This window comes from Lasiosphaeria miniovina (assembly GCF_030549165.1).
Source record: "Lasiosphaeria miniovina strain SMH2392-1A chromosome Unknown B0T26scaffold_2, whole genome shotgun sequence".
NCBI classification, from domain to species: Eukaryota; Fungi; Ascomycota; class Sordariomycetes; order Sordariales; family Lasiosphaeriaceae; genus Lasiosphaeria; species Lasiosphaeria miniovina.
In genome coordinates, this window is record NW_026848221.1 from 7,000,848 (window position 1) to 7,104,002 (window position 103,155).

A 103,155-nucleotide genomic window follows, 5' to 3' on the forward strand; every position below is an offset into this window, starting at 1 on the left:
ACAGAAACGTGGTCGCACCCCCATGCCATGTCGTAAGCCTTGCCATTTCAGGGGTATCGGCTCCGTCATACGTATGGGATTGGTGGAAGCGACCCGAGGGCTGGCGCCACGCCTGTCTTTTCCACGGCACAGCAGCATTCACGTCCTTACGCTGACGCATTCTTTCGGTCTATCGAAAAGGGGGTTAGAGTATTGAGCGGCGTAGATATGGATGACCAACTTGGGCTACCGCTCTCACAGTCCTATCTTGTGAGATCAGGTTTTTTGTAGTAAAATTTGCCTTTAAAGGGCGGCAGAGAACATGAAGTTGATTGTCGTAACGTCAAGACGCTCGCGGAAGCATGCAACATCTTCTTTTTTTGATTATGTGCTAAATTTTCAGTTCGAAGTTGCTACCACGGACTAGACCAGTCATGGCTTTTTATTTCTCGCTTCTGGGCATCGCGCGACTCATTTCGGCGGTCACTGCAGCAGCGGCTTTAGCTCCAGAGCAGAGGAGCAACAAGCCTCTAGATCTCTGCCGTCTCGTCGGCGCGCATTTCCCTGGCAAGGTCTGGTTTACAAACAGCAGCGAATATGTGGACTCGCAGGAAAGCTACTACACCTTGCAGGAGCGCGAGCTTAATCCCAGCTGCGTTTTCCGGCCCGCTCGGACAGCTGATGTCTCAGCATTTGTGAAGTTGGTGGCCGCCAACGACCGGTACCCCAAGAACCTCTCCAAGCCCCTGTTCGCGGTGCGCAGCGGAGGGCACACGCTCTGGTCAGGGGCGGCCAACGTGGATGGCGGGATCACGGTCGACATGCGCGGCATGAACTCGTTCGGGCTGAGCGCCGATAAGAAGACAGCCTCGATTGGAGGCGGCTCCAACTTTATCGACGTGTATCCGCAGCTCGTGCCCCACAACTTGACCGTCCTGGGCGCCCGAATGCCGGGCGTCGCGGCTGGTGGCTTCCTCACCGGGGGTGGGAAGAACTTCCTGGCGCGCAAATACGGTTTCGCCTGCGACAATATCTTCAGCTACGAAGTCGTGCTCGCCAGCGGCGAGGTAGTCTACGCGTCGGCTAGCCAGAATCAGGACCTCTGGCTCGCGCTTAAGGGGGGGTCGAATAACTTCGGCATCATCACGCGTTTCGATGTCGCCACCCACCCGCTTCTGGGCATGTGGGGCGGCATAGTCGGGTTCGAGTACACCCCCGACACCCTCAGTGTCCACGCTCAGGCCTTCTCGGACTGGATGCGGCCGGAGAACGTGGACGAACTGTCGGACGTGGCCATCATCCTCGGCTTTGTCAACGGCAGCTTCTTCATCGAGGACTCGCTCTTCTACTCGGCTCCAGTCGTCAGCCCGCCCGTCTTTGCCGAATTCACCAAGCTCCCAGGCGTGACAGCACAGTCCCTGGAACTGAGGAGCGTTGCAGAGCTTGTGATATTCATGGGCAGCATCCTGCCCGCCACCATTCCGCGGTAAGTCTTTGCGGTATCCCTCATCTTTGCCGCCAAGCTGACTATCCGGTTGTGCCACAGCTCCTTCGAGCTCGTCTACGCCTTCTACAACCCGGACGCAGCAACATACCTAGCACTATTCCAAACGTGGCAGGCCGGCATTCAACAGGTCCAAGGCGTCCAGGGCCTCCAGATCCAGTACCTGGTCCAGCCAATGCCCGTGACCAACGGGACCAACTCGTTGGGTCTCCCGCCGCACCAGCCCGATATCACCATGGTTGTGCTTACTGCCGCCTGGGACAACACGGTCGACGACGACACCGTGACCAACGGGCTACAGGCCATTGTTACCCGGCACGAGGCCATTCTCGACGCGAAGAAGTTGAATATCGGCTACAAGTATCTCAACTACGCCGACGTCACGCAAAACCCCATCAGCACCTACGGCGCCGCCAACGTCGCCCGCCTGCGCGCCGTGAGCAGGAAGTACGACCCTACGGGCTTCTTCCAGGCTCGCGTTCCTGGGTACAAGTTGCCCAAGAAGTAGAGTCGGTGGGCGATTTATTTGGCGATTTGTTTGAGGGAAAGGGGTTGCGCTCGAGTCTTGTGTTTTCTAGTTCTAGTAGATTTTGTTCAGCTTCTTGTTCGTTTCTGTTTCATGAGTAGTCGCGAATGATTACAATCTTGCGTTGAGAATTAAATGGAAAGATTTACAGGGCTTCAAGCCGAGATTTTATCGATATAAACCTTGAAGATGGTTTTTCAATTTTGGGTCGCGCTCTAGAAACCTTTTGAATTTTAATTAACGTTAAGTCAGGTGGGTGACTTTTGGAACACCCCTGCCTATGGAACAGCCCCTGAATCGGACCCCGCACAACACCACAAACTTCAATTGCCAACAACTTTGTCAATTAATTAGCTACAACGATGAAGTCTTCAGTATCGGATTCTCCTGATTCTTCTCTTTCAGAATAACTAAGGTCCTCTCTGCCAGCCTCTCTCTGTGAGGCACGAACCTCCTCAATTCCAGCGAACTGCGTATTAGGGTCGACTTGGACCTTCCTTCTCTTTCGGCCTCTTGTGCGTTCTAGGCTTTTTTCTGCAGCCTCCAATTGATGCGCCGTATTGGCTAGTTGGAAAACCACGTAATCGAAGGCTTTTGCGGCCTTGCGTATGAAAAGTCGGTCGTTGGCAGTCCGTTTCTGGCCGGCTAGAAAAACCTGCCCCTGAATACGGAAATCCTTCGGCTTTTTAGGGGTAAACCATATAGGCCGGCCCTCCGAATTCTTTTTTAGAATGGGGTTATGGACCTCTTGAAGGTCTATAGAAACCGTAGAGGTCAGTTGACCAACGTCGCCGTTAGAATTCTTAATAACAAGGCCGTTGCTTAGGGGCTTCCTGAGGCTGACCGGCCAGAGGCCTGTAGCTTTCCAGCCGGCTTTGATATTAGATTCAGTCATTCCATAGACCCTGGCTTGCCGGTAGCATTCTAGGAAGGCCCTCTTTTCAGCAACAGTGCCTTCGTCGAAGCCGGAAACAACCTCGTTATGCTTGGCTCTGTACCGGGCTTTTAGAGGGCCGAAAACTGATAAATCCAGGGGCTAGAGAACGTGGGAGGTGTGGGCTAGTAGAAATAACAATTGTACGTTATTAGAAAAGGCTAGCCACATGAATTCTTCGGTGGTATGACTACCGTGGCCATCTAAAATAAGGAGGCGCTTCTCCGAGGGGGTAGCTGGCCGAGTCTCTGGAAGAAAGATATTGCGGAGCCATGCGACGGCAGTATCATCGTCAGACCAGCCGTTTTCAGTGGGTTTCCACTTCAAGCCCTTAAATGGCTGTAAATCGCGTGGATACCATTGTTGTTGAAGGCTTCCACCTTTGAAAATGACGACTGGGTTCAAATACCGGCCGTCAGCGGAAATACATTCGATAATCGAGGTCCAAATTCGGTCTCCTTTCTTCTTTTTCTGGAATTTCTTTCTTTCCTTAGATCCAACAACCAGGCCGTTATCTCCAATGCCAGAAGCAATGCCAGTTTCATCCATATTATACCTATGCTTGGCTGGAATAGCCTCCACGCCTGGAGACTTCAAATAGTCAAACCAAGGCCGGATAACGGCCTCACAGGCTCAATCAGCACGGTTTGCATGGATTCTCCGAGGCCTAGTTGTAGAAATAGATGGATTTCTAGCCAAAAACCGGCTAGTCCAGCGTTTTCCGAGGGTCTCGTTATCTTCGAGCATTCTTCTAGCTAGTTTCCGAATTTGGGCGTGGGTTGGAGGGTGACCGAGCGACCCTTGGAATAGAATCCATTCGGTTAAGCGTTCTTCCATAGCCGGAGAAAGCTTTTGATTAAGAATTTGGGCCTTGGAGGCTGGCTCGGAACCACGAACCCGATTAAAGAGAGTAGTAGGGGGGATGCCGTGATTTTCAGCAGAGCTACGGAGTAAGCCGGTTTCTGCATACTCTGCCAGCGCATTCTGCAAATCCAACTGAGTATATCGCTTCATCTTTCATTTCTCAATTGAATGGAGAAAAGAAGATAAGTATTGAAGCAGAATTGGTCGAGTTGCAAGCGATTGAAATAGGTGAGTTGGGTGGCGAGCGGCAAGTCCTTGATGACAAACCTTGTTCCAAATCCAGGGGTGTTCCATAAGCAGACCACCTGACTTATAGCAAGCGAGACGTTACAATTAAAGCTTTGATTACGACACGTTGATGCGTGTATAAACACATGATATATGTGTGAGTATATGATCAACTTCAAACGACGGAAGAAAAAAATCAGACAGCCCCGGCATCTAATCTCCTTTGTTCCAGTAGCATTTTTTGTCCCTTTCAGTGGGAATAATAATAGCCTGCAAAGGGTCTACGCTTTTGTCAGGGACCAACATGTGGCGTACGCTTAGGCCACCATGTAGCACGTGCCGCAAGCACGTGACTGCACTACCCTCTAAAACCAACCCTCTTCCTGTCCCCGTAGTTCGGGATCCTTTTGAGATATATCAACATAAGTGACTGTCGCAACTGACTATTGCGAATGACCTTGTCATTCCAACAATTTGTAGCTTTACTTTTCCGTCTTAATTTAGGCTGCGTGTCGCCCAGATTTGAGCCACTTTGAGCCACTCTTCAAGCCACAGTCAGCTTATTCCGTCATCTTACGTTTGACCTTTGAAGATGTGTGTCGGTTGAACCAACAAAACAGTAAGCGTCAGTGGCGGCGGTAGGGGGCACAGGGCTACAGGGTCTATATAAGGAAGCCTACGACTTCGTCCTTTGAACCTTTCTTCTAGTTAGATAGACAATTCAATGCGCTGTCAACTTTGATCAAGTGTAACACTGCGTTTGTGTTGTCCGGGAACGCCAGTATATATCCGACCTGTGGCTAGCTAGTTCTGCATTAGAAACGATTTAGCGAAGGGGGTGAAGAGAAAATCACTGTAGGTAGCGTTAGGAACGCCGGGAGATTTTGGCCGATTTTGCGAAAAGATCTAATTAGGGCTCGAAAAAGCTCCAGTAGCTTCATGTCGTCTGGAATTGACCCACTTTTCATGGAATTGGACAGGCCCTGGTTGACATGCCTCTGAGTTTCCTTCATTCTTTGTTATTTCCTTCATTCTTGACTCGGAATGTCCTCATTTCATTCGGATTGCCCTCTTTCGGGCTGATTACAACGCCTCCCTTGCCCTCTCTCCATGAGTATAAGGAAGCGTTCTTTTCTGCACTTTTAGACCTATTGAGCAGACAATTCAATGCGCTGTCAACTTCGATCGCGTGCAACACTTCACTTGGGATTGAGAACCCGGCCGGGTAGTTTACGCTGGTAACCTACCAAATGTAAAGCGAGAAGTATTTAAGAAGTGACGAAAGGTAGCATTTGGGCGACGAGAGACTTGATATCACGGGCGAGCTTAGGTGCTAGATGGGCAAGTAGTTGCACGAAGAGCTAATAACTTACAGAAGGCGCGCCAGGCCAGAAGATATAGCGTAGCGGCGTGGAGGCTGCTGACTAATCTACGCGCAGGAAGTGATCACGTACTGGGCGATAACACAGCACGTGGAACCATGGCATAGCACAGCCAAGCCTGTGACACTTACGAAGCAATTACACCGAAAGAAGGTCACGAATACTACGCCCCGTATTCGAAGTAAATTTCCCAACGTACAGTAGTTTATAGTAGGCTAGTAACCTGAAAGTTAATAGTAGCCCATGTACTTGAATTTTTTTACTTGGGTTACTCATGCTCCCAAAGAAAATCGGTATCATACCCCACCCCCCAACGGATCACCCTAGCAGTGGATCACCCTTTTACACCAAAACATTCCCTTTTTGAACAATAATAACGTACTAAATTGTGAAGCTATTCGCAAGTACATAATTGAACTAGTTATGTAATTGCATGTAGTTTAATCTTAGTATAGATCTGTCGACCCAGAAGTCCTAATTTTTTCGCTACATTATCGCAAAGTAACTCCAAATTAACTCCAAATTAGCTTCTTGATATTCTTCTCCCCCTACCTTTGAGTATGAATTGCGTCTTGTACTACCACAATGTCTGAACAAAGTGACGATAATATGGTCAATGCGTACCTAGACGTCACAGATAATAAGCTTTCTATTCGTCAATCGGCTCAAAAGCATGGAGTTCCTTATACAACGTTGAACCGAAGACTCAACGGAGTCCCCCCCAAAGAAGAGGTCCTCCAAACACAACGCAGGCTCACAGAGCCTCAAGAAAAGCGGCTCATTAAGTGGATCGTCAAGCAAAAAAGACTCGGCTTTGCTCCGAGTTACTCAACAGTATTTAGCATTGCTTCAAGACTCTGTAAAGAAGCGGGGCAGAAAGACCCTGTAGGGAAAAACTGGATTCCTAACTTCAAAGCTAAAAACCCTGACATTCGAGCCAAAGTAGGCAAGAGAAAGGAAACCGCCCGTTTTAACGGGTTTGCTCCCAAAGCCGTCAACCGGTACTTTAATATAAGGGAGAAAGAATATCGCAGCACCTATTGACAAGATCAACTTCATTCGCTACTACAATGTAGCCAGGAAGGAAGCATTGACAGGAAGAACCATCAAATCATCATTCCGGACGAACCGAAATTAACCTGTTAATAGGTAAAAAGCCCTAAACCACCCAGAGATTCAGCAAGATAGGGCAAAGACCCCTAAACCCCCTGTCCTCTCTGGAGTCCCTAGCATACCAACTACAGGGCGTCAGACTAAGGATTTTAGCAAAGGAAGTAGTCCCCGGACTAGATGGAAGTTCCAGAAAGCCGCAGCAGCCGCTGAGAAGCTTCAGACCGAATTAGTACTCAAGCAGCACCGTATTGAAGCCCTGGAGGCTCAACTGGAACGTATTAGGCCCCGAAAACGAAGGAAAATTCCCAATCCTAACAAGCGGTTCATAGACCTAGGGACTATACTACTAGGCGGCGGGATTCCCGCAGAGCCTCAAGCAGAGCCTCAAATTAAAGAGGTGGATGATGACGATGAGGCTGAAGAAGAGGCTGAAGAAGAGGCTAAAGAAGAAGAGTTGCCTACAAGACTAACAAGTTCTGGCAGTGCACTTCGTGTGCCAGCACAATATATGGATTAAACAGTCAGCTAGCTACATTTTGCCATATTTGGCTTATAAATAGCTTCACAATTGAGTGCGCTGTTGTTGTTCAAAGATGTAGTGTTTTCGGTGTAAAAGGGTGATCCACTGCTAGGGTGATCCGGTGGGGGGTGGGGCATGGTATCGAGCGGCTTAAACCTGAGAATCATGTCACTGTTACTTGCGTTCCCGGCCAAAAGAAACGCACCTAGCATATCATAGCGAATGTCTAATATTGCCTAGAAAACTTTGGGTTTGATGTTCTTGATTCGGTACTATTTTCAATTCTAGAGCTTAATTCAATTGCGTTTCAGCTTACAGCTGCCGCGGTGAGAAATAATCCCCCTATCTTATTGAAGGTATAAGATCTTACGCTTTTGTATTCATCTTTACTATCCCATTGCTGTCTTTATCACCAAGGTCATAATATTAGCCAAGTTCCAGAGTCAAAAAGCGCCCACCTAACTATCACATAACTATCACAAGGTCCAAATAGCAAACCACGGGTCACCGGGACAGTTCGGTCATTACATGTTTCAGAGGGACTTAAAATGGGAAATTACAATGCAGCCATCAAAGGACAGAACTGCTCCCAGATAACAAACAGCCCAATGCATGTCTGCTGTCTCGCGAACGGCCTGCGCCCTTTCTCAACTATTCTTCAACCTGGCCTCGATGGTGCTCTGGACGGGATTGTCAGGCAGCCTCCAAATCTTCTCGATGCGGAGCCCGACCTCGTCCAGCAGCCTGCGCCACTGCTCCTCGGTCCGCTCGACGCCGCCCTCCATGAACATGTTCACGTCCATGAAGAAAGGGAGCGGGTCGCACCCCGCAACGGCCGTCGCCGGCAGAATCATCTCGCCGATCAGCACGCGCGACGTCGGGCCCATGGCGTCGACGATGTGGCCCAGGATCACCCGGCTGCGGTCGTCGTAGTGGTTGTGCAGCACGTTGCGGAGGTAGTAGATGTGCGCATCTACACGGTGGTTAATTATTAGTGGCTTGATGAAGGTATCTAAGCCCAAGGCCCAAGGCCCAAGGACTCGGTATTGGGGGGGGAGGGGAGGGGGAGGCAAACTCACTCTTGACGGGCTGCTCGTTGTAAAAGTCGTGCGGCATGTTCTCGACGCCGTCGATCCTAACAGGGTCTTGACCCTCGAGCACCTCAGCCATGTCCTGCAGGACCATGCGGGGGGTGCTGCTGCCTTTGGCGGCGCACTCCTTCAGAATGGCCACGAGCGCGTTTCCGCGGCCGCCGCCGACGTCGACGACGAAGGCGCGGTGCGGCTCGGCCTCGGCGGCAGCCTCGGCAGCGGCGCCGAATAGGAACATGCCCGTCACGGGCTGCGTCGCCTGCACCAGCTCCATGCCCCGGTGCCACGCCGCCGCCACGGCCGGCTCCGCCTCGAGCGCCTCGTAGTACGTCATGCGGCCGTCGTGGCCCGCCGCCCACACGTACGGCACCCGCCGCGCGTCCTGCGCCTGCGCCGCCGTGTGCGTCTGCAGGTACTCGGACACTTTCCACCACCGCGGGAACTGCATCGTGCTGCATGTGCCGTGTTAGTGATTGCTACTGTGTCTCTGGATTTGGGGTTTCTTATCCCGGGGATTCTGGTGCGGCGAGATTCGTGCTTCTTCTTTCTTTTTTTTCTTTCGGCTTACCCCACGCGGAACAAGCTAGCTGCTTGGTCGGTGCGAAAGATGGCTGACGCCGCCGTATGCTCGTACATATCTCGGGCCGTCTCCCTGAGAATGCCCTGGGTGAGCACGATATGGAGGAAGCGGGCTGGGCAGTGGACACGTTTGAAGTTTCAGCTTTCGAAATATGATAGGATGATCACTGCAACCAGCATTCGGTAGCCTAGACGGCCTAGGTAAGGCACCCGACCAATCAGCACGCACCTAGAATAGAGGCATCGAGCTTGACGGCCGCGGAGAGGTCCTCGAGCGAGACACTCCCGCCAACCGGAACCGCGTCGAACACCCCAAAGTCGAGCAGCATGTTGAGCGCGGGGAGGATTTGGAACTGCCGCCCTGGCCCGTTAGCCATATTCTCGCCGGCCCGTTGCGGGTCTGCGCCGCCGACGTAATTACCGGGCGGGCTTGGAACAGCAGCGCGTCCAGGCCCCCGTGCACCAGGCACCGCAGCGTGTCAAGCCGCCGGACTACCGTGGCCCGGGCCGCTGCCGAGCCGGTGTGTCTCTTGAGGTCCAGGACCAGCTGCTCGGCCTCGGCGATGGCGGATTCGTCTGCCATGGCGGGCTGTGGCATTCTGGATGAACCGAGCGTTCTCCGTTCTCTGCGATGATGAATGGAATCAGCTTGAGTCAAAGTGGGCTCCTGAACGGACTGCAAGCATCAGGCACAATTTAAGAACCTTCCCTCCACTATTGGATGCAGCATTGGCTATGCTCACTTGTACTTCAATATTGCCTCAGCAGCTGCTTACTCTATTCTAATGGTAGGGGCCTGCAGAAACATTTCGGTGGGAAAACCTATTCCAATGGTAGGGGCTTGCAGAATCATTTCAGTGGGGAAACACATGCATTGTGCAGGGCGCAGTTCCCAGCACGATTCGGATTGTTCCGAACGAGCCCGCAAACGTTTGTTCCTCCACCCCCTCCATCGCGGGACCGCCATTGTCCGCGCCGTTCAATCACATGGAGAGGAAATCGCCGAAACCCCCGGACCGGCGCTCAGCCCCATTATGCCGACCGCTGTGGCTGTGCAATATTTAACAGCAATCCAATGGGGTAACTAGGCAATAATTGCAATTGCCCAACTTTCGGTGCATTATCATTGCCACAGAGATACATTATTCGGCATGTGGCGCACGACCAGACAATGGGGTTGTGGACCGTGGCGAATTAGATACTGCTGCCCGGCGGCACTGGGAAATATACCTACCTGCCGTGGTTCGAGGTTTGAATCACCTTTGAGCTCAGCCCGTTCACGTACCCAGTATTCTTGTCTTGCTGAGGCTGGCATCGGGACAAGAAAAATGTCTCTTTCGTTCTGGGCTATCCTCTGCTTCCTCGTCGTTGGCGTATACTTGGCGACTCGGCGTTTTGGGCTATGGATTCTCGAGGTAATTAACAATACTGGTTGCCTCTTCGCGGGAGAAACTGGCACTCGGAATTGCGGGAGAAACTGGCACTCGGATCTGCGGGAGGCTGGCTTGCTGATGCTGCGATGACAGACGACAACCTCGTGGCTTCTTTCAACGTTCAACCCTGGCGTGCTGCCCGGCGGCAAGCCCTTGTCGGGCCCCAAGTGGCAGTTCCCCAACGGCGCGATCCTCCAGCGATTCATCGACGGCCGAGCCAGCTCCGAGAGTTGGCGCAAGTATGGCGCCGTGTACCGGATCTGGTCGGGGCCGCACCCGGAAATGTGAAGCCCCCAATCCCCTTCTTTCTCGCCCTTGCCGTCGAAGCTGGGTTCTAAACTGGCCCCTAACGAGCTCTGCTTCCTTTGCAGCGTCATCACGACTCCGGAAGACCTCAAACACTTTAGCACCGACGCCAGCGACCACGGCAAGCCACACAACATGAACCTAGGCTGGTTTCTCGGCGAGGTGCTGGGCAAGTGCCTCGGGCTACTCGGGGGCCAGGACTGGCGGCGGCTGCGGAGGATCTTCGACCCGGCCTTTACGCACAGCGCCGCCGTGGCTCGCATCGACGTCGTCGACGGCGCCGCGCGCAAGTACGTCGCGGAGCTCCCGCGAATGGCGGCGGGGACGAGCACCGGCACGAGCCACGCGGGCGGCGACAAGGACACGTCGCCGCCGTCGTCGCCGTTCAACCTGCTGGCGGTGGAGGCCTTCACCAAGTTCCCGTACTTCCTAACCGCAAGCGCCATCTACGGGCCCATGACCGACGCCGAGGAGCGCGACCTCTGGCGCGTGACCGAGAAGCGCATCGCTCTCGCCCCGTGCTTTCTCATCGGCGGCCCGTACCGCTTCGCCCTGGCCTCTCGCGTCTTCGACCGCGCCGCCGTGCGCCGCATGCGCGAGTACGAGCGCGAGTGGCGCCAGTATAATTCCCGCATGGTCCAGGCCAGGCGTGCACGCGGCGACGGAAAGGCGCCGGTTGTCACGTACTGGGAGGAATACGAACGAGGAAACATGTCGTTGACAGAGGTAATTTTTCTTGCTTCTTTTTTTTCCCTTTCTCTTTTTCCTTTTTTCCTTTCTCTTTTTTTTCTCTTTTTTTCTTTTTTCTTTTTTCTTTTTTCTTTTTTCTTTTTTCTTTTTTCTTTTTTCTTTTTTCTTTTTTCTTTTTTCTTTTTTCTTTTTTCTTTTTTCTTTTTTCTTTTTTCTTTTTTCTTTTTTCTTTTTTCTTTTTTCTTTTTTCTTTTTTCTTTTTTCTTTTTTCTTTTTTCTTTTTTCTTTTTTCTTTTTTCTTTTTTCTTTTTTCTTTTATCTTTTATCTTTTTTTCTTTTCTCTTTTCTCTTTTCTCTTTTCTCTTTTCTCTTTTCTCTTTTCTCTTTTCTCTTTTTTTCTTTTTTCCTTTCTTCTTTCTTCTTTTTTCTTTTTCCCTTTCTCTTTATTTCCTGTTGCTGGTGTTTGTTGTCTTTCTGTTGTCTTGTTCATTTCTGCCTCTTGTGTCGCCCATCTCGGTCAGACCGCACTTGGCCGAGACATGATGCTGACTCGCCCTCTGGCTGATTAGCTCCTGCACACCCTGGACGAGCTGCTCATGCTCAATCTTGACGTCATCACCCACGTCCTAACGTGGTTCATCACGCTTGTCGCCGACCACGAGCACGTCAAGCGCGAGCTCCGCGACGAGATTGCCGAGAACCAGGCTAGTGTGCTCGAGTACCTTGCAAAAACCGACACGCATCTGCACCGGTGCTTTACCGAGTCCATGCGGGTCCGTCCGTTTGCTAGTATGTGAATGTCGTATCTGTCGTTCTTGTTCATGGCCTGTGCCGATCTCGAGCAAGACACTCTTTTCCTGTGCTGATTTGCCGCCGGCTTTCAGTTTTTACTCCTGGAGAATTCTCGTACTCGGTCAAGAACTTCCACGGCGTTCTTGTAAAGCCAGGGGTGAGTAGACCGACTCCCTTCCGGCGCCACGTGGGTGGAATGCTAACGACGGCAAGACGCAAATCCTGGTCGACGTCCTGGCCATCAACGTGCGGAACCCGTTCTGGGGCGCCAACAGCGAGTCCTTCGAGCCTTCGAGACTGAAGAACATCAAGCCGTCCGAGGTAGGCCATTCGCTTCCACCCCCGCCGCACACAAGCCGTGCTCCGATTTTCCCCTGAATCTGACCTGACCGTCCGACCAGCTCCGGCACAATCTTCACTCGTTCGGTATCGGTAGCCGTAAGTGCATGGGGCAGTATGTGGCCGGCCACATTGTAAAGGCGCTCGTGGTTCACCTGTTCGGCGAGTTTGAGGTCCAGGTCCTGGACGGCCGCCGGCAAGGGGGCGACGGCTACGACGTTGACAAGTCCAGCTGGACGCCAAAGGCGGGCGCCTCGCTGCGGCTTACAAAGCGAGAGAGTTTACTGTCGTAATTCGAGACTCGATTTGGCTTTTGGACTAGGTAATTACTGTTGAACAGTCAAGCCACACGTATGACGATAGTATCATCACCTGACGGACGGAAGAGTAGTGGCATAGTGGAGGGGTATAGGGTTAGGTCTGGTACTATCTAAAGAGACTTCTTAGCAGCTCCTCAGCTCCTTTAACGGTCCCTATTTTTCTCTACATATTTTTAGGCCGCCTACTATCCCTAGTCTAATAAAAATCTAGACTACCAGTTATAAACGCTCTAATTATTTCTTCGTATTCCTTAAATTATAAGGATTAAAGCTTGTTAGATATGTGTATTTCTTAAATTATAATAATTAAAGCTTGTTAGATATTTTACAAAATAATATTCGTAGATTTCCGCCTCTCCTAAAAGAAGAGTACGGATAAGTTAGTTGTTGAACTGCGTGTGGTAGGCAGGCGAAGTGGAAGCGTTTTAGCGTATTGCAGAGGCGAAAGCTACGGACGCAGTCAGGACTGCCAGGTTGCCTCCCGAAAGGTGGGGGGCATCTCAGAGACCCGAACAGGGCGGGGCATAAGATGCGACGCTGCTTTCACAGCCGCAGCTCAAGTCCAATCAATGATCCCCTGTTAATTCCAGACAATTTAAGGCAATTATATCATCATGATCAAAGGCGGTGGAACCTAGTCCCCTATAACTTGCCAGACAACTACCTAGAGATGGCCACCAACCTAGAGATGGCCACTAACCTAGAGATGGCTACCCCTGCCAAGTTGCCAGGCTCCGGCAAGTGGGGGCTCGTCTGGAAAAAGCCAACAGGCAGCTGAAACCCCGGATCCACCTCCCGGACCAGCTCGACCGTGCGGCGAACGAGGTTGTGGCCCCAGTTGAACCGCGCGAACTCCAGCGGCGTCTCTGTAGACGGCAGTTCCAGCCAATCAGCCACTCTTCAGTCTTCACAAGTTCACAAAGGCGGCCTGGACAGACACTACTCACTCGGCACGTCGTCGACGTACTTGGCCACCTCGCCGTGGATCAGGCCGACCTGCTCGCCGCCCGCGCTGCTCATGACCTGGATGGCACTGGCGCGGTGCAGCCTGGCCGCTTCGAAGACGCCGAGCCGCTGCTGCAGGCCGCCGGGCGTGGCGCCGCCCAGCGCGATGCCGTCCTCGATGCCCTGCGCGCCGCCCTGGCCTTGGTCTGTGGTCATGCCCTGTCAGCTTCTCTTATTGTCATGGAGATGAAATGTGGAAGGACAACTTCTCTTATTGTCATGGAGATGAAATATGTGGGAACAACACACGGGGCAGCTTTGGGTGCGCCACATCTCTAATCATCATGACCATCTTCCCCCGCGTCCAGCTGGCTACGGGGGCGCGGTATAGCAGCGGCCACCGTTTTACGTCGGTTACTTTACTGCAAGAGGTTAGTAACATAGCACACGAATAGAAATCCGCTGTCATGGCGGTTTTACTTTAACACGGCGGGGAGAGACGGGTGGAAGTCGGGGAAAGCGGCGAGCAGGTGGGACTTGTCAACGGGGGCGTGCCAGTCTGGCGGTGTGTCAGTTGGCGTGTTCCCTGTTCGGGCGCGTCAGTTGGCATGTTCCCTGTTCGTGCGCTCAAGCGGTGGTGTAGGAGAGACCACCTGTCGCCGACGCGAGCTCGTCGTCGTGGAAGATGCCGACAAAGTTCCACACCTCGTGGCTGTTGCCAACATAGCAACAACACACATAGCAACAACACACATAGAGACGGGAGGAGGAAAGGAAGCCCACTGAGCCCACTCACTCCCGACACGGATACGACACAAGCCGGTTGCCCTTGGCGCCGTTCGTGTAGATGCTCATGCGGCCGTTCCTGCAGCCGCCATCATTCCACCACCGCGTGTCGGCGTCGGCGCCGAGCGCGGCCGAAGCGATCAGAAATCGGAAGCAGCCGCTGTACAGCGCCGGGGGCTGGGCCGGGTTCGGCCGGCCCAGCACGACCTCGGCGCCGATCGAGTGGATCCCGTCGGCGGCCACTACCACGTCGCCCGCGACCGCCGTGCCGCTGGCGAGCGTGATAGAGGGTGCTTCCGGGTTCTGTCGTCGCGTTTGCTGTCAGTCTCATGGGAAAGCAAGGCAAGGGGGACTGTCTCTGATGCTGTGCAGCTTCTTCCATGCAGGGGCAGGCTCACATAGGCGACGACGTGGCTCTCGAGATGCGCAACAGCAGGCTCGCCCGGCCCGTCACGGCCCGTAGCAAGCGCCTTGAGCGCCTCGTGGAGGTCAACGCGGTGGGCAAAGAACAGGGGGGCGTCGTATACGGCGGCGACCCAGCCGCCGAGCGGCGTCAGGTCGAGCTGGGCGAGGGTCGCGCCGGCGGCGGCCAGAATGCCCTGGGCCTGGACGAAGCGGGCGGCCACGGGGTCGAGGCCCCAGGCGAGCAGCACGCGCGCGGTGTTCGGCGGCACGTTGATGGCCGCGCCCACCTCGTTGTCCAGCCCCGACCGCTCGTAGACGTGCACCCGGTGGCCGGCGCGGCGCAGCGAGACTGCTGCTGAGAGCCCCGCGATGCCGGCGCCGACGATGATCACGGTGAGTGCCATCTGTGCGTCTTCTTGTTGCAGGCAGTCTCGGAGTTGGAGCGGTGAGATGGCTTGGGGTTGGAGGGTGAGATGGCTTGGGGTTGGAGGGTGAGATGGCTTGGGGTTGGAGCGGTGAGATGGCTTGGGGTTGGAGCGGTGAGATGGCTTGGGGTTGGAGTGGTGAGATGGCTTGAAGTGGTGAGATGGCTTGGGGTTGGAGTGGTGAGATAGCTTGAAGTGGTAAGATGGCTTGGGGTTGGATAATGGGGTGGTATCACAGGAAATGCACGAGACCGCTGTGCATGTGCTTGATAGGACCGCCGTCGGTCACTCGGGAAAATCACCGATGCAGGTCGAATACTCGCACACTTCCTAATTAGTACGAGGTTTGCAGAGGATCATCTAATTACTTCATTCTGGACGGCCGGGAGAATTTCTAGCGCCCAACGGTGAAGGATTAACATCTGGAGATACCGCGGGCGTATCGGAAAAGCAGGACCCGAGACCTGGGAAGTCGTATGTCGTTACTTGTATATCACGGTGGCACTGGCGAAGGCAATCCGTTGCTCTCGAAAATAGAGAGGAACACATGGTGAGATGCCACTAGACGGCGGCGCGCTGGACTGGGACGAAGCTGGCAATGCGTCTTCCATACGGGCGGCGCACTTAACGGCTTCCAAATTGTTTGTCTTGTCCTTCGCCGGAACTGAACGAGGTCTCGCCGGAACTGAACGAGGTTGACTCTACGAGTCTACCACGGACGCTTCACGTTCCGGGCGACGTTGCAGCTAAGGCGAAGCTTGATCCTTGGCGCGCTACGACGGGCTGTTTCGGTCGACCAAGAGATCTATCCCGTCTCTCCACACTGCTCCCGGTCTCCACACTGCTCCCGGTCTCCGCACTGCCCCCGGTCTCCACACTGCTCCCGGTCGACTTTGCTCTCCCTTGCTTCCGCCCCTCTTTTAATCCCGTTTCTGGCGTGTCAAGGCTCTGCATGTGTTTGTGCACGATCTGTAGGTGTATCCTGAGCCCAGGGGAAACGAGGATCCCGCTTCCTTCTCCCCACCCAGACAACGCACAACGCCCCCAGTGTGCCAGATGCAATATCGGCGCCAACGTCGACCAAAACTCGATTGCGGCTGGAGTGGTGGAGCCTGCCAGTGCTGTTGGGTTGGACCGGCGAAACTTGGACCAGCGAAACTTGAACGCCACGTTTCCATGCTACGCCGCCATGTGGGTCTGAGGATCCGGGCTCGGTACTTGGAAGTTTGTGCCCGAGTGCCTCACGGTCTCTTTTGTATCTTTGCGTGCCTTGGCCTGTTTTTCAGTATCATTCTAGTTTTGACTCTCAATAGACCTAGTGGATGGCTTCCCTCGTTAGTAACATCAACCAGTCTTGTTCTGCACTGCGTCTTGCATGCATCAGCTACGCCAGTCTTCCTCTTTCTTTCGTTGCTGCGTTGCTACTACCCTCTCCATTGTCGTTGCCTTTGATGCCCACGCAGATATTCTTTGCTCCACAACATGCGAGACAAGACAGGAGACCCAGCAGCTCACCCAGAAAGAGCAGACAGCCCGACAATGTCGGCCCACCCACCAGAGAAGCCACAGTTCTACACCACCCCTAACTACAATCACGGCCATGACGAGCCGAAGCCGCACCTGCACGCGAAGACGTTTCTGGCCGTCTTTGCCACGTGGGCCATCACTTTGTGCAGATCTACAACGTCGTAGGGGCTGGCGCGGTACGTTGTAAACAAACATTGCCTCTCATCGGGGCCTTGGTCAGTCACCAGGACGCAGCGGTACCCTTTCGCCTTCTGGGTGTCACGCCGCAGATTGCCCGTGCCGGCGCCGAGGCGCCGCTCGGGACCTTTTCGACAGGATTCAGGCATGTTTGGATTGCTGCAAGCGTCGTTGTGGCGTTTGCCGCTGTGCGTAAGTTGTTCTTGGTATTCTCCTTTCTGTCAGTTGGACTGCTACTGATGGCCATGCAGTGGCCGTTTTCCTCAAGGACCCCAGCGACGAGTTCAACATGCGTATTGACGCGCCCGTGGAAAAGGCCGAGGAGCTGTACTCGTCGTGAATAGCACATGCTTTAGAATGAACTAGACTTGGACTAGACTAGACTTGGTACTAAACAAGGAATACTAGAGTTGATCACGAGTTTGTGTTCCTTTACCAACTTGCTTTGCAAAGCTTTAGCCTTGGCACCATGAGTCTGGATCAGCAGAACAAGCCCCCTAAAGGATTATATATCTTACCGGCTGTTCCAGTATGGGCATTGCCCAACGGACCGTAAAATCTCCTAGCGGCCTTGAGACCGTTCGCACTGAAAATGGTTCTCCCAAGAATCCCAGCTTTTAGCCGCATCTTTTCTCTCACCAGTGCCCACCCAAAATAGCATCGCGGCACTGCCGATTGTGCACTGCCGATTGTTAGTCTCTCAGCCGTTGGTCCCTTGCAGCATCAGCGCCGGCACCGTAAGCAGCTCTTTCGGTCGAGCCCAGGCTCGCGGGGCGTCATGCTCCAGTCGCTACACCACCTCTATAAACAAACCACACTAAAACTGAGCCAAGTAGCTGGTCAAGCTGCACCGAGCCAAGTAGCTAGTCAAGCTGCGATGTTCATGCCTCGTTTGCCCGTCTTCCGAAATCCCTTCCACTGGATTGCCACCCCGCCATTGCAAGCGGATCCCGGCCTATGGCACTAGTGGCAGGTAGACAGCCCATCAAGTCTCAGCTCGGGCAGTGGAGCAGGGCGGCAGGGCGTAGCGTGATTCCTCTTTCGACGCAACAAGCAGTGGTTGAAGCCAAAAATTAGAGCTGGAACTCCTGTGTTCTATCTAGCCTGGAAGGTCCGAGGGCAAAATACTTGCGGGTTGTGGAAAGGGCAGGTTCCATATTTGCCATGTTTGCTAATTAGTTGCTCCGCCCCTATTCCCATGCCCCCCCCCCCCAAATAATTTTTACGGCTCGTCTACAATTGCATACGCTTTCGAGACGACCTGCGCGGCCAGAGGGGCAGGTGCTGGGATGCTCCTTGATCAAGGGCGATTCGACTTTCGGCTTGACTTTCGGCTTGACTAGCGTGCTACCCGATATCCCTTGGACAAGAGGGCTAGTACCGCAATACTACGTCGCTAGCAAAACTCTCTCTCCACTTGCCGCGGACTAGTGGCCGTTGGAGATGAGAACCGCGAGAGCAAACTCGGAGAATAGTATGCGCAGGACACCTCTGGAAGCCAAGGCCGAGACCCAAAACGACGTGAACGCGTTTGGTTTGAGCTGTGGACCGCCCTCTTGTATTCCCAGTGTTTACCTCGGTCGCCCAGCTCTCCCGGGTTCTCCCTGTCACCCAGGCCCCTGCATGATGCGCGACTTGTTCCAATGCAGGCAGGCAGGTGATGAAGGGCCGTCGTGTTTTCTTCCAAGGTGCCATTCTCTTTTGCTCCTGATACCGTGTGTGTAACCAGGGAGCAATGATGGAAACTTGGTCAGTGGCGTCACCCTCTGCGGCCAACTGCGACATCTCAAAATCTCGCCCCGACCCCCGCTCAAAGGCAAGGGAAGAAGAAGCTTCGTATGGGAAAAACAGGAGCTAAAAAAAAAAGGGACGACGAATATCTGGGACACGGTGCAGGTTGTGCTATCAGCACGGGATAGCACTAGATGACAGCAATCCATCATGGGCTGGAGCATGCCTTTTCCACTCCAGCTATCCCAGCCACCCCCATCATCCATATTCACGCTCCTGGTGGCCCGACCGAACTGTTTCACCTACTCTCACTAGACCTCCAGACGCCCCCGAGCTCGCTGGACGTTGTATAAGACACGCAAGATACGATGGCGGCGCCGCCCGACTCCAGGGCTGGCAAGTGATACCCTCTCTCGCAAAGTCGCAACATTCCATGACTTTGGATGCCAGCGTCTCGAGGCCGCAGCCATGATCATCCCGCCGGCGGCCATGCCGGCCGTCATCACCAACTGCCTGTTCACCAGCCTCGCCTTCGTCGTCGTGTGCTTCCGGCTCGGCACAAGAGTCTTTGTCGTTAAGAACGTCGGCGCCGATGACTTGCTCATCGTCCTTGCCATTGTGAGTCGCGTGGGCTGTATTGCGGCTACATAGCGTTTTCGTCCACAGAGCAACATGTATCAGAGTCGCTAACGCAGGCCAACAGCTCGCGTCGATAGGGTTCTTGGTGGTGTTCATGCTGCGTAAGTGCATCCCACAGAGCCATAGCACCCCAGTGATTCCACAGAGCCATGGCATCTTTCCCCAAGCTGACCGAGAAATCGTGTCGTGTTCCAGAGGTCAAGGCAGGCCTCGGCCGCGCAATAACGGTCCCCGAACTCCCGGGGTTCCTGCAGGTGCGTCCTGGCCGCCCCCGGCCGAGCTTCACAGACAGACAGACAGACAGACAGACAGTCAGACAGTCAGACAGTCAGACAGACAACTAACCCGCCACCCCAGGCGCTGTGGGCAACCATCCCCATCTACAACCTCGCGCTGATGCTCTGCAAGCTGTCCATCACGGTGCAGTGCTACCGGGTGCTGCGCACGCCGCGCACGGCACGGTTCCTGCGCGTGTACATGGGCGTGCTGGCCGCGTACGGCGCGTGGAGCGTGCTGGGCAACGTGTTTGTGTGCTGGCCCGTCGGTTTCTACTGGCTCGAGCCCACGGGGACGCTCCGCGGCGCGTGCATGGACAAGGGCGCCGTCACGTTTTCGAATGCTGCGCTCAATATCGCGTCGGACCTCGTCCTCATCGCCGTGCCCGTCTCCCTGCTGTGGCGCCTGCAGCTCCCCCGCAGGCAGAAGATGGTCCTGGTGTGCCTGTTTAGCGGTAGCGCGTTTGCCTGTGTCACGAGCATCGTGCGCCTGCACGCCCTGTACACCATTGCCGTGGCGCCACCAGCCGAGCAGTCGGGTACGTCTCACTCCTCCGTCTGTCCGCTCATGGTCGTTGCGTGCTAACCGTTTGGTGCTTCAGTCGAGGGCGTCGATATCGCCATCTGGTCGTCCATCGAGATCAACGTCGGCATCATCTGCGCGTCGCTGCCGGCGCTAAAGCCGCTCGCCGCCAAGCTGTTTCCACGCCTGTTACTGTCGGGGCTCTACGCGCGCACCAAGGAGGCCGCGCCGTCGGGCGGGCGAGAGGCTGTGGGTGGGTCCAGCGGGAGTGGCAGCCACGGCGGCCGCCGGAGCGATCACACGGCGAGCGAGGACGCACACTCGGGCCACCGCGCAGAGATCCGCGTCAGCCAGTCATTTGAGATGACGAGCGCGCCCGCCACGGCCGTGCCCGACACTACTGACCTCGAAACGGGAACGGTGGCCGCTATAGGCACTGACGATGGGCAGACGAGCCGCGACGGCAGTGAAAGGAACCTAGTTTCGTCGAGCTGGCACGGCGACGGCTGCAAGATGGCCACCGTCATGAGCGATCCGCACGACATGGTTTGAGGGTGCGGTGCTGGACGCTGTCATTTATTTCACGCTTACCTCTATTTACTTCACGCTTACCCCTATTTCACGCTTACCCCTATTTACTTCACGCTTACCCCTATTCATTTCACGCTTACCCCTATTATTATTCTAATTCATATTCTTGTTCCCATTTTAGTCAATTGCACGTGTAATGTGGTAGGTTCGCACGTGTAATGTGGTAGGTTCGCATGTGTAATGTTGGTAGGTTCGCACGTATAAGGTTGGTAGGTATGTATGTACATGTACATGGTAGCAGTCGTATGTTGCTGGCATTCTCTGCTGATTACAGCGTCTTAAACACGTTCCTATGCACATCAAGCGCCGTCTACTTAGGCGACAGAATGTAAATCTCGCCCTCGGCGCTGTTGTCGCTGCCGACAAACAGGCCGCGGCCGGCGGGGTCCCACGAGGCGGCGGTCAGGCGGAAGCAGTTACTCTGGGTCAGGCCGTTGGCGGTGCAGCTCGCCGGGTTGGTGGCGGAGAAGATGTCCTTGTAGCCCGTCATGCTGTCGGCGGGGGCGACGGGGTCGTAGCTGCCGTCGGCGAGGCGCGTGAAGGGGATCTGCACCACCTTGAAGCCCGTGGCCGGCTGCCGGTCCCACGACCCGTGGAACGTCACGTACATGTTCTTGGCGTCGTCGTCGAACGTGTTCCAGATGGGTGCCGAGTGCGCCTGGAACGTCAGCCGCGGCGCGATGGCCTTGCCGTTGCACGTCGCGTCGTTGTACGAGCTGTTGGGCGCCAGCACAAAGTGGCTGCCCGTCTTGAGCCCCGAGAAGCTCGACGGGTCCCACACTGAGAAGCACGTCGGGTATCCGTACCACGCATCGCGCACCGTCATCGGGTCGCCCACTGCATCCACGTGTTAGCCAAGCCGGGAAGGGGGCCAGAGAGAAGAACATACGGTTGTTCAGCTTCTCGGCCGGGTTGTCCTTGTGGATGTCTCTGCGGTTGCCGTTTTCGGTGCGAGTAAAGTCCTGCGCAGAAAGGGGCGTCAGTCTGTTGTCCATTTCCTTATCCGCTCTCCTTATCCGCTCTCCTTCTCCGTTCTCTTTCTTCTCGCGTGTTTGCCTTTGGAAAACTCACGTCGCCGCTGTTCTCGACTCCCCAGAAGACGCCGTTGGGGTCGGCCACGAAGCCAATCTCGTTTCTCAGGCCATAGCCAAAGACCTCGCCGTCCGAGTTGTAGTTGTAGCCAGCCGAGGGCGCCTTGCTCATGTCGAAGATCTTGATGATGGCGCGGCCGGTGGCCTTGTTGGCCGCGGCCATGTCCAGGTTGGCGTTGCTGCCGACCTGGAGCAGGATCAGGTTGGGGTTCTTGGCCACGACCTGGATGGCGCGGGTCGAGTGGACACCCGTGGACATGCCCTTAACCACCGTCTTCTGGTTGCTGACCTTCATGGCCACGGGGTCGTAGGACCAGCTGAAGGCAGTCGTTTCGCTGCTAGCGTACAGCGTCTTGCTGTCGGGCGTCAGCGCCAGTCCGTGGTTGAGCTGGGCGCCAGAGATGAGCAGGCTGGTGCTGTTGATGCACCCGTCGGCGCCGAACGTGTGCACCGAGATGCCGCGCGTAGCCTGCGACACCAGCATGTGGCCCTCGCTGTCCCAGATGACGTGCCGAACCTGCTTCAGCCCGCCGGCGATCTTTACGGCCGACCAGCCCGACGCCACAGTGTTGGCATTGCGGAACGCCGACACGCCTGTGCAGCTCTTGGGGAGCGGCAGCTTGGGGATGGCCGCCTCGACGCCTGCAGTTTTGTCCTCGTCAGATTAATACCCGGCAGGAACAGCAGAGACGCCCCAACTCACCGACGCCCAACAGGGCCGCCGCCGCCACGAGAGTTTCCAACAGATGCATTGTCTATGTCGCTGTCGCGGGTCGCGTATGCAAATCAGGGGATGGGGGACAGAAACCGTCCCTTCCGGCAGCCCAGGGACGACGCGTACTTGCACATATATATTACAGCCGCAGCCACGTCGACAATCTAATTAGCGGACATGATCGTGACAGACGCAAGGGGGGGGGTCCGTTGAACACATTGACTATTGATGGCCAAGACGGGATCGGTCGGCGTTCCATCACTTGTTCCATGCTCGAATGCTACCCGTTTATTCGCTTGGCGGCGGCTCCGCTAGAGGGTGGCCATGGATTTTGGTGGCCAAGCACTATGCTGGGATGAAAGGGCCAATATCGTGGTTGATAGCCTGTTCGGCAATATCGCTCCGGGCTTCTTCGAACGGGACGACGGCACTCGCCCCCCCACGGATATAACACTGGTCCCAGATATAGCCTCCGAGGCGCCGTGAGGGGTCCCGCCGCCATTGGCCGCCGCCAGACGCGATATTAAACATTAAACCATGCGCGTGTTTCTAAAGCTGGCCCGTCTGCTGTGCACAGCGTGGCGCCACCGAAGACGTCAGACCAGGCCATTGATATTGGCGGTCGGTAAGTCGCCTGTCCTGGCCCAGGTAAGGTGGCAATCTGCACCAGAATCAAGCTCTCCCAGTGATTAATTAGCGTGGTCAGCTGGCTGCTTCTGTCGAAGACAAATCCGACACCGATTGGTATGGTGCTGTCATTCTCTGGGAATTCCAGCCAACAGTGTAATACCGAATAATGATCAATTCAAATACAACGTGGCTCCTGTGGCTCCTGTTAAATTACAACATCCTCAAGCCAAAATCAAATTTCAAGGCATGTCCCCAGTCGTCTCTGAGCCGGTGAAGAGGCATGCGGTAATCTTGAACTCATAAACAGACTCGACCAATCAGACTCTGCAATAGTAAGCTGTGATGGAAAGAAGCGGCAACGACTTCACACACATGCACTGCACTGCACTGCTAGAAACAGATCTCGCCAGTCGGTTGAACATGGAGCACACAAGCAGAAGGTTCGTCATGCAAGCTGCAGCCAATCGGTCGAGGCCATTTTCTAGTCCTAAGACAAAACCAAACAGCTAATTACGAATACATCACCAACATCCAACATCCCACTCGCTGAAAGCCTCGGCATGAAAGCTTGATCAACACCAAAACAACATCGTGGTTCCGGACAAGGTGCAAGCTCTCAAACCCTAGGAAATGCTTTGCCGAGACAGGCAGTCTTACCAATCCGCTACACCTCGGCCCAGAAATGCACTGAGATTACCCCACCTCACCTCACCCCGCTCACAGCAGCTCACAGCAGCTTACTGGCGCTGACATATAATTCCCCGGGGGGGCTCCGGTCGGCGGCCGCCAGCTCCGCTTCTTGCCTTACACAAGGTCATCGTGAGCTGTATTTATAACCCTGCGTGTCTTCTTCCTCTCCTCGCCTGTTCATCTCAGTATCCTCGACGTCCCTTGTTTACCGCCTCAGTGCGACCCAGACCTTGCCTTCGACTCACCACCAGGCCACCAACAAGATGACGCTCCCGTTCCTAGTCTTTCTGTACCCCAAGCCGGAGAAGCTCGCCCGGGTACGTTTTTCCCGACTACGCTACGTATCCGTGCTAAGACGCAGCTTGCCCGCAGGCTGAGGAACTGGCCCAGATAATCTCCGACTACGTCAAGGCGAATGAACCGGGCGTCTTGCAGTATCAGTGGTTTCGTGTCGCTGACGACCCCGACGGGCCGGCCATCGCCGTGAAGGAGACGTGAGTCTCGTCGAGGCCGTGCACCCCCTATGCCGAGCCGAAACTGACCATCCCGCCGCCATCAGATACGCGGACCAGGCATCCCTGGACGCGCATAAGGAGACCCCAAAGTTTGCCTGGCTTGTGAAGATCTCCCAGGAGGAGGATATTTTCAGGGCGCCCCTCAAGGTCCTACCCATCGACTTTATCACTGGCTTTGACAGGCGATGATTGGTCATAGACAGGGGAACACCATGTCCATAAAACAAACAGCACGAGCTTGAGCTGTTAGGAGTTGCTTCTGAGAGTCAGAGTTAGGAAATAGAGTCCCTGCCCCCGAAAGAACCATGTAACAAAACAGTTGAGGTGTCTCGGTGAAAGTAGGCCTGTCATATCAGAAAGTAGGCCTGTCATATCAGTCTTGGAAATACCGGAAGTAGCACCTAGGTACCGTAGCTATGAATAGTTCAGACGAGCGATTGCCTGCTCGACAGCAGCAGTACATTGTCTGCAGCTGCTGCCACGTTACCTCGTCGCATCCAGGTCACGGTGCCAACTGCCGACCTGAACCCAAAACAAAATAGGTTGGTTGGCCGGGTCTGCCTTGCCACCTCCCATGAGGCCATCCAGGCCCCAGGAGAGCGACCGGGACACTGCCCCACAAAACCCCGGGTTCATGTCCCCCACATGCCCTGAGCAGCCGCCTCGGTTCTTCGCCCGATTGTGGGGAGCGTCGGGATATAGCACGACATTGCTATATCGCACACCTCAACCTGCCCAGCAGCAATATCCCGGCAGCGAATAGGGCCCCTGGCGACGCTTCTTAGTCTGCTGCACGTATACGCCGACACGCGGCCAGGGCAGAGTCTGCAGAATGCAAGTCGTCGCGAACTGCTCGCGCCAAGACGCCCGCGCCCAATGGCGGCCAAGGGGAAAGCAAGCAGACCGAGCCTTGGCGCTTGGCCCCCGCCTGGCAGGGGAAGGGACCATCTATGGTAACATCAAGCTGGAATATTGGGTGGAGAAAGATGGCCCAGGAACTGTCGACACCTCCAGGCTATTTTGCAGTGCTGCGCTGTTGGAAGATCGGTTGATGGGAGTGAGGATCCTGTTAAGGAAACGGCCCCAGCGTGTTGGTGTAGCCTAAGTGCACATCAAATCATCAGGAGGACAGGAAATGAAGCCGCAGTGAGAGGTGCCGTGAGTGGCGAGCCAGCGTGGGAGAACATGTGTCAGCCGAGATCGAAGGATATAAGCTGTGCACATCCCAGCTGTGAACCCCTGATCAAAGTGTGTGTGTTGCCTGTGCGTATTGACCAGTAACGCCCGCCTCGCTCCCCGACTCGACACTGTTGGCTTCGGTCCAGCTCGCTAGACACAATGGGGTTTCTCGAAACCATCGTCGCTACGCTCGCGGCCGGGTCGGCCTTGCTCGGGACCACGCTCGCCCACCCCGGCGAAGAGCACTCGGCCGAGCACGTCAGGAAGAGCCTTGCCGCTCGAGAAGTGGCTGTTGCCCATGCCACCCAAGTGTCCAAGTGTGCCGCGTCGCCCAGGCACGCTGCGCTGCAGCAGAGAGCCGTGGCTCGCCGGGCTTTAACTGCACAGCTGCTGCGTGAAAAGCGCAACATTGTCGACAGTGAGAACCCCCCTCTTCTTCCGCATCTTCCACCCCCGATGATCCCGACCACGCTGACATATCGCTTCCTTGGCGGTAACCAGAGCCCATGGTGCACAGGCGAGACCAAGCGTCAGTCGACAAGTGGATCAACACGTGCCACGACATGACGAGCGCGTACAGCACGGACCTGGCGACGGCCGAGGCGAGCATCTTCGGGTCCAAGAACGCGACATCGGCGCTCACGCCCGAGACCATCGTCGGGCCGTACTTTGTGGCGGGCGAGGTGATGCGGCGCAACGTCACCGAAAACCAGGCGGGGATCCCCATGCACGTCGACCTGCAGTTCGTCGACGTGGCGACGTGCGAGCCCGTGCCCAACATGCTGGTCGACATCTGGCACGCCAACGCCACGGGCGTGTACTCGGGGGTGGCGGCCGCCGGCCAGGGCGGGCTCAACTCGACGTTCCTGCGCGGCGTGCAGGCGACCGACGCCGAGGGCGTGGCGCGGTACGACTCGGTGTTCCCGGGGCACTACGTCGGGCGCACCAACCACGTCCACGTGGCGAGCCGGCGCGGCGGCAGCGTGCTGGCCAACGGCACGTACCGCGGCGGCACCGTCAACCACGTCGGCCAGCTGTACTTTGACCAGGAGCTGATCAGCGCCGTCGAGGTCATGGACCCGTACGCGCGCAACACGGTGCCGCTGAGCCACAACCGGGCGGATTTCTTAGTCGGGGATGAGGCCACCGACGTGTACGACCCGTTTGTCGAGTACATGCTGCTCAGCGACGACGCCAACGACGGGCTGCTGGTGTGGATCACCATCGGCGTCAACACGACGGCCGACTACGACGCCCTGGCCGTGCCCGCCGCCACGTACCAGGAGGGCGGCGGCAAGGAGAACGAGGGATTCGGGGCGGGCGGCCCGCCGCCGGGGTTTCCCCCCTTCCCGCCCAACGGCACCTTTCCCGGCTTCCCCATGCCGACGCCGACGGCCGGCGGGCCCAAGCCGTGGGGCCCGTGCCTCACCAGGGGCAAGGCGAAGAGCGGAGGCAAGAGTAATTGATGTGCCTAGGCATGTGATTAGATGTGGTTAGATCGAATGCAGTGTGGAAACTTGGCATTCGGTAGGAGTCTATGGGAGAAAGCCGAGCAGAAAGACCGGGGTAACAAAAGAAGGTTTGAGGAAGAGAAAAGGAAAGCGGGCAGCTTTGGAACAGTCGACAGGAGCTGGAATTGGATTGATCCTGGAGCGACAAATAATGATCCTGGAGGCGACAAATAAAAATAGGTTACCTGACGAGTCAAGAAGGGGTCAAGCCTCTTTTTTTCTTGTTTTTTACCTCCGGCGGCGCCTGCGGCGAGCTGTACTCGCTTCGCTCGAGGGAATGGGTGGCTGGCCGAGGGGTGCTAGTTATGTTTGACCAAGTTATAACCACGGCATCTCTTATATTCGGGAGGAATCTGGTCGTTCGGGGTCTGTTTAGTTATAGGGAGGATCGGGCGGTCGGGAGGCTGGCCACCGTGTCTGGATTTGGCGCATCGGGCGGTGGGGGCTGCGGTTGAGGGACCCCGACCGTAGACGCGTTCCTAGCGATGTATTAGTAGAGATTAACAGGGTAATAATCGTCAAGTATTCGGCGTACCTGTTCATAGCTGGAAGGTGACAAATCGTGCGTGCGATTGGCTGAGGTTGAATTGCGAGACTGAAGTTGAATTGCGAGATTGAGGAAGAAAGTGGTTTATTTTGGGGGGAGCTGGAAAGTTGAAGTACCGCACGGACCATGCACAACGGATTGACAGCCATTCGACACAGACGAAAACTGCCTAATCCCCGGGCGAGAAACTTTCGGCACCTTCACGGTAAAGTAGAAGAGACAGCCTCTCTACGCTACCTCCGGCTCGCAAGCTCGCCTACGGTGGCTCCGTTCAGCTGAATTAACATCGAAATGAAGAAAATGGGAAATGAAGAAAACGAGAAAAAGAAACTTTAACTTGAATCAGACGGCTCAGCAGGATGGAAATGAATTAGTTAACTTTCTCTTGTTGAAAACAGCTTGCAGACGTTGCCTGAGTCTTTTTGTCGTGTATTCGGAAAGGCACAACGTTCATCTCATCACGCCGTGGTGTTTTTTCATGACAGAGCTCAAATCTGGCGCTGGCCAACTGCTGCGAGAAGTCATAGCGCGCCTGGCTTGCCAGACCTGACAGCCGACGGCAGCTGTCGTCAAGACTCCGAATTTGCCACCCAGCGCCTTGGCCCCTCACCCCGCACAAGCCCCAGCTGCGGCGCCCCACCATTTCGCATGCCAGATTGTGGGAGCTGGAATTCGTCGGCCTTCTGGAAGCACGGCCACCCTAGATTAGACCGCGACACGGCGCGAACATCGACCACCTACACACCAGCCATGGTTCTCCAAGACCTCGGCCGCCGCATCAATGCGGCCGTCACCGATCTGACGCGGGCGCCAAATCTCGACGAGAAGGTCTGTTATCTCTGTCTGTGCTACTGCTGCTGCTGCTGCTGCTGCTGCGCGAGGCCTGGCCACGTCGCGGCTTCCTCAATGTGGCCGCCGACTGTCGCTGGTCACTCCATGCCCCACTGACATGGTTAACCCCCCAGGCGTTCGACTCCATGCTCAAAGAGATCTGCTCTGCCCTCCTCGAAGCCGACGTCAACGTGCGCCTCGTCGGCCAGCTGCGCAAGTCGATCCGCTCGACAGTCAACTTCAAAGAGCTCCCTCCGGCCGTCAACAAGAAGCGCCTCATCCAGAAAGCCGTCTTTGACGAGCTCGTCCGCCTCGTCGACCCCCATGCCGAGCCCTTCAAGCCCAAGAAGGGCAAGAGCAACGTCATCATGTTCGTCGGCCTGCAGGGCGCCGGAAAGACGACGACGTGCACAAAACTCGCCCGCCACTACCAGTCTCGCGGCTTCCGCGCCTGCCTCGTGTGCGCCGACACCTTCCGCGCCGGCGCCTTCGACCAGCTCAAGCAGAACGCCACCAAGGCCAAGATCCCATACTACGGCAGCCTGACGGAGACGGACCCCGCCGTCGTCGCCCGCGAAGGCGTCGACAAGTTCAAGAAGGAGCGCTTCGAGATTATTATCGTAGATACGTCAGGCCGCCATAGGCAGGAGAGCGCCCTGTTCCAAGAGATGGTAGACATCCAGGCGGCCATCCACCCCGACGAGACCGTCATGGTGCTCGACTCGTCCATCGGCCAGCAGGCCGAGGCCCAGGCCAAGGCGTTCAAGGAGGCGGCCGACTTCGGCGCCATCATCATCACCAAGACGGACGGCCACGCTGCCGGCGGCGGTGCCATCTCTGCCGTTGCCGCCACCCACACGCCCATCGTCTTCATCGGCACGGGTGAGCACATGCTCGACCTCGAGCGCTTTGTGCCCAACAACTTCATCAGCAAGCTGCTCGGCATGGGCGACATGGCCGGCCTGGTCGAACACGTCCAGAGCCTCAAGCTCGACCAGCAGGGCACCATCAAGCACATGACCGAGGGCATCTTCACCATCCGCGACCTGCGCGACCAGCTGCAGAACATCATGAAGATGGGCCCGCTGAGCAAGATGGCCGGCATGATCCCCGGCATGAGCAACATGATGCAGGGCATGGACGACGACGAGGGCTCGCTCAAGCTCAAGCGCATGATCTACATCTGCGACAGTATGACGGAGAAGGAACTGGACTGCGACGGCAAGCTGTTCATCGAGCAGCCGACGCGCATGACGCGCGTGGCCCGCGGGTCCGGCACCACGGTGCGCGAGGTCGAGGACCTGCTCACCCAGCAGCGCATGATGGCCGGCATGGCCAAGAAGATGGGCGGCAACATGAAAAACATGCAGCGCGCCCAGAACGCCATGGGCGGTGGCAACAAGGCCCAGCAGCTCGCCGCCATGCAGAAACGCCTGCAGAGCATGGGCGGCGCCGGCGGGCCGGGCGGCCCCGGAGCCGGCGGCATGCCCGACATGGGCAGCCTCATGAAGATGTTTGGCGGCGGCGGTGGGGCCGGCGGCATGGGCGGCATGGACATGAACGCCATGATGAAGCAGATGAGCGGCATGCTGGGCGGCCAAGGGGGAGGCGGCGGGGGCCGGGGGGGGGGAGGAGGTAGACACTTTTTTTCGCTCTTCTTTTTTTCTCTCTTCTTTTTCACTCTCTTCTTTTTTCCCCTTTTTCTTTGCATGACTATTATTGCTGGGCCTGCCTGTGCCGTATTTTGTTCTTTTTCTCGGCCCAACGAAAAGATTGTGGGGGTTTTTGCATTGCCCGGCGTCAGGGGGTACGTATCTGTGGGTTGTTGTTGGTTGCGCGCTGAGCCGAGCTGAGCTGAGCTGAGCTTGAGCTGACGCAATTGCATGTTCATCTAGGCCGACGAGATAGATTGGCAAGCTCTTTGATGACAGCGATGATAATACATGCCCGAGGCTGTGCCAGCTTGATAAGCGGTGGGGGTCAGCTGCCGTGCTCCTTGCCAAAGTGGCTGCCTTGTCAAAGGCGAGTTTAGCCCTAGGCTCTTGCTTTGCAGTCTTTTTGTCATGTTAGTTGGGGTATGTTGCACACCGCCGACCGGAATGTGTTATGCCTGTCATGTCAGGACTTTTGGTCCCCACGGCTGGGTCAGGCCCGAGTAGATGCGGTCGAGGTACCCGAGTCACATCCGCGTACGGTGCTCGGGCCAATCACTACCCACGGCCATGACGGCCGCAGCCAGCAAGGCCAACAAGGCCGGCAAGCGGCGGCGGCTACCCGCATATTGTCGAGCCCAGCAAATCGATCAAGACCAAATCCGGCACGCGGGGGGCATCTTGAAACACGAGATACAAAGTGCAGGGCCCCAGCTAGCCCGGGTATGCGGCGGCCAGCAAGGAGGGCGAACGTGGTGATAGCACATTCGCGGTCTGCTAGCCTTCTCGAGCATAATCTACACGCCGAAAAGCAAACAAACTGCCGAACCAAAAAGGCGGCTTGTCCACCCCGACACTGCGCTCCACTCTGTCGGTGCTAACGCTTCAACTTGTCGGGGCACAGTGAACCGTCACTGTCTGCTAGATATCATCCAATTCAGTCCGCGCCTGTCCAGTCGCTACCTCTTACCTTCGCAGCTCTACCCGCCCGTGGCACCTCCGCCTCCGCCAACTTGCATCGTATCCGTCCGCCGTCCACCGTGCAGCCTGCCTGCCTGCCCGCCTGTCTGCCTATATATGTATATCCCGGCCATGTGCAAGCCCAGCGGCTCCGACCAGACGTGATGGTGACGGCCGAACCACCGCCAGAGCGGAGGCCGCGGCGGCACCACTCGCACTCGACCAAGGAGGTCGTGCCCCAGCCCGACTCGGCCGGCCTGCAGGCGCTATGGCCCGCCGCCCACTACTACTATCCCGCAACGCCGCCGCAGCAGCTCAGCGGAGCCGCCACTAGCATCGACACGCCCCCGTCGTCTCGCCGCCCGCTCCTGCTGCGCTCTCGTGGCCGCACGCAACCGCAAGGCCGCAGGGTCTGCTGCTGTGTCCTGCGCACCTCGCGCCTCTGGCTGCTCGTCACCCTGGCTGCCGCGCTGGTCATTCTCGTGGCCCTCAGCGTCGGCCTCGCCGTCGGTATGGGCAGGACCAGCACTGACACTGGTACCCATGCCCCTGCCGCGGGCAATATCTGTCCCTCGGCCAACGGCACCATCATGCAGAGCACCAGCATCAGCACCGGCAACCCGGGCGCCAACAACACGACGACGGCGACGACGGCGACGACGACGACGACGACGACGACGACGACGAGCTACAGGATATTCTGCGACGCCGGCTTCGGCGGTGATGGGCAGGGAAAGCTGGCCAGCGTCGCCCTCGCCGCCTTTGCCGAGTGCGCGGCCCTGTGCGGCTCCATGAACGCCCTGCAGAACCGAGACGACATCGGCTGCGCGTGGGATGCAGCAGCCACGGGGAACGGGAACGGCACGTGTTCGTGTCTTGCCGGCGCGGACAAGGCTACCGTCGTGCCTGGGCTGGAGGGGAGCATTGCTGCCGTGCCGTTGCTGTTTGGTGCTGCTTAGCGTCTCTAGTCCTTTTTTGTTCGGATTTTGGATGGGGATGGGGCCGTGATTGATCACTGATGTGCTTCTTAGTTTGGCTGAGATAATTAGTGATTCCTTCCGGGCTACCGTTGTCGGTCAAGGGGCGAGTTACCTAACTGTCACGATTACTAGGTGGAAATTGGAATAGGAGGTGAATACGGCTCTCGGTTGATAATTAGGTTTTGAATACAAATGATATAATGATGCCCCTACATCCGTTTTGTGTTAGTTCCCTAATGAATCTCGGCTCAACCGTTCCTCATCCATTTTTTCTCCTTTTGGATGACATTGCAAATTTAGCTTTACACTGTTCCTTGTCTCCATTCCATCCAGAAGTGCACTGCGAATTTAGCGTCGACAGAGCGATTTGTGGTCACACGCGTGCTAGGTGGACTTCAGCCTTGCACTGCAAGGTCTGTGGTCGACACATGCCAGGTAGACTTCAACCTCGCACTGCAATTTTAACGTCGGCGAGGAGGGCATGACTGTGATGCTTCCAATGGGAAGCTTATGTACGGATTACATATTCCCAGCCACTCATCAATACTTCCTTTCCCAAATCGAGCCCGGTAATAATTAACTAACCCAGTCAGTTCAAAGTAATTAGTTCTACTTATTAAAGGCAGATAACTCCAAGTTGATTCCAACTCAGTTATGTCACTGAATAAACACATGCCGAGTGCCCCCTACCAATGCTCACACGGGTGGCTTCCAAAATGTACTGGGTTCCAAAATGTACTGGCTTTCAAAATGTACAGAAACGTCTCCAAGAAGCTGCAAAGAAAGCAAAATCGATAAATAGAGTGGCTTTGTATGTACTATGCCCGCCCGCCCGCCTGCTTCCAGCCCATGATCCATAAATTCAAAGCTAAACCAACCGCTCCCAGGGACTCGCCAAAAACAACCCCAACGCCGCCGCCATTTACATGTATATTTAATTAGTCACAATGCCGTTTTCTAGCCAAGAGCAACAACGCCAGTCTCGATTACTTCAAGCCCGCAAAAACGGGTGCGCCTCTGTGTTGAGCACGTACTTGTCCAGGCTGATGAGGTCGGGCGGCGAGAAGACGAGGTAAAAGTACTTGAGCGTCTCGGCAAGCCAGAAGCTCTACGTCACAGAAGGCCAGTCAGTGTTGCTGTTTCGTGCCTAACAGAGATTCAGCAGCAACTCACCTCCATGTAGTCCTCCTGCGGCAGCTCATCCAGGTCCACGGTGACGTCGCGCACGGCGGCGCTCGCTATGGGGCCCCTCGTGCCGGCGGCCACGGCCTGGAACATGTCCCAGGCGGCGTCCTGCCACTCGGCGTCGCCCGTGACGCGCCACAGGTAGAAGACGCTCTCGATGGCCTCGGGGCGCAGGATGTAGCGCGGGTCTTTGGCCGTGACGAAGCCCTTGGGCAAGTGCGGCTTGGACTCGACGTTGCCGTCGCGCGCCGCCACCCACTTGTCCTCGTCCCAGCGGCACGGCTCGGCAGCGCCGCAGGCCATCATGTCGAAGCGCTCGGGCATGATGCCCGTCGGGAACGCGCGGTACGCGTAGGCGCACCCGCGCGCCAGGCGCGCCCCCACCTGCACGTCTTCCTCGCTGCCAAGCAGCCGGCCCGCCAGGGCAAAGGTGCCGCCGACGAAGCACGTCAGGTGCTCGCTCTGGGGGTCCAGGGTGAGGGTGCCGTCGACGCCCACGTTGACGGTGCCGCTGATCAGGATGTCGTCGAGATCTGGGACCATGGGCCGGAAAAAGAGGTGCTTCTTAGCCGCCTCCATGAAGCCCCTCGTGAGGGTCTCGAACTTTGGCTCGGCGCCCCGGAGCAGCGCGTACATCTTCGGGAAGTACTCGTACAGGGAGTCGGCACAGCCGCCCAGGGTAAAGGTGAAGCCTGACGTCACGTCCATGCGAGACATGCTCACGTACATGGGGAACAGGCCGGGAATCGACGTCTGCTTCCGGCCCTGGTAGAAAAGCTCGACGATGCCCGTGATTGCGTCATAGTACTTGTGGTCGCCAGTCACCTGCGACAGCCGCGTCAACTCGAGGGTTAGGGTGCCAGGAGAGGCTGAGACGACCTGGGAGTCGTTGTCGAGCCCCTTTCCCTTCTTGGCCATGGCTACGTTGATGTTGTCGACGGGCATCCGGTTCTCCGTGTTGAAGCCGGCATAGATCAAATCGCCGAGCTCGATGGCCTTGTGCAGCAAGACCTCGCGGCCGCTGAGGTCAAAGGCTGCCAGCAGGCCACCCAGGTAGCGGATGTTGGTCTCGAAGATGTTGACCGTGTCCGAGGTCGATTTGCCAAAGTCGATCTCGGCAACGGCCGCGACGGCGTCGTCAAACTCGTCCCTGAAGCCCATGATCCACAGGGTATCGAGCGAATCGACGAGGGTGGCAGCCCAGCCCGAGAACTGGTCGCGGCCGGCGGCGGACAAGGGCATCAGGGCATCCTGCCTCCAGGCATACTTGCGATAGCTGGTCCAGTCCCTCAGGGCCAGGTTGCGCACCACCGTCCTCCTCGACTCGCGCAGCCGTGCGGCATCGGACGACTCGGCAGCAAAGGTGTGCTGCACGCGTGGCAGCGGCCTGGCGAGGTGCGGATTGGGGACGCGGGCCAGGGGCAGCTGCGGGGGGTGCTCCTGGGTGATGTTGCCCCAATTGATGCTGCTGGCGACGTACTTGTAACGGCGCGAGCGGGCGCTGGAGCCTGAGGGGGCACCGTTCATGTACTGGTCGAGGATCTCAGACTCGAGCAACACACGGTCACGGTGGGTCAGACGCCGGACCAGGAAGGCGAAGACGAGGCAGAATGCGACGAGGGTGGTGAGGTTCCTGCCGCGGCCGCGCTGGAAGTTGAGGCACTTGGGCGGGCGCAGGGTGCGCCTCATGATTGCGCCGGCCGGCCTGCGTGTGCCTCTCTGCCTGGCGCTACCGGTACCAAATTCGCAGACGGGCAGCGGCGTGTGGCGAATGGAGCATGGAAGCCGGGCGCCGGAATCGGTGGCAGGGCGGGCAGGGCAATTGAGTTTCAAGGGGCGCGACAAGCCAGCAGCAATTGGCGATGGCGGGCGATGGCTGCACAGGCTGCACAGCTGGGCTCGTCGAGTGCACCGATGGACTCGGGCCGGCGCGGAGATGAGCGAAAGCTTGAAATGGGATCGCGTCTGACGCGGGCGGCGCTATCAGCAATGGACGCCTCGTCCCGGATAGGAATGGATTGGCGGGTCTGCCGTGCGGCTTGCCTTGGTGCAGGCTCCGTTTGGGGAATGGGGGAGTTGAGCTGCCAATGGTGCGTGGCCGCCCAGTGGAATGAATCTGGGATGGCAGCTTGAAGCAGGGAAAAGGGAGTGCAGGGTGGGCGCCCCCGCCCTAAAACTGCAAGCCCATGGCAAGGCCCGCGATAAGGCACTGGGCCTTGGCTAGCGCGCAAACGCCTGCATGGCTGGCGCGGGTTATTATCCGGCGGATTACACGCTGAGATTCTGCTGACTGAGCCGACGCGAAACTGAAAGCGAGAAAAGAGCGAGGGAAAAATTGGAACTCTGAAGCAAGGGCCCCGTTGGCCCAGTTGTGAAACAAAACATGGATGCAAAACGCACTACCGCTGCTTACTCCCGTGGTCCGATCCGTCGGGACAGGCGCCACGACCCACGGCCAGGGCTTGACATCAGGTCCGACTGCAGCGTGGGCGCACCGTGTTTCGGCGCGCCTTCCTTCCATATCAATTCCAGGTGACTAATTCACTCCCGTCAGGCCCAATCCTTTCGGTACCCTAACATCAGGTGACCTCGGGATTTAACCTTAAAATCCGCCATCCAGCTTCGGCGACAGCGTCGGGTGGCATGTCGAAAGTGGTACGTACCCCTGTCGCTTCAACGCGGGTTTTTGTCTTCTCTTTTCCCGCTTGAACTCTCCTTTCCAGCCTGAACTCTCCTTTCCAGCTTGAACTCTCCTTCCAGCTTGAACTCTCCTCTGTATCGTCTTTCTCATTTGTGAATTATCCCAACAAAAAATGAACGAAGAGAGCACCCTCCCACTCGTGTCGGCACATCTTTCTCAACAACGGCATCGGCATCATGGAAAAGTTAACTCGTCCAGATCCGAGATGGGGCAGCCGCTTCGTGCAAATATTCGGCGCCACACTCAAGACACCGGCAAGATGTGAACCCAAACCAGGAGGGTCGAAACCTTGCTTTTGAAGGAAAAATTAAATTTCCTTGGTGAAATCCAGACCGTTCGAATTTTCCCGCAGTCCTCAAGAAACCGCACGGCACAAACCGATGAAGACACTGTTGGTCGGCTGCCGCCGAATATGAAACACAGCCTTTGGACGTGCTCGGCCGCCGCGGCCCTTGTGGTTGTCGCTGGCCAGCTCCTTGGCATCTCGCCAGATATTCTTCTCCAGCTGAAACGGCTCGGCGGACCACAGCTCGGCGACGACAGCGAATACACGCCGCCGGAGGTCCCCCAGTACAATGTGTCGATGCCCCTCGACCACTTCAACGCGAGCGACAGGCGCACTTTCATCAATCGGTTCTGGGTCAACGACACGTATTACAAGCCCGGAGGGCCCGTCATTCTCGCCGACTTTGGCGAGGGAACCGTCACGGACGATATGGTGGCGACCATTCTGGCCGAATTGGGCGGCCATGTAGCCACGGCACCCATGGAGCTTGCCAGGGAGCTCGGCGGCGTGGCCATGGTCCTCGAGCACCGCTACTACGGTTACAGCCAGCCGTTTAGACTGACCAGCACTACCAGCTACTCCACTAACGAGCTCCCCGTCGGCGGGCCCAGAGACTACCAATATCTGAGTGTCGAGCAGGCGCTGGAGGACGTTGTCTACTTTGCCTCCCGTCACGTCAGCCGGGCCGACCTCGGTCTCAACACGGTTCTCGCGGCACCCAACGCGACGTGGCAACTCCATCCGTCCCGGACACCGTGGATCTGGGCCAGCGGCAGCTACGGCGGCAGCCGCGGCGTGTGGCTGCGCATACGGAACCCCGAAGTCATCTATGCCGTCTGGGCCTCGTCGGCGCCTGTCGAGTGCCGCCCCGACGGCTCGGCCTACTTCAACAGCATCTACCGCTCCATGGCGTCCAACTGCTCCGCCGACGTGCAAGCCGTGGTGCGCCACGTCGACAGAGTCTTGTCAGACGACGAGGACAGCCGCGGCGCCGCCCTCGACCTCAAGGCTTCCGTCTACATGGCCAGCAACTATGCGGGCATACTACAAGGGGGGGACCAGGGCCAGGACGGCTGGCACGACCTGCGGGACATGCTGCTCGCCGAGAACCTCGCCCGGGACGTCGCGGCCAATGCCACCAGGCTCAGCCCAGCCCACGTGGCCAGGCTCCTGATCGAGCCCCTGTCCCTGCTCTTCCAGAGTTTTGGGCCGTCGGCGACCGTCCACCGGTTCTGCGACTACATGCAGCGCTTCGACACGGCTGCGTACCGTGCGAACACAGGCGTCGACGACGGCCAAGACGATGGACACGTCAACATGGCAGCAGCCGGCGCAAAAACCAACACCAGCCGCGACGACGCCCTGGCCCGCCGCCTCTTCCGCACAACGGCGTTCATGAACGCGCGGTACACAGACAGCGGGGGCGCGGCGCCGTCAGCCCAGGGCATCGTGGCGTCGCACTCGTCCTCGCCCTCGTTCACGCCCGGCACCAGTGCCGTCGAGCTGGCGCTGGCGGCATATCTGCACGCCGTGTGGCGGAGCAAAGCCGACGTGGCTGACGCTGTGGGCGGCGACTTCAGGTTCTTGCCGCTCGACCGCGACGCGCACGCCTGGGCCTGGCAGACGTGGACCGAGACGGGCATGGTGCCGCACGTCGACGTGGCGTCGCCGCTCGCCCTCGGCAGCAAGTTCCTCGGCTACGCTGCGGCGCGCGCCAGCTTTGTCGACAATACCGTGTTCCCTCAGACCACAGCACCAGAGACGACTGAGGACGGAAGAGGAGGACAGGGAGGCTTCCCGCCCGCGGCGCCGCCGGACCCGCGGTTCATGGCCGCGTTGGGTGGCTGGCACATGCGGCCGTCCAACGTCATGTTCACGCACGGCGAGTTCGACCCGTGGCGCGCCTTCGGCGTGTCCAGCCTCGACCAGCACCTCGGTGCGCCGCGCCGCCGCCTCGTCGCCGCCGCCGCCATCCCAAAGTGCAACCGCCCGCCGCCCGGCACCGACGTGTTTGGCCTGCTGCACGCCGGCGCCGCCCACAGCCAGGACATGGTTGGCCTGCGCGGCGAGGGGGCCGGCGACGAGGGGCGATACTTTGACCACGCGTCGCAGCTGTTTCTCAGGGCCCTGCGGGAGGAGTGGCTGCCGTGTTTCAATGCCACTGCCGTATAATTAGTCCTAATTACATTCAGCTCTAATAAGTACTTATAAGGAGGTAACCCTTCTTTTTACTTTTTCTCTTTCTTTCCTTAGCCTAGGTATTAAGGAAATCAACCCGGAATTAGCGAGAGAGAGAAACAATAGATCAGTTCTAATTGATTACCTAGACTTGTAACTAAAAGATGATAGACTCGAGGGCCGAGGCTTGAGGGCCGAGGGAGCTAAGTGGTTGAGTTCGGCTACCCTCGATCATTACTACATGAGTAACTGTGTAGATGTAAACGAAGGGAATCGTTTACTGGATATGAGCCCCGTCTGGGAAAGCAGCCTCGTGTTTTATCCCGGTCCTGTGTCCGGGTCTGAAGGGATAATGATATGCGTACCTAAGTAACTCGCAGTCTTCTCCCTTGTGAGCTGGCGACAACGTCATTTCCGGGCGGGAATACCCACGGACTATGCCTCTCACGTAAGTGCACGCCCACGAAACGCTACCCGCGCCGCATTAGTTCATGACTCTGAAGCAGTAGTAAGCTCTGCATGAGATGATTTGTGGTGTTTGACTGTTTTCCCATTTGAGTGCACATATTTCCGTTGCAAGGGAGGGTTGGGTTTGAGTTGGGAGCGAGCAGTCGAAGAAACGAAAGTTGAGACTGATGTTGCGGGTTGAATTGCTCAAAGATTGATATTGGGGCAAAGCGGCAGGCGCATATGGTCTTCTGCCGCCAGTGGGTCCCGTCTGCTTGGAGTCGAGACAGTCAGACGTCGCAGATTGACTTGTTGGAGCGCGGCGCCCGTGCCCCACTGAGATTGCGTCATTTCAGAGCGACCACTCGGCCAGATTCGATCCCAATCCAATCGCATGCACCAGGCCAACCAATTGGCAATAGGTAAATTAGCTAAACAGGCCTTGAAAGTCTAAACGTCGTCGCAGCGACTGCGAGCGAGCAGCGCATGTTTTCGCCCGTCTGTTTCCTGAGCGAGCACGACATTCTCAGCGACATCGGCATCGACACTGTCGACGACGACGCCGACGCCGACACCATGACAACCAAGCCCCTGCGCATCGGCTACGTGCCCGAGCACTTCTCTACGCCCATCTTCTTTGCCAAGAAACACTACGGGCTCGACGCCGAGCTGATCCCGTTCCCCTCGGGCACCGGCGCCATGATCACGGCCCTGCGCGCCCACGACATTGACGTCGGCATCGGCCTCACCGAGGGCTGGATTGCCGGCCTCGGAAAGAGCGACGTCGCCGACGGAGGCTACAAACTCGTCGGCACCTATGTCGAGACGCCACTGTGTAGGTCACCTCTGCTTCTGCTTCTGCTTCTGCTTCTGCTCCTGCTTCTGCTCCTGCTTCTGCTCCTGCTTCTGCTTCTGCTCCTGCGTCTGCTCCTGCCCCTGCTTCTGCTTCTGCTTCCCACCGTCCCCACCCTGGTCGCTGACCCCCTGCCATGACCAGGCTGGGCAATCTCGACGGGCGCGGACCGGCCCGAGATCACCACCGTGGACTCGCTCAAAGGCGGCAAGATCGGCGTGTCGCGCATCGGGTCTGGCAGCTACGTCATGGGCTACGTGCTGGCCGACGAGCGCGGCTGGCTGGTGCCGACGATGGCCGTCGGCACGGCGCACGAGTCGGCGTCGCCCTTTGAGGACTTTGTCGTGCTCAACACGTTTGAGAAGCTGCGCGCCGCCGTCAACTCGCGCGCCGCCGACTTCTTCATGTGGGAGCATTTCACCTCTAAGCGCTACTACGACTCGGGCGAGATCCGCCGCGTCGGCGAGATCTACACCCCCTGGAGCAGTTGGAAGATTGTCGCCTCGACCACCCTCGTCGACGGCGCCGGCAGCCTCGACCAGCGTGTTGAGGATCTGCTCGACAAGCTCAACCTCGGCATCGTGCACTTCAACGAGAACAAGGACAAAGCCGTCGAGTACATCAGCACGCAGCTCGACTACTCCGTCGAGGACGCGCGCGAGTGGCTGAAGACGGTCAGGTTCCCCGACCGCACCCAAGGCGTCGACCCCGAGGTCGTCAAGCACACGGTGGACGTCCTGAGGAAGGCCGGTGTCTTGTTTGAGAAGAAGGGGATACAGCCCGACGCCATGATTGCCAAGAGTCGCTGACACATGGCTGTGTGCCTTGAATACGTTCAAGCCGTCAACCTCACGATGCATAATTGCTTTGGAAACCCTGAATGGTTGGACACTGAAGCGTTTCCAGAGTAGAAACAGAATAGGCAAATAGTAAAAGCGGGAAAATGCCCCTATGCTGCTGAGAAGCCCTATAAAGCGCATAAAGTAATTATTCAAGTGGAGAGAGTGAGGAATTCGTTCCACGTATGAATGCACCGCGCGTAGTTAACCCACGCCTACTGAATGATGCAGTATGAAATTCCGACTCATAACCAATATTGTTGAGAGTGAAATAGTATTTCCGATGTCTGCGCTATTTTGTTCAAGAATAAAAAGAAACCCCGCGTAGCCCATTTGCTGCTTGAATCTCAATGGCAGCAGAGAGTTGTGTCGGCAACGGACCAAAATCCACCCCCCTCTGTGAGGGAGTTTTGAGGGAGTTTAGAGCTCTACTATCCACCAATCCCCATTTAGGGTGCATGGTCTAGTGGTATGATTTCTGTTTTGCAATGCCTCGGCACCCAGCTCTACAGACGGTCCCGCGTTCGATCCGCGGTGCATCCAATTTTTGTCGTCTTCGAAGACGGCGACCAGTTCTTTTTAGGCTTCCCAGCGAACTGAACTCTCTTTGCTTGCGAAACAGCCAGCACTCATTCATTCACAAATATCCGCCCCTGCTCGCCTTTTTCCTATTGGTGGCTTTCCCAAATGATCTACCCAGTTCCAATTGAACAGGAGCTCTTTTTATTTTTATTTTTGCCAACCGCCTAATTAACTACCTCGGGGGTTTGCTTGCGAAACAGCCAGCACTCATTCATTCACAAACATCCGCCCCTACTCGCCTTTTCCTATTAGCGGCTTTCCCAAGTCATCTACCCAGTTCCAATTGAACAGCAGCTCTTTTATTTTTATTTTTGCCGACTACCTAATTAACCACCTCGGGGGTTTTCACGATAATCATGTCTCGCCGGCCTCGCCCTCTATCCGCCGCAGCATATCTATCACGGCCGGGAACAGCTTCCGCACCCAGATGACATACCCCCCCAGACTCAAGTGCACATGGTCAACAAGATGAGCATCGACTAGGACGTCCTCCGCCGGCGGCAAGAACACGACGCGCTCGTTCCCCAGTTCCGCATTCAGGCCGCGGACCACGTCGACGAGCTTGTCGTTCGCCGCGTCCGTCAGCGCCCGCGAGAAGTCCTTCCGCGGGAACAGGCCCGTCAGGAGGACTCTGGACGGCACCACCCTCGGTGACGGCGACGGCACGAGCAGCAGGCTACGCACCATCGTCCGCAGCGCGTCGAGGTCGCCGTCTCGCAGCCCCTTCTTGGGCGCCAGGTTGTTGGTGCCCGCCTGCACGACCCACAGCTTGACGCCACCGCGCGCCGCGAGCAGTGACGCCAGCGCCGGCAGGTCCTCAGTCCCGCTCGTGCCCGCGCTCCCCACGAGCCGGTACGACATGTTCTGCACCTTGTCGCCGCCCACGCCGGCATTGAAGACGCCGTCCAGTCTGGCCATTGGTCGCCGCGCTCGTTTTGCTGCTGCTAGCGGCTCGCTGGCGTCCGGCTCGGCCGAGTCTGCCGACGCCAGCGCGGCCAGTGCGGCGTCGCTCAGCATGGCCAGCGACGGCCACGGCGCGATCAGGCTTGGCGACTCGCCCGTCGTCGTCATGCGCTCCAGCATCGAGTCGCCGAGCAGCACCACGGTTGGCTTGATGGAACCCTGGCGCTGCAGCAGCGGGATGTGCTCATCCTGCGACGTGTCGTGCGACCGCGCTTTGTATTTGGCCTGCGGCCGCAGCAGCGCCTCGACATCTGCAAGGACGGGGACGGGGACGGGGACGGGGACGGGGACGGGGACGGCGTCGTCGGGCGGCGCGGCTAATGCTTCCATTGTGTGTGAGATTGCGGTTGGGGCTGTGGTTTGACGTCGTAGTCTGGCTGGTGTAAATAGGAACAGATGGAGAGTGGACCGTGTGGATTGCAGTTTGTACCTTGTCGCCCAGATTTGAGCCACTTTGAGCCACTCTTTAACACAGTCGGCTTACTCCGTCGTCTTACGTTTGACCTTTGTTTGAAGATGTGTTGGTTGAACCAACAGAACAATAAGCGGCGGAGGCGGCGGCAGGAGGCGCAGGGCTACCGGGTCTATATAAGGAACCCTTCGGCTTCGTCCTTTGAACCTTTTTCTAGCCTAGATAGACAATTCAATGCGCTGTCAACTCCGATCATGAGCAACACACCTCCTGTCAAGACCGGGGTGTTTATTGTCCACACGAGGTGATGGATTAATTTTTCGAGGAAAAGAAATATATGCTAGGTAGATACTTGAACTTCGCGGAGCAACGGCGTGAGTCACTTGCCGCTAAGCTGACCGTGGGCCGCGCGGCTGGCGTTTTTCGGGCTAGTGGGCGAGGTGAAGCACCAAATATCGGCCCAACGGTTGGTGTTGCGCACAATGCAGCTCAATTAAAGTGTATCCAAATCTTCTCTATTGCAAAAAAAAAGGAAAAGAAGACCTTATTTATCCCTCGAACAAAAGACCGTTATTAGGCAACAATGTAGGCATCAAGGCCTATATAGAGGCCGATCATCGTTGGTGGTCTAGTTGGTGGCAAAGTTCCGTCAGGAGGGCGTTATTACGTAACAGTTGGCTCTCCGCCTTCCGAAGTGATGTGTCTCAGACATGTGTCTCAATTTCACCACCGCCATGGATGATTTCCGGGCCGAGGGCCTTGCTTCGTTGATGCCGGCCTCACTCACCCATGATAAAACTGGCCACAACTCGACACCTAAAACCGAGTTTCTCACCAGCCACTGTTATTGTTATCGCAATTTCAGTGTCAAAATAGCAAATATTAAAGTATACATTTCGTACTGGTTTGACGACGTTTTCTGTCCTCTTGCTTTACCGGCGCATTAATTATCTGCCATGCATATTCGTCGGACGGTAGGTCAACTGAGCAGCGAACGAGCGAAATCGTCTGTATTCCATGTATTCCATGATCGCGTCAGATGCACGGGTTCGTATATCCACCAGATTGTGGACGGCCTCCTGAACCGGGAATACCGAAGCAAAGGTAAGCAGGTCCGTGAATTTGGTCGCAGGTTCTGCATGCCCGTTCTGTCGTTTGTGCGTTGACACAGGGGGCCTTCCCTGTGGCAGAGGGAAGGAAGGGTGTGATGTGATGCTTGTGTGCAGCAGCTACTGGTCAAAGCCTACTGAATTCTAAACCGGCAAATGCTATCCATAATGCTCAAACACGTGGGCTGAGCTGAGTGTCATGATTTGACTTTAATTAGTTGGTCAGGATAAGGGGCGGGGTGAAAGTACGGTAACAAGTTTCCCAAGACTGCCAGGAACAAGAATCCCAGCCAGTGTAAACCGGCCAATATGACAATCTTTTAGTGCCGGCCGAGAAACCGAGACGGGATAGAGGGTGGTCGCGTTTGTGACGAGCACGGTGCTGGTGGTCACGTTTGTGACGAGCACGGTGCTGGTGGTCACGTTTGTGATGAGCACCATGCTGCTGCTGCGGCACAAGCGCCCTAGACTCCAAGTCAAACTATTGTCTCACCTGCATTGCGTCTCTTCTGCCCTACCGTCCTGGCCAAGCTAGTGGCTGCGCTGCGGAAAGGCTAGGACGAAAGAGACGACGTGACGGCAGCTGGCCTGTTCTGGTTGGCTGCCATTTCGAGCTATCAAGACCCAACAGGCGCTACCGCCTCGGACTCACCCGAGTTGCCAACGGAACTCGTCCTTGCTGCAACAACCGCGTGCGGGGGAACATGGCCTTATGCAGCTCGCAGTTGTTATTGTCGACTGCAATGCTGTTCTTGTGTCGGCGTAGTGTCCCATGTCCTTGACACGGCTATTATTGCGCTTTTGAGGCTTGCTCTTGCCAGCGTCCGCCTTGCCCTTTTCGGTATTCAGCTTTCAGCTTCCATCCCCGGCGCACCTCTGGGAGTCCTCCCTCAATATGCCTCTCGCGTCGCGACGACGGACCTGGAGATCAGTGTCTGGAGACTCGCAGGCTTTAAGTATAAAGATGGCGTAATATGACTGTCGAAAGAACTCGTATCGGGAGTAACTCTTCATTTGATTTCAATCGGGACAATCACAGTCTCACATCCCCGACCCCGAAAAAGCCCGAACTCCTTCTCTAAATTCTCACCAATTGCCAAACACCATGGCAGGCCCCCCGCTGATGATCGGACATCTCGAAACCTGGCTGCACACGCAGAACAGAATCTGGGACGTCGCGCCGAGCAATGGCGGGTGGTAAGTTCTCCGCCTTCAAAAATGCTTGGTCGGGACTCGGCAGCTTCTAGGAGCTAATCAACGGCACACTTGCAGGGAGCGTTGGGCACAGCTCGACTACTGCGCGTACCTCATCAGCCTTGGCCGCCGAACCATTGTGGAGAACCGGACGTACGTGAACCAGAATCTGCGGAACGACATTACCGTGTTTGGCGGAACCGAGTGGTGCATCGAGCTCAAGGTGTACAACCACACGAGCGAGACGTTCCCCGAGTACCGCAACAAGCTCCAGGGCGACCAGCTCAAGCTCGAGGGCTAGCCTCTGGCCCTAGACTTCGCCCACCACGTCAAACTCTCCATCGGCATTGCCGCCATCAACCCCATCCTCGACGTGATCCAAGACACGCACCCCCTCATTGACCACACCAACATCATTGACCAATATGCTGACGACCTCTTCGGGGCCTACTCCCACCGCGTCGTCCAAGACCCCACCGGGCACTACTGGCTGATATCCTATCTCGTGGTGCAGGATCCCGTGGTCCCTGTCGGCGGTGGCGGTGGCGGTCTCGGCGGTGGCGGTCTCGGCGGAGGAGGTGGAAGTGGAGGCGGCGGTGGTGGTGGAGGCGGCGGTGGTGGTGGAGGCGGCGGCGGCAGCGGCGGCAGCGGCGGCACCACGACGTCTACTACGGGCCCCATCGGTGGCGGCACCCTTGGAGGGTCTAGCAGCAGCAGCAGCGGATCCAAGCCCGCCCCTAGCGGCGGCGGCGGCTGGCCGACCGGGACCATGGGCAAGACCACCACCACTACCACGGTCCCTATCTCGACACCGACTACGAATCCTGCTCCGGTGTCAGTCAAGTCGCCCTTGCCCACCGGCCCGTCGACCCCTGTTGTCGGCGGCAGCACGTCGTCCATCAGCGGCCCCAAGGCAGGTGGCACGTCAACGTCGGTCCCTATCACCCCCTCGGTACCCCCCACCACCAGCAAGAAAGTAGTCTGAGAAACGGTCGTGTGACGAGGTTGGGCGAGTGGCCCAAGCACTGTGTGGTTGATGTGTTGCCACTGTGTGGTTGATGTGTTGCTTTACTGTTTGTTTTTATTTATTTGCAACAAGTAAGCTAGTAGTGAATACGAAGGTGTAAATGAGATAACAATCATAAAGGAACTCGGCAACTAACTCCGTAACCTAGGGATAAGGGGGGCTCATTAATCTCGATTAATACGAGTAAAAACGAAGAAGCATGAAATATTGTTGTACGACTGTTAAATTAAAACAAAGCACTTTGCAAAAGATGATTAATCTAAGTATTGAGTGTGATCTCTGCCCGATGCCGGCTGGTTAATTAACGAATTAACTAAATTGTAAAAAATTTGGTGTTAGAGGAACCCCCGGTTAATGGCGGCCTTAGCGTGAGGGTCCTAAGGCAGCAAAACGCCTTGGCCGTTAAATTTGTGCATTTCCAAAGTCTTGATGGCTGTTATTGTCGATATAGCAGTTGCATTTACTTACTTACCCGATTGAATCCGCTCTCCTGCTTTGTATACTCTGGCCCAGTCGATAACCACAATGGTGATTGGAAGCCTTTTTGGTTCATTTTCATTTTCATGTTGTTTTCTTGGTACCCAGGGGGCCGGGCATTTGCTATCTCTGCCCAGTTACACACAAGACAGTCCACGACTCAAATCAAGACTGAAGAGCAATGCGAGAACTCCCATGTGTTTTAATTGAAGACCCCCAAAGTGCAAAAATGCCTGCGAAAAATCAACCACAATAATATTAAAGATTGTCAGTATTGAAATATTCTTTGTTTGAATGGTTTCTGGTTGGATGGTTTTCTGGTTGGATGGTTTTCTGGTTGGATGGTTTTCTGGTTGGATGGTTTTCTGGTCGAATGGTTTTCTGGTCGGATGGCTTTCTGGTCGGATAGGTTCGTCTGGTTACAGCAGCCACAGGCACCGGTAGCGGCCGGAGCTAAGCTTCCAGGTTCCCGCTTGCCCTCGAGCATGCCAAGTTTTCAGGGGCTTGGCATTGAGAAACGCGGGGCATGATGTCACCGGCTGGCCAATCGACGGCTCATTTGGCTCGACGCCCCCTTCCTCTTTCATCATTTGCAACACCAACGCATCTTTCTGCCTGTGCCTTCCTTCTCCATTGCAGCGCAACGTGCAATTGGGTTAAAGGCGTTTCATGCATTAATGGTCCACCATAGAGAGGAGTCGGAGAGCACAGACCAGCCATGCCGTGCGCTTTGCACGCGGGCAAGCCTGCTCCTTTCCGCCAATCTGGTTGTTTGATGACGTCAAGTCACAAACAGCCCGATCGCGATGCAGCTGCGTGTAACGAGAGCAGCCCGACCTGGGATGGCGGCCGGCCACACTAGCTGCTTGGACTGGCGTGCGTTCCCGTGCCTTGGCTGGAAAGCTTGATTGTGCCAAGAACCTCCGTCCACAATACAAAACCGCCCGAACGTCTTGCCAGTTTTGTCGGGTTCTCTTTGCTCTTCTGCACTCGATTCTAGCTTTGCACCGCCGTCCCCAGACTCGGGTATTTCTGCCAGCATCCACCCGGTCGTCGCCGACCACACTTCGAGTCTTTGCGAGATCCCCCCCCCCCCCCCCCCCCCCCCCCGGGCGCCCCCCCCCAGGCCCCCCAGGCCGACCCTCACGATGGGCCTCTTCAACCGCCAACCCCGCAATGGCCCCGTCATTGCTCCCAACGCCGCCGCCGCCAATGGCCACGGTAATCGCGCCCATCGCGAGCCCTACACCATGATGACCAGGCCGAGCTTTGGCCAGTGGGTCAGGGCTACCTGGCTCGACATTGTCACAATGGCTGTCATGGGCGCCATCGGTCTGGGCGTATGTTCTCTCGAAACCCTTCTCGTTCTGCCGCCGCACAAGTTGACACTCTGCGTGTGAAAAAAAAAATAGGTCTACTGGGCAAAGCCGGCCCCGACGCGCTCCTTCGCCGTCACCTTCGCCGACGGCGAGGTCGTGTATCCCGAGTTCGCCTATCCCATGCGCAAGGAGATCATCCCCATCTGGCTCGCCGCCTTGCTCGCCTCCATCATCCCCATCTTCCTCATCCTCGTCATGCAGGTCCGCATCCGCTCCTTCTGGGACGCCAACAACGCCATCATCGGCCTGCTCTACAGCCTCGTCACAGCCGCCGTCTTCCAGGTCTTTGTCAAGTGGCTCATCGGCGGCCTGCGCCCCCACTTCCTGACCGTGTGCCAGCCCGACGTGTCGCTGGCCTCCAACGCGCCCGGAATCGCGGGCGAGGGATACAACGCCAAGGGTTTCACCGAGATCTACTACACGCGCGAGATCTGCACGGGCGACCAGAAGCAGATCAACGACTCGCTCGAGAGCATGCCCAGCGGCCACACCACGGCCGCCTTTGCCGGCTTCGTCTACCTGTCGCTGTACCTCAACGCCAAGCTCAAGGTCTTCTCCAACTACCACCCGGCCATGTGGAAGCTCGTCGCCATCTGGGCCCCCATCCTCGGCGCCTGCCTGATCGGCGGCGCCCTGACCATCGACGAGTTCCACAACTGGTACGACGTCCTCGCCGGCGCCACCATCGGCACCGTCATGGCCTTCAGCGCCTACCGCATGACGTACGCCTCGGTGTGGGACTGGCGCTGGAACCACATCCCCCTCAGCAGAGTGACTCCCCTGCCCTACGGCGGCGCCCCCGAGCTGGCCGGCGCCACCTTCACGCGCCGCGTCGGCTGGGGCGTCAGCGGCGCCGGCTTCCCCTTCACCGGCGAGCACGGCTTTGCCGGCGACCACCTGCACAACGGCCATCACAACGGCCACCACGACGCGGTGCCCGTCGGCAGCGGCGCTAACGGGGGAGGCGTCTTCACTAGGAAACCCGTTGGCCCCAGCGGCGTTAGGGGTGCCGGCGACAATATGGTTAGAGGCGGAGAAATATATGGTTTAGGGGCGGAGAAATATGTGGTTTAGGGGCGGAGAAATTCCACGGTTCCATGGCCATGATTGCAATGAACGAAATTGGTGCTTGGATGGGCTGCTCTGTTTTCATGCGAGTGAATGTGGGGTGAGGCGGCTGTGGCGGAAACAGATGGAACCACCGCCAGCGCGGGATCCAAAGGTTTTACGAGGGGTTGTTGTTTCTTTTCTACAGACTCGGCATGTTTCTCGGCACAAGTGGCAGGCGTAGGAAATACCCTTTCTAGTAATGTAATGGTAACGATTATTTCAATATAGATTCCGGCCGGGTGTGATAAGGGAATCAAAGGTGCTTTGGCAGCCCAACATCTCACTCGCCTAAGTACACAATAATGCTGGATAATACCTGGTCGCCACCCGACGTGCCTTGGATTCCCAGAACTTCATTAACAGACGACAGGAGAGAGACACAGCGGAGGTTCTATATCTCTAGGTAGGTAGCCAACTATAGTTAAAATACCTACATCGTTAAATTGTCCGTGGCTTCGTTCCAACCTCCCGCATACTATTCGTCAAAGTTCGGCCTGGATCCGCCGGCCGCTCCCGCCCATCTCCACCCTTAGCTCCTGTTCAGAGCCCGGAACATGGGGGGAATTGCGGCTCACAATAGCTGTCATTGAACGGAATATCAAACAAGAAGTAGTGGTCTGTCAGTAGCTACTGGACAAGCCACGCTCGACAAGCAAAGCAAACTGTCCCGCATGGCAATGCGCCCCAAAGAGGCCGAGAGGGAGAGATCCACACAAGACACACCGCAAATACCCGCATGTCTTGTGTGGAAATGGAGCTAGAACCTCGCTCCTTGCTAAGTTTTTTGCTGCGGTGGCGCCAACGTTTGGCCTGGGGATTTGCTGGCTGAAAACAGTCCCTTCGCGCTTCAACTTTTGGCCGAGGAGAGCCGAGCCTGTCCGCTCTGGCATGCTCTACCTGCCATATTGACGATTGGTGTACGGCTAGCTTCCTGTCGTGATTTGAGTACAGCGTCGACTGTAGGCCTGGTGGTGAAGAGCCGGCTGGGCGTGGTTGACAACCAGCTGTGCTATAATTAATCAACGGCGACGCTCAGTCTGGCCAGAAGCTGGCAATGAGTCTTTGGATGAGAGTAGCGGTGAACTAACAGTTGACCGACCGACCACAATCTGCCGCCGCCATCCAGAACGCGGTAGGCCATGTTCTTGTTCTGGTGCAGAACCACCAAGCGTATCTGGCACCAGTAGGACATCCACGATCTCGCCCACCCTCTCATAGACTCGATAGGCCGCCAGGGAGATGCGGCCGGCAGAGAGATGCGGCCGGCAGAGAGATGCGGCCGGCAGAGAGATGCGGCCGGCACTAGGGAGATGCGGCCGGCACTCTGGGGTTGGGGTTTTCGTATCTGCGGCCGCATCTCGGTCACACAAAGCAAACAGCACAGGGCCCCACAGATATCGCGGCTCAGCACACATGTCAGAGTTGAAAAACGCCCATCACATGCTCTTGGCGGGACGGCCTAGGCTATGCTGGGCCAGTTAGCTTTCCCGGTACCCGAATCCACAGATGCCTCCCGTCCATCGCGTGGGCTTGTGGCTAGGCCTGGGCTTGTGGCTAGGTCTGGGCTTGTGGCCTGGAATGGTATCATTGGATCGGGGAACGAGAAGAAAGACTAAAAAGACGCAAAGGTGGTGGAGCTGAATCTGGTTCCATTGCTTGACCTGCTCTGCCTGTTTTGTCCCTGGCAGTGGTTCTCCAGGCACCTATGTACTGTAGGTAGGTACAAATGTTTGCTCTCTGTTTTCTGTTGTCTCTCTCGTTACGGTTGGTTGGCATGCTTGCAGCCGCTTCTAGCCAGCTACGAGAGAGGCAATGATGACCAGTGCATCCTCACTGGTCTAGCCTGGTCCCCCCCACACCCTAAATACCCCCGTAGATCATGATAGAAAAGAACAGGTTGATCAAAGCCTCGACACTGCGGACCCACCCTCAACTGTGCGTGGCGGGCTGGCTGCTGGCTGCTGGCTGCTGGCTGGCTGACCTTGCACAGCCTACGGCTTAGGTACCTAGCTAGGCCAGGTCTAGAGGTGCGGGCAGGAGGCCTTGTGGTGTCGGCAACTACCGGTGCGGGGGCTAATGATGAGCTGCTCCACGTCCTCGATCGAGGTGGCGTCGTCGGCCTCCTTCGACAGCCAGGCGATGACGCCGGCGCAACGGCGGAGCGTCTGTTGCTGGATCCGCACTTGGGCGTGCAGCTCGTCGATGAACTTGGTCTGCTCACCAAGGAACCGTCGCAAGGTGGCGATCTCCTTCTCCTGCGCCGCGATGGTCAACGATAGCTGCTGCACCCCTGGGGGAGGGGCCGTCATGTTCATCTTGCTGTCTAAGGAGAAGCAGCGCGTTAGCAGGAGACTGGGGTGTTCTGGGTCTGGAAGTGCTGGGGCTTACTCTTGGGCACGACGGTCATGGGAAGTGTTGCGGGTCTCGCGAGGGCTGGCTGAAGCTTTGTCTCGAGTGCTGGAGAGGTCAGGATGACTTGGAGCGAGATCAGAAGAGGATATAGAGGATGGCAAATCTCGCTTCTTATGTTGTTTTCTGCTCCTGTCCGTTGCATAATGTATGCGTTATGTCTTTCCATATTCTGTCTTTCCACATGCTGCACGGAAACGTTCAGGGAGACAATAGTTGACCTGCATACACGCGGTTCGCCTTGTCCTTGCGCCCAAGTGCTGCACCCACCTGCGCTCGCCTGGCATGCGCTAGACTGGACTACGTGCGTTGACAAACACTAGCCCCCGCGGTTAGTATCAACGGCTGTATCCACAGAGACGTCGAGTGAACTTGGCTACTCCACCTGCCGCCCCGACGGCCGTAATACTTTCGCCGCGTGCCCTGTTCCGAGGACACGAGCAACTAGCAAGCCGCTCGCAGGCGTATCGACGTCTCATAGTTCCCAGGCAGAGTTTGACTCTGCATCTGGTCACATAGCCTCGTGTTCACCTGCGATGTAACGTCCGCTTCTGGCCAGGCAGCCAGCCTCTCGAGATGGGACCGGGACCGGGACCGGGACCGGACTGGGGCTGGGACCGGGACTAGCATCCCCACAGAGTAAACCTCCTGTCGTCGTAGTAAGCACGACTCGGTGAGACATGATTTCTCCCAGAACATCTCACCTGCAGTTAGCCGCCTCGTCGTCAAACTTTCCATCCATCCCTTTCCTCTCACCGCAGGCCAGCTTTACTCACCATCAAACTTTCTCTCCGGGGTTTGTTGCCACAGGATCGAGCATCAGACAATGGGCCCGGAGACGACGGAGCACTCGGCCGGCGACTCGGCCGGCGACTTGGATGCGACCATCTTCAGCCTCCGAGGCGAGTCCATGGTCAGCACGTACACGCGAGCCAAGATTGCGTTTTACAGGCGGCATATCATAGCCGAGACCTAGAAGGCCAACCTGCTGGCCAGGCTAGAGGTGGCATCGGCGGCGTTCGAAGGGGACGGCCTCTCCAACTGCCGGAGGGCAAACATCCTGGCCTTCAAGAAGTTCACGGCAGCCGAGGCCCAGCGGAGCGGGGGCGAGAAGCTGATGGTCCAGCTCGCGGCCCTCAGCTCAGTCGAGCTGCAGCTGTTCGCCATCGCCAAGACGGCCATACAGCTGGCCGACCTCAGCCTACTCAGGGCGTTGTACGTTAAGACGTACGTCACCCACAACCCACCCTCTAAGCAGTAACACGGGATCATTATCGGCCACCTCATCTACCGAGACAGGCGGGCCGACCTGCCAGCAGTCCTCAGATGCAAGATCGTGCCCCATCTCTATGCAGAGGCGGTAACCCTCGTGCCTAGCCAGGGCCTTCTCGTGCAACATCCGCCACCGCCGCAAGCCGACAGGATCGATCTCGATCTGCGCGTCCCAGTCCCGGTGCCCCCCATGCCGCGCAGATGCAAACACCGAGTGGCGCATCCGTATTTACACTCCCATACACATCCAAGTCTACCTCTACATCTACGCCCGCATCTACACTCCGACACCCACTGCCGAGCTCAGGCCCCCAAAACGCCAGCATTAATACCAGCACCAGCACCAGCACCAGCAACAACACTCACACCAACACCCGCACCAGCACCAGCAACAAAACTCACGCCAACACCCGCAATGACAACACTAGCACTGGCATGAGCAATGTACTAGCCACTGTGAGACTGAGGCTCCCAAAGGCGGATTTCCTATCTGCTCTGCTGTCCCAAGCATATGTGGCCATGTACTCGGCCCGGGAACTCGTGGGCATGGTGCAGCTCCGCACCGACAACATCGAGTTCACGCTGCAGGCGCGGGGGCGCTACCACTCCAGCGTCATCTGTGTGCCGGGGGTGCCGACCAACTTCCGGGTGATCCTGGACAGGCAGGCGCTAGGGTGTCAGCGGGGGGTTGACGGTGAGTTTCTTCTCGCTCCATTTTCTTTTCTGTCCGTTTCTTTCTCGCCACTAGAGTCTATATCAGACAGAGCTAACGCACCAACCCTGCAGCCAACAGCACCCGTGTCCTGATGTCGCTGGGCGACCTGGCGGCGCTGCTGCCGCAGGGCCCCGCGACCGCCTTCATCCACATCCAGTACGGAGTCATCGTGTACGCGGGCAACAACTGCGAGATTGTTTGGGATAGTCGCGAGGTGCCGGCCTTCACGAGCCGGCTCGCCGCCATGGGCTGCTGGATCCAGACCGTTCGCCACGTCCTCGACGGGCTGCCGCCCATGCTGCTCAGGGCGGCTGCTCATACTGCAACTGCTGGTGTTGCCGGTGTTGCCGATTTTGCCGGTGTTGCTGGTGTTGCTGGTGTTGCTGGTGTTGCTGGTGTTGCTGGTGTTGCTGGTGTTGCTGGTGTTGCTACTCTACCTGCTGGTGGTTAGTTGGTACTGCTTTCGGTCGAATTGGATTGTTAACGGAAAATGTGGAAAATGTAGAAAGCGGTTACAATACAATACTTGGTTGGCTTGGACTTGCTCTGGTCCTGCAACCACTCTGCTGTGTATAGTCCCACACAAGTTACCACTTACCACTTACACTTACAGGCACTGATCGAAAGACGTTACAAACCAGCAATTGCGTGCTCTCTGCTTTTGCCAACCCGAAGATGGACTGGCCGCGAGGGCTGCCGATAGCCGCGCCGCTCCGTGTGTCGGCCTGCATGAGCCATGACGCGATTCACCCCGCGCATAGCAGCATCACGAGCCGCCAATCTCGGTTGACGGTGCGGCACCCTTGCCTGCGGGTGCTGCCCAGTCGACTTAGATCCGGCTGCTATGTCCGAGCATGTGCCGTGGGGGGCCGTGGCCGCATGTGCCGTGGGGGCCGTGGCCGCGGCTTCTCCTGCCGATGCCGCCGTGCTGGGGCTGCCGCGTCTGATTGGCACCTCGTTGTCCTGTCAAGGGGGTAGAGCGTGTTGCGTGTTCTTGCACAGACAAGCACGCCATCCATGGCTGCGAATGGGTGCCGTATAAAGCCTGTCGTGATATCTACGAAGGGCGTGGTCAGTCAGGTGAAAAGCCCAAGACGACAAGGGACAGCATTGAATCGTCTTTGCAGCAAAGACTCACCAGACATTGCCACCCCAGTTCTGTACCGACCCTGCCGAGCAACCAGACTACCACAATGGCTCCCCACGCAGAAGAGACCGTCTCGGCCGAAACCCTGGCCCCCGTCCTAGTGCCCGTCTCGGCCGCGAAGCTCCAAGCAACCGTCGCGCCGGGCGAGAAAGATGGCTACGGTACTCTCTTCGCCCTCAAGGTCGACAGGGACGCCGAAGACGGGAAGAAGGGGCATCCGGCAGCCCGGGTAAGCTTCTCCCGATATACCCATTCCCGCCGCCAACCAAGAGAGCTGACACAGTCTTCCGCCCAGTACCCGCACTACCTGCCTACCTGGGACGCCTACGAAAAGGACCCTCCGCTCGAGCCGCGGGCGCACCACGACCCCGGGCTCGACGCCGACACGGCGTACCCGGAGCTGCTCGGCGCGGGCACGCAGCTCACCAACCTCACGCCGACGATCGGCAGCGAGGTGCGCGGGATCCAGCTCAGCAGCCTCGGCGCGGCCGGCCGGGCGCAGCTGGCGCACCTCGTGGCGTCGCGCAAGGTGGTGGCGTTCCGCGACCAGGACTTTGCCGACCTGCCCATAGCCGACGCGCTCGACTTTGGCCGCTCCTTCGGCCCGCTGCACGTGCACCCGACGGCCGGGGTCGCCGCGGGATACCCCGAGACTCTGATCGTGCACCGCGGCGCCGGCGACGACTCGGTCGACCGCTACTTCGCCGGGCGCACGTCGACAGTGGCGTGGCACAGCGACGTGTCGTACGAGGCGCAGCCGCCGGCGGTGACGCTGCTGTACGCGCTCGAGAAGCCCGTCGTCGGCGGCGACACGCTGTTCGCCGACGCCGTCGAGGCCTACAACCGCCTGTCGCCAGCCTTCCAGCAGCGCCTCCACGGCCTGCGCGCCGTGCACTCGGCCGTCGAGCAGGCCAACGGCAGCCTCGCCCGCGGCGGGCTGCTGCGCAGAGACCCCGTCAAGAACGAGCACCCCATTGTGCGCACGCACCCCGTCACGGGCGAAAAGGGGCTGTTCGTCAACAGGGGCTGTGAGTCTACCCACCACTCTTTATTTAACAGCGCTGTCACAAGCCAAGATGCACCTCTGTTGAAATCATTGGACCGACCTCTATTAAAATCATTGGACCGACCTCTATCGAAATCATTGGACCGACCTGCTAACAACCCTTGCCCTGCCAGTTACGCGCGAGATTGTGGGGCTCAAGAAGGAGGAGTCGGACGCGCTGCTGAACTTCCTGTACGACCACCTCGCGTACGGCGCCGACTTCCACGCGCGCGTGCGGTGGGAGGACAAGACGGTCGTGCTGTGGGACAACCGCGTCACACAGCACTCGGCCCTGGTCGACTGGCGCAACGGCGAGCGCCGGCACCTGGCCCGCATCACGCCCACGGGCGAGCGGCCGGTCGAGACGCCGTTTGTTGGCGCCGGGCGGCGTAATTAGGGGTGCGGTCGAGGATGGGCGGATGGCCTTAGTCTGCCTAGGTATGTGTATTGTGCAAATCTCTGGTTATTGTGCAAATTTCTGGTTATTGTGCAAATCTTTGGTTGTTTACCTATTCGTCACGGTAAATACATTCTGATCATTATTCGGTTAACATCCCGAAGTGGTGGCTCGGGTAATCAGCAGAAAGATTTCTTATCCATTTCCCAATGGCTCCCGTCGTGACTACCTCCTTTTCGGGTGTCTGGTCTGTTTTCATTAGATCTAGGTGCTTGTATGGTTAAATGCAAGGTACCTTCGGCTCCGCTACCCCTTCTTCTATATCGAAAATATTTTTCTTTTAGCCGCTTCTACACCCCTCAACGCGGGTGGTTGGGATCCTCCCATACGAAGACGGCCGGCGCTCCTCCAACGGCGGATCCTCGAGCCACTGTAGTGCTGTGTGAGTAAGGTAAACGGGGCTCCGGGATGGGGATGGAAAGCGGAGGTAGGTAATTACCGTCTTGACGTGGTCGAAGGGCTCGGCACTGAGTCCAAAGTTTCTGAGACCGTATTCAAGCACATGTACATAATTTCGTTGGGGATCAAGAGGCGACCACTCGTTAGCCTAGACGGGCACGGTTGTGTCAGGATGGAAGCCAGGCGCAGCGTCTCGTGCAGGTGCTTGCTGTCGTGCTGAGATGTGTTGCCGCGCGACAAGATCTGCAGCCGCGTGGCCATGACATCGCGCGCCTCGGCCCACCTGTTTCACCACCCCAAAATCGACAACCACCCATACTTATAGTCACGTAATCATTCGTTACCTTTAATCAGTCCGGATCAGCCCCGGATCAGCAGCACTGTTTTGCGAGAAGGGGCTCAGAACTGGGACATTTGAACCTCCATAATAGTCACCTCCCAAAACTTCACGTCTTGCCAAGGCCAATGATCCCACTTTTGACACTGACCGCGATTTTAGGCCACTAAACCAACCTCTGGGCTACTGATTCTCCTTTTGGAATATACTAGTACATGTTATAAGAGAAACAAGAAACAAGCTCAAAACTCAGCTGTTGCGTAGCTCGCTTGTCACCCAAAGTGAGAAACACAAGGAGCTGAGAATGCATAGGCTGGTACAAGCGTCATGCCATCTCCGTATGGGCTTCGATGAGCGGCGTCGCAGTTTCAATAACGCACTGACCATGGTCAAAGACTGCTGGCCCGTCCCGCTCAGAACCGCCATATATGATCCGGCATTATGAGATGCACAACAAGCTCTTCTTCCGCACGTGCAATCACTTTGTGCACATTATGTTGCCTCATGCAAAGAAGGGAACCCGCTGATTCCACACGAAACCGTGAACTGGGACTTCCCCATGATTTTGTACGAAGCTGGATGGCAAGAACCATCTGATTGACTAAAAACTTTCAGAAGTGGAATGTGCTAAATTTACTTAAAGGTACTGCTACGAAAGGGCTTTGCCGGCGTTGATCAATGACCTCCTCTTGCTAGCTGAGGAGTACTATCTCCAACACCTCGATAAAGGCGGGGGCTATCGCATTCTAGCTGACATCTATGGCGGCATCGGGTCTCTCCACACCGAGTCGAACATGTCTCAGGAAGCATACGAGAGCTTTCGCAAGGAGCGGGATTACATCTAACCGGCTTTCAGCTCTGGTGAGCTCTAACGCCCAAATGTCTGGGAAGTCTTTGGCCTCGCCCGCCTCGGCAATGGGGTTCACGGACTCAATCGATATCAAGAGCGGAAGAATACTGCTACAAGGCGCTGAAGGTATGGGACGGCCTACCAGGAGATCGCACCGTGTACACGACCAACCTCGCGACTTGTTTATGGCTACCAGGACGGCTGGGGGAGGCCGAGAAGAGACTTCAACCGCTCGTGAAGGACATAGAGGATGCAACCAACTTCAGGTAGGTGCAGAGCAAGCAAGCAAGCAACATGGACACATCGGCTGCCCGGCGGCAAGCCGACTTTCTATTGGACTGAATATGTGCTTTTGGCTCTGGGTAATGTCCAAATCAGCCAAGCTCTCACCCTGACGGAAGAGGGCAAGAAGAAGGAAGCAGAGGCCAAGTACAAGGATGCTATGGAGACTCACCTGCAGTCCCTCAAGCTGTACATGCTCACGATTGGGCCCCGACATCACCGAACAGGAGACACGTACTACAAAATTGGCTAGCATTTCCACCACCGGGGTAACTATGCCGCGGCATTGTGAGTATAGCGCCTGGATAAAACCACGTTGGTTGATCGCTCCACGACAGCCTGGAAAGAACAATGCTCGACAAAGCGCTAGAAAGTTATTCGATGAATCCCGTACACCTAAAAAATGAGATTACTCGGACTCGATACAAGAGGGGCTGCATCTACCAGGACATGGGAGAACGACAGAAAGGCAGAACGAACTTACGAGATGATCTAGATATTCGATCTGTTCGTACCCGGGCAATGCCTTGTGCAATACTTTCTCTATCTCGGGGAAACGGACTTTTTTGACGTAGTGGTCGTCGTTTGCAGAGTCGGGGCCGATAGTGGTTTTGGCTTTGAGAAAACAGAAACCGTGCTTTTCCAGCTCAAAGTCATCACGACAGTCCTGTGCATCCGTGATAGTAAGACTCTGGTAGTCGAGACGATTGTTAGTTGCGTCTGCGCCAGGAATGTGGTCGACTGAAAAATCCGTGGTGAAAGGTTTCTCACGGAGATAGAGAGAATCCTTCTTCAAATAGGGAAGGTTCACAGGAATGCCGGCAATTTCAGTCATTTCTGCTAGTAATGGAGGCTTGCGCTGTTTGGCACCGAGCCGTGGTCATTGAGGACCATCCACTCCATACGCAATGGATGTTAGGGCAATTAAGAAGGACAAGGGCCCCGCAATGGACAAATCTGGGGACGCAGGCTGGCACATTAGGGGGTGGCCAAACTAGAACTATTAGTTGGATCCAATGGATACACGGCGATAACGAGCGAGGTAATAGATGCCAGCTAATTCGAAACGGGTGAGCGCATCCTGAAGGCCTTTCTAAGGTGCCGACATGACCTCGCATGACAGAGGAGGGTGCGGCTCATTGCAAGCCTTGCATCCGAGGCCACAAGTCAGCCAATTTCGCTGCAGCTACTTTCCAAGAACGGGGCACAAAAGACACCGGCCAATGCTGTCCAGAAGATGTCACTCCAACCCCAACCCCCACCCAACCTCCTTTCATCCCGGTACACAACCTCACACATTGTGCCGCAATATGCGTTTTTGCGCTATCCCGCATCATCTATCTGCCCTACGTCTCTCGGTAGTTTCGTTACTAGTTGAAAGTGGAGGATCCAGGGTCCCGTTTACGAAACAAAGAGAAGCGGCATGCTTCTTATCTTCCTGATCGTGGTGTTGAAATAATTGGTCAAAACTGATCCATTGATGTGTCTGGCCAACTCCGCATTCTGCCTTTGGCTGGCGGAGTTGGAGTGAGCCAGATCTGAGGGGGTGGTTGTTGGCGTCTAGGCTGCGATCTCTTTATCATTACGCCTATCAGCCTCATCATGCGCCGATTGGCCCATCTACCACGACAAGTATGCCGCTCTACCATAGTAGCCGGAGCTAATATCAACTAAATTGAGCCCTGTTCATCCACACGATGACTGCTATAGAAACCGTGATGGAGCCGGCAGAGGTAGTGATGGAGGAAAAGTTCCTAGAAAAGTGCACCTTCATCTACCACACTGCAGGCCCTGAATGGCTTCACAAATTCCGCAGGGGCCAGATTTGTACTTTCACTGAGAGCCGTGGTAATGCTGGAGGGTTTCCGCAAGGCACGCCCACGGCCCGCTGCTGACGATGCGATCAGCATCGATTCCGGCGACATCAAACGATGCATGGTCTTTGACATGCGCCCAGAGTGTCGTTCGTTCTTCTCATTCCTCACCCTCCCCAGGTTCTCGCCTGACCGCTAACCCACGATGCCAACAAGGGACCTGCTTCTTCGCCCTCCTCAACCTGCCGCGACTCGCAGTCGTCAGACGTCCACTCTGCCCGCATCGAAGCCGAGGCAGTCGTGCACGCCACAACCGGCATCTCGAGCGTGCTGCTATGCTGACCTTGTTGAACTACGGGCTTGATCCGAACACGGTGAATTTCAGGCGGCCCAACTCAGCGGGACCGAAGAACGCTCTAGCGTTGCACCACGCAGTGCGGCGCGGGGATAGTGAAATAGTTGGGGTCCTGCTCCAGCGCGGGGTGAAAATGGTACTGAATGTGGATGGGGTGACGCCGTTGCAGATGGCCGAGAGGAGGATCCAGCTTACGGGCATGCCCATAGCAATGGCGCTCAGGGCATGGCTTGACGAGAGGGAGCTTCGTTGGGATCATGTACACGAGCCGACAGCCGTCAAGGAAGAAAGGACCAGGCTTCAATACACCGGTTCAAGTATCCATTTTTCTGCGTCTTGTTGTTCAGGGCCTCCTTCCCAACCCACGGCGTCTACACGGCGTTCTAATATTCAAGAATTCAGGGTACTGAACAGCGGCAGAAGGGTCGTTTGCAGATCTAAGCGCGAGCCTAGAGAGCAAAGACTGACTTAATTCTCTAGTAGTCGGGAATAGCAAGACATAAAATGCAAGAGGTAAAGTGGAACTGCTTATTTTCGTGGAGTGGGCTCATTTTAACCAAAGGGCCCAAAAATGGTCCCGTGCAAGCAAAGGGCCTAGAATTGGGACACTCGCACACGCAATAGCTACCACCTAGAACTCTATGGACAATTCGTCTCGCCTTCGGCTTGGGAATGCTTATATCTGTCAAATAGAAGCAGGGTTCGACCCCTGGGTCGAACCCAGGGACCTAGTCAGCTTGTGTGAGGATGCCTGGCACAGCCAGCAATCCAACCACTAAGCCACAAAGGCTTCGTCAGATGCATGGCAGTTGGTTCATGCAAAAAGGTCTATAAAGGCGTCGTGCACGCCGGTAGAGAGCAGAGAGCCTAGGGTGTCTAGGGCACCTGAGACCTCGAGAAAATCCTGGGACTCCCGTTTCCCTCTATAAAGGGTAGCTCTATACATTCTAGTATTGGTCCCCGCCCAGGCGAATCTATCTAGTACTACGTACGCTTTCCCTACAACCTAACTTATCCCAGCTTCCCCGTTCCCCGACCCTATTCCTCCCTGGGCTCATTCGCGCCACCACCCTCTGCCACAGCTTGGCCGCTATCCCGCTTGAAAAAATCCACAAGGTTTTACGTCGACTTTTTGGCAAGGAGGACAGGTTTCGATCTACCAAGTATCGTCCCCATCTTGCTGACGTTAAGCCTCCACGATCTAGAGGCTTCACGTCGTTCCGCGGTGCTATTGGACTCGCCCGCGAGGCTGGCATCTCTGAGAATAGCGCCCTCAGCGCCGGATTGCCCAAGTCCAAACACGGACAACCTTCTCCACTTCGAGCCCTTTCCGGATTTGGATGTCGGTGCGCTTACTATGACGGTGCCTGCCTGCGATACAACTGGTAGAAGGGGAGATAACTCTTTTGTTTTGGGGTCTCCACCCAAGCCGCTCTTTCCCGAGTCATCCCCACTGGATTTACCGTCTCTCCGTCTCTCTGTACCAGTGGAAAGTAGTCCGTGGGGGTATGCCACGGTGACGGGGCCGGGGGTGGCACCGTGACAGGGTTTATGATAGAAAATGGATTGAAACTCGAGGATAAGACTCCCAGAATAGAAGTACTCGCAGAGTTATGGGACACAATGAATATGAATTGATGGTAGCTACCATAATGCTTACTTATGTTAACCGTGATACTAGGAAACACGAAGTAACTTGTATCTTACTTACCGCGTTCAGTTGCTTAGTTGTATAGCTAGATCGCGACAGGTCCTGCCCAGTTCCAAGTCTTTGAGCAGCTCCCAAGTGACGCCCTCCTCGGGTGGGAAGTTTGGTAGTCTCTCTCGTAGCTAACTCAAACTCAGCTGTCTGAAAAGTCGAGCCATCTGTCTTGCGAGGTGGTTTCGAGAAGGCGAGTGTTTTTTTTCCAGGATGCGCTGGTGACTGTCTGGGTCTGAGATGGGGGATTTGAAATATTTCAGCAAGGTTTTCTCCCGAGGCGGGCGCCTGCGTCAGGAAAGGTGGTAGTGGTCATGGTGTGTTAGCTTGTGATTTTGAGATATGCTCTCGCTGCTCGAGGGGTTCCAAGGTGGCTCTCCGGCTATAGTTGCGGGAAATACTTGCCGTGTACTCCATTTCTTTCCCTCTTCCCTACGCTATGCTCACGATATCAAGAGATTGTCTTCAAGCATGCGGAATATGACCCCAGGCAAGGGGCTTATTTACGATATGAAGAGAAGAAGAGCCTGAGAAACAACGCATCTTAGAGTAGACCCACTACAGTGGGTCCCACTGGGAACAAGACTATTTTTCGACCGCTGCCTCGCCGTCCGCTGCAAAGTTCACTTTCGCAACAAGACCAGATACGCGACTAAATGGCGAAAGCACATTCGCAACAAAACCACATACGCGACTAAATAGCGAAGGCACATTCGCAACAAAACCACGTACACGACCAAACAGTTTTACACAAGAAAAAGGAACCTCTCTGCCAAACAATGGAGGCCTTTCTTAGCCCCATCACCTTGATCTTCCTCCCGCAGCCAGCCACCATAGAGGAGCAGATGATTCAAGGTCTTACCGAATATAATTTGCTTCCCTCTATCCTTGTCTTGATGGGGAAATAGCCAAGTTGCCGGGGCTAATTAACTATTGGAATTTATCAAGCAGAAGGGCCTCGAAGGTTCTAGATAGAGACTTCGCCACCAACTTCGCCACCACAATAGTAGTATAAGAACGGGCTTTCTGGCACTGCCAGAAAGCTAGAGAGAAGAACAGACATCTACAATCCATCACTTGAACCACCAGTTTTCGGCGTGCAGCCACGCCCTGTTGAGTCCAGTACCGGTACCCTGGTGAATCCAACATTAACATCGAGTTCCTGGCTGCCATTAATTCAAGCCGTGTAGGTTAGCTGCTGGTGAATGAGAAATGGGAAAGCAGGGCACATACTCCATGGCTAAGTGCTCTTGTTCTTTGAATTCTCCGTAGAGACGGTTATGGGGCCCGCTGCAATGCATTCCTGGATCACCTATTCCAGCGCTATCGCTCTGTGCGCATTTCTCCTCATGGTCTGCGCTGCTGATCCGGGCGTCTTTTCCGAACTTCCGGCCCTGGTGCACGTCGAGCAACATGCGAGCACCCGAGACGGGACTGCGAACCCGGGCGAGAACCCGTCATTCCAGAGGCCTGTGCACGAGCTCCAAGGCTTTGAGGACGGCAAGCAGTACCCGTTTACATCGCCGGGGCAGCCAACTTTACCCTCGTGGACCGCGCAAACAACTACTCGATAAAATGTGGTGACCGAGATGTCACGGGCGACATCGACTTTATCACGGCGGACGATTACGACTTTCACCACTGCGACTATGGCCCGATTCTCTCTTCTCCCAACGAGGGACATCTGGTTCTTTTATACCGGTACCTGCAGGGCTTCGATGTGCTACAGTTGCTCCACCAGTGGATCTGCACACAACAAGATAATTCGTATCCGTGAGTGCCTTATGAACCTGAAAGAAGCTTTCTCGAACTAACACCAAGCCCGGCGGACCTACATTGGGACCGCCGAATGGAACGAATGGAACTTCACCGCCCCTTTGGACTGTCCCAATGATCCAAAAGAGCACCCTCCTTAGGGGCAGAGGGGCCGGTTGTCAACTGCACCTTGTCCAAGGACGAACAGACTCCAGTCACCCGAACCGTGGCTTGGATCTCCCCGACACCGGCCGTGACAGAAATCCCAATCCAGCCCAATAATGCGTCTGTCCCATCGATGGAAGCTCCTCCCCGGAATAGCAACGAGAGGCGGTGCATTGGGGGATCTTTCACCTACCCGGGATGGCATGTCGAGCGATTCGCAAGCGACACGGCAGGAGGCAGCGGCATTAACCTCAACCTGCGCCACGCGGCAGCCAACCACTCTGTGAGCTGCAGTACTAAGACGTGGCAATAACGGAGACCTCGTGTGCGCGCAGGCCGACGGTGAACGGAACAAGTACAGATTGCTCACAGCACCGGACATCGAAATTCACTTTGACCGCTCAACTCGCGAGCTTAGTGTCAGTGAGGCCTGGGTATGCGCCGGCGACCTTGTTGAAGTGCCAAAGTAAAACAAGTGCCAAAGTAAAACAAATGCCCATTCGCTTGGCCCTGCCCCGACTGACCCGGCAGCAGACAGACAATAAAAGCCGCTAGCTATACAAAGATACCCCCCGAATGCACCGGGGATTCCTGCCTCAGCCGCTCCTTCGACATCAAAGGGGCTCTCACGGAGCCCGTCTCGCTGAGCCCGCCCGGGCCGCCTCCACCCGCCGGGGACATCACCCCGATCTGGAACATTGTCACGCGCAGCGGAGTCGTGGACTTTGACCTCCTCAACTACGCCAACGACATCACGACGCACTGCCACGTCGAAGCGGAGCCGTTCACCAACTACACCAACCTCACGGGCGACCTGTCGACGTTTGGATACGGACGGCGCAGAAAGGCACTCCTTTTGGTTGAGTCCCTGCAGCGCTTCTATCTTTTTTTGGGCAAGAACTGAAGGTCGAGTGCCCCGTGGGCTCGGGCGACTTCATGCATCTTGGCCATGTTTCGGAAGAAATCCAGCACCGGCTGCAGCATCTTTTTGCCCGGGGTGATGACGGCCGTCGAAGCATCAATGCCGGAAATAACACACTTGATTTCGACCCCAGCTGGAGGGATTACCTCTGGTTTTACGAGTTCTTCGACGGCGATACTGGGCATGGGCTCGGCGATACTGGGCGTGGGCTCGGCGCAACTCATCAGTGCGGCTAGACGAGGCTTATCGCTCGCATGATTCATGACACTAGGTAGGTAGCGCGTTTTTCTCACGGGGCTCAACCATGTGCTTCTTTATGTTATACTTGGGCGTCTACTAACCTTTCCCGACTATAGTGTCAACTGCCGCCTGCCCCGACTCCCCGGACGCCTTCGGTAGGCATGTCAAATTATTTCGATGACATCTTCCACAGACACTTGGACGGTACTCAGACACCCAAGTCACCCGTGTCCCCGGGGCGCCTTCGTCGGAGCTCAACTAGCCGGTCCATCGCTACCCGTAGCGACTTTGATGTTCGTGATCTGAGATCTCGGTTTAGAGGACGAGACCGACGGCGACTTTGCGACGCGACGGGGCTCAGTGGTGAAATTGAGATCGCCTGAGCGCCTTCGCGAGCGGACGGAGGCGAACGCTCACCTGCACACCTACATCAGCCAGTGCACGAATGGAGCCCGTGTAGATGTACAGAAACTTCAGTGTTCCAATCCATTCGGCCGTCGCAGAGTTTGCCGCGGACGGCAGTGCGATCTCCGAGCACGTCCACGACTAGCACGACAACCACAGGCACCTCAATGAGCAGTACCACAACAACTGGACCAAATCCTGCAGCCCGAGGCAGCCGACCGGCTGGGGCGCATCCGGCTCGTCAAGGAGCAGCGGGCGACCGAGGTGGAGAGCCGGCTGATCATGCTGGCGCAGTCGGTTATGATTGACGCGAGTGTGCATACCCGATGTTGGGGTGCATACCCGATGTTAGGGACTGAAGTCTCGACCGACTGCACCCTAGGAATGCTTCGACAACGGCAATGTCTATATCGAGGTGGCCGGCACGGTAGTCAAGGTCCCAGTGGTGAAAGTAGGATTCTCGACAGCCTCTTCATAAGTGCACAGATATATGATTATGCCATGCTAACTAACCCAAATCTATTATTCCCATCATTGCTGTAACCTTCCGTGGTTTCTCACGCTCCTGACCAATTCTAAAAGGTAATAACCCTATTGCCCACGAGTCCAGAACACTCGATGCGGAGGCAAGCGACAAAACGAAGCTGCATAAAAGTCGACGCTGGTCGGCGATAGCGGCGGCGTAGGTTGGTCAGACGCCTGGGATGCTATGGACGGCCGGTTGGCTCGATGTTTGGGGAGAGTCGGAAAGTTGTCGAGGGGTTTATCGGCGGATCCGAGCCAGTTGGAGAGCTCTCTTTCTCGCCTGCCTGCTTTCGATCATGGCCACCACTACCACACCACCAACTACACCGGTACTCCCCATAAGCCCCACTTTCTCATCATACCGTGGCGTGATTGTGTAGCTCGTATTCTTCCACGTCGACCAAAGGATCACGAACTACGGGGGCACTGGACAGGAAGCACTACTGCCGAACGGCGGACTAGAGTCACGAAAATATGCAACACATTCCATGAAATTTAACGTCTAACCATCACCTCTACGTCTCCATTGTAGGGCAACCTTTGACCTTAGGCCTGCTACTTGAATGCCTGTCGCAAGGTGCGCAGATGTCGTCACATGGACTGGGGCGTTTCCATTTTTCTTCACTTCACTTCTTGACTTCTTTTTCTCTTGTTTTTCTCTTGGGCGTGTGATACAGAACACCATGCCCAAGTCTTTGCCAGCCAGATAAAAGGGAGCTTCGCTGCTGCACTTGACGGGCAGGGCCTCGAAGAAGCCCTGCAGCAGACGCAGGTCGCTGCCGAGCGTTCTCGACTACTTTGTTAGACTGAGTTGAACTCTGGCGAGCTCGTGACAGGCAGGACGAGCGGGTGCCGCCGAGATCTGAGGTGGCGGTACTGGTGAATTCCTTCAGCTTCGCTGCCAAGCGCGCGTTGGTGTAGAGTACGATCAAATCGCGATCAAGTCAAACAGGAGATCAGGGGCAGCATCAGCACCGCTATTGAGGGCTCTCTTCTATCGACCAACCAGTCCCATGCGCGATAGACCAAAATCGGTCAGCCTCGAGTGCAGGGTAACTCGAGTGCAGGGTAACTCGTGCGCGCGGACCGTTCTTGCCGGAGCGCTTAAAGTCACCAAGATACGGTCAGGCCGATGTCTTTCTAACTTTTTCCCTTTCTCTCTCTCTGTAGTGCTTGTCGTTGCTGGGAGTGAGACAAGATATGTTGTCGCGGTGTTAGGTAGGTTTCCTTTGCGTTTGTTTTGGGCGTGTGTTTGGATCGTCTGGGTCGTCTTATCCCAGTCACTCATGATCCAGAATGCGAGCGAGATGGCGGCGGCTGCAAGCGAAAGTCTCGTGTTGGGGAAAATGAAGGTTGTAAGTTTGGATTAGATAAGGCATGGAAATGAAAGTAGCGCCTCGTCTTTTGACAAACCCTCTGGGCCCTTCTGGTGGACGATCCATGATGACCTCAACCGGCGGGTCGTACAACTCGTCAGGGCAGTTGTACATGTACGGATGCGGCTCCGAGTCGAGGTCGTCGGGCGTGGTTGCGCGGCTCGTGGTTGATCCGGCGTAGCGTCGGGCACTCTGCGGCCCGCCTCCTTGTCGAGGTAGCGCCTCATCTGCTCGCTCCAGAACTCCTCCCAGGTCGCCTTCCAGCCGTTTTCCTGCTCCATGTCACCGAAGCGCGTGTTTATGGGGAACCCGACACCACCAAGTGGTATTCGTGCGACGTCGTCGACCCGCACCTCTTCCCCAAGTACAAAATCTCCACAGCAACGCAGTTCGACAAGCTCAGCGACTTTCTGGCCTTCAACCAGACGTGGTACTGCAGCGACGAGGGAGACGACCACCCGTGCGTTGACCACCGTGCGTTGACCACCCCTCTCGAGACACAGACTAAAACCAGTGGCTAACCACCGCATTGACAACGACATACAGGGCAAGCTTCACGGCACAAGCCAACACCACGCTGCTGGTCCTCAACACGGCCGACCAGCCCCGCCGTACGTGCCCGGCAGCGACCCGGCAATGTGGTATCCGTGCAACCGCTTCCCATACGATCCCGACCCCGAACCGCTAGGCGCTGTGTATTGCTTCTACCGCCTCGACCTAGCAACGGAGTATTTTGCTGTCAACCAGTTGTGATACTGCGACGACAAGGACGCCGATCACCCGTGAGCCATCCATCCCTGCTTGTTCTGCAAATCTATCTATACTGACACGGCTCTCGTGTGGCTAGGGTCCTGTTCGAGGCAAGCGGGAGTAAGCACCTCGAGCTGGAGTGCGGGTTCCGGCCCAGGGACACCACTTCCCCCCGGGGCGCGGGGCGGTGGAACAACCGCATCAGCTGCAGGTTGAGAGAATAATTAGGCAGGCGCAAGTTGGTGAATCGAGGCATGGTTGTCAACAAACAAACAAACAAACAGTCAAGCACTCGTTGTAATTGGCTGGACTGTAATTACGCTCCGTTGAAGGCTTGGAATCTGTTTGTTTACTTGAGTCTCGAATTTAAATTCGTTGTTTACTTGAGTCTCAAATTTGAATTCGGCTCTAAAACAGACGGGTATCGATATTTCCTAATTATTACACGAGGCAGTTAAACGCCAGTTCCAACTTTTCTTCTGTAGCAATTTCATCATAACAAAAGTCCAAACTCCCTCTCTCCCGGCTCGCCCCCTAACCCGGCCCCTGACTCCAACCTTGCGCCTTAAACAACAAAACCACTGCTCCACCACAGACACTGCTCCACCACAGACACTCTCCACCACAGACACTCTCCACCAGACACTCTCCACCAGACACTCTCCACCACAGACGTCCATCAATTCCCTCCCCTAACCTCACCACCCCTCGCCTCCGACCGAATAAGATCCCGCAAGATATCCAACCCCTCGGCGCGGTCTTCGGGCCGCTGAATGTCCAGCCCCCAGGCGGAAAGAAACGGGGCCTCGCCGCGGTAGTTCTCGTGCAGCCACATGCGCTCGGAGCGCGTGTGTCGAAGCAGCTTCTGTGCTGGCACCGCCGGCTTCTGCGCGCGGGGGTCGCGCGGCGGCGGGGTACGTTCCTTTCTGCGTTCGGCTGGCCGTGACGACGACAGCGACGACGGCGACGACGACGACGGCTGCGCAGCGGCGCGGCCGCCGGCGTCGCTGTCGGGCGTCAGCGGCGGCGTGCTGCTGCTGCCCAGCGTGGTCGAGATGACTATTATCTGGTCCCTTTCTCTCCGGACTAAAGGGGCGAGACTATCTTGCAGCGCCTTGGTAGGTAGCAGCGGCCGGTCGAGTTGGCTGCTGCTGCTGTGCGGCGGTATTACCGGCCGGCGGGGCTGCGGCTGTGCAGTGAACGGCGCCAGCTGCTGCTGCTGCTGGCCGGGAACGCCGGGGAGCGGCTTCCACTTCGAGTTCTTGCGGGCCAGCGCGGCGGCGCTCGGCTGGCTACCGCTGCCGGGTTCCTTCAGTTCGGTCGAGGGCACCCTGAGCGGGGCGGGGCGCAGATCCTCAGACTTGGACGGGCGGTGCTGCAGCCGCCTGCTGGCCACGGGCGCGCCGGGTATTCGAGGGTGGATCTCGGCCTGGGCCTGGGCCTGGGCCTGGGCCTGGGACTGCGGCTGTAGCTGCAGCTGCATCGGCGCAAAGGGGACGACCGAGTCCTGGTACAGGTCGAACCACTGCGTGACGCGGCTGTCGGCCGAGCTGGAGCGGCTCCGCTGCAGCCGTCTCTCTGCCGGCGCCGACGCCGTGCTGGCCGACCGCGCGAGCTCGTAGTCTGCCTCGCCGACCCGGCGGCCGCCGAGATGGACGATTTGCAGCGCTTCGAGTCGTGATGCTGGTGGAGCCCCGGGTGTCTTGCCGGACGTCCCTTGGCTTGGAGCATGTTAGCTACCGGGCACTGACAGAGGGAGGCAGACGGCGACATACCGACTCGAGCTCGACCCCTTGACCCAATCCCGCACGCGGGAGCTAGGGTTCCTCGTGAGGTTGGATTTCGGCTTTGGCGTGTGGGTGTCCCGGTCTGGCGCCGGCGTGTGGGTGTCCCGGTCTGGCACCGGAGGGGAGGTTGGCGAGGGCAAGAAGGCGGCCGGCATGGCTTCTGCTGTCGTCTGCTGGGGGGTGCGTGGTTTGCCTGGGGTTGGATACAGATGCATCATGTTGATGGGTGATTCCGGGTTCAACTCGTGGATGGTTTCCATCGGCGTGGAAGTTGCTACCGTCGCATGCATTTCGGGTTGGTCTGGTTAAGCAGAGGGGAGAGATGAAAGCGATGGCCACGCCATGGGAGGCATCACGGATATGCAGGCAATTTATCTCAGAGGGTCTCTGGAAGGGCGTTTCACACCGTTTGGCTATTTCCCTGTCGGCGCAAAATCCAAGACTGCCATTGCCCTTTGGTTTCTGTTTCTGGTTTCAGGCTCGAAATTTCAGTTCTAATTTCGAACCTGGCCAGGAGACCCAGTGGCGGTTACGCTGGTGCAGCCAATCACGGCCGCGCTCTCTCCAGTCGCTAGCGGCCTGTTTCAGCGCGCCCTCTGCCCTCGGCCAATCGAAATGCGCGGCCTGTCTTGGACTGGGACGCGCGGTGGAGTCGACCCCAGAGTGCCACAAATTCTCACTCGCCCGGGGCAGGGCAAGTCAGTGTCGGACAATCCAGCCGTTCTTCTTTCTTCTTTTTGTTCATAATTGGAACAATTCTCACCCAACCCAAAACTTCGACTTCATCCGCGACACGTGTCAATACCGGGACACCCCAGGGTCAACCTCTGGCCTTGTTTCTGCTTTAGGCTTCATTGTCCTTTGGCAGCTGACGCCAGTACTAATGCCGTGTCCAAGTACTAATGCCGCGTCCAAGTACTAATGCCGTGTCTAAGTACTAATGTAATTAGTTCCGAGTCCTTCGTAAGCTGGTGGCTGGTTGAGACTCCAAGATCGGCCATTTGCTGCGCAATGGAGGGAACTTATCGTGGATAACCCTTTACACTTGCCCTGGCATCCCTTACTCCAAGTTTTGCCTCAATCAACATGCAGGTGCACGTCATGATAAACACAATGCCGGCAACGAGAAGTGACACTGTGGCAGGGGTCGGGCAGCTAACCCTAACCCGCCACACTTCCGCAACCCCAGGGCGGGAAGGAGGTGCCGTCGATTCCTTGGACAGGCACTCTCCGTTCCAGGCCCGATACCAAGAAAATGTGGAAAGAAGTACACGTGTTGTTAAGCAACAATTTGCATGGCCAAATCTGCCTTGTTTGAAGACGCTTCGTCTGCAGTTCAGAGATGGCCTCCTCGTTGTGGCTGGCTGGAGCATCGGATGATCACCAACTCGCCGCAACAAGCCAAAGCGGGGGCACAACAACACAATAGCAGAGAAGGGAAAGGAAGGCATTTACGATTTGAACGGTCGGAGCGGTTTCCCGGCCTCCAAATGTACTTTGGTGTGGGATGGACTGTGCATAATAGGGCTGAGCCGGCCCCGATCGCGAACCTAAGGGTTTGATGCCCCTTTCGACTTTCGGGCTTGGCGGTTGGGGCTGGGTCGCCGGAACGGGTGTGGGAGACCTCAGGCTCGGCTTGGTGGGGGACGGGGGGACAGGGGGGCGGGGGATGGGATTGGATGGATGGGATGGATGGGATGGGATGGGATAGGATGGGATGGGATAGGATAGGATGGGGGTCGACGACACCACCATGAAATAAGCAGCGAGCATCATCGACACCTCAATTACTCAGGCATATTTATTAAAAAGGGGACGGGTCGTGTGGGAGGGTGCGGCTGCGGGCCGCGGGGTAGGTCTGTTTGCCCATCAGTCGCGACCTCGCGGCACAGCCGTCCAAGCGGAGCTCAGTTGGTGAGTGGTGATGCGCTGCAGCTGCCCGACAATGCCCTCAGTTTCGTTGCAAACACAGCGATCCTTATTGCTGCGCAGCCAATTGCAAATCTAAACTATCACTACAAATAATTACGCACTACAAATAATTGCACCCGCACGGCATGAACCCTCCAACCCAGGTTCAATCAGAACTTGCCCGTAAACGTAAATAGGGATCCTCCTCGAGGTGGATGCAGTGAGTGATTAAATATTGATTCCCCATCAACAGAATGGCAAATCAGGAGTCCCAGCCGGCCGGATCGCCCATTTGTGCCTGTGACTGCCGTGACGGACCCCGCATATCGAGCTTTGCTGGGGACTCGATGGCGGATTATTAGGTGAGGGCGCACTGGCCGCAGCTGGTCTGGGCACTGGCCGTAGCTGGTCTGGGCTCTCCGGGGCAGCCCAGGCGCCGGCCAATGGCCCGAAGCTCGGCTGCGCTGCGCACCTGGGCAAAAGAGCCTGGAGTGGCTGTGAGGGCGCCGCTGGCGCCGCTGGCGCTGTGCTGCCCCACGTCGCCGGCAGCCAATGGGCCCCGAGGGAGCCCGTTCTGGCCTCTGGATGGTCGAATCCCGTCCGACGCCATCGTCTTGACTGGCTGCCTTTTTCAATAGTCCAGCTTCCAAATGTGCCCGCCGCGCTCGTTCCGCATAGAAACAGCAGACAAAAAAACACGCCCCCCTTATGCTTTTGCGCTGCCGAGTCCCGAAGTCGTCCCCCATGACGGCGGCCCTTTACCCTGTAGTTGCCCATGCGGGCCTCTCCCTCTGCCTCCTCCGCCCAGGCACCAGGGTCGAACATGTGCCCTTTTTATGTTTCTTTGCTTTTTCTTCCCTTTTTTTCCTTTTTCTTCCTTTTTCTTGCCCGATTTCCCCTTGTCTGCACTAGGCCGGTTCCCCGCCACATGTGCACCATGTGAGAGCCAGGATGGGGGTAGTAGATATCTGAGACATCCTCCCACTTCGCACACACTTACCCAGCGCTTTTTTTGTCAAGGCATCCCGGTCCCCAGGCGCCACCAGCACAGCACAGGACGCAATGGCGATGGCGTTCGACATCAACAGCATACCGGCGATGCAGCCGCCGCCGGGCCAGACGTCCAACTTTGTCGACCCCGAGACGCTGCACCCCATCGTGCTCGGCGTGGCCATCGCCACCATGATCGTCATGACGGCCGCCGTCACCATCCGCGTCTACACCAAGGCCTTTGTCATGAGGGACATGCGTTTTGAAGAGTGTTAGTCTGTCCCGACACTGGCTTTTTCCCGCGCGTTGGCTAACACGCTCGACAGACTTTGCCATTGTGGCGGCGGTACGGCTGCCATGAACCCGAAAATCACCACCAGAACAACCCGCTGACTGTCTCCGCAGGCCGGCATCATCCTCTGGGACGCCATCTTCATCCACGTGTCGTTCCACGGCTTCACGCGCCACCTGTGGGACGTGCGGTACGTCGACGTGCACCACCTGTCCTATGTAAGTCGACATACACGCACGCACATGCGCAGCAGCCGAACTGACACCAGCCCCTCAACGAACAAACAGATGAACTACCTCGCCGAGATCTCCAACTCGCTGACCATGTTCGCGGCCAAGTGTTCGATCCTGCTGCAGCTCAAGCGGCTGTTCTGCACGGGGCAGTCGCGCGACGCCATCTACTGGGCCATCCACGCCCTCATGCTCCTCGACGCGGCCTACTACACATCGGCGGTCTTCACGTTCGTGTTCCAGTGCAACCCGCGCGAGAAGACGTGGAACCCGCTCATGGAGGGCACGTGCATCAACGTGGCCGCGGCCACCATCGTCGCCGGCGCCGTCAACCTGTTCCTCGACCTCGGCATCCTGCTCGTGCCCTTCTGGGCCATCTGCCACCTGCAGCTGCCGCTGAAGCGCAAGCTGGGCATCTCGGCCGTCTTTGGCGTCGGCATCCTGTGCGTGCCTTGTCCCCCTCCACCTCTCTTACCTTTAGGGCTCAGACGTTAGGACTCAGACTGACACCGCTTGCAGCACCTGCGCCATCGCCGCCGTGGGCGTGTCGCTGCGCGTGCCGCTGCTGACGGACCCGGACCTGACGTGGCTGATCTCCAAGGTCGGCATCTGGACGTATGTGCCTCCCCTGTATTACCCACCGAACCCCCACCGATCCCCCACCGACCCCGGCCAGCATTGCTAACGCTTTTCAGGATGCTCGAGTACTGCGGCACCATCCTCGTCGGGTGCATGCCGTCGTTCCCGCGCTTCTTCATGCACCTGCGCGGCCGCGACCCGCTGACATCAGGGTCGCGGTCCAACAACAACAACAACAATAACAACTACTACAACCACAACCACAACAACCGGTCCGGCGGCGGCCATGATAACAGCAACAACAACAACAACAACAACGGCACCATCGGCTCCGCAGGCGGCGGTGGTGGCTACCGGCCCGGCATGGGCTTGGGGACGCCGTCGCGCAACAAGAGCGCCGTAGCCGTCGGGCTGGCGCTGACCACGTCTGAGGTGTCGCTGTCGGATGCGGCGTCGTGCGGCGCCGAGTGCGTCGAGCTCGAGCACGGCGTCGGCGGTGTCGGCGGTGTCGGCGGTGTCGGCGGGCGGGAGCCGTACGGGCGGCGCGGCTCGGATGATTCCGGGTTCGGCAGCAGGCGCGACTCGGAGTGGTCGCGGTCGACGAGCCCGGTGTGATGATGATTGTCTGACTTGCAGCTACCAGGTTGAGTGTAAGATGTTCGCTTCTTCTGTGATTTATTCTGTGATTTATTCTGTAATTAGTCTTGTTGGCGGCTATCGGTTGCGGGCTCGACCGAGTTTGTTCTGGCTTAATTGTATGGTGATGGATAAGATATATGCGAGGGGGGTTTTGGTGTCGTGCTCCGGCCGTCAGGGGAGAATCAGGCGCAAGCCACTTTGGAGTTCATGTTTAGATACCTACCGTTCAATCAAGTTACTATTATTCATCTTGCATGTTTATACCACGAGGGTCAAGGCAGCGTTGAAAGTCGAGTAAAGTGCAGGCGGATAAATGTGCATGCACATTGTGTTGTTCAAGTCGGTAGGTAACCCCGACTCGCCATATCGCCCCGAGACCCAACAAGTCAGAAAAGATTTACTACGGTGTTATGGGTAAGAAAAATAAGCCTGGTCAGGTTGATGTAAGCCTAGCACGGACCAACCCACCAATGCAAGAAAGTCACCCTGAGATGCAGAGCTGTCCTAAAATACAGACCTCGCATTGTAAAACTAAAACAGGCTGTAAATACTATACAAAATCAATAATTTGTATGTATTCCATTCGCATCAATAACGGCCTGGCATCTTTCCGGCATCGAGGCGAGTAATTCGACCAGGTACGACTCCGGCGGTGCATCCCAGGCCTCCTTAACGTACCTCCCAAGTTTATCGTAAGAAGGATTCTCTTCCAGGCCCCAGTTATCCTTAATATAATCCTTCATCCAGTTCCAACATATCTTAATAGGGTTCAGGTCAGGCGAATATACTGGCCAGGATACGATTCTTATTCCCCGGGCCTCTAATTCAGCTTTTATATCCGCAGCAGCATGCCTAGGAGCCCCATCCTGCATTAGAATAAGCTCCTCGCCGTAATGTTGCCTCTGAAAGCGAATCCAGCCGTCAAAAATAGGTAAGATTTGCTCGCAATAGCTCTCCTTATTAATTTTGCCCCATTCTTTCTCCCAGAATAAACTAGGGCTTTTAACTAAGCCGTGGAAACAACCCCAAAACATCCAGCCTCGCTTCCGCTGGTGCCTTTCTACTACACTGGTCGGATCCTATTCCTCTCCTAGCCAGCGTATGACGTATTACCTTCGGTAATGGCCTCCTTTCACCCACGTTTTATCCGTCTAAAGAATTTTCTTCCATTACTCTAGAGTCTAGGAGACATATTCTCTGGCCCACTCTACGCGCGTTTGATGGTTCTTTTCAGATAGTGGAGGCTTCTGACGAGCGATACGACGACGAAAACCGAGGCGGTAAAGGGCTTTTTAATTACTCAGACTCCGAAGATTGCTGAAAAACGAATAGTTGAGAACTCGAGGAAGGTCACCTTCGATTTTCCTTACTTACGTAAACAAATTCGACTAATTCTTCCTCTTGCTCTGGCGAAAGAACTCTGGGGCGGCTAGGTCTCTTTTTCGGCTCTTTTTGTCGAATCGCTTGTTAGATTTGCGCTTTTGTAAAAGAGGGGAGCCGGCTTTGGATTTCGGCCTTAGAGAGGCCTTCATTGAAATATAGCGTACGGATGCGAGTATGGTCGGTGAGGGTTAGTTGCTTAATTCTAGAGGTTCCTTTTGGGTGTTGGGCGAGCCATTGCGAAGATGAAGATATGGAATGCAGAATGGTGGAATTTAGGTGTGAAACGTCGGATTTAGCATTCTGGTAAATAGAAGGTCGTAGAAAGAACCTGACGGGTGGAAGTGGGGCACCCCACAGGTACATGACGGGGGGTGTTTTATTTTGGCTCGCAACCACAGTACCCTGAGAATAAAGCTGGCGGCTCACTTTCCTTTCCTTATTTATGAGGGAAGATAGGGTTCAGTCAAACAGGAGTTGCCTTGGGCACGTTCACGCATAATCAAACTGCACATTCTCAAAGAACTATTTGAAAGCAAAATACCCCCATTCGTATTTGGATTACAGACGATCTACCAATATAATAAATATGCTCATCCCAATGATATAACCCTTTCCTTCCCCAAATCACACAGTATCCCAGACACGGTTTGACAAACTCCCCTGCCCTCCCTAATCTAATAATCCTAGCCCGCTCATCCTATCCTCCCAGCCGGCCGATGCGGTGAATCTTTCCAAACTTGATGGTGCCGGGCTTGTAGTTGGCAATGGGCCTATTCCACAGCCGCAGCCAGCCCCAGTCCCAGCCGCGAATCCGCCAGCCCCAGGACCAGTTCCAGTAGCTGCGCAGCCAGCTCCTCCAGCTCAGCCAATTTCTAACAGTGCCGACAGCAGTAGCATCTCTAGCAGTATTCCCAGCGACGGCGGCCGCCGCCGGCTCGATCAGGCGCGCGCGCACAAATCCGCCGACCTCGTGGCGCGCGACGGTCCAGAAGAAGACCATCTGGAACGCCAGCGAACCCAGCAGGATCCAGTCGAGCCCGATGCCGTCGCAACACGCGTCCGAGCACGACGACGTGTACAGCGCAAAGGCGAAGCCCAGCCCGACCACACCCGGCGGGACGACAGTGACGGTGGTGGTGGGGGTCGAAATAGAAGTAGACGGTTCGTGAGTCGTGACAACAAAGGGAAATTTACAAGGTTCTTGCATTTGAATGGGTGGTGTTGGAGATGGGGTTGATGTCGATGATGACGACGGTGTTGTCTCACTCCTGACAACCTGGAGCGCGCCACTGCCGTCGCCGCTTACCTCCTCTCTGGGTGGGACCAAGGGCGCGGTTCCTGCCGTTGGCGGCGGGAGCAGCATTAGATGCTGCGGTAGGCCGCTTGGTCTGGGTGGCAGCGGCGGCGGCGGCGGCGGAGCGAGTCACATGCCCCGGCCAAAGAGGACGGGGTATCTCATGAGGCGCTTGCGCCAGCTTTTCTGCCGGATCTGGGGCCCGCAGGTCTGGACCACGTCTTGCTGCTCGGCTCTGGGCTCCGCAGGCTTCGGCGCTGGCTCGGCATCAGAATTCGCGACGGCAAGGGCGGGCTCGGCGGCGGCGTCATCGTCAGACCCGGCCCCAGTCCCCGCAGTTTGGGGCTCCCGAGCGGGCTCCTGTCGCGGCTCGACGCTGGGCTCAGTCTTCGCGGGCTGAGCGGGCTCAGCGGGCTCAAGATTGTCATGAAGTGCCGCGTCGGACTGCGCCGGTATCTCCGCCGCGGGCTGGGGCTCGCCGTCCGCCGTTTCGGGCTCGACGGGCGCCTGCGGTGCCTGCTCAACAGTTAGTCCCGAGTCTGATGTTATCGCGCCCTGAACCGGCTCTACCTTCTCTGTCTCCGGCTTAGCCTCGGCCTCATCCGTCTCGTCTCGGACTTTTTCGGGGGTCCTCTCTAGCGCCTCCTCGGCTAGGTCGTCGGTCTTTGCCTCTGGGATCCGCAGCGGCTCGGGCAGTAGTTCGTGAATCACCTCGGGCAGTAGTTCGTGAATCGCCTCGGGGACAACTTCGTCGTTGGCCGCCTCGGGAGCTGGAACGATTTCTGGCTCCTTGGAGGCCTCCGTCTCTGTTTGGACGCCCTTGCCCTTGTCATGGATGTCACCAGGCTCGACCGCGGCAAAATCGCGCTCGTCAATGCCCTCGCCCTCTCTAGGCTCGGGGATAGGCTCCAAATTGTGGAAGGCCTCGGCGGGAAGCTCGATCGACTCTAGCACGGCAGCCACCTCGGGCTCCAGCTCAATTATTGAGGGAGCATGTTCCTTGACACTCTCGGCCTCGGGAGGTGAAAAGTCCCAGAAGCCAGAATCAACTTCTCGCAAGAGGTTCCGCTCGTATCGCGGCTTAGCATCGAACTCGGGCTCGTCGATCGGCTCGAGCTCCTCGGGAACGGGTGTTGCCTCGAGAGCGTGCTCCAAGTCGATCACCTTGGCCGAATCTTTTCTCTCTCTCCTCGACCTCGCTCTCTTGGAGCCCAACATGGCCGCCACATCGTGGTGTGCTTCGGGGACGATGGCGATGCTAAGGGCGGGCTCGGGCTCGGGCTCAGGCTCGGGCTCGGGGGCCAGAACGGGCTCGTGGATAATCTCAAACGCGTGTTCTGGCTCCGGCTTGATCTCGGGCTCCGACTTGAGATCCAACTCCCGCATCACCAAGTCATGCAGGATCGGCTCTGGCGAGGCTTCCTTGGACCACGAGGCGAGAGATGTCTCCTCGGGCGACGGCCACGGTGTGGCCTTCTTGCGCATTGGCGGGAACTCCTCTCGCAGGATCGTTCTCGACCTCATTTGCAGCACCGACACAGGTGAGGCAGCATGGGGTGGAGGCGAGTTGGGTCTGGAGCTGCCCGGGCTCATCAGGGAGCTAGCAAGATCGGGCCGAATGAAAAGCCTCTCGCAGAACATCTCGAGGACGGTCCTGAGAAGGACTCTGTTTGGCGACAGGATGCTGCTGATGCGGTCGAGCAGATCAGATCCCAGCAGCGCCTTGGGGTCCTCGAGGTGGGGCCGGATGCGGGACTTTAGGTAGTCGAGGAACCAGTCGTCAGCTTCTGACAGGGTCGGGTGCGCGTCCCGGGTGATTTCCAGCAGAGCCGGCAGGGTCAGGCCGTCGCCGAAATTTTCGATCCTGATTTGGGCGAGCCGCATCAGATCAGGGAGGTCGTAGGTTCGGGCCGTGGCATAGGCGCGTATGCTCGTGCTGAACTCGTAGATCTCCTTGGCAGGCGACTCGGTCTCCTTGGGCTTGAGAGACTCGTAGGTGCCCGTGTGCAGGTAGTGCACGAGCACATGGCCGATGTCCTCGGGGATATCGGGCAGCTCGGGTAACCGGTTCTCATAGGCTGCCTGAAGTCTGGGGCTCTTCTGGAGGAAGTCGAGCGGAACGGTAAGGGGGCTCGCAAAGGGAATGGTGCAAGGGGGGCTCGCATAGGGACTGTTCGGTCGGCATGTCATGTCAGAGCCGTTTGATTACGTGCATGTGTGATGGGGGAAGGGGGGAAGGGGGGAAGGACAACTTACGATGTCTCTGGGCGAGTATCGATTTCCTCCATCACGGGCAGAGGAGCTACGGCGGGAGCGGCCGGCTCTTCTTGGATTGTCACAGGCCCTGGGGCATCGGCCACCTTGTGCTCGACGGCTGCCTTCGGAGCCGCAGGCAGAGGCGGCGGCTTGGCAGCGACACCGCTCTTCTTCTTCTTGTGCGCCATGTTGAGTCTGAGGAGGAGCGAAGTTACGGCAACCAAGGTGAGTCCGATGAGGGTTACTGCTTCGACCGTGATGTAGACGTGGAGGTTGCAGGGAAGGCTCATTGCGTTGTTGGTGGCCTCGTTTCTTTGGCCGGCTGGAGAGGAGGCAGGAGAGGAGCTTTTATTCTCCTCGACCTGTCACGTAGACGGCGAATATGGCAGCCGCCGCGTGAGAGCTGGCGTTGCGATTTGTCAAAGTTGGGCCTCAACGCTGTCTGCCTGTGTGCCTGTCTGTCTTGGTGGCTGCCCCGAGTCCTGAGCTGTCATGGCGGTCGGCCAGTTCCTGGCACGGCTGCGGCCAGCAAAGCCCAACGCAAGCCCATCCATTTCCGTTCTGGCCATGTCGATGCATGTCCATGTCCATGTCCATGCCGATGGATGTCCATGTCCATGTCCATGTCATGTTCATGTCCATGTCATGTCCATGTCCATGTCCATCTGGCCATTCAGCTGCGCATCGCCACTCGGCCATGTCGAGTTGCGCGTCCAAGTGCAAGCTGGGTGGTGCCCTGTTCTGGGGAGTGATTGTGTGCTTGGCTGCGCCTGTGGTTGGTGCGGCTTCTGTGGCCGGTGCTGATGTGTCCAAGTCCAAGGGCAGGCGATGGGCCGAAACGCAAAGCCGACAGCCCCGAATTGGGCCAATGACGCGGATGTGCTTTTCCAATCGGATCAAATGGCCGCCACGGGTTCGCGCTGGCGGCCAGTCGCTATGGCAGGGCTGCCGCGAATTGGCGAGCCATGTGAGCACCTCGCCCGCACCACTTGCGCCGCTCAAACACACGTGGCCAAGGTGCCGTCCCTTGGAGCGCGAAACCGATGTCGCGCCAGCCTCAAGTGCAAATGCCCAATGTTTCAGCGGACACGGAAACCGAAGGAACAGAAATTGCCCGATGAACAGGCTGCACCGCGTTTCGCAGCCCGTGACTTTCAGTTTGCCGCCACGTCGCCTGGGGTCTCAACTGCCATCAGGGGGTTTTAATCGCGTCACCTATGTGAGGCATGCGGAGTCGAGTCGAGACGTGGTGCCTTTTCGAGTCCAACAGTTGGGCCGGCAGGGCGAACCTGTAGTGTCTCAGCCCAGCCCGGTTGGGGATGGGATGGGATTGACCTCTGAGGTCCCAGGCGGTGAGCACTAAAAAAGTCGCCTGGCACCGCTGCAGTTGGAGTTGGGCACTCTTCCAGCGTCCGGCCATACAAGTCACAAATTGGCCCAGCGCGCCAACCGCGCTCGATAATATCTCTTGGCGCTCTCTGCTGGTCGACTTCATCCAATGGCAATGGGGGGGCCAAAAAGGCGATGGAGGAGATTTTTTTGGTTGTGCAGGGAAAAGAGCGGATTGAGTGCCCCTCCCATTTGTCTTTTGCTCCTGCCCAATCTGCCCAAAGATGGAATGATGCTGGAATGATGCACAAACCCTAACCCTTGGCTCCAGAACTAGGCTTTGGGTTGGGCCAATGGAACCAGCGACGCTCTTTGGCTTGGAACATCTCATGATTGACGAGCGACAGGACCCGGAAGTGGCCGCCAGGAAACAAAAATGTCAGCAGTGTACCTGAATATGCCTTGTCGACCACCAAAATAGAGCTCCATAGTCCATTAAAAGAGAGCAGGTCTTCAGGCACCGTGAAATCCGTTCCTTGCACCGTAGGTACATAGGCTGCCAAGCTTTACAGCTCACCGCCCACGAAAATACCACATTTTACAGCCAAAATTACCGCATTCGCTGGCTGCCCCGCTCCAAGCACTGGCGTAGTTATACCGCAATTACGCCTCGCCGCCATCGCCAACGTCAATATACTTCCAAATATGGTAATTGAAGCTCAGGACCGTAGATTCGCTCAAATCGTTCAAATCTGCAATAAAAAGCGAAGCTGACTCGTTGATTCTGATTACGTAACAAGGCCAAAAATGCAACAAAAACGACAGGCCTGCTCATAACTGCTCATAACTGCATGCAACTGATAGCCTTACTGATCTATGCCTTCCAATGCCCGGGTAGTAGTTGCGGGACCCTTCCACTTCGTGTAGGCTTGACAACACGGCCCTTAGCCACTGTAGAGGCTGCAGGGCCACGTGAAGCCCGTGATGTTGTGCCTCCCCGGCTAACAGCCTGCGTGCCTTGGTGTTGAGCACTACTTGTTGCCCTGCCACCCCGGCTCCCTGAGCCCCGGTTATCACGGCGAGCCGGGTCCAAGTTGTTGATAGTACGGCGGGCAGGCTCCGCAGGCGCCTAGCTACGCTCATCGACGTCGTCGTCCACATCGTCGTCACCATCGTCAAGAGAGGCGGCCTCCCACTGTGAGCGATTCCGTCTAATGGAAGGCATAAGTCCGGACTGCCTGCCTGGTTATCGGGTGCCCGGCTGAGCAGTGCCCTACGGTGCGGTCCCGGATTGAGTGGTCGCCACACGCGGTGCGTTTGGCTCGGCGGCAAAGGCAGTAGTACGGCGCGGCCTGCCCCGAAGGTGTTCAACCCTATTGGGTTCTTGGTACTAAAGGTACTCATCTTCGCCAAGTAGCGACCTTTCCAGGTACTAACGTATTTTATAAGCGAGCAGCGAATTTCTAACCAACCTACTACAATATTACAAACCACTCGACTGTTAGGCTCGTCTGTCTGTAAGGGAGCACGGGCTCCACAGGATGCTAGGGTTGGTAATTATGAAGATAGAACAAAGGGCAAGCTCCTATCGCACAGGTAATACAGTCAAATTGGAATGCCACTCAAAGTGTATGAGTGCAGTGAATGTGTATTGCTTGCTTAAGAGATCAAGCAAGAGCTATCTAGAACCGTGGGCACGGTTGTTGTATATATCTATCTACTGGACCAATAACAATGGTCCCACTGTCCCGTGGTCCCGCGTCCGGGACGCTGGTCCTCCGGGGCTGTCCCGTGTCCCCGGGCCCAAGTGCTCGGGACCCTGGGACACCTCTAATTAGTCCACACCAAACAGGGAGTGCCCCACCTTCACGCATTTCCGCAGGGATTCGTAACACGAATGCGGTGTTTTTGCTTGCGTATTTCGTCTTCAACGCCTTCCTTCATACCGTCTACCATATTGAAGGTTTGGCGTATAGTTTGGTGAATACTGCTGCTTCCGGTAATGATGAACGACTTCAGTAGCTTATTTACCGACTCAACTAGTGATGTTATACGTTGACCGAAGTTGAGGATATTATTGGTATAGCAAGTTGCCTACTCCTCAGCGAGAGTATATAGGTTTCGTCAAGATACTTGAGGATTGTCACCGCACAGTCAACTAAGATGAGACAAGGCTGCATTAATGTCGCTGTATTCGTAGAATCTAAAGCTAAAGAAAGAAAAAGGAAAGAAGATTCCAAATCCTGTGCGGGGCTCAGGGAAGTAGGGTTGGTCCTCGAGTCACGTGGTGGGTTGCGGCACGGGTCACTCAGCCCCACCTTTGGTACAGCCCGGTTAGGGTTCCTTACACGTGCCCCTCAACTGATTGTCTTGGCGCTTGCCGTGACAAGGATGGCTTTTTAGGCGGAAAAAACGGTCTTCATCATCTCCCAAGCTTATTTGAAGCCATCATGGCCAGGCACATACATCATATACTCCCAAAGTATGTACATTCCCGCCTTCGTATATAGAAACTCAGCGCGCAGGGGCCTAATACGGATTTCTTGGCCATCATGAAGTCTTATACGGAAGACAACCTGGTTTTCTTCCGGGTTGTTTTCTTCATCGCCATCTTCCTCCTCGTCGTCATTATTATCGCCGTCTTCCTCATTATTTTCCCCCTCTTGCTATCCTGCCTATCGTTAAGCACGGGCAACCTCCTTTACAACGGCTACGTTCTATTTCTTCTTAAAATAAAGAGCCATATTCTTATTAAGATGGAAGATACAGAGTTAAGGGTGAGCGTCAGGGTAAACACTCGCAATTGTAGGCCTTATAGCCTTCTCAAAGTTAGTAATTGTAACTTAAGGACGTTATGCGCCGATTCTTTCGCGATGTACGTTGACCCGCTCCATAAGCCAATTGAAGCCTTCCTCGCGTTCATTATTAATCAGTCCGAAGGCACAACTAACTACCTTACCTAGGTTCGTCTTGGCAACTACCTGGAATAGAGCGAGGTTCTTCTTATTCGTTTTGTATGTGTTATCATACAACTGGACCCAGGGGTAAAGCTTCCGCTGGTCCTCACACCACTTGGGAGCCCAAAAAAGTCCCTCCGGTTTAGTACGCTCCTCATCCGCCCATTTGACTTCGTAATTGACGCCGTCGTTATCAAACACCTTCGTGGCTTAGAATAGTGTATATCATTTGAGGGCAAGCTTCCGAATAATATAACGGCATTTCCGTAGCTGACTTGCCGTAAAATAAAGGTCAGGGAATTGCCTACGAAGATCCTTGGTAATATCGCGATTCGGGACGGATAGTCGGTCAATGTAGGTAGCAATGACTGCTTTGTGCTCAGGGCCAAAGACCTTCTTCCGCTTTAACCTTTCGAAGTCATTATCGAGAGGAGGATGGTTTTTATGAACAGAATATTCAGGGCGAAGCTCAAAGGTCCATTTACGGCCGTTGGCAACAAGGGCTTTAGCTACGCCCTGCCAGGGGCAGTCTCTGTGATTAGTGGTGGATTTGTTCGTTGTGCCCCGGGCCGCCCGGACTTTGCCCCGGTCGCAACAGAAATCCACCCTTGTTGGACCAAAGTCTTTGACGTAGTTGTTGCATCGTGCCTTTGAAGTCCTGAAGAGCGCAGAAGCGGCCCATTCATTCAGATCTTCAATTAGATCATCGAGAGTGTCATATTTGGTGAAAAGCTTGTGGCCGGGCGGCGGGTTTGACAGTGGTGGTGGCGGCGACACATTTTCATCGGGCGCATCGCCGAGTTCGCCAAAGCCGCTCAGATCGCTCAGATCTTCAAGGGCAGGCATTTCTATCGCTAGTTAGCTTGCGCGACGTTGTGGAACGATAGAAAATGAAGCATACCGATGCATCGATTGAGTGCGGTGCCGACGATGTGTTGGTGGTTGTGTAAGGTAGGTTGCAGAAGGTCGGTTACGGTGGAAGGGGTAGGGCCGGTACGGTGGAAAGGGTAGGGCCGGGCTGCGTTACGGTAAAAAGTGGTAAATTACGGATTACTGCCTGGCAGAATCGCGGATGTACTGGTGGGCGGGGATTACGGTGCAAGGAACGGATTTAACGGTGCCTGAAGACCTGCTCCTAAAAGAAGACAACACCCAGAAGCGGCAAGATACAAGCAAAAAGAAACAAAAATGAAGAGTTGGATGTAGGACTCCTCTGTTGGATACACCCGGGATTGAACCGGGGACCTTTCACAGGGCAGTTGTGTGAACACTATGCGAAGCGAAAATCATACCACTAGACCATGTACCCGGCGGATCAGACTAAATTCTGATTTGTTGTGGAGATGTGGTAGTCACGAACGTATATGTGGATAGCCGTGTCTAGGATTTTTTGATCTTGTGGAGCACCAGAGGTTAATTCTATGGAGTCTGAACTCTAAGCCGAGCCGTTGTCGGCCATCCCTTTGCGGTGGAGACTAGGAAGAGATCTCATTGGACCCGACCTCCTTCGGCATTGTCTCCAATGGCAACAGAATAAACTCAGATGACTGTTCTTCCAATGACGCGGGTTCAGTCAGGAGAATTATACGATATGCAGTGCCGATCTTGGCTTTGAGACCGTCAAATAGGTAATCAATTTCAGGCAATGGCTTCGGTTGAAGTGCACGTTCCTATCCCGGTATTGTTCTGTGGTAGCTCAAAATGCCGTCCAGTTTTGTGTCTTTGACAAAGCCGGGCATGCGTTGGAAATTGAAAGAGGCGAGGTCGCGCTTTGACGTTGAGTCTTTTCTTCGGGGGCGTGTATTTTTTATGACAGAATGCATGACATGAAACTGCAACCACTACTGTTTACCAGGGTTGATATTGCGAGCAAGGTCTGGGGCAAGGGAATGCTGCACTTTTGCGCGCCAGAAAGACGTCAATTTGCAGACCGGCCTGCACGGTCCTTTGGAGTCCAATCAGGCCTTTTGCCATACTATCGCACCTCATTCATTAAGAAGCACCCTAGGCCGCCCGCCGCCCACCAATGTCACACAAGAGCCGGTATATTGGTACGGGCGAGGACACCCATGGCGGCGTTGCATTTGGGTGGAAAAGATGGAAGCTATGGAAGACGATCTTCGCGGGCATCCCCGGGAACGATGGTGACTTGCCATTGGCGAGCTGGACTGCTAGTCCGCGGCGTGTGCGGCAGAGAATTGGCTTTGGCTGCTGCGCCCCCGTTTAAAGTCAGGGGTGCGGCTCGAACCAAACAACTGCTTCAATGCGGCCATACTGCGGGCGTGTGTTTTAATAAACTTTCATGCCGCCCCTGGCCGTCGGGACCGCAACGGACGAGACGGGCGCAGCTGTCATGGGCAGGCGGACAGTCTAGCTTAAAACAACTAGAGATATCGCTGGCATTCCACATGTGGGTATTAATGTGTTTACTGTTGGCTCAACATCTCAATGAAACCCAGCGAGCTTCAATCTTGGTCTTGCAGCAAGCTTCATTCTCGGTCTTGTTCTCGGCGGTGGCCATGACTGAGACTTGACACGTGAGGGTTGACGAGGAGCTAATGTCACACGAACGGCCATGCTGTCCAACCTCGGAAACAAGGAGCAGGGCCAGGGCCCCAACTACAAGCCGGCTGTGCTGAAATGGCCATTCCTGCTGGTCCTGTTTCTTAGCATTTGCAGTCTCGCGGGGTTGCTCGAATGTGCTCGTAGGGTCTTGCCCAGTGCCGAGGAGCACGCCGACGTCGACCGGCTTCTTGGCACACCACTGCTGTCCCCGATCCCCGGTCCCCGCCCTTCAAGAAGCGCGGCCCCGGCTCGGAATGCCTCGCCATCTCCTCAACCTGCCAGAGCCAGGCGCCAAGCAGCCGGCCCAGTACCGTCACTGCGGTGGCCGCGTGGAAACACGACGGCCTTTAACCAGACGGCAGCCAACACCACAGCCACCACAGCCAACACCACAGCCAACAACACACTGCACAACAGCCCGGGGCCGGTCCAAGTTCTCGACAACAGCCTGGCCACGGCCAATAGCTGGAACGGGTGGCCGAGCGGGCCAGGCCCCAGAGCCCTCTTCCTCCAGCCGAACTACTACGCGGACGAGTCGCTGCCGATTAGTTACTACTACCCCATTGTCCCCGAGAGCGTGTCGTGGGATGCCGTGAAATATTACGAGTGCGGCGGGCCCAAGACGGCGCCCGACATGTGCGAGTGCGACTTTATCCTATTTGGGCTGGTACCAGCCGACACACCGCAGGACCAGCGGCCCCCCGGAACGTGCGCGGCACGCCAGGAGATGACAAGCTCGTCCTTCCCGTGCGCGCCGGATCCGGCCGAGTCGAAACGCATGTATACCGCCATGGCCAACGCCTACTACGACTGCGTGGGTGATTTCGGAGACGCCGCCCTAGCGCAAATCCAGGGCCAGGGCAAAACCTCACACCGCGGCTACGGGCCGGGACAGGCCGCCTTTTCCGTCAGCCTGTGGATGCCGGCCCTGGTCACACGGATGGACAGCCCGCCGCCGGCCACGACGGCCATCGTGCGAGTCACGCGCTCTTTCGAGGCCGTCTCGCAGCTCCCCGACGGCCGCGAGGTCACCTACACCAACACGGCCACCGTCTTCATCGCCGAGCCCGCCGTGTGGCAGACGGCCGTCGTCACCACCCTGACCGGCTCCCACGGCCACCCCACGGCCACGTCCACGAGCTTCCCCCGCGGCATGCTCGTCGGCACCCAGGACGTCGTGGTCACGCTGCGAGACGCCAACGGCTCCCCAACCGCCACCGTGGCAACGCCCGCCCCGCTGTCGACGCACGTCGTCACCCTGACCGACTCGGCTGGCGTGTCAACGGCCACGGTGACCGAGTACGCGTCGTTTCCCGACGTCGGCGCCGACACGGCCGTGGCGCGCGTGCCGGCGCGCGGCGACTACTTCGTCGGGTCGTTCGTGCCGGTGCTGCTGGCGACGCTGCTGTCCATCATGATCGAGACGGTCGACTCGCAGCTCAAGAGCCTGCTTCCCTTCCACGCGCTCACGCGGCCCGGCGGCGCCCTGGCCCGGCACTCGCTGTCGCTGAGCACGGCCGGGCCCGCCAGCCGCGTCAACAGCCTGCGCCAGCTGTACCGCTTCCGCGAGCCGCTGTCGTTCCTGGGCGACCTGCTCGTGCTCGCGGCCAGCGTGCTGACGGCGCTGTCCAGCGAGGTGGTCACCGTCGAGTGGTTTGGGCCGTGCAACAACAACAGCTACGACGGCTGCTTCATCATGCTGTCCGTGTACCAGACGCGCGTCGGCGTGGCCCTGGCGCTGCTGGTGTTCATGGCTACCGTGGCGGCCGTGCTAGCCGTGGTGCTGTTGCGCTGGCGCACCGGCGTGGCCGCGCCGCCGTGGAGCATGGCCTCGCTGGCGGCGCTGGTCGCCGGATGCCGCCACACGCGCGAGCTGCTGCAGTCGGTCGAGCTGCGCGACGGCGAGCGCCACATCCCGCCCGAGCGGTTCCGCGAGCAGCTGCAGGGCTGGCGGTTCGCGCTGGGCGCGTCCAAAGACGGCCTCGACTACGGTATCACGGTGGTGGCCGCTGACGGCCAGGCCCAGGCCCAGGACTGGCTTTCCGAGTCTGCCTCCGCCGCCGCATTCTCGGGCGAGAAGATGTCGTCGTTTGACGACTCCAGCTCCACGACGACAGGCCCGCCGCCACGAAACAAGCCCTCGACAGCAAGCCAGAAGAACCTGCTGGAGAAGAGCCTGCTGGAGAAGAACCTGGTGGAGAAGAACCTGGTGGAGAAGAACCTGCTGAAGAACCTGCTGGGTTGGGTCGGACGCCACCCGAAAGTCTACGACTACACGATCCAGACCGTGTTCCTCCTCATCCTGGCCGCGCTGCTCGGCGTCATCCTCCGCTACGACACGGTCGTGGCGACGGTCGAAGACAGCGCGTTCGAGGCTTTTATGGACAGCCAGAACTTTGGCGTGCGCTTCGTTTTTACCGGCGTCGGAGTTATTATCACCTTTTTCTGGGACTACTTGTTTGCCCGTGAGTTGGCTCCTGTCCAAATCATTTCTGCGAACTGTTCGTCAGACTTAATCCCCCCACTGACACCGTCCCCCACTGACACCGTCTCCTAAATAGGCACATCGGCGATGAACCTGTACCAGAAGATGTCGCGCCGGCCGCAGCGGGCCGCGTCGTCCATCCTCGCGTCACCCACGACGACCGTGTTTGGCAGCCTCGGGCGGGCAGTGGCCGACGGCGACGTGCTGGCGGGCGCGGTGGCGGCGGCCACGGTGCTGTCCAGGTTCACGCCGATCCTGCTGTCCAACATCCCGTTCAAGCCGACGCAGACGTGGCAGACGCACTACGTGTGCGCGTGGGCCACGGTTGCTGTGCTGGCTTTCATGCTGGCGGTGCTGCTGGCCGCGCTAGCCGCGCGCGTCTGCCGCCCCGGCCCGCCACTGCCCGCCGAGCCCGGCTGCTCGGTGGCTGAAGCCCTGTACTACGTGTGCGACTCGCGCCTGCTGCGCGACTGCGAGGGCCTGGCGCGCCTGGGCGTCGCCGACCGCAACCGCCGGGTGGTGCAGATGGGCCGCCGCTATCGCTTCGGCACCATGGTGGGCGTGTCGGGGCGGACGAGGATAGGCGTCGACTATGCCGATGCCAGGAGTAGTAGATATGCCGATGCCAGGAGTAGTAGACTTGTGCTGTAATTATGCACCCTTGAATAATCCCAAGACTAGAAGATGAAATGCTTGGTCTCCACTTCTGTGCCACGGCTCCGTGAGTGACATGGCATGGCTTGACAGTGACATGGTATGGCTTGACATGGCCTACTTCATGAAGTTCTTCACAGCCTGACCCAGCTCAATATCCACCAACTTGTGGATCGCAACTCATCAAAGCCACAAGATGTCACATACAACACTGCATTGATTTAAGGCAAAAGAGTGCTTCCATTCGGAAGAAGTGAATCAAGGAAGAAAGGCAGGTGCCTTCTATATAAGGAAAAGGAAGTCTTTGTTCGTTGAGTGGCCGGAAATGGTCAGCCGGATTGCGTGATGTGGCTTCTTCCGACACAAGATTCGTGAATCGGGTATGGTGTAGCGGTAACATCGCTGACTCTCACTCAGCAGCCCGGGGTTCGACTCCCCGTATCCGAAGATGACACTGGAAGATAATCCTGTCCGGAGGACAATATTACTGCGAAACTCTGAAAAAATTACTATGTGAAATTGATAAGACGCCTTATCGCCTTTCCGGATTTTCTAACCTATATAGAAAGGTGGACCCGATTTCTCAGTCATATTCAATATGGGCAGCCCCTATTACGTGCCTATCTGCTATTCGGTCAGCATACTTTCCAAAATTGATGCAACCGGTATTATTGTGTGTATAACTCTACGGAAATTTTGAATCTGAAGCCCGATTCGTATTATAATAGAAATTAGCTAAGATATAAGCGTTTAAATGCTTTCTAGCGTGGTAGGGCGTACGCAAGTAGTGCCAATGCCAGGGTGGGCTTGCGTACGTAACTACGCGAATTGCCCTTCAACCCCGCCTCGAAATTCCTCGCCCACCCCATAAGTGCTTTTGTTTTTCCAATAATTAGTCGCACCGTAATACCTTCGACGAACCTTATAATCTACCCGCTCTTCGTAGCTAACCTCCCTTCCTCCGTAGTACCGTTTTGCCTATTATGGCCAGGTTATTTGGTATCTATGGCGGACGCGGCGGAGGCGGCTGTCCGCAAAGTTTGCCACACCTGCGGCGTTGAGAAGGATATCGACTAATTCCGGTCGTTCCGAGGCCCTTGACGGATCGTCCTTGACTACGCGGACTACCGCAATCGCGGCAGGCAGCAGCTAAGTCTATTAGACCTATCTTCCTTGGTTTCCTTGCTAACTTCATACCCAGAGAGCCGCGTCGAACGTAAGAGTTTCTGTAACTGTTGCCGTAACCTGCGGACAAAGTCCCGCCCTTACGCCTCGCCAGGATCTCACCTTTCGTTTGATAAGTCGGTATTCTTTACCACAGTCTAACGGCAATAGGGTAAAGACCAGGCTCTATTCCGGCAAGCCCTAAAAGAATTACGGCAAGCCAAAGTATCTGTTTCGTTATAGGAGCTTCTTATGTCGAGATATGCGATCAAACTACCTCTGGCTCAGGTTAAGGCTTTTAATAATACCCTCCGCATCTTCCCCATAAAGGCGTAGGTTAACGAATATAACCATCAGCACCTCCTAGGCCTGCGAAAGGCGGCTGTGTAGGTGGACATGAAGTACGAAGGCGTAAGCGTAGAGAGAGTCGAGTCCTCCAACGCTAGTAATCTAATCAAACGATTACCTCTTTATATTGGTTGCCGGGTCATACTAACGAGGAACCTCTGGGCCAACGTTAGGCTTATAAACGGTGCCCAGGGTACTATATACGACATTTCGTGGGCTAAAGGCGCTAACGTGCTGGAAGGCCAACCGCAGGTTATTATGGTTATGTTTGATAACTATACTGGGCCGCCGTTCCTGTTACCTAGCGGAGAAGAGCTTCGTGATAGGGCTAAGCTGGTGGTTCCTATCCTTAGGGTTTGGCAGGAGTTTGTTCTTGGGGCTGGCACTGGCTACCGGGAGCAGTTTCCACCGCTTGTTTGCTACGCAATTACAGTATACAAGTCATAGGGCGTCACTCTCGACAAGGCAGTTTATGATATCTCCGCGCCAGAGTTCGCGTCCGGCCTATCGTACGTGGGAGTTTCCAGGGTCAAGATCTTAGATGGCCTAATATTTGAGTCGCCGTTTGATCGGAGTAGGATATACCGCAAAGTATCGGTATAGAGCATACAATTGAAGATAGCAGATTACGAGGCAAGGAAGTTACAGCTATTAGATCCACAGGAAGAGGATGTTAACTCGAGCGATATCAACGGGTATATAACTAATAGCTCTGTTATATAGATGTAAGATTAGTTATATAGGTTTAGCCATCGTTATAAGAAAAGATCTCTTAAGTATCGGAGTTATTGGCCTCCAGATAGGATATTGTCGCTTCGCTTGCTCTCCACGTTATCCAAGTATGCCAACTGTCGCACCCTAAATTGCCAGGAGCGAGAGAGAAGAAGGAAGCGTCCCGTAGCGTAGCGAAGGGCCACGCGACTGAAGAACGAAGCGACGCCAGCAATTTTAGTTTAGTTAATTCATATCTGGCTTTCTTTTTCTTTCTTTTTCTTTTTCCTTCTTTCTTATTTTTTCTTATTTTTTCTTCTTTTTCTTTCTTTTTTTCTTTTTTCCTTCTTTCTTATTTTTTCTTATTTTTTCTTCTTTTTCTTTCTTTTTTTCTTTTTTCCTTCTTTCTTATTTTTTCTTATTTTTTCTTCTTTTTCTTTCTTCTTTTCTTCTTTTCTTCTTTTCTTCTTTTCTTCTTTTCTTCTTTTCTTCTTTTCTTCTTTTCTTCTTTTCTTCTTTTCTTCTTTTCTTCTTTTCTTCTTCTTTCTTGGACTTTTGAGAGGTCTTCTTGTTTCAAACTCGTAGCATCCCCAGGATCTGTGAATATCTCAGGAATTTGCAATGAATTTACTACATACGGCACGCATGCTGCTTCTAAATCAAAGACCGCTCCGCTCTTCGTTCAGCTTTCCCACTTTCGAGACACGCTCAATCAAGTATAGGCACATGTCTGTGCCGCCTCAATCAACTCTTATGGTCAGAGCCGCACAAAGAAACAGGGATTGCCTATCAAACGCAACCACTCATGTCGGAGTCGTCATCTAATGGAATTGGCACTATTTAGCATCGGCTGTGGACTGCAACGGGCCAGAAGAAACACATGCTCACCTGCCACGCCTGGATTTGCAGGCTGCCGGCCGGCAGGGGGCGGATGATGCCAATAGCCACGATCGAATTGATCCAGTAGTACTTTTGGCTGCCCGTCTCGTAGGTCAGACGCACGTGCGCGGTGCCATCGGTCTGCGTTGCGCCCGACTCGAAGACCTGGATCAGGGCGCCGTCGTCCGTCTTGAACGTCTGCCGCACGTCAATCGTCACGGTGCCGTTGCCGGGGTGGTTGGCGTCCACCAGCTCCCAGTCGCCGCCCAGGGGCAGCACAGTCCCTGCACATCAACTCGCGTGTTAACACGGCAGTGTTTCATTGTGACGGGCAGGTCATTGTGACGGGCAGACAGCTAGCCGCGCACCTTTGAACTTGGGGCCCGAGAAGCTGCCGCTCAGGATGGGCACCACGATGCGAGTGCCGCGTGGGCCGGCACCGACCTCGTACAGGTCGCCGCCCGTGATGTTGACAGTGTACAGGTAGGTCAGGCCTGGCGCCTTGGGGGGTTTCGGGCTGATAGCCGTGGCGCTGGCCAGGCCCGCGAGCACCAACACGGCCCAGAAAATAGCAGATAATTCCGTCTTCATCTTAATGCTGTCTCGGTGTGTGCTAGACGCGAACATTTCGAGGGCGGCTCGGGGAGACAGAGCCTGACCAGGAGGACTGCCGTCTTTATACCCCCCAGACCCCGCGCAACTGACGAACGGATGTGACGACGGGAGGCTGGGAGACTCAGTCGGGCCCGTCGTCCGAAACCGCCAGAAGCCATCCCAGAAGCGCTCCTAGCTGCATTCTGAATCTGCACAGAACAATTGCGTCCTGCACAGAACAGCTAGATCGGCTTCTAGGCTTTTTCGAGCAGCGACTGCAACCAGCTCGTCCGCATACGCGTTCCACGAGAGCCGGGTGCCGCCGTCGCAGCGACCAACGAGAGCCGTCCCAGCGCGCTCTGATGCAGCGCCTTGCAGGCGAGCCATGGCCGAGCCATGCAGTCGAAGGAATATTGCAACCTGAACCAGCCGACCACCCCCGGACCCCCGGCCCCATGTTGCCTGTGGCTTGCATCCTCCGCGCTGCCTGCCACCACCACCACCACCACCACCACCCAGACCAAGACGAGGTCGAGTCTGGTCCGGCTTCGCACGGAATCCGCCTCGACGGGTTTGGTATTCCCGCTGGTGCTGGGTTTGAGCAAAATCACGTCGGGTGCTGAGTTTGAGCAAAATCACGTCGGGTGCTGAGTTTGAGCAAAATCACGTCGGGTGCTGAGTTTGAGCAAAGTCACGTCGGGTGCTGGGTTTGAGCAAAATCACGTCGGATTCGGGGCGGGAAGTCTGAGCCAGACGAAACGCGATTGAAAATTGCACCATTCTTGTCTTTATGGCGGCAACTCAAGCCTGCCTGGCACTCTTTTGCTTGTGCGGGTCGAACAGGACTAAAACTAAAACAAATCGATGACCCACGTTCTTTCCAGGAACTCTTGGGTAAATCCGGCCTTCGTGGACGCTCAATTGACTCATCACGAAGATTGAAAACCAGATGATCTGGTCTTGGCAGATAAAGGAGCGAATTTGTAGGAAAGGAGGTGAAGCAAAAAGCACCCACCTCGCGTCCTATTAGATCTGATTAAATGTGATTCCAGTGCACGTGAACCACATTGCGCACCTGAACGTACTATAAGGGCTTAGACTAAAACTACACGCACGATAAGGAACATTCTCAGAACAGACGGCAATCCCAGAATGGCCTAATGGCCTTGGAGGAGGGATCCCGCAACGACTTCGTGAGTGAGGGGTTGGGCGGCACGGCTCCTGCACCGGGAAGGACCTGCAAAGGAGAGACGCGCTCGGTGCCACCTGGTCTACAAGGGCACAAGGCCTGGTCTACACGGGCACGAGGCCTGGTCTGCACGGGCACGAGGCCTGGTCTACACGGGCACGAGGCCTGGTCTACACGGGCACAAGGCCTGAGTAAGTACACGAGAGGGTCGGCTACTACGAGGCCGGGCATATGGCTCGACAAATATCTCGAAAGGCTCGGCGCCGAGAAGGCTGTAAACAAGCTCGGAAATTACCCAGATGCCGACCACGTCGCCGACGGCTATGCTTCTGCAGACTCGTAGACCCTTAGCACCATAGCAGCACGCCCTGGCTGGTCATCTGATGCCTGTATCAGAGCAGGAGAATCTGTCCCGTCGCTCCCGTCGCTCCCATCAGTCTCGACACCTCGACAGGCCAATGTGAATATTTTTCCAATCTCGAGTTCCGAGACCGGGGGCTGCTCTATGCCCTCACCTGAGAAGCCACTTGGCTGGCATCTCAAAAAAAATACAAGCCCGCTCTTCATCCGACATTCCAGCCAAGCTGCCACGACGTTAGCCCAGAGCCGCGACATCCGAGGTGGCCCGCCTCTACAGCCAGCTCCGCCGTGCCTTATCGTGCAGGCCGCGCTCTGAAATTGGCTGGACAATCAATTGGCCCGGAAAGTGCATGTGCCGGCCGACGTCTCTACGTCATTTTCCTCGGCCGAGGATTTAACAAGCTTGGCGATCCAGGGGAAACAGGGCGCCAAGGCAATATACTACTGCCGGCGTTGCCGGCGTTGCCGAGTTTCAGCTCCAGCTCAGGGCGGCGCACACAGCGACGAGCACCGGGAAGTGCATCGGAGAAGTGCAATCGCGTGTCCTCGTCTATCGAGATCCGAGGTGGGATTTTACCCGCGCCCCCAACACAGTCCACCAACCAGTAGCCGCGGAGCATATCGGCCTGATCTCCTGGACCGTGCTGGGACCTGCAGCTTTGCGGAGGCTCCAATAAGGGTCTAATAGCTGCCTGCCGCCTTGGCCGAAAGCCTCCCTGGCACGGGCAGATAGGCAATGAAGACAAGGGCAGATAAGCAGTGAAGACAAGGGCAGATAAGCGATGAAGACAAGAGCAGAGCCGGGACGGGAAAGAGGGGGAATAATACAGAAGAAAGAGTCAGAGAGCGGCGGCCAAGTACAAATAGCAGGGCAGGGCAGGGCGGGGCAGGACAGGGCAGGGCAGGGCAAGGCAGGGCAGGGCGAGAAGCACAGGAAAAACCTGGGGGTATAAAACTAGAGCTGGCCGTCGATTAGACACGCGCACAGAGCAACAACTCGTGCTACCGGGTTCGCAGCGCAGAGGATCGACACAGGACCGACCCGCAAGGAGCAAGCAAACATGAAGATCTTCTCGGTTGGTTGCGTCTCGCTGCTCGCGGGACGGGCTTCCGCCTCGCTCAGCTGCACCGTCGTGCCGCCCACCTTGTCCAAGCGGCTGTGCGAGTTCGACGCCTGCCCGGCCTACGACACGGCCACGGCTGGCCAGGTCCTCCGCGCCGCCTGCGTCGCCGACTGCAGCACAGCCGACGAGTGAGTGGCATTTTCCGCTACAGTCACAACCCAGAACCAAACTGACACGCGCCGCAGTCTCTGGCTCAAGCTCTACGACGGCACCTTTATCCGCGCCGACGACGCCACGCTGCAGGGTTGCCGCTCGTTCTGCGAGCCGCGCTCGGTGGCGGGTGAGTTCAGCAGCAGCCTGGCCACCCGAAAGAGGAGTGCTAACGAGTTGACGTGCAGATATCATGGCGGACCTGCCGCGGTGCCACGTGGCGGCCCGAGTGTCCAAGCCGGCGAGCTGCGCGGGCCCGTCCGTGTCCCAGCTCACAGCCAAACCGACGCCGGTGGACGAGGCGCCGCCGCCTCTCGTGGCCGTTGCAGCCAGGTGCAACTCTCCGCTGTCGGCGCGGGCCCTGCGCGCCGTGGAGAACGCCAACGTTACTGTCCTAGCACGCAACAGCACCGGGGGCGTCCTCGCGCGGGCCGTCGACGGCGTCAACGCCACCGCCTCGGCCTGGAACGCCACCGGCATCCTCCCGCGGCTGTGGTACAGGGCGCGGGGCCTGTTAGCACCCAGGGCGGCCCTTCCTAAAAACGACACGGGCACTGTCAGCAACACCACGCAGCCCAAGGTCCTGTACGTGCGGGCCCTGCCCAACGCCACGTTTGTCAACGGCACCTTTTTCAACGCCACTCTCGCCGCTAGGCGCCCGCCCGCCGTCACCAAGGCGCCTGTTGCCATGCCGGTCCCGTTCCATGCCTAGCCAGGCAGTCTGTCTCCAGAGTACGTTGATTACTCTGCCCAGATTGCCTCGCATGGGTTGCATCGCGGTGACGTTTCTTCCCAGCTCACCTCTCTTGCAGCCAGGACAGAGAGGAGAATGCTGTAAGGGCCAGACGAGGCGAGTTTCGGGGCCCAGTCATGTTAAAAATGGCAGTCGATATCTTCCCTGTACTTGATCCGCTTTGTTGGGGTTGGGGTTGAGATTGATCGGTGCGCTTGGATTCAAGCCAAAGCGGCGTATTACGAGTGTTTGGATTTGGCGGTACTGTCTTTACAGAAAGGAGTTGCAGGTGCCACATGTGCCTCGTGTGCCTCGTGTGCCTCATGTCCCTCATGTGCCTCGTGTGCCTCATGTCCCTCATGTGGCTCATGTCCCTCGTGTGCCTCGTGTCCCTCATGTGCCTCATGTCTAGGTTTACTTCAGTCCAGTCTTTACCTCTGAATTCAGTCTTTACAAGTCTAGGGGCCTCATATTCTGATTCGACAGCAACATCCCCCACGCCACCGTCCCCATCACGCTACCGTCCCCATCACGCCCGCCTTTTGACGCGGATGGTGGCCTCCATGGGTGGCAGGATGCGATGCCGACTCACTTGTTGTGCGGGCGGGCTGCATCTCGAGGCCGTAGTAGAGCAAGACGTGTGCGAGCATGATCTTGAGCTCGCTAGCAGCAAAAAAGCGCCCAGAGCAGGCGTTGCGGTCGTAGCCAAAGGCCAGGTAGTCAGTGCCGGTGGTGGCAAAGGCCTTGGCGGCGCGCTCGAGGTAGGCCACGCTCTCGTCGCCGCGCTGCTCGGCGGAGCGGAACGGCCGAAACGAACCGGCGTCGGCGTACACGGCGTCGTCCTGCAGCAGGATGCGCCCGTGCCGCCGCGCGTGGATGCGGTTTGGCAGCGTCAGCACCAGCGCCGCCAGCGGGCGCAGCGGCTCCCAGACGAAGCGCAGCAGATGAGACGACAGCGCCAGGGCGTGGGTAAAGGCCATGCTCTCGTTGACCAGCTCGGGGTCGCGGCAGAGCGGGGCGCCGACAAAGACGCGGCTGGTGACGTTGCCGATGATGTCGCGCATCGTGTCGTAGACGCACGCTTCGCGGAAGGCGGCCGTGTCGGTGCCCCAGTGCCGCGCAAAGGCGCGCTCGTCTCGTCGGCCACGTCGGGCACCAGGTTACCCGTCTGGTTGGTCAGCGTGATGACGATGAGCTTGTGGTGGATGGGGTTGTGCACGAGCGACGGCGCGGGGCACGTGTAGTCGATCTGCAGCGTCTCCGTGGCCTTGACGTGCATGTTTAGCACCGTGTCGGGCTGGTCCGTGGCGAATTGTATCTCAGCTCGCGGCAGTAACACTATGTCGGGCGCCCCGGCCATGGATAGGATCGCGGCATGGTCCCTGTACTCCTGGTCCGCCTCCAGGAGCGCCTCCTTGAAGTTGAGCGCGTTCCTTCGGCCCGAAATTTGGGGAACCATTCGCCCTTCCGGGCCGCCTAGGATGGGGAGGTCGGGAGAGTTGCCTTCTCGACCCCTGAGAGGCGGTAAACAAGGATGCGACGAGCAGCGCGACCGGCCCCAGCACGGTGCGCGATGAAATCGGGCTTCCTGCCATGGACGTCGTGTGCAGTGCTGCTTTTTTCAGCAGCAAAGGGTGCGAGGAGTGTTAATCTGAGCAAGGGGGTGGTCTCACAGATGCTGAAAGAAACGCTCCACATTCCCGCCGATCTGAATCTGGGATCTGCGTGCGTGCGTGGAAGAGGATTGTTGCAACTAGGCATCCCGAGCAATTACCCCGGCCTGGCTCGTGGAGGCCAAGGTAGATACCTAGCTCGAGATTCTGAAGAGACCTCGATTTAGAGAGAGGCGCTGTGTGACTAGGTAGGACAACGAAAGCAGCACCAGAGGAAAGATAGCACCAGAGGAAAAACAGCACCAGAGAAAAACAGCACCAGAGACGGCCCGGCTCTACGACTCCAGCTAACGGGATCGTCGAACCCGCCTAGATCGAATCTCCATTTGCTTGGTTATCAAGCCACAGCGCGACAACTTCGGACTTGGCACCCATTTTGTGGTGCGGTTTTGGATATGCCGGCATTGTGAAATGCGAAGAACACCCCAGAGCAGATGCTCTCATTGGCGCGTGGCTCGCCAGCATGCAGTGTCGTTGGGAATGCCACCCTACCGCTCAAAGACGGCACAAAGACGTGCAGAATGCGCCAACAGCTCGAGAGATGGATGCAAGCCCGCGGCCTGATTATCGTGGTTGCATCGGCCAAAGTTCCCTACAGCGCCAGGCAGAGGACTGTGTCGATTCCCGCTGCTGTCCATCTGGCTGTGGCGCTCATGAGTCTGCTATGAAGATGGCGAGTGACGAGACCTGTCGCTGTCGTTGGGATGTTCCCACCCCCTCTAAGTGTGCCCATCCGGCCAGCCCGGCAGTTGCAACGACATGACAGAAGCGTGCATCAGCTGACTCTGACTGGTTGATGACCGATGCGCGTCATGGCAGACAGACCAGAAGCGTGCATCAGCTGACTTGGTTGATGATCGATGCGCGTCATGGCAGACAGACCAAGAACAGCAGTGATTTCCCAGGCTTCTGGATGCATGAACAGAATACATGAACAGAATGCAACAGTGCATGAACAGAACAGAATGCATGAACAGAATGCAGCAGTGCATGAACAGGGGCTTATTGCCGGGCGGGTGTTTGCGCCATGTCCACGGCCGGCTATAAGCATCGAGCACCGGCAAAACACGCCGTAGAGTCTGGGCCTGGCAGATGCGCACCGCTGTCCTCTCTGGTTTGCGGAGCCACACATCCGGCAGACCGCAGCCATGGGAAAACGGTGGCATCATTGTACGGGGCGCGTAGACGTGTCGAGCAGTCAACTCGAGCGACAGGATTCTTCGCCAGGCCGCAGATCGCCGCCACTTCACCAGGCCGCAGATCGCCGCCACTGACCGACCCCTCCTCCGAGTATCGACGCGCAGCCCGAATCGGGCCATCATGGCGGCTAGGCCATCGACGGTAGGGTTGCAGCCGCAACACCTCGGGTCCGCGGTGGTGCGCCGACGAGCTGCGGCGCGGCATCTCGTGCCGGGTGCGGCCCTGGTCCTGCAGCTGCTCCTGCTCGCGCCGCCGCTGCCTTCGGCATCTGCACTCGCGCTCCAGACCCAGTGTCCCAGGAATGTCGTGCACCCGACGTCCCTGTCTGGCAGCTGCCCGGTGGCCGTCGACGACGAGACGGACGACGCAGTGCGGGCCAATGCGAACACCCCTTGGACGCACCCCCCTTACTGCGTCGTCCCGAAGGCCTCGGGATCCGATGGCAAGTTCTGCGTCTTCAGCGCGTCCGGCTTCAACCTCGGCAGCGGTATCAGCATCATCGCGACCCCTGACACGGCCGCTTCGCTGGTTGCGGCCGTGCAGAACCCGCAGCCGGCATGGCATGCGCGGCACCACCTCGCACAGCGCGACCGCCTGCCCGAGCCCGAGCAAGACCATCCCGGCAGCGGCAGCACCGACAAGCAGAGACGGCCGTATGCCATAGTGAGCATCCCAGGGCGCGGCAGGGGCGCGGTGGCGACGCGGCGCATCGCACAGTTCGAGACCATCATGACGAGCTTCCCGGCCGTGGTGGCCGACAACGTCTTCTTCCCGGAAGAGGACGGCGGCGGGCCGGCCGAGGGCCGCTGGCTGTTCCAGCGCGCGCTCGACCAGCTGGCGGACCGGCAGCGGTTCTTGGGGCTGGCGCGCAGCAAGGGCCCCCACGTGCACGCCGTCGAGGACGTCCTGCGCACGAACGCGTTTGGCATCACGGTCAACGGCCGCGATGCCAAGGGGCTGTACCCCGAGATTGCGGTGCGTGTGTTTCCTCGCGTGTGTTTCCTCCCGTGTGTTTCCTATGCTGACTGACAGTGCTTAGAGGCTGAACCACGCGTGTGATCCCAAGTGAGTCGTTAATCTCGGGGCGATAGGCTTCAACTGTTCGGCATACACGTGGTTGCATGTTCTGATGGTCCATCTCAGCGCATACGGCCGCTTCACGAAGACCGATCTCGCCCTGTCGGCCGTGGCCACAAGAGACATCGTGCCGGGCGAGGAAATCACCATCAGCTGTGAGACCCGTCCGTCTTTCAGGTCTCCCGAGTCTCCATGGCTGACACTACACACGCAGACCTGCCGCTGGGCATGCCCACGGCGTACCGGGCGCGGGGACTCGCCAACTGGAACTTCAACTGCACGTGCACGCTGTGCTCGTCCCCGGCGGCGGCGCGCGCGGCATCGGACCGGCGGCGCGAGCGGCTGGTGGACATCCTGCAGGCCATGTATGACGAGGCGACCGAGTATGGGGCGCTGGTGGAGCTGACGCGCGAGTTCGTCGACGTGGTGCGCACGGAGCGGCTGGACGCAAAGGTCGGCGAGTACTTCCACGCCTTTATGCGCATCTATCACAGCTTCGGCGACGTCGAGAGCGCGTTCCGCTACGGCCAGACGGCCCTCTGGTACGCCGAGACGTTTGCCGACCCCGAGGGCGGCTTCTGCGCCGGGCTACGGCAGGACGTGCGTCTGCTGGGGCAGGTCCTAAAGGAGAGGGGCAGTGCAGAGGCCTAATTGGACCGGAATTATTTTCACGTTTGCGATAAAGCACATGTTTGCAGTACACATGTTTGCAGTAAAGTATGTTTGCAGTAAAGAACATGTTTGCAGTAAAGTACATGTTTACTTTGGTTTCGTTGCTCAGGGGCAAAGAGATGTCTCAATGCGATACGAGTCCCTGGATTCCAAGACTCGACAGTTGCTATCCCAAACCCGAAGCGAACTGGTGGGTGACAGGATGGGCTATGGGAAACGGGCACGGGGAGACGGGTTCTCGGTTCTGTAGGGCAGCAGCAGGGTGGGTAGTAGGATAGAGCAGCGGGCCGCATTGTCTTGGCAATAATACGCATATTACCCGGCCATTGGCCTCGGTACTGTAATTATGTAACTTGATGACCCGGCCAAGTCGCAAATTAATCCGTACATTCTCTAGCTCGACACGTTCTGGCTCGGTACTGTAATTATGTAACTTGATGACGGGCCGAGACGCAAACTAATCCGTACCTTCTCTGGCTCGACACGTTCTGGCTCGACACGGTCTGGCTCGACACGTCACCGCCTTCCAGCTGCATCTTCCATGGATGTTGGTCGTTGGAAACAATAACTTGCAGTATATGGATAATTATGGATAATTATGGATAATTATGGCTACGAATTAGACCTAGATACCTATTATAAGCAGCTTTAAATAGCATGGCGTCTTCAATATTGTGTCAGCAGGCAGGGTTGGGGGAGCTACCGATTTAACTTACAGATTTTACTGCACACTAGCGTGAGCGAGGAGGCAGGGTGGGTATTGTGGGTATTGTGTGGGTTGTGTGGGTTGTGTGGGTTTGTGTGGGTTCGTGGTGGGTGTGCCGGGGACAGCTCCAGAGGCTCGCGAGGGGGAAAAGGGGCCACAACGGCCTAATAAGTGCTTGGCGGCGCACGCTCGCCAAGTTATAATATCGCTTGGAGACGGCCATTCGCACGCTCGCCAATTTATAATATCGCTGGGAGACGGCCATTGGCACGCTCGCCAATTTATAATATCGCTTGGAGGCGGCCATTCGCTGCTGCCTGGGCTCTGGGCGTGGCCGGGCGGCTAGAGGCTACTATCTTTACTACTTTGTGATGCGCTGCTGGCGACACCACCTGAAGAGATGGATCATCTGTGCGGCATTGGCAATGCAGGTGCAAGCAGGCTGCGAGCTCTGCTTCTTTCCTGTCTGTCTGTGTGTGTGTGTCTGTGTGTGTGTGTGTGTCTGTCAGTGTGTCTGTCTGTATGTCTGTCTGTCTGTCTGTCGTCTGTCGCTGTAGTCTTGCAGATCTGATGAGCTCGCAGCAAGCAAGCGAGAGGGCACTGGGCCAATGGCGGGGGCCGGGGCCTGCTCGGCGCCGCCTTAGTGCCTTCTGGCTATACCCGTCTTCGTGGTCAGGCAAATCAGCGGCCGGCCCAGGGCTCCACGGCCTGTTAATTCCAGGCGCTTCGGCCTATTTTAGGGTTGTCTCCTGGTCCCTGTCCGGCAAGGTTACCCTGGAGCTGCTAGGCCGGGAGCGTCGTGGATGCGACGTCAAGTTTCGGCAGGCAATGCGACCAAGTGCCAGACTGGTGCCAGACCGGTGCCAGACCGGTGCCAGGCCGGGGCCATGCCGTGTAGAGTCTGCCTCGCCAGGACTTGACAGCCGGCAGGATCACGACATACAGCCTTGGCGTGTGTTACACAGCACGCACACCGCGCGCGTGTTGTGTGTGGGGGGGTGGCTTTCCTGCCATGCCATATGGATCCTGCTCTGACCCCGACAAGCTGCAGCAGTCGTCTGCCTCTGGCGTCGCCACCGCGCGCCAGTGCCCTGTGCTTCTCTCGTTGCGAGTCGGTGTCGGTGAGTCCAAGGGAGCTTCAGTGTCAGGTCCGAGTCTGGAGATATAAGGCCATTGCCAGTTGCAAAAGCCCCCAATCCTGCCCCCAACGCTCTTGAACAAGTCGACTCGATCTGCCTCGTCGCTCAACCCGTCACAGCAGTCACGGCGCCTCAGCACAGCAGTCACGGCGCCTCGGCACACAAGTTCGTCGCAGGTCGGGGAAATACCACCTGTGCCCTCCCTCCCCTGAAGCTCCGTCTTTCCACTCGTCGCCGCCGCTGACAGCCAGCGCCGCCAACGCCACCCCCGACTAATCCACGACATTTGTGTCCCCATTGATCGCGTCCCAGGCTGACGGGACCAGCTCGTCGGAACACACAAGTTCCGCGCATTTCCACTCCACAGCTCCGTCTCCGAGGGTACGACTCTCCGGGGCTGCCGCCGGCTTTCGTGCGCTGCCCGAGGGAGCAGAGGCCCCAGGCGGGAAAAGAAGCGGAAAAGCGGGCTGAGAACCCCCCAATCCAATCAGCCCAGCCA

General features: G+C 56.8%; 30 protein-coding genes and 3 non-coding genes across 33 annotated transcripts; 23 read left to right on the forward strand and 10 right to left on the reverse strand.

Annotated features, from left to right (window-relative positions):
- Positions 1-413: 413 nt before the first annotated feature.
- On the forward strand, positions 414-1,991 carry B0T26DRAFT_637485 (uncharacterized protein; the record flags this gene model as incomplete). The annotated part of the gene is made up of 2 exons (XM_060436929.1): positions 414-1,465; positions 1,526-1,991. 2 exons carry the CDS (start codon positions 414-416, stop codon positions 1,989-1,991), a joined length of 1,518 nt encoding a protein of 505 aa, XP_060301676.1.
- Positions 1,992-7,697: 5,706 nt separating this feature from the next.
- Positions 7,698-9,303, reverse strand: B0T26DRAFT_638504 (O-methyltransferase; the record flags this gene model as incomplete). The annotated part of the gene is made up of 5 exons (XM_060437042.1): positions 7,698-8,023; positions 8,130-8,593; positions 8,710-8,833; positions 8,950-9,073; positions 9,142-9,303. 5 exons carry the CDS (start codon positions 9,301-9,303, stop codon positions 7,698-7,700), a joined length of 1,200 nt encoding a protein of 399 aa, XP_060301677.1.
- A 252-nt stretch (positions 9,304-9,555) lies between these two features.
- B0T26DRAFT_699431 (cytochrome P450) lies at positions 9,556-12,845 on the forward strand. The gene is made up of 7 exons (XM_060441467.1): positions 9,556-10,135; positions 10,247-10,437; positions 10,525-11,185; positions 11,719-11,938; positions 12,034-12,098; positions 12,155-12,262; positions 12,343-12,845. The coding sequence occupies exons 1-7, from the start codon at positions 9,872-9,874 to the stop codon at positions 12,571-12,573; spliced, it is 1,740 nt and encodes a 579-aa protein (XP_060301678.1). The 5' UTR covers positions 9,556-9,871; the 3' UTR covers positions 12,574-12,845.
- Positions 12,846-13,260: 415 nt separating this feature from the next.
- On the reverse strand, positions 13,261-15,140 carry B0T26DRAFT_739049 (uncharacterized protein; the record flags this gene model as incomplete). Its single annotated transcript, XM_060443658.1, has 7 exons — positions 13,261-13,466; positions 13,548-13,764; positions 13,853-13,967; positions 14,026-14,104; positions 14,199-14,257; positions 14,342-14,634; positions 14,730-15,140. 7 exons carry the CDS (start codon positions 15,138-15,140, stop codon positions 13,261-13,263), a joined length of 1,380 nt encoding a protein of 459 aa, XP_060301679.1.
- An 824-nt stretch (positions 15,141-15,964) lies between these two features.
- Positions 15,965-16,683, forward strand: B0T26DRAFT_185933 (uncharacterized protein). Its single transcript, XM_060433642.1, has one exon. The coding sequence runs from the start codon at positions 16,218-16,220 to the stop codon at positions 16,611-16,613; it is 396 nt and encodes a 131-aa protein (XP_060301680.1). The 5' UTR covers positions 15,965-16,217; the 3' UTR covers positions 16,614-16,683.
- A 17-nt stretch (positions 16,684-16,700) lies between these two features.
- B0T26DRAFT_748986 (uncharacterized protein) lies at positions 16,701-17,205 on the forward strand (the record flags this gene model as incomplete). The annotated part of the gene is made up of 3 exons (XM_060445038.1): positions 16,701-16,831; positions 16,909-17,057; positions 17,117-17,205. The coding sequence occupies 3 exons, from the start codon at positions 16,701-16,703 to the stop codon at positions 17,203-17,205; spliced, it is 369 nt and encodes a 122-aa protein (XP_060301681.1).
- Positions 17,206-19,085: 1,880 nt separating this feature from the next.
- B0T26DRAFT_638721 (uncharacterized protein) lies at positions 19,086-20,585 on the forward strand (the record flags this gene model as incomplete). The annotated part of the gene is made up of 5 exons (XM_060437067.1): positions 19,086-19,214; positions 19,300-19,336; positions 19,431-19,489; positions 19,593-20,049; positions 20,113-20,585. 5 exons carry the CDS (start codon positions 19,086-19,088, stop codon positions 20,583-20,585), a joined length of 1,155 nt encoding a protein of 384 aa, XP_060301682.1.
- Positions 20,586-20,934: 349 nt separating this feature from the next.
- B0T26DRAFT_673301 (uncharacterized protein) lies at positions 20,935-22,467 on the reverse strand (the record flags this gene model as incomplete). The annotated part of the gene is made up of 4 exons (XM_060439581.1): positions 20,935-21,461; positions 21,514-21,586; positions 21,696-22,357; positions 22,419-22,467. 4 exons carry the CDS (start codon positions 22,465-22,467, stop codon positions 20,935-20,937), a joined length of 1,311 nt encoding a protein of 436 aa, XP_060301683.1.
- A 1,546-nt stretch (positions 22,468-24,013) lies between these two features.
- On the forward strand, positions 24,014-24,454 carry B0T26DRAFT_748989 (uncharacterized protein; the record flags this gene model as incomplete). The annotated part of the gene is made up of 3 exons (XM_060445039.1): positions 24,014-24,067; positions 24,123-24,244; positions 24,310-24,454. The coding sequence occupies 3 exons, from the start codon at positions 24,014-24,016 to the stop codon at positions 24,452-24,454; spliced, it is 321 nt and encodes a 106-aa protein (XP_060301684.1).
- A 1,149-nt stretch (positions 24,455-25,603) lies between these two features.
- B0T26DRAFT_739051 (Intradiol ring-cleavage dioxygenase) lies at positions 25,604-26,975 on the forward strand (the record flags this gene model as incomplete). Its single annotated transcript, XM_060443659.1, has 3 exons — positions 25,604-25,862; positions 25,946-26,780; positions 26,942-26,975. 3 exons carry the CDS (start codon positions 25,604-25,606, stop codon positions 26,973-26,975), a joined length of 1,128 nt encoding a protein of 375 aa, XP_060301685.1.
- A 1,277-nt stretch (positions 26,976-28,252) lies between these two features.
- B0T26DRAFT_636417 (SRP54-type protein) lies at positions 28,253-30,186 on the forward strand (the record flags this gene model as incomplete). Its single annotated transcript, XM_060436826.1, has 2 exons — positions 28,253-28,330; positions 28,468-30,186. 2 exons carry the CDS (start codon positions 28,253-28,255, stop codon positions 30,184-30,186), a joined length of 1,797 nt encoding a protein of 598 aa, XP_060301686.1.
- Positions 30,187-32,440: 2,254 nt separating this feature from the next.
- B0T26DRAFT_810664 (glycoside hydrolase) lies at positions 32,441-34,799 on the reverse strand (the record flags this gene model as incomplete). The annotated part of the gene is made up of 3 exons (XM_060447271.1): positions 32,441-33,033; positions 33,099-34,589; positions 34,698-34,799. The coding sequence occupies 3 exons, from the start codon at positions 34,797-34,799 to the stop codon at positions 32,917-32,919; spliced, it is 1,710 nt and encodes a 569-aa protein (XP_060301687.1). The 3' UTR covers positions 32,441-32,916.
- Positions 34,800-36,223: 1,424 nt separating this feature from the next.
- B0T26DRAFT_637905 (serine carboxypeptidase S28-domain-containing protein) lies at positions 36,224-37,054 on the forward strand (the record flags this gene model as incomplete). The annotated part of the gene is made up of 2 exons (XM_060436973.1): positions 36,224-36,694; positions 36,734-37,054. Coding segments are annotated over 2 exons (792 nt in total), but the record flags the coding sequence as incomplete, so codon positions are not given.
- Positions 37,055-39,298: 2,244 nt separating this feature from the next.
- B0T26DRAFT_640080 (uncharacterized protein) lies at positions 39,299-40,384 on the forward strand (the record flags this gene model as incomplete). The annotated part of the gene is made up of 2 exons (XM_060437192.1): positions 39,299-39,557; positions 39,720-40,384. The coding sequence occupies 2 exons, from the start codon at positions 39,299-39,301 to the stop codon at positions 40,382-40,384; spliced, it is 924 nt and encodes a 307-aa protein (XP_060301689.1).
- A 482-nt stretch (positions 40,385-40,866) lies between these two features.
- B0T26DRAFT_t64 lies at positions 40,867-40,957 on the forward strand. Its single transcript has one exon. It is a non-coding gene; the product is annotated as a tRNA-Ala (tRNA).
- Positions 40,867-42,610, reverse strand: B0T26DRAFT_699467 (uncharacterized protein). Its single transcript, XM_060441468.1, has one exon. The coding sequence runs from the start codon at positions 42,287-42,289 to the stop codon at positions 41,351-41,353; it is 939 nt and encodes a 312-aa protein (XP_060301690.1). The 5' UTR covers positions 42,290-42,610; the 3' UTR covers positions 40,867-41,350.
- A 1,975-nt stretch (positions 42,611-44,585) lies between these two features.
- On the forward strand, positions 44,586-45,659 carry B0T26DRAFT_748996 (uncharacterized protein; the record flags this gene model as incomplete). The annotated part of the gene is made up of 3 exons (XM_060445040.1): positions 44,586-44,677; positions 44,753-44,897; positions 44,976-45,659. The coding sequence occupies 3 exons, from the start codon at positions 44,586-44,588 to the stop codon at positions 45,657-45,659; spliced, it is 921 nt and encodes a 306-aa protein (XP_060301691.1).
- A 1,648-nt stretch (positions 45,660-47,307) lies between these two features.
- On the forward strand, positions 47,308-48,941 carry B0T26DRAFT_699470 (phosphatidic acid phosphatase type 2/haloperoxidase). Its single transcript, XM_060441469.1, has 2 exons — positions 47,308-47,518; positions 47,591-48,941. Exons 1-2 carry the CDS (start codon positions 47,327-47,329, stop codon positions 48,629-48,631), a joined length of 1,233 nt encoding a protein of 410 aa, XP_060301692.1. The 5' UTR covers positions 47,308-47,326; the 3' UTR covers positions 48,632-48,941.
- A 2,961-nt stretch (positions 48,942-51,902) lies between these two features.
- On the forward strand, positions 51,903-53,514 carry B0T26DRAFT_748999 (uncharacterized protein; the record flags this gene model as incomplete). Its single annotated transcript, XM_060445041.1, has 5 exons — positions 51,903-51,989; positions 52,053-52,303; positions 52,376-52,529; positions 52,601-53,042; positions 53,135-53,514. 5 exons carry the CDS (start codon positions 51,903-51,905, stop codon positions 53,512-53,514), a joined length of 1,314 nt encoding a protein of 437 aa, XP_060301693.1.
- A 742-nt stretch (positions 53,515-54,256) lies between these two features.
- On the forward strand, positions 54,257-55,652 carry B0T26DRAFT_636063 (uncharacterized protein; the record flags this gene model as incomplete). Its single annotated transcript, XM_060436789.1, has 3 exons — positions 54,257-54,439; positions 54,506-55,238; positions 55,390-55,652. The coding sequence occupies 3 exons, from the start codon at positions 54,257-54,259 to the stop codon at positions 55,650-55,652; spliced, it is 1,179 nt and encodes a 392-aa protein (XP_060301694.1).
- A 9,466-nt stretch (positions 55,653-65,118) lies between these two features.
- On the forward strand, positions 65,119-65,478 carry B0T26DRAFT_640323 (uncharacterized protein; the record flags this gene model as incomplete). The annotated part of the gene is made up of 1 exon (XM_060437223.1): positions 65,119-65,478. A coding segment is annotated over one exon (360 nt), but the record flags the coding sequence as incomplete, so codon positions are not given.
- A 1,425-nt stretch (positions 65,479-66,903) lies between these two features.
- Positions 66,904-67,589, forward strand: B0T26DRAFT_749005 (uncharacterized protein; the record flags this gene model as incomplete). Its single annotated transcript, XM_060445043.1, has 4 exons — positions 66,904-66,944; positions 67,018-67,296; positions 67,383-67,447; positions 67,525-67,589. 4 exons carry the CDS (start codon positions 66,904-66,906, stop codon positions 67,587-67,589), a joined length of 450 nt encoding a protein of 149 aa, XP_060301696.1.
- A 465-nt stretch (positions 67,590-68,054) lies between these two features.
- On the reverse strand, positions 68,055-69,382 carry B0T26DRAFT_186220 (uncharacterized protein). Its single transcript, XM_060433643.1, has one exon. The coding sequence runs from the start codon at positions 69,067-69,069 to the stop codon at positions 68,266-68,268; it is 804 nt and encodes a 267-aa protein (XP_060301697.1). The 5' UTR covers positions 69,070-69,382; the 3' UTR covers positions 68,055-68,265.
- Positions 69,383-71,921: 2,539 nt separating this feature from the next.
- Positions 71,922-74,262, forward strand: B0T26DRAFT_849533 (uncharacterized protein). Its single transcript, XM_060447625.1, has 5 exons — positions 71,922-72,545; positions 72,601-72,620; positions 72,680-73,239; positions 73,316-73,411; positions 73,492-74,262. The coding sequence occupies exons 1-5, from the start codon at positions 72,347-72,349 to the stop codon at positions 73,988-73,990; spliced, it is 1,374 nt and encodes a 457-aa protein (XP_060301698.1). The 5' UTR covers positions 71,922-72,346; the 3' UTR covers positions 73,991-74,262.
- Positions 74,263-76,434: 2,172 nt separating this feature from the next.
- Positions 76,435-79,380, reverse strand: B0T26DRAFT_186343 (uncharacterized protein). Its single transcript, XM_060433645.1, has 3 exons — positions 78,948-79,380; positions 77,262-78,861; positions 76,435-77,207 (listed from the first exon to the last, which is right to left on the reverse strand). Exons 1-3 carry the CDS (start codon positions 79,235-79,237, stop codon positions 76,821-76,823), a joined length of 2,277 nt encoding a protein of 758 aa, XP_060301699.1. The 5' UTR covers positions 79,238-79,380; the 3' UTR covers positions 76,435-76,820.
- B0T26DRAFT_186342 (uncharacterized protein) lies at positions 79,381-80,496 on the forward strand. The gene has a single exon (XM_060433644.1). It carries the CDS (start codon positions 79,525-79,527, stop codon positions 80,308-80,310), a length of 786 nt encoding a protein of 261 aa, XP_060301700.1. The 5' UTR covers positions 79,381-79,524; the 3' UTR covers positions 80,311-80,496.
- Positions 80,497-84,450: 3,954 nt separating this feature from the next.
- B0T26DRAFT_t67 lies at positions 84,451-84,542 on the reverse strand. The gene has a single exon. It is a non-coding gene; the product is annotated as a tRNA-Ala (tRNA).
- Positions 84,543-85,808: 1,266 nt separating this feature from the next.
- B0T26DRAFT_768858 (uncharacterized protein) lies at positions 85,809-88,934 on the forward strand (the record flags this gene model as incomplete). The annotated part of the gene is made up of 2 exons (XM_060446510.1): positions 85,809-88,263; positions 88,360-88,934. 2 exons carry the CDS (start codon positions 85,809-85,811, stop codon positions 88,932-88,934), a joined length of 3,030 nt encoding a protein of 1,009 aa, XP_060301701.1.
- Positions 88,935-89,313: 379 nt separating this feature from the next.
- Positions 89,314-89,384, forward strand: B0T26DRAFT_t65. The gene has a single exon. It is a non-coding gene; the product is annotated as a tRNA-Glu (tRNA).
- A 2,579-nt stretch (positions 89,385-91,963) lies between these two features.
- On the reverse strand, positions 91,964-92,630 carry B0T26DRAFT_739059 (uncharacterized protein; the record flags this gene model as incomplete). The annotated part of the gene is made up of 3 exons (XM_060443660.1): positions 91,964-91,981; positions 92,049-92,323; positions 92,408-92,630. 3 exons carry the CDS (start codon positions 92,628-92,630, stop codon positions 91,964-91,966), a joined length of 516 nt encoding a protein of 171 aa, XP_060301702.1.
- Positions 92,631-95,056: 2,426 nt separating this feature from the next.
- B0T26DRAFT_869805 (uncharacterized protein) lies at positions 95,057-96,168 on the forward strand (the record flags this gene model as incomplete). The annotated part of the gene is made up of 3 exons (XM_060447896.1): positions 95,057-95,434; positions 95,492-95,586; positions 95,645-96,168. The coding sequence occupies exons 1-3, from the start codon at positions 95,244-95,246 to the stop codon at positions 96,166-96,168; spliced, it is 810 nt and encodes a 269-aa protein (XP_060301703.1). The 5' UTR covers positions 95,057-95,243.
- A 533-nt stretch (positions 96,169-96,701) lies between these two features.
- Positions 96,702-98,100, reverse strand: B0T26DRAFT_768869 (uncharacterized protein; the record flags this gene model as incomplete). The annotated part of the gene is made up of 2 exons (XM_060446511.1): positions 97,233-98,100; positions 96,702-97,170 (listed from the first exon to the last, which is right to left on the reverse strand). Exons 1-2 carry the CDS (start codon positions 97,646-97,648, stop codon positions 96,702-96,704), a joined length of 885 nt encoding a protein of 294 aa, XP_060301704.1. The 5' UTR covers positions 97,649-98,100.
- Positions 98,101-99,182: 1,082 nt separating this feature from the next.
- Positions 99,183-100,790, forward strand: B0T26DRAFT_739060 (uncharacterized protein; the record flags this gene model as incomplete). The annotated part of the gene is made up of 5 exons (XM_060443661.1): positions 99,183-99,239; positions 99,348-100,037; positions 100,102-100,127; positions 100,206-100,294; positions 100,354-100,790. The coding sequence occupies 5 exons, from the start codon at positions 99,183-99,185 to the stop codon at positions 100,788-100,790; spliced, it is 1,299 nt and encodes a 432-aa protein (XP_060301705.1).
- Between the last annotated feature and the right edge of the window lie 2,365 nt (positions 100,791-103,155).

Bases quoted from the DNA above. Each gene is read 5' to 3' on its own strand.
- B0T26DRAFT_699431 (XM_060441467.1), top strand. From the start codon at position 9,872: ATGTGGCGCACGACCAGACAATGGGGTTGTGGACCGTGGCGAATTAGA. The intron at 10,136-10,246 runs GTAATTAACAAT...CTGCGATGACAG, and splicing joins TTGGGCTATGGATTCTCGAG to ACGACAACCTCGTGGCTTCT. The intron at 12,263-12,342 runs GTAGGCCATTCG...CCGTCCGACCAG, and splicing joins AGAACATCAAGCCGTCCGAG to CTCCGGCACAATCTTCACTC.
- B0T26DRAFT_185933 (XM_060433642.1), top strand. From the start codon at position 16,218: ATGCAATATCGGCGCCAACGTCGACCAAAACTCGATTGCGGCTGGAGT.
- B0T26DRAFT_699467 (XM_060441468.1), bottom strand. From the start codon at position 42,289: ATGGAAGCATTAGCCGCGCCGCCCGACGACGCCGTCCCCGTCCCCGTC.
- B0T26DRAFT_699470 (XM_060441469.1), top strand. From the start codon at position 47,327: ATGGGCCTCTTCAACCGCCAACCCCGCAATGGCCCCGTCATTGCTCCC. The intron at 47,519-47,590 runs GTATGTTCTCTC...AAAAAAAAATAG, and splicing joins TGGGCGCCATCGGTCTGGGC to GTCTACTGGGCAAAGCCGGC.
- B0T26DRAFT_186220 (XM_060433643.1), bottom strand. From the start codon at position 69,069: ATGCAGCTGCAGCTACAGCCGCAGTCCCAGGCCCAGGCCCAGGCCCAG.
- B0T26DRAFT_849533 (XM_060447625.1), top strand. From the start codon at position 72,347: ATGGCGATGGCGTTCGACATCAACAGCATACCGGCGATGCAGCCGCCG. The intron at 72,621-72,679 runs GTACGGCTGCCA...CTGTCTCCGCAG, and splicing joins ACTTTGCCATTGTGGCGGCG to GCCGGCATCATCCTCTGGGA. The intron at 73,240-73,315 runs GTGCGTGCCTTG...CACCGCTTGCAG, and splicing joins GTCTTTGGCGTCGGCATCCT to CACCTGCGCCATCGCCGCCG.
- B0T26DRAFT_186343 (XM_060433645.1), bottom strand. From the start codon at position 79,237: ATGAGCCTTCCCTGCAACCTCCACGTCTACATCACGGTCGAAGCAGTA. The intron at 78,862-78,947 runs GTAAGTTGTCCT...CCGACCGAACAG, and splicing joins GATACTCGCCCAGAGACATC to TCCCTATGCGAGCCCCCCTT. The intron at 77,208-77,261 runs GTAGAGCCGGTT...ACTGTTGAGCAG, and splicing joins CTAAGCCGGAGACAGAGAAG to GCACCGCAGGCGCCCGTCGA.
- B0T26DRAFT_186342 (XM_060433644.1), top strand. From the start codon at position 79,525: ATGTCCATGTCCATGTCCATGCCGATGGATGTCCATGTCCATGTCCAT.